Source organism: Microcaecilia unicolor, chromosome 6 (assembly GCF_901765095.1).
Source record: "Microcaecilia unicolor chromosome 6, aMicUni1.1, whole genome shotgun sequence".
NCBI lineage: Eukaryota > Metazoa > Chordata > Amphibia > Gymnophiona > Siphonopidae > Microcaecilia > Microcaecilia unicolor.
Window position 1 is genome coordinate 13,358,646 of NC_044036.1, and position 144,179 is coordinate 13,502,824.

General features: G+C 44.8%; 1 protein-coding gene across 1 annotated transcript; it reads right to left on the reverse strand.

Moving 5' to 3' along the window:
• Positions 1 to 28,842: 28,842 nt before the first annotated feature.
• Positions 28,843 to 115,682, reverse strand: POMGNT1 (protein O-linked mannose N-acetylglucosaminyltransferase 1 (beta 1,2-)). Its single transcript, XM_030206094.1, has 21 exons — positions 115,407 to 115,682; positions 111,074 to 111,176; positions 101,743 to 101,858; positions 99,567 to 99,632; positions 89,115 to 89,228; positions 83,930 to 84,047; positions 79,575 to 79,673; positions 77,172 to 77,299; positions 75,240 to 75,310; positions 71,713 to 71,788; positions 68,627 to 68,710; positions 63,022 to 63,063; positions 55,286 to 55,344; positions 51,975 to 52,047; positions 48,013 to 48,141; positions 44,274 to 44,399; positions 42,161 to 42,225; positions 40,482 to 40,526; positions 40,050 to 40,185; positions 37,983 to 38,092; positions 28,843 to 30,701 (listed from the first exon to the last, which is right to left on the reverse strand). The coding sequence occupies exons 1-21, from the start codon at positions 115,563 to 115,565 to the stop codon at positions 30,617 to 30,619; spliced, it is 2,004 nt and encodes a 667-aa protein (XP_030061954.1). The 5' UTR covers positions 115,566 to 115,682; the 3' UTR covers positions 28,843 to 30,616.
• Between the last annotated feature and the right edge of the window lie 28,497 nt (positions 115,683 to 144,179).

A 144,179-nucleotide genomic window follows, 5' to 3' on the forward strand; every position in this document is an offset into this window, starting at 1 on the left:
AATACTAGGACTAGAGGGCATGAGTTGAAGCTACAGTGTGGTAAATTTAAAACGAATCGGAGAAAATTTTTCTTCACCCAACGTGTAATTAGACTCTGGAATTCGTTGCCGGAGAACGTGGTACGGGCGGTTAGCTTGACGGAGTTTAAAAAGGGGTTAGATAGATTCCTAAAGGACAAGTCCATAGACCGCTATTAAATGGACTTGGAAAAATTCCGCATTTTTAGGTATAACTTGTCTGGAATGTTTTTACGTTTAGGGAGCGTGCCAGGTGCCCTTGACCTGGATTGGCCACTGTCGGTGACAGGATGCTGGGCTAGATGGACCTTTGGTCTTTCCCAGTATGGCACTACTTATGTACTTATGTACTTATGGGATGATGACTGCCGTTGACATTTAAAGGTAATATTTTAAGTCATAAAGAATGATTAATAGTGCAATTATGTTTCTCTTAATCTGTAAAAGAAGATAGGCAGAAAGATACTTCCTATCATGAAATAAAATGAACAATAAGGTCTTTTCTCACTCAGTTTGGTAACAAACACACAGGAAAAATAAAACTTATTCCTACATCACTGTAATGTTAACTCACAACAGGTGGAAGATTAAGCAAGACCCGAGATTCCATAGCGATGAGATACTAGGGGGCCCTTTTACTATGCCCCATAAGCGCCTACCTGCGCCAAACACACGCCAATTTGGAGTTACTGCCTGGCTACTGCGTGGCTCTTGCGGTAATTTCATTTTTGGCACACGTCCGCAAAATTCTTTTTATTTCCTGACACGCGTCAGCTACACGCATCAAGTGGCATTTGACACTACTACTTAGCATTTCTACAGTGCATAGGTCATTGCCACCCAGTTAACGCTTGAGACCGTACCGCTAAGTCAATGACTGGCGGTAAGGTCTCAGACCCAAAATGGATGCGCGCCAATTTTTATTTTGCCGCACATCCATTTTTGGCAGAAATCTAAAAAAGGCCTTTTTTACAGGCACGCTGAAAAATGGATCTGCGCGTGTCCAAAATCCACACCTACACTACCGCGGGCCATTTTTCAGTGCATCTTAATAGAAAGACCCCTAGATCTGGTGATTATTGAAAACATGTAAGATTAATAAGCTAATGTTACAACAATTTCATATCAAACATCATTATGAATATTGAGCAGGCACCAATTTCAGGAGTGGATGTAGGGACCTAGTAGCTGAGATGTTCCAGTCGACATCCAGGATATTGAAATTACCTATGAGCAGTACTTCTATTTTCATAGCAATATTGCGAATGCCTTCAATTACACCTGTCCAGTGGCGTTCCTAGGGGGGGCGGTGGGTGCGGTCTGCCCCGGGTGCATGCCGCTGGGGGGGTGCCGCGCGCGCCTGTCCTTCATTCGTTCCATGCTCCCTCTGCCCCGGAACAGGGAGGGAGGGGGGGGGGCGCGCTGCACCCGGGGGGCAGGGCCCATCAGCGATCTGCCCCGGGTGTCAGCCCCCCTAGGAACGCCACTGCACCTGTTGGCTTCGATATGTGAAAGAGGTCTGTATACCACACCAATATAAATAGATGTTCCATACCCTCTTTCTAAATTAAAACTCAGAGCCGCTTCCTTGGACTCTCTCCCTCAGTCTTACCTGCAAAACTTTTAAACAGCACACAAGTAGCATAAAACAGGGGCGTAGCCAGACACTCAATTTTAGGTGGGCCTGGGCCCAAGATGGGTGGGCAGAAGAACTCCGCCCTGTCCCACAAGTGATTTGGCCTCTCCCTCTCTCACCTGCATGCCATATGGTCTCTCAAAATCCCCCCTCCCCCGCATAGCTTTTAAATAGCAGATTTTCACCGGAGCGAGCAGAAACTAATACACAATGCTCATGTTGGCCCCATAGCCTTCCCTGTGATGCAACTTCCTGTTTCTACATAGGTGGGAATACATCAGGGGGAAGGCTGTGGGGCCAGTGCACAGTATGTATCAGTTGCTGCTCAATGCAGGCAAAAATCTGCTATTTACAAGGTATGCAGGAGGAACAGTTGTTGGGAGTTTTCAGCTGGTGTGGCTTGGGGATCTCTGACTGCCAAATCAGAGGTGTGCTGCTACTGGGTGGGCCTGAGCCCAAAGAGGGTGGGGGCCTGGGCCCACCCGAGCCCACCCTTGGCTACGCCACTGGCATAAAAAATCAGATTTAGATTTGGGGGTTTTTCGGCTCAAATCCAACATCTTTCACTTCCGGCTCACTTCACCGTCACTTTCAAACACTTTTTGTCTCAAAAATGCTATCACACAGTCAGAGCTCTTTCACAAAGGTCTTCTCTCGTCAATGTCTTCAGCCCCTCTCCCCCCCCCCCCCCCAGCAAGCTGTTGCTAAGGGAGACGGTGACTCTGAGTCACCAGCTGACCTCTGCAAGCCAATCAGGTCTCAGAACACAGGATGTTTGCAGCATGGACTTTAAATCTCCATTTTGAAAAAGAATTTCTCCATAGGGAATAATGGAAAACTTACATTTTTAACAAAAATATCACAAAACTTACTATGAAACTTGTTCAAAATGTCCTTTAACCATTAGTGCCGTTGAACTACACATACAGTAAGGATGTTTACACATTTTTGTCAAAAATCACTATCAAAACTCCCATAAAACCAAACATTCTAATAAAATTCTGCATCCCCCTACGCACATGCCAGCGCAACGCCTGCTCAAAAAAAAAACAAATCCAAAATTCAAAACTGGCCCAAGCTAAAACCTTCTCATTTAACCCCAAAAATAATTTTTTTCAAAAAGTTTCAAAGTACTAGGCCACCTAAAGAGGTTCTCAGGACCCCAAACTACCATTAGAATTCCTCAAAAATTAACCCTTTAAATGCCAGCCCAACGGGACCAAAAAAATACATTTTAAAAATAAAACAACATCTTGGGACCCCTTACCTGGTTCCCAGAAGAGTCCTCACTCGACCTCCACCGCTGGTCCATGTCCCGGAGGTACCTCCGCAGCTGCAGTAGACCACCATGATTTACCTCTGATACTGCGGAACTCCTGCTGGGGTCTCTCAAAAATTGAGGCCCTGGTTCCACTTCAGGCCTAGTGCTGGCCTGGGAATTCTACCATGAAAGAAAAGGCACACATGCCCGGTGCCTCCTGCTTCACAGGCCGAATCCGGCCATTTTTCTTAGCGTGCCCAGCCAGGAAACAGCACTCCTCGGCCGGGCAGCGTCAGGGAGGTCGCAAATAGCATGGCTCCTCCATGGAGACTCCTGACTGGGACCAGAGTCCTGGAACTGACCACCAATGGAAGCCCCAGAGGACCCCCAAACATCGTCAGACCCCCAGGTACACATAAAATAAATAAATCCACTGAGTTACATTCATTCACAATGCTGGTCATGATCTCACTAAAGCTCAGACCAATTTCTTTAACAGTGACTACAAAAGTTTAAGTAAAATTCTGGCAACTTGATTAGTCAAACTATTAGATTCTCTAATACGTGAAAGTCAAGTGGGCTTCATGAAAGGTTGCTTTATAGGAGAAAATCTACAATTATTCTACGACCTTAATTATACAGCACATAAACTTCCACAACAGCAAACCAGTTTCTAGACTTACTAACGACAGCATTATTGTTCCAATTAAACTTACAAGAGGAACCAGACAAAGGTTCCCTCTTTCTCTTCTGTTTTTTAATTTGGCACTTGAACCCCTTTTAATCACTATAACATATTCTATTAATATTAAAAGGCATAGGTGCTACTAATTCTGGGGTCCTTTTACTAAGCTGTGGCAAAAAGTGGCCTGCAGTAGCGTGGGCACGTGTTTTTGGTTGCGCTGGGCCAGTTTTTACCACGTCTGGGAAAAAGGGCTTTTTTCAATGGGCCGGGAAAAGGGCCTAAGGTAAAATTGAAAGCTGCATGTGCCTATTTACTGCCTGAGCTCTTAACGCCACCCATTGATCTAGCGGTAAGGTCCTAACTTGCGTCAAATCTGTAGAGAACAACGTCAAATCTATAGAGAACAATGACTTCACAATCATTCCCTTAATGAGGCACAAAAAGGGTACCAGTCAACAGTGGCGTTCCGACCCTAGCTGACACCTGTTCCGGGGCAGACTCAGAGGGAGCAGTGAACACATGCGAATTGCGAAATCGGACTGAAACAGGGCAACAGGCGCGCGCCGCAGCACCCCCCCCCCAGCAGCGTGCACCCGGAGCGGACCGCCCCCACCGCCCCCCTTGGTACACCACTGCCAGTCAACTCAAATCAGGGCCTTTTTTCAATCCTGCAACCTAGTGGATAATCTACGAGACATCTGACCTATGTATAGTTTATTACTACTACTACTACTCAGTGGCGTAGCCAGAAGGCAATTTTTGGGTGGGCCAACAGGTTGGATGGGTGGGCACTAGAGTTGCCAACTTTTTTGAAAAAGAAAAAAACAGCAAACCTGATGCACCCATGCTCTGTCCCTACCCCACTCCCCATAACTTCAATGAGGGTTGCAGTGCAGGCTTCAGTGGCTGCAGACCAATTGAGAGCTAAGGCAAGTACAATAGACTGCACTATTCAGCCCCACTGAGCCATGGTCCTCCAACACATATATGGTATTGAAGCCAAACACATTCTGCATCCAGAGAACCTCCTGGCCCTCCACCAACAATGGATACAGAGCACAGCAAGGACAATTCTCCATAAAACTCATCATATAAAGAAATTTTGTTTTCTAGTGTAATCTCAATTACAGACATATTATAAATTAACAAAAAAAATCTATAAAACAAAAGTCACTCAGAACCTAGAACAAATCTAGCATGCCAACACTAACTTTCAAAAACAAAGATCCTACCTATGAAAAAAAAGTGCCTTAAATATTATAGTAGGGCCCTAAAATAAAAATACATTTATCAGGAAAGCTGAACAAGCCAAATTACTACAGAATGCTACATGGAAACTTCATGCTAACAGAATACCTCAGTCACACACACAAGACACAAATGCCAAATACAGAATAAGTGACCACAAACTCTAGAAATATAAATTAAATGGAAACCCCAAGAAACTAGACCTTGCATGTAGTACAACACCAGAGAAACAAGAAAGAAAGGCATTTGCTCCTGTGCAAAATATAAAGATGGCACATGCCAGGGATGGTGTTAGGGGATGGAACTAGGGCAATTGTGCTTGGTTCCTTGGCCAGGGAAAGCCTGCATGCTGGAAGCTGAAGGCGCAGCCTGGTAATGGACTTTGGGGTCCTTTCCTAGATTTCTGTCCTGGACCCCAGCCATGTTTACCATCAACTTTGGCAAGATGTACATTCCAAATCCAACATATTACTGTATATTCACAACATTGAAAATAAAATATTTTTTAATACCTTTTTGTTGTCTGGTCATTTTTTCTCAAATCATATTGGTCCCAGTCTCTGGTTTCTGCTTCCCTCTGTCTTCTCTTAACTCACTTGCCAGGGTCTCCTATTTGACATTTCTTCTTTCTTCATGTCCATCATCCATCTCCCATCTCTGTTTTCCTATATTTCCTTGTCCAGCATCTCCCCTGTGTTCATATCCCCTCATCCATCATCATTCCTCTGTGCACCTATGCACCCCATGCCCAGCATATCCCTGCTGCGTTCCTATTCTCTCCCTTGTCTGGTATCTCTCCCCCCCCCCCCTCTCCAGTGTCCAGCATTTTATCTCTATTCTATACCCCCCCCTTGGTCAGACATTACCCCTCTGTGCCCATGTGCCATCCCCATACAGCATCTCACATTTTTGTCCCTGTCCCCATGCTCCCACCTAATGCCCATCATCTCCCTTCTGTATCTGTTTACTTCCCTATGTCCCCTTTCTCCCTCCTCCACACCAATGTGTCCCTCTCCTCTCTGATCCCACCCCCCAACCAGCTTCTCTTCCTCTCTTTCCTTCCCCTTATGCATCTGGCTCTTTCTCCCTGCATCTCTCTCCCTTCCCTCTGCATATCCAGCACCTCTCCTTCAGCCCCCCCCCCCCCACATGTCCAGCATCTCTCTCCCTTTCATCCAGCCCCCATACATGTCCAGCACCTCTCCCCTTCACTTCAACCCTCTGCATATCCAGCACTTCTCCCCTTTCCCTCCACCCCCCTATATATCCAAAACCTCTCCCTTCCTTCCAACCTCCCCTCTGCAAATCCCAAAACCTCTTTCCTTCCCTCCAACCTCCCCTCTGCAAATCCCAAAACCTCTTTCCTTCCCTCCAACCTCCCCTCTGCAAATCCCAAAACCTCTCTCCTTCCTTCCTTCCAACCTCCCCTCTGCAAATCCAAAATCTCTCCCCTTTCCTCCAAACTCCCCTCTGCAAATCCCAAAACCTCTCTCCCTTCCCTCCAACCCTCTGCCCCTGGCAAGTCCAGCACTCTTCTGTTCCCTCCCCTCCCTGCCTCCCCTTACTGGGCCAGCACGCAGCACCCCATTGACTTCCTCACCCTCTCCCACCCCTGCCGCAGCGTTTCATTTAATGTTGTTGTTGGCGCTGCTGTTACAGTTTCCCACCCCCGCGGCGGCGCTTTACACTTTACCTGACGGCAACGCTACAGATGCAGCGCTGATGTCCGACGTCCTGCTCCGGGCCTTCCACGCTGATGTAACTTCCTGTTACGGAGGTGGGACGCGGAAGGCCCCGGAGCAGGACGTCGGACGTCAGCGCTGCATCTGCAGCGTTGCCGTCAGGTAAAGTGTAAAGCGCCGCCGCAGGGGTGGGAAACTAACAGCAGCGCCGACAACATTAAATGAAGTGCTGCGGCAGGGGTGGGAGACGGTCACAGCAAGGATCTGCTTCTGGGCGGGCCTGAGGCTAAACTGGGTGGGCCTGAGCCCATCCAGGCCCACCCGTAGCTACGCCCCTGCTACTACTTAGCATTTCTATAGCGCTGCCAGGGTTACGCAGCGCTGTACAAGTTTAAACATGGGGAAGGACAGTCCCTGCTCAAGAGAGCTTACAATCTAAAGGTAACAAGCTATGTAGTCAGTAAAGGTATCATGAATGGGGAAGGTGGTTAGGCGCCAAAAGCAAGGGAGAAGAGATGGGCTTTGAGTAAGGACTTGAAAATGGGCAGGGAGGGCGCATGGCGTATGGGCTCGGGAAGTCTGTTCCAGGCATAAGGTGATGCGAGGCAGAAGGGGCGGAGTCTGGAGTTAGCGGTGGTGGAGAAGGATACAGATAGGAGTGATTTGTTCTGAGATCGGAGGTTACAGGTGGGAACATACGGGGAGAGGAGGGTAGAGAGGTAATGGGGGGCAGCAGAATGAGTGCACTTGAAGGTCAATAGGAGAAGCTTGAACTGTATACGGTAGCGGATCGGGAGCCAGTGAAGCGACTTGAGGAGAGGGGTGATATGAGAGTATCGGTTTACGCGGTAGATAAGACGTGCGGCGGAATTTTGGACAGATTGAAGACAAGAAGTACTTTGTTGTAAAATATACTTTTTCTTCGATTGGGGATCTATGAACTCGTTGATATTCAGCATAATATCACACATACTACATTCTCCACAACTTCTGTGTCCTCTTTCACTCTCCTCCTGTGTACATGGAAATTGTCTTAAAGCTGAAGGAAATTGTCTTAAAGCTGAAGGAGCAAGAATCTCTTTTAAATTCCGACCTCTGCTATATGCCAGCCTCAATTTACTGTGTTCGAAGTCTGGCAATGTCTGAATAACATGCCAATTAGATCTTATCACTTCAGCAACTGTATTCGCCATAGTAGAATGGCGTAAAACACACGTTATAACATCTTGTTCATCTTCTTCAGTTATAACAAGATGTTATAACGTGTGTTTTACGCCATTCTACTATGGCAAAAAAGAGACCTTACCGCCACCCATTGACTTTGCAGTAAGGTCTCACGTGTTAACCGGGCAGTAGTCGTCAGTGCACGTACACTGCCAATTACCGCCCGGTTAGTGCCATGCGGTAGAAAATAAAACATTTTTTCTGCCGCGCGTAAAAATTAGAATTACCACCCAGGGCATGCGGTAGTCAGGCATTAGTTCTAATAATACTTGCATAGGTGCTTTCTTGCCTTAGAAAAAGGGTCCCTTAATGTTGGCCGACAAAGCACTTTATAATGATATTCCTGTACCCTTTGCAACTTGCTCATCTCTTATCACCCTACTCAACCTATGTAAAACTCAATGTATCAACGAACTGGTTGTATCGTCCCCTGCCAGCCTGTACCTAAACACATCCAACGGAACTGCGTTCTCATTTATTGGCCCTATGGAACGGAACTGGCTTCCCATCATCTGAAAGAGACCCAATTTGGAATCACTTTACAAGAGTTTTGAACACATATTTTCTCTTGCCTACAGTGTTGTGTAGGGGTCACTGAGAAACGCTAGCGTTTCTCTTTCTGTTCTTTGATATGGATTAAATTTATGTTCTTTCTTTCTGATGCTATTTCACTGTACATTGCTTTGCTGAGTCCTTGAAATACGGTATGTTAAGAACTCCAAAAAACTAAATTAAATCTCAGCTATTCCCTTCTACAGCTGTTTATGATCGCCTACAAATTACAGCTTGGGGGTGGAGGTAAAGGTTTGGGAACGGAAATTTTTCCTGATTTTGCCCCATTGATTTCTTACTCCCAACACCACCATCCTTTTCTAGGATTAAGCATCTCAAAGTTGGGCTTTTGACCAGTGTGTTTCACCTGTGGCAGCTCAGCTTCCTTGTGCCAAAACAAACACTACACACAGGAGTTCAAGGCAAGAGTCTGATGTCTACTGTTAAACCCCTCCCAAGACACCAAGAGGAAGTGAAAACAAATATACTGGGTGGGGGAAATGCCTCCTCCCTCCCCCCCATGTGCTCCTATCATATTTCACTAACCCAATTTGCTTTCTAACTTTGAACAGTCGTTGTTGTAGTTGGAACAAGCAACCTGTTAAAATTGCTGAAGCCCAACCCATGCTTACGTCTTGGTCACAGCCAGCCGACACTTTGAAGTGAAGGCACCACTATGGAAACCTGGAGGAGCAGGACAGGTTTAGTATTATTACCATACATTACCCTGCAGTATTGTACACACGCCACACCTGTTCCGCACTCGTTCGGCTCCATGCTAAAAGCTTCCTTGAACATTTACCCAGTGATATGAAGAAATTAGCTTTTTGTACGATGAACACACAAATAAAACAGTAACAGAACAAGGCTGACCTTATCAAGCCTACCACATGGATTGATGGGCACATGATCAGAGTCCTGTGCCAGGAGACACTTTGACCTAATGATCTGAAAGTTGCATGGGTGCAACGATTGTGATATTTCATGGCTACCTAATACAGCAAAATCCAAATATGGCTGAGCTTGAATTTACAATCCTCCTCCTTTGGTCTGATTTTGTATGGTATTGCCCCTGACACCTTCACCAGGAGGCCATTCCACGCCTCCACCACCCTTTCTGTGAAATAATACTTCCTTAGGTTACTCCTAAGCCTGTTCCCTCTTAACTTTGTCCTATGCCCCCTCAATCCAGAGCTCTCCTTCATTTGAAAAAGGCTCTCTTCCTGTACATAAATGCCCTTGAGATATTTAAACGTTTCTACCATGTCTCTTCTCTCCCTCCTCTCTTCCAGCGTATACATGTTGAGGTTCATAAGCCTGTCCCTATAATTTTTGCATTCAAGACCGCTTACTAATTTCGTAGCCGCCCTCTGGACCGACTCCATCCTGTTTATATCGTTCCGTAGGTGCAGTCTCCAGACTTAGTGTCATCAGCAAATTTAATTACTTCACTAGTCACTGTTTTGGGAAATATAAATTTTTTTTCTATTTTTGAATTTTGTAGAGTACAGGAGAAAATGTATTTCTGTTTTTCTTTTGCCAATATCACTCTGCTTAGAGAGTCTGGCTTTCATGGGCAGAGAGGAAGAGGGTCTCCATTTCAGGTTTTGTCTGTATGCTTTTTGTGGTTTCCTATTCTGTATTAGATGAGGGTCTGTCCATGTTCCGCACGTGGGACTGAGTGGTGAAGAATTTTGTTACTATGTAGTATCCGTGTAGGAACAGTACAGTTTGTTCTAGTTTCTCAATAGCAGTTATATTGGAGCTCTTGGGTCCAGTGTAATATTGCCTTTTCATAGGTGGGTTAGGGCTGCGATGGTTTGGTCAGTTCGCTATATAGGGTTTGAATGTCTTTTTGTGTTATCTTGTAAAGTATCTGGCTCTGTTTAAAACCTTTGGTAGCCAAAACAAAATTGCTCAAGACTAGTGGTCTCCTCATCCTGTACAGCTGTCACACAGTGGAAGGAGAGTGTACTACTGCTGAAGTAATAACAATTTGAATATTTTTTTTTGTATGATGTGTTGTAGAGGGATAGCTCCGTTGTTGGGGAATATGGAGAGATACGATTGAGGTCTACAAAATCCTGAGTGGGGTAGAACGAGTAGAGGTGAATTGATTTTTTACTCTTCCAAAAAGTACAAAGACTAGAGAACACTCAATGAAGTTACATGGAAATACTTTTAAAACAAATAGGGGGAAATATTTTTTTTTCACTCAGCTAATAGTTAAGCTCTGGAACTCTTTGCCGGAGGATGTAGTAACAACAGTTAGCATATCTGGGTTTAAAAAAGGTTTGGACAAGTTCCTGGAGGAGAAGTCCATAGTCTGCTACTGAGACAGACATTATTTATTGTACTTGTATCCCACATTTTCCCACCTCTTTGCAGGCACAATATGGCTTACAAAACATCATGGATAATGGAAATGAAAAGAGAATAGGCATTTGGTGTTACAGAAGGATGTTGGATTGCATGGTAATGGAATACATGATAGTAATATAATAGAAGGCATTATTAACATTTCTGGAAATATGTAGGAGTTTCACATGATTTGGTCTTAGTTGTATGTCTTGTCGAAGAGATGGGTCTTTAGTAGTTTACGGAAGTTGGTCAGTTCATAGGTCGCTTTTAGGTTGCGTGGCAATGCGTTCCAGAATTGTGTGCTCATACAGGAAGAGGTTGATGCGTGCATTAATTTGTATTTTAGACCTTTACAGTTAGGGAAATGAAGATTAAGGAATGTGCGAGATGATTTTTTAGCATTCCTGGGTGGTAGGTCTATCAAGTCTGACATGTAGGCTGGGGCATCGCCATGGATGATTTTATGTACTAGGGTACATATTTTGAACGTGATACGTTCTTTGAGTGGGAGCCAGTGTAGTTTCTCTCGTAGTGGTTTTGCACTTTCGTATTTTGATTTTCCAAATATGAGACATGAAGAACCCACTGCTTCTCCTGGGATTGGTCGCATGAAACGTTGCTACTATTTAGGTTTCTGGTGGTTTGGCCACTGTTGGAAGCAGGACACTGGGTTAAATAAACAATTGGTCTGAACCAGTATGTCTATTCATAAGTTCATATGGAGTTTGTGATACAGAACTGGATTTTCAGGGTTTATATTGAGCTTCTGTCCAATCCTTTGGAGAATCCAGACTTCACACCACACAGCAGAATTTATTGAATGATACTATCAGTTGTAATGGTGATGTTACCTGGTAGCTGAAACTAGCTGGAGGGGGAGGGTTTCATTATACATAGAAGTTCATGCTGTCTTATATTGCTAATTTACAAAAAAAAAGAGGGATGGGGAAGGGGTGTGTGATGTGGTGGTGGGCATGTGTGGAAATGTCGCTTTGGCTTACCTTCCTCCATGCCTAGCTGACCCCCTCCCCCTGTTGCCACCCTAAATATTTCTGCTTAGAGACGCCACTATTTGAGAGACCATGGAAAATGCTGGATTATCGGAGGTGGGGCGGGAAGGGCAGGAGTAGACAGAAAATTTTACACCAACCCAAAATTGGGCCTCTGGCTACCCCACTGTATTGTATTGTATTCAAAAGCAGAGAATCATGGTGTTGAACTGTCTGAACTGACCAAACTGGGAGGTAAAACTGAATGGTGGTGAATGCATACTGGGCAAAGAGACTTTGGGGAAAACTGCCTGTCCAAACGCATTGCCTCATGAAGAAGGCAAGAGTGCTTAGTGAAGTTGTAAACAAAGGACGAGGTTGCTGCTTTGCTTATGTCTAGTAAGAAGTATGATAACTGGCAATGGAGGCTGCCATCACAGAGACAGCGTGCCAATTCAGCTATGTGGTGGCAGAGGACAATACAATCTAATATCCAATCAACTAGCAGGTGGGCAAAGCAGGATGGTGGACGATACGCTGTAAGAGCTCCCGTTGATTCTTTCTACTCTTTCATATTTATCTTTCTTTGATGGGAAGAAAAAATAAAATAGCAGCCAGGGAAGTGTCTCAGCCCAAACTGCAAATCTAGTTTCTGGACCACTGGACTGGCACATGTAGCACTTTATCGGCTGAGAAGAGACATAATAGAGATATATAAAATAATGAGTGGAGTGGAACAGGTGGATGTGAAGCGTCTGTTCACGCTTTCCAAAAACACTAGGACTAGGGGGGGCCTGTGATGAAACTACAGTGTAGTAAATTTAAAACAAATCGGAGAAAAGTTTTCTTCACCCAACGTATAATTAAACTCTGGAATTCATTGCCGGAGAACGTGGTGAAGGCGGTTAGCTTAGCAGAGTTTAAAAAGGGGTTAGACGGTTTCCTAAAGGACAAGTCCATAAACCGCTACTAAATGGACTTGGGAAAAATCCACAATTCCAGGAATAACATGTATAGAATGTTGGTACGTTTGGGAAGCTTGCCAGGTGCCCTTGGCCTGGATTGGCTGCTGTCGTGGACAGGATGCTGGGCTCGATGGACCCTTGGTCTTTTCCCAGTGTGGTATTACTTATCGTTCCTGAGAAGCTGGTTGTAGAGGTGTCTCTTGGCGCTGGAGGTCACGCAGAGCCTGGTCAAGGAGGCCCTCCCCCCCTCCCCCCCCGAATCCAGCCAAAAGAAGGGCACATTTTGCACTTGGGATATTATCTTTGATAAGGGGGGGGGGGGGGGGGACAAGGTGAAACTGATATGGGACTCAAAACCTTTCCAGATACTTTAGAGTCATGAGCAGTTCTTGCTACTATGATTCTATCTCTTGAATCGGATCATTGAAGATTTTTTTTTCTACACAGCGCATCTCTTTTGTGGGTTAAAGACCTGTGTATTTCCCAACATTGAAAAGGTAACAGTTTTTGCTATTGTGACCAAGGGTATTACAGATAGGGACTACTTATAAAATTTTAAGGATGTAAAATGTGTAATTTTTGAAGCATCACAATTATCTTTGTTCCTTTCGGATAAAGTTCCACTGGGAACCTCTACTCCCCTGTCGCCCTAAGCTCTTAAAATTTCAGCAAATTTAGTTGCTGCTTTACAGGATATTGATTTTCAAAGCACTTAAGACTTACAAAGTTCCATAGGTTATTATGTAAGTCTAAGAGCTTTAAAAATATGCTACATCTCCTATAGTTCTTAATATTACTTTAACGTATAGTTTCCTTATTTTGCTTCTGTTTTCAATGCTTCTCCCTCCCTCTTCTAAGTTGAAGACTTTGCGCTATGAAGTGAAATGTGTCCTTATTTACATAGTAACATGGTAAATGATGGCAGATAAAGACTTGAACGGTCCATCCAGTCTGCCCAACAGTCACACTGATTATTAAGTCATGATTAAAAACCAGCAATGAATGCGATATAAAAAAAAAACTTGATCATTATCTCTTTGGCATTTCTGGGCCATAGATCGTAAAAGTGCACCCGGCCCTGTCCTTAGCTTCCAAGTACTGAAGTTTCTGTTGAAGCACACACAAACCTATCCAAAACACTCTTGTTATTTGCGGGACACAAACATTAAAGTCTGTCCGGCACTGTCCTCACTTTCGAAATTACAGGAGCTTCCATTGAAGCCCTCTCCAGCCCATCCAACACCGGACGGCCATATACAGGACCCAGACTGTACAAGCTTGCCTAGCACTGCTCTTAGTTCTTTACAAGTGGGCCATCTATTCCTGCTGATACCTCGATCTGTTTTCAGTCATGCTTCCTCGTTACGAGGAATTCTTGTTAGGTTTTCTTTATACCCAATTAAATTGTTTGCTTTGAGGGAGGAATGCCTAAATTGTTTGATTAAATGTAACAAATAATTATTTCTTGTTTAGATTGGATGTGGCCTGAAGGTAGTCAAGAGCATGCAGAGCAGCTTCTGCTTGGCTTGAGAAAGAAAATCAAGACTGCCAAGCATTTCAGAAACACCCCGACGGCAGAGAATAGGCCACATGGAAGTACCTGCAACAGGTAGTGGAAACCCTGGAACACGTTGCAGAAACTGCCAACGGTGACGATGGGCAAGAGTAAAGACATACGACAAACCGAAAGAGGCCAGTGAATTACTCTGACCAATGAATGCTAGTCAGGCCACGGCCTTGTAAAGTATCTGAAAATAATGCTGCAAAATTACCTCAGTGTAGAAATCCAGAACAAAAGTATCCAAAAATAAAATATGCTTTCAGACCTTATTCAACAGATCCTCCTGAATGACTCGTGAGAGACACCTGCATTAGTCCCTCAGCCACAAAAGAAAAAGCCATTTTTTCTACCAGATATTAGCATTCACCTTCAAGGAGCTGATCAAGATCACACAATGAACAACAACAAGAGAACAGGAGGTTAACAGGGGTCTCAAGTGTGTGCTGAAACCACAGTGCTATTTCATCATGTTTAGGTCAAAACCCTCCGCAGTAAATGCCTCTCCCCCCAAATCTAACATCAGCCAAGCCTCAAACCTTAAAAGACACACACTCCTAATTTCTGCTGGTTCACTTTACCTCACAGGGGTGATGTTGCATTGGATAAAGGTTGCTTACATGCACATGCTGGCACAGAAAACACTATCAAGCTCATTTTCGAAAGAGGACGACGCCCATCTTTCAACACAAATCGGAAGATGGGCGTCCTTCTCACAGGGTCGTCCAAATCGGTATAATCGAAAGCTGATTTTGGACATCCCCAACTGCTTTCCGTTGCAGGGACGGCCAAAGTTCTTGGGGACGTGTCGGATGCATGGCGAAGATGGGACTTGGGCATGCCTAACAATTGGACGTCCCCAACCCATAATGGAAAAAAAAAAGGGTGTCCCTGACGAGCACTTGGACGACTTTGCCTGATCCTGTTTTTCTTACGACCAAGCCACAAAAAGGTGCCCAAACTGACCAGATGACCACCAGAGGGAATCGGGGATGACCTCCCCTTACTCCCCCAGTGGTCACTAACCCCCTCCCACCCTCAAAAAACAACTTTCAAAATATGTCCTGCCAGCCTCAAATGTCATACTCAGGTCCATCACAGCAGTATGCAGGTCCCTGGAGCAGGTTTAGTGGGTGCAGTGCACTTCAGGAAGGCGGACCCAGGCCCATACCCCCACCTGTTACACTTGTGGTGGTAAATGTGAGCCCTCCAAAACCCACCAGAAACCCACTGTACCCACATCTAGGTGCCCCCCTTCACCCGTAAGGGCTAAGGTAGTGGTGTACAGTTGTGGGTAGTGGGTTTTGGGGAGGCTCAGCACACAAGGTAAGGGAGCTATGTACCTGGGAGCAATTTCTGAAGTCCACTGCAGTGCCCCTTAGGGTGCCCGGTTGATGTCCTGGTATGTCAGGGGGGCCAGTGCACTACGAATGCTGGCTCCTCCCACAACCAAAGGGCTTGCATTTGGTCATTTCTGAGATGGGCGTCCTTGGTTTCCAATATCGCCGAAAATCAGAAACGACCAAGTCTAGGGATGACCATCTCTAAGGATGACCTAAAGACGTCCCCGACCGTATTATCGAAATGAAAGATGGACGTCCATCTTCTTTCGATAATACGGGTTTCCCCGCCCCTCCATCGGGATGTTTTGCGAGGACGTCCTCAACAAAACTTGGGCGTCCCTTTCGATTATGCCCCTCTACATATAAATTAGTATTTATAATCCACTGCAAACTTTCAAGAATTTTTACTGCAAACAGATACAAGAACTGTGGTGTTGAAAATAATAGGGAAGCCATAGAAATGCAACTCAGGGCATGACATGGATACAAAGTGAAGTGAAAGTGCTGAGGACAGTCTAAACTGGGGTTTACAGAACAGTTGACAACAGATGAGCCTGTGCATACAGCAAATACGATAGCAGGTTACCAAAATGTCAAGTTCAAAATGATATAGCTGAGGTAGCTCTAATGTATTTCGTAACAAATGTTACTTCCCTTAGGTGATTCACAGCCTTTTACTTACAGGTCACTAGCTCAACTCCCACTCAGGTCAGTGGTGAGGAAAGGCAGGGAATTCCAAGCAACTGACAAGGAACAGTGGTTAACTGCAGAAGCTTTCCGTCATAGGAATTGCGCAGAGCTCTGAGGACACCTGCTGGACGCTGTTGTGAATTGGACAGCCCTTTATTTTTTGCTAAGTAGAGAGGTGTGGTAGCTGTGTTAGTCCACTCTTAAAAGTTATCAATAGAAATCAAACAAAATAAAACATGGAAAAGAAAATAAGATGATACCTTTTTTATTGGACATAACTTAATACATTTCTTGATTAGCTTTCGAAGGTTGCCCTTCTTCGTCAGATCGGAAATAAGCAAATGAGGTAGCAGATAGTATATATAAGAGAAACATCAAAGCATTACTTTGACTGTCTGACAGAGTGGGAGGGTGGGGGTATGCATGGGGACATCAAAGCATTTCATTGATATTCTAACAGAATGGGTGTTGGTAGGTGAGAGGAGGGTAATAAACAGAGAAATACAGCTTTATGGTTTATAATGGGTTAGAAAACCCAGATCCTTATTAAGTCCTGTTTGTTGTGTGTCAAAATATTCAATCATTCTTATTTCAAAGGTCTTACGTTCCTGTATTGTTTTAAAATTACCTTTCAGTATTCTTGCTGTGAAATCACTGGTGCAGTGATCTGGTCTTGTAAAGTGTTGGCCCACAGGGGTGGGGGCTTGACTGGCACCGGCTATTTTCATGTGATGTCTATGTAAATTAAATCTTGTCTTTAGCATCTGGCCTGTTTCTCCAATATAGCATCCTTCGTAACATTTTTTACACTGAATGATATATACCACATTGGAAGATGAGCATGTAAAATAGTCTTTTATGTTGAATATTTTTCCCTTGTGAATGACTGTGGGGTCTTGTGAAATGTTTTGGCATAGTTTGCAGCTGGCTGTGTTACACGGAAACGTGCCCTTTTCTTTTTCAGTCTGTGTTGGAAGTTTACTTCTGATCAGCTTGTGTTTTAAATTTGGTGGCTGTCGGAAGGCCAGCATTGGTGGGGATGGGAATATCTCTTTCAGTAATTTATCTTCCTGGAGTAGTGGTTGTAGGTCTCTTATGATTTTCCTCAGTTTTTCCAGCTCTGGGTTGTATGTCACTACAAGGGGAATTCTGTCTGTGGCTTTTTATTTCTTTGTACTGTAGCAGATTTTTCCCTCAAAACACCCAGCCTGCAGCAGACCATTCACCCTTTCCCCCATTCCAGTGGCGTAGGAAGGGGGGTGGTGGGGCGGTCCGCCCCGGGTGCACGCCGCTGGGGGGTACATAAGTACATAAGTAATGCCATACTGGGAAAAGACCAAGGGTCCATCGAGCCCAGCATCTTGTCCACGACAGCGGCCAATCCAGGCCAAGGGCACCTGGCAAGCTTCCCAAACGTACAAACATTCTATACATGTTATTCCTGGGATTTTGGATTTTTCCAAGTCCGTTTAGTAGCGGTTTATGGACTTGTCCTTTAGGAAACCGTCCAACCCCTTTTTAAACTCTGCTAAGCTAACCGCCTTCACCATATTTTCCAGCAATGAATTCCAGAGTTTAATTACATGTTGGGTGAAGAAAAAGTTTCTCCAATTTGTTTTAAATTTACTACACTGTAGTTTAATCGCATGCCCCCTAGTCCTTGAAGGCCCGGGCCCTGGGGATTTTGTCCCCCCGCCCGCCCCCCCCCTCGGCAGCCCTGCACAGCAGGGTACCAAAATGCAGCGTTTTCAAGGATTTTTATAAAAAGGGTAGCGTGTCACAAGAAAACTGAGCCCGATAGGCAAAAACTGATTTCATTTTCGAATTCAGCACCCATGTCTTAGCTAAGAACACCATTCACATTCTTTGTAACAAAAATGCCGTTTACCAGTGTTATCAGGCGAACAAATGTATTCTTCCTAAGCATGACAAAGTAAATTAAAGAATTAGTTTCAACTGTTTCATGTATGCCGATGATGTTACAATCTATGTCACTTTTGACAAAGATTTCAAAGAAATCTTAACCAATATAAAATCAGGCCTAGACCTCATGGAATCACGGGCAAACAATTTCAAACTGAAACGTAACAGAGAGAAAACCAAATTCTTAATACTAACAAACCCTCACCAACCAATTACTACTTCTACTTTTACTATTGGTAACAAACCTTATCCACTGGAGCATAATTTGAAAATCCTGGGAATAATAATTAATCAACATTTCTCAATTGAACCACAAGTATCCAAAATTAGTGTGTAATGCATTCGAATCATTATGGAAACTAAAAAGATTAAGATCTTATTTTCAAAACATAATTTTCAGATCATTAACTTAATCCTTGGTACTATCAAAATTTGATTGCTGCCATGTGGGACAATGCAGGACTTAAAGCCCTCACCAATCAGAAAATTACAAACTGCTCAAAACACAGAATCATCTTGTACTTAAAGCTACCCGATACTCCGAAGCAACCCCGCTTCTTCTCAAACTATACTGGCTACCTATAAGTTCATTCATTACTGTCAAATTATGTGCATTCACCTACCAAATAATTTATGGCTCAACCCCCTCTTACATGCAGAATCTTATACAGCTATCAACACGCAATGCTAAAACATCACCCAGAGACTTTGTTGTATTACATCTCCCTCAAAGTAATAAAATCAAATATAAAACTATCCACAATGCCGGATTTTCATGCCAAAGTGCAACCAGATGGAACTTTTTGCTCCAACAACTCCGTCAAACTGAAGACTATCTCATATTTCGTAAACTATTGAAAAATCAGTTCATAAGATTGACCTCTAACAATAGAAATAACTAACCCTCTAACTAAACTTGCAATAACAAAAACTCGATCCATAATTCACATTCTATCCTATGTATTATAAACAAGTTATATGATCAAGATTTCATATTATGCTGTTATTAGTAATTTTGTATGTACACACACACACTTTGTTCTATGTAATCAGAACGCCTTGTCAGTTCTACTTTTGCTATATTGTGAGCCACATTGAACTTCAATCCTATTTGAGATAATGTGGGATATAAATGTCAAATAAATAAATTATTGCCAACACGAAGATGATGCATTGCTGTAGATCCTAGATGGATGAAGTGCAACCGAATCTGAGAAATTGTAGTTGCGAGCACCATAAAGGGATCAACAAAATAGACATTAAGAATGATAGGCTGAAGAATGGGAGAAAGTAGACCTGTAAGACTAAAAGAGAGAGAATCTGAAATAGTCAATAACATAAAAGTAAGGCTGAGAATGCCTGGCTGGGCAGAGTAGAGAAAGTAAAACTGTCAGACAATGAAACAAACTAGGCTGAAGACGTTCAGACACGGGGACTATGAAACTCAGAAGACTCTGCTTATCAGAAAAGGAAGTATAGGTGCATGGAGAAGGATCAGAAAACCCACTGGCCAAGACAGGGTAAGAGACTCCTGGCAATAACAAACTAATGGAAATCTGAGGCACTGCTTGCCCTGAGAAGCCATGTTGCTGCTGAAATTGAAAAAGTGATGTGCAGCTATTCCCATGGGGTCTGAAAGGAAAAGCAGCGCTGATTCTGCACAACAAAGAAAAAGAAACCCCTCTAAGCGAGTCAAAGAAGAATGCAACGAGTGTGGTTAAAGCTCACCTAGATCTGTGAGGCTAAAAAGCTGAGTTCACCAGTTGAGGCCCCACTTATTCTACAAAGCTAGATCTCGGCTAATGTTGCCGATTCAAACCCTGTAATGTGCAGGATTAAACCCAGCTACCTAGTAAAGTCAAATGCAAGCAATCTTATAAAGACCAGCTAACCACAAGCAAAATCCAGTAAAACCTAGGAGGTGAAACCCTGGTTGCTCAGTGGGTACAAGTCAGCAGAAACTATGAGGATAAAGAAGAACTAATTTCACATAAGGAACCACCACTGATTCCCTTAGGATAATCATAACCAAATGCTTGTGCAGAAGTAATGGTTGAAAAGTGCACGGTAAACACAACCGACTCTGAAGGCCACTCGTAGCTGATCTTAGGAGGAAGAGGTCAGCTGATCCCAATAACTTAAGTACAGCCAATTGTGTGTTAAGAGACAACTACTACTACTATTTAGCATTTCTATAGCGCTACAAGGCGTACGCAGCGCTGCACAAACATAGAAGAAAGACAGTCCCTGCTCAAAGAGCTATGTAATAAAAGTAAGCCAAGTATAGGACAATCAAGCCATTGTGACATCACTGATGAGGTTGGCTCTTATTGGTGGCCTGAGGCATTATGACATCACAATATTAGCTCTGGTTACAAGAGACAACTACTACTACTATTTAGCATTTCTATAGCGATACAAGGCGTACGCAGCGCTGCACAAACATAGAAGAAAGACAGTCCCTGCTCAAAGAGCTTACAGTCTAATAGACAAAAAATAAATAAAGTAAGCAAATCAAATCAATTAATGTGAACGGGAAGGAAGAGAGGAGGGTAGGTGGAGGCGAGTGGTTACGAGTCAAAAGCAATGTTAAAGAGGTGGGCTTTCAGTCTAGATTTAAAGGTGGCCAAGGATGGGGCAAGACGTAGGGGCTCAGGAAGTTTATTCCAGGCGTAGGGTGCAGCGAGACAGAAGGCGCGAAGTCTGGAGTTGGCAGTAGTGGAGAAGGGAACAGATAAGAAGGATTTATCCATGGAGCGGAGTGCACAGGAAAGGGTGTAGGGAAGGACGAGTGTGGAGAGATAATGTGGAGCAGCAGAGTGAGTACATTTATAGGTTAGTAGAAGAAGTTTGAACAGGATACGAAAACGAATAGGGAGCCAGTGAAGCGACTTCAGGAGAGGGGTAGTATGAGTAAAGCGACCCTGGCGGAAGACGAGACCACATGGGAGAAAGAATCCTAAGGGAATCTAAGGTTAGACCTAACTGAATCACAAAGGATAAGTAGAAACTGATGTTAAGCATCGTGGATTCAATGCACTGAAGCAAAGATCAGCCAACGCTGCTCATTCCCATTTCCAGATCATTTATAACGTTAAATAGCATTGGTTCCACTACAGATCCCTGAGGCACGGCACTACCACTGACAGAAATGGCCATTTAATCCTACCCTCTGTTCTCTTTTATTTTATTTTTTAATTAGGAATTAATATCAACAACCATTACATTACCTTGTCAGCACTTCTTACAGATATATACACACACATGCATACATAAACACTTTTACAAAGCCGAGGTAGTGATTCACGGCACCGCAAATTCAACGAAGCCCATTCAATTCCTATCTTCGTTGCATTGGCTGAGCGGGAATCACTACTGCGGTTTTGTAAAAGGAGCCCTTAGTTTGCTGATGAGTTAACCAAACATGGTTAGAGCAGCAGGCTGAGAACCGGAGAAGCCGGGGTTCAAATCCTACTGATGTTCCTGGAGATCTTGGTCAAGTCACGTAACCCTCCATTGCCTCAGATACAAAACGTAAATTGTAACCTCTCCAGGGACATGAAAATACCTATTGTACCTAAATGTAACTTGTCGAGCTATTACTGAAAAAGGTGTGGTCTAAATCCAAATCCAAAATCAGGCATAGTGTGAACTAATTCAAAACATTGCCAATGTCACTCAGGACCTACAAAGTAAATCCAGCATACCATAATATAAGTAACTTCCATAAGTCATACAACAAGCACCTACCTAGCAAAAGACAGCATCACACACACTATAGTCAGCACTAGAACATTCATAAATCTTAATAGAAAACTAAACAAACCAGATTAGAACAGATCGGCCATGCAAGCAATGCTAAAAACATCATCACAAAATAAAAATACAAATTAAACTGAACTCCCAAGAAGCCAGACTTCATACAGTGCAACACCAGAGCAAGAGAAAGCAACATATGTCCCCACATACTGTGCAAAATATAAAGATAGCAGCCCTAAATTTCAAAAACTGACATTACAAACCACATTACAAATCAACAAAGGCAAATAAAACAAAAAATGGAAGATATATTTAGTCCAATAAAATGGTATATTTTTCAATTAGCTTACAGAGTGCAAAACCTCCTTACCCTGGTCAGGATAGTATATACTGCTGTTATGATATTTATTTTATTTATTGCATTTGTATCCCACCTATTTGTAGGCTCAAAGTGGCTTACAGAGTGTGGTTATGATATCCTGTACTGATCTGAGGAAGGTGGTTTTGGTCTCTGTAAACAAGTTAAAAATCTATTATAATTAATCCAATAAAAAGATAACACCTTATTTCCACTTTCCATTGTTACGTATTAATACAGCTACTACACTACTTTACCTTAAAATTAAAAATTTCTTCTACCTTTGTTGTCTCACCAATTGTCAATTGTGTTGGACCTAGTCTCTGGTTTCTGCTTTCCTTGTCTTGCCAAGATTTGCTGTCCATTTGTCAATTTTCTATCCTCCTTTTCCTTTCTTCAATTTATTTTCTCCCTCCATCCAGGTTTAATTCTCTCACTATCCAATCCTCAATTTCCCTTTCTTGACTACCCACAGCTTGACACTTCTTACAGTCTGCTTGACTCTCCCATTTCACTTCCTCTTATTCCCCAGTCTCTCCCCAACCCCCATATAGCATCTTCCCTATTTTCCTCTTCCATCCAGTGCCTGCCCCCTCTCCTCCCCACTTCCATCCAGCATGTGCCCCTCTCCTCCCAACTTCCATCCAGCATTTGTCCTCCCTCTCCTCCCACTTCCTTCCAGCATTTGTCCTCCCTCTCCTCCCCACTTCATTCCAGCATTTGTCCTCCCCACTTCCTTCCAGCATTTGTCCTCCCTCTCCTCCCCACTTCCATCCAGCATTTGTCCTCCCTCTCCTCCCCACTTCCATCCAGCATTTGTCCTCCCTCTCCTCCCCACTTCCTTCCAGCATGTCCTCCCTCTCCTCCCCACTTCCTTCCAGCATTTGTCCTCCCTCTCCTCCCCACTTCCATCCAGCATGTCCTCCCTCTCCTCCCCACTTCCTTCCAGCATTTGTCCTCCCTCTCCTCCCCACTTCCTTCCAGCATTTGTCCTCCCTCTCCTCCCCACTTCCTTCCAGCATTTGTCCTCCCCACTTCCTTCCAGCATTTGTCCTCCCCACTTCCTTCCAGCATTTGTCCTCCCTCTCCTCCCCACTTCCATCCAGCATTTGTCCTCCCTCTCCTCCCCACTTCCATCCAGCATTTGTCCTCCCTCTCCTCCCCACTTCCTTCCAGCATGTCCTCCCTCTCCTCCCCACTTCCTTCCAGCATTTGTCCTCCCTCTCCTCCCCACTTCCATCCAGCATGTCCTCCCTCTCCCCACTTCCTTCCAGCATTTGTCCTCCCTCTCCTCCCCACTTCCTTCCAGCATTTGTCCTCCCTCTCCTCCCCACTTCCTTCCAACATTTGTCCTCCTGCTCCTCCCCACTTCCTTCCAACATTTGTCCTCCCTCTCCTCCCCACTTCCTTCCAGCATGTGCCCCTCTCCTCCCCACTTCCTTCCAACATTTGTCCTCCCTCTCCTCCCCACTTCCTTTCAGCATGTGCCCCTCTGCCCTCCACACTTCTTTCCAGGGTCTGCCTCCGTCCCAGACACCCCTGCCACTTCTCCAAACCTGCAGCAGCGGTGGCAGCAAAACAAAAGTAGAAACATTGCAGGACCAAATTCTACTTACCGCGGCTGCCAGCTCTCCCCCAGAAACAGAACTTATGTTGGGGGAGGGCAGGACCGGCAGCCGTAGGTATGTACAGTGTGGCCCCTGCTATGTTTGTACTTTATTTTGCCAGCGGTTTAGGGAGGAAGCAGTGGTGGCAGGGGGTGTCGGGGAAGGATACAATGGATGGAGGTCTCGCTGGCTGTGTGACAGGACGGGTGTAGCCTCTTACCAGAGGATGCGCAACCTAGAGTGAACACTGATTACCAACCAACAAACTGCTTGTACAGAAAACTGTTAAAGATAGGACAACAGAATCATGAAGAGAAAAAATAATATTTAGATGCAGAATCTCTCTTTCTCAATAGATATATATCCAAAATATATGTGAGAAAGTCAAGACAGAATACAAATATAGATAGGAACATATTCATCGCATTCAAGAAGTCAGGCTGAGAACTATCATAGATCAAATTTACTTTATGAACCCCATTTTCCAGTCAAGTAAGCTGAAAGTTGAGAAGGTTGAAAAAAATATATACTTCATAAAACATTTAAAGGGAATTTTAAGATAAAAAAAAAGAGCTCCTAACTGAAAACCCCAGGATGCAGAAGCAAAAATTCCCTACAACGTTTTTGAGGCTCCTGATTTTACAGTTCAAATGAAGATCATCCTTGTGTTTGGTCGAAGTAACCAATCTCTCATCAGATTTCAGAGCTAACATAACCAAAGTAGCTGAGCTTGAAAGGCCCACATTAAACACCACTTATATTTCTTACATATCTGAACTAGAAGGTAAACATGCACAGGCAGATCAGTTGGAGTCTGCTTAGCTTCAGGCAAGTAGAAAATCTTTACAATCAGTGGAAGTGTTTCAAGATTTCAAATGTCTCTTGCTGGTCTTAATGGAATGAGAGGGGGGAAAAAAAAATCAAATCTGAGGTTAACATCTTGCTTCATTCTTTAGAGCTTGTTTTAATTCTTAAAGAATCATTTTTCATCAAAGAAGCTTCACATTCTCAAAATCTCATCCCCTCAACTTCACCAGTTACTTTTCCCAAGCCTTTCAGTTCTTAAGTATACCTTATGCTTTCTTCGTGTTCATGGACTTTGTGTTAACAAATTAAAATTGTGGAACCACAGCTTTACCCAGTTCAAAAATAGTTTGCCAAAGGGTTATTAATGAAAGTGCTCTGGATGTAATAAGGTAAACTGAATCTAGAAGCTGATCGAATTTCAGTTATGGCACCAAAACTAGCCCAAAATCCTTTTTCTGCTCAGTTTCGGTTTCAGCCAAAAGGCTATAGCCATGGTTTTGGTTTCAAGCCAAAAACGGACCATGTGCTTACAGTGGAGGCCAAAATTCTGTGCTTTGTCCTATGTTTCCCTCCTTCCACCTCCCCTCCGAACAGGAACTGCTTTTCTCTCTGCCTGCCTGTATGTGCTCAGCTCGGGCCTACTTTACAATCCCTAGCAGTTTAGGGGTGTATTTAGGGCAGAAGTGACCCCCCCCCCCCCCCGTCATTCCTGCCCATGCCGGCTCTGCTCTCAAATGACTGCTATGACCTCTAGTGGCAATCTCACGAGACTGCCATGATAGGTCATGACAGGTATTTTGAGAGTAGAGTAATAGGGGATCACTTCTGCCTCAACTATACCATTAAGGTAATTAGGGGGGGGGTGGGAGCTACGCTGCATTCTGTGTGTGTAATGTAATTACAAGTAATGCAGTTATGATCTTGCATAGTAGTTTATATAGTACATAAAGTGTTCCAAATAAATACTTTTGATACAAAAATTAGCAGGAATTAAAGTCTGTAAATTTAGGATTATAAGCTCCATAGGAATTAGCCTCTCTGTGGAGATATTACATCAGTTGTCACTCCAAATGTGGTGTAAAGTCAGCCATTGTAAAAGCACTATGGCTTTTAGATTCAGGTTTCATTAACTGACGTCTGTGTGTGTGGAGGTTATTTTTCTTGAAGGTACAATATGGTATTTCATTATTGAAATTATTATGTATTTCTGGTTTGGATACTGTTTGGGTGATTCTAAAGAATTTCCAGGCTCTGTTGTGCATAATGAGGATGCAGCGTTTTAATCAAACTTGTGGTGTGCAGAAGCTAGATCCTATGAGAAAGGAACCTGAAGTGATTATTTTCAAGCACATGTACTGGGCAGCTTCTGGTGTTAGTAGGGAAATGATGTTACAATGGAATGAAGTTTATATATTAGAAAATATTTGAGAAATGTATTGTACTTACATAGTAACATAGTAGATGACGGCAGAAAAAGACCTGCACGGTCCATCCAGTCTGCCCAACAAGACAATTCGTATGTGCTACTTTTTGTGTATACCCTACTTTGATTTGTACCTGTGCTCTTCAGGGCACAGACCATGTAAGTCTGCCCAGCACTATCCCCGCCTCCCAACCACCGGCTCTGGCACAGACCGTATAAGTCTGCCCAGCACTATCCCCGCCTCCCACCACCGGCTCTGGCACAGACCATATGTCTGCCCAGCACTAGCTCAGACCATATAAGTCTGCCCAGCACTATCCCTGCCTCCCACCACCGGCTCTGGCACAGACTGTATAAGTCTGCCCGGCACTATCCCCGCCTCCCAACCACCAGTCCCGCTTCCCACCACCGGCTCTGGCACAGACCGTATAAGTCTGCCCAGCACTATCCCCGCCTCCCAACCACCAGCCCCGCCTCCCGATCTTGACTAAGCTCCTGAGGATCCATTCCTTCTGAACAGGATTCCTTTATGCTTATCCCACGCATGTTTGAATTCCGTTACCGTTTTCATTTCCACCACCTCCCGCGGGAGGGCATTCCAAGCATCCACTACTCTCTCCGTGAAAAAATACTTCACTTTGCATCTTGATTGTAAATTTTTCACAGCGTAGTCCTCGCATTCGGTAACATTAATGTGCTTTTCTATTCATCAGCCTGGTATAATGTCTGCAGTGTAGACCAGTGTCTGGACTCCTTTACCCTATTTAAGTAAGAATCTATATCATAGTGGTCCTTCAACTAAATACAAAACGGGAAACATTTCAATGCTACTTTCGCTTGTTACTTGTACAAAATTTGAAGCAGCATAAAAAGCTGGTAATCACGATTTTTTTAAATTTTATTTTAACATTCTCATGTTCTTTATGCAATACCAATTGTATCTTTTACTCTGGAATGGCGAATGCCATGACGGAACACTGTAAGCCACATTGAGCCTGCAAATGGGTGGGAAAATGTGGGACACAAATGCAACAAATAAATAAATACAGGTCCCGTCTCAGAAGATATTTAACTACATTTGCTTTGACTTGGGAACCTAAAACGTGCCAGACTTGAGAAGACCTTGTTAAAAATCACTCTCCCAGTAGTCAGCCTGTGCTTGCAGTTCCTGGGACTGGAGGGTTCAAGCAAAAGACTGCAAGCTCTGACGATCTCCAGAGGAGCTCATTGGTTCACATTCACAAAACCAAACTTTACTTTTCAGTTTTGGTTGAAAACCAGGTGATAAGTTTCAGCAGAAAGTGGTGACCATTTCGGTAGTGCTTTCGAAGGAAACTAAAACTAAAAAAAAAAAAACCCCAGTTTCGGTCAGCCTCTAACTGAATCATGGTCGGACCTGAAGCAGCAGTTAGTTGCTCTCCTTTCTCGCTTATTGGCCTCATGTCGGGAAATGATAGTTAACAGCTGCTTCTCCGACAGCATCTCGTTCCTGGGCCAAACGCTGAGCTCCACTTCTGGGAGAATCAGCTTGGGTCTCCACACTGAGCATGAAAGGTGTTAAATGGTTAAAGTGCATGTTCAGCCTCCATAGGGGGCATGACGCTCGGGGCTCATTGGGCAGCATTTGCAGCTCAGGACTAAGTGTTACAAAGCCAAAGGAGTTTGCCCGTCCACCCATTCCAGCTCAACTCCCAGCAGCTGTACTCCAGAGCTTCCCAATGTCTTACAAAGGAATCCATTGGATCAAGGGGAGCAGCCCCAGGGGTCTCTGAGGGAAAAACCTGTGATTTCCCTTTCCCCATAAAGTAGTAAGAGAAGAAAACAGTGTGGAGAGCACGTTCAAAAGCCTGGTGCCCGTTCCCAAACCAAAACAGAACACTGCCTTCTATACCATGGCTGTTTAATTTTCTCAGTTGCTCACATTCTGGACTGATCTGTGGAATGCTAAGGAAATACAAATAAAAGTGAGTTTTCCGTTCCATTGAGAAAGACAAGCAACTGAGGGTGTGAAAGTCTAAAAAAATTGCCGGAATATAAATGAATCTGAGTAGCAGATAAAGTTGTTTTTGTTTTTTTGAGGGGGAAGGGTGTATGTTAACTGTTGCTGTCATAAATGATCACTCTAGGAGTAGCCTAGTGGTTAGTGTAGTGGACTTTGATTCTGGGGAACTGGGTTTGATTCCCACTGTAGCTCCTTGTGACTGTGGGCAAGTCACTTAACCCTCCATTGCCCCTGGTACAAAATAAGTACCTGAATATACGTAAACCGCTTTGAATGCAGTTGCAAAAGCTCAGAAAGGCAGTATATAAGTCCCATTTCCCTTTCCCTTATGACATCAGAATATCAGAAGTGAGCCAAGTATCGGGCAATCAAGCCATTGTGACATCACTGATGAGGTTGGCTCTTATTGGTGGAAATCAAATCCCATTTCCCTTTCTTAAAATCATAGGTCTTGGTACAAGTCTCAATACAAGAGAGGGCTGAGTTATCCCAAAACTTGCAAAGGAAAGTGCTACAGCTGAACAGTAACAGAGACCTGAACACAAAACAGAGTTGAATAGCCCTTCTTCTGTGCTTCCAAAAGCATTTGCAACATTCTCATAGCAGCTGATCCTACAAAGAGGTTTACACCCTCCAAGTTTACACAGTTTCAAAACCCAGACGTGCAAACCACCTCTGCGTATTAAGTGCATTAATATCCAATATACGGAGCCTGTAAAACAGAAATGAAAAAAAGCAAAAAAGAAGCAAATCATTTTGATTAGTGTTTTATTCATTGGATTTGGCTAAAATCAGTCAGGACTTAGCTTTGCCATGACTGATTCTAGCTTTAAGGGTATGCTAACCCACAGCTGATACTCGCAAAGAAATAATGCATGGGATTTGTGTTCCCTGAATGAAAAGCTTATCCTGGGAAAGGGCCATTCATTGTCTCCTGCAGCAAAGTTAGTTTCCAAAGTCACCCCCCTCCCCCCCCCCCAAAAAAGAAATCACCATAAATTCAGAAGGGCCACCACACAAGAATGATGAATCTATAGTCTGGAAATCCTACATGTCCTATAGAACGCTAAAGTCCTCTACACGCAAAGCCAGACTCATCTGCCTCTTCCCTCGGCATCTATGATTATTCTTGCCACTTGCATTTGTATACACTATGGTACTTGCCCCTTTTCCCTAACATGAGACTAAGCTTGCCACCTGTCCCTCTGCACCCACTAATCACCACCAAGCTAGCCCCTTGGCTCTTCCCTCCCTTGCATCAAACTAGGCCAAGCATTTGCTCATTCCTGCCCTATAGCACATCACCTGACCCTTTCATCTCATCACAAGACTTGGCTTACCACCTACCCCTTCCTATCTTAAACCTGAAATGCACCACCCTTAATAGTGGATTTGAGTATGTATACTTTTTGTTCTGATTTTAGTACCATTATTGTGGTTTATCCCTGTGCAAAATAAGCTTTCCAGTGTACTTTGACATAAACACTTCGACAGCTGCCAAATGTTAAATGTCAGGCTTCCTTTAAAGTACCTGTAACAGAGCAGCTGACATTATAAATAGAAAATGACCCTTTTTGCAAGGTTAACCAGCAGTACGTACCAGATGCAGCAGCTGAAGATCAGTGTATACGCAGCATAGTACATGCAGTTTCTTACACAACAGTACTCTGCTAACTCCTGAGTCATACTGAGCTGAGCTTTCACCGACTTGCCCACCTCTGCTGTCCGTGTTTCTCCGCTAGGGCTGAATTCTGCAAAACTCTTTAATTTGGTAAACGAGCTTATGGAGTGCTAACTCCCCTCTCTCACCAGGTTCCTTAAGAATCCGAAGTCTGCACATGTTTATCTACTTACCATGGGGGCAAAAGAGACTGAAGTATAAAAGCCAGTATTAAGCACTGTTCTAGAACAAGAAGTGCCTGGCTGTACAAATCTCTTCTACAGTCAGGACTTATTCTGGTCTTCCTCATGACACCTGTGATGCGTACAGTTCGGCTTTGCTCATCCCATCAGTGCTGCTCGGACTTGCACTGCATGGAAGCTTCAGCAGGGCAGGTTTACATGGGAAGCCACTAAAAATAGCATATACACATGCGTACACACTCAAACATGTTTCACCTTAGTCCCTCAGGAGAATCAAAACAGCCCCAATCTCATAGGATGCTTTAAAAAGGGATTGAAAAAGTCCACTATTCAAAGATAGGAAAACAGCCACTGCACACTACCCAACAACAATTACCAGTACCATCTTGTTCAGTCTTTGCTGAGCAGGGCTTGAGAGGATCCCCTGCCGCTACATTTTAAATTAGTAAAAAATCTGTTCAGTGTTACGAAAAGTAAACGTCTGTGTTTACAAAAATATTACAGCAGGCCTAACACTTCCAAAACCGGCTGAGGCTGTTCACTGGGCTCATTCTAGCCCCCAGGCATATGGAGCATGCTCAAACGTAGTACACGGTACTTATAGTGGACACGGTGCTTTTGTGTGTCTGTCTCTTGCCACAGTAACTGAGAAGTGGACTCCTTCATGTCTGCTCTGCACCACCTGCTGCATCCTCCTTTGGAGGGGGTTCCATGTAAATTGGAGTCACTGATGAAGGCTTCTTTGCCCTGGAATGAAAAACAAATTAAAACACGAAGCTTACTCATTGCAGAATCACTTACACAAAGTTTTGTTCTGAGCTATGGCTGTAGCATATGCAAAATGCCCACTTCACAACCACTAATGAGAGGAGATGGTGGGCTGGAAGAAGTTTTTGTGCCCCTCCTTATCTGAGCCTTGTGTGGCCAAGGCTCTTGGTATGGGAGTGCTGCAAAATATTTCAGCTCTTTTGTATGTAACAATGTTACAGCTTGTTCTTTATGGATCTGGATACTCAAGTAAGTGCACCAAACTTAGCAGGGGACACGTTTTCATCCACAAAAAGATCATGGAACTGGTTGTCTACACCATATGTTCTGTTTTCTCTGAGCTACAGGCTTCAGACAGACTCTTTGAAAAAAAAAATTAATTCACTCTTTGGTGAGACCTTTTACTGATGGCGGGTCAATCACTTAAGGTAGCAGGTATTACCCTAGGAATTTTGATTTTCTCATGGCCAGCTTATATGTAGCATGCTGAGAAAATCAGAAAAAATTAGTATACATTCACCACTAACTCTAAACCAACCAAAAGACACTCGACATCCCAGTGCTTTGTTAGAAAAATATGATGTAATATATATTTTACAAAGTTTGACTGACATTGGATTTCCCAACCAATGATGGGTAACTCAGCTATTATTAAGAGGTTTAATCCAGGGGGAATCCTGCACAACTGTGCAATGCAGAATTTGTGCAGCTGTTGGATCAAAGAATAAAAGTAATGGGGCTCCTTACCCGTTTGTTTTTCTATTTTGCCCCATTTCCTCTCTGCAGAAGCATCTTTTTAGTGCAGGGAATAGCTCAGATCCAGGCACAGCACAGCTCTCAGTTTGAGCCTTGCGTTTCTCCTGTTATTCTCATGAGAATGAAAGAGCTCAGCTGGAGAAAACAGGCACCGTATATGGGTTAAGAATACACTTCCATATAAGGGTTAAGCCCTACCCAGTGCATCCCAGGGCCTGCAATTTGGGAAGGCGCCTGAAGAAGAGAGAGGGAGTGCTAGTTCCTCCCTCCTCCAACTACTACCATCACTACGGAGAGGTAGGCCATTGGAGGTGGATGGGGGGCAGATAGATAGCGGTCCCACTAAACTGCCAGGGCGTTTTTGTGCGATGTGGGGGGGGGGGGGGGGGGAAGGGGGAAGCTAGCGGTTCCATTGGACCACCAGGGCATTTTTGTGTGATGTGGGGGCCAGGTCTTGTGTTTTGGAGGGGGGTGGGCTTAGGTTTGACAAGTCTGGGAGAAAATCCCAGACCTGTAAAACCTCTTCAGTGGGTCTCCCTCATTCCTCCCTCGCTAGCAAACCCTAATGCCAGCTCCAAAAACATACCAATTATTACACCAATATAAAAAAAAAAAATATATATATATATATATATATAAGTAATTATACAGCTATAATATCCTGAGAAAAGATTATCAACATCAGCAGTTATTAGGCTATTAACCACAGGTCCTGTTGTAACCAGTTGAAGGCAAAGACAAACGCCAATTAAACCCTGAACCATAAGAAGAAAAGTCCCGAATCTCACCCTTGAGGTCCTGTAGGTTCAAGTGCAAGGGAGTGATGAATCGGCTCCTGTTCAGGCTCCAGATTTACTGCGAGCCCCTGTAGATCAGGTTGTTGTCCAAAGTCTATATTCTGTGCAGCTGGTCACTCAGTCTCTGGGGAAGCCACTGGCCTGCGACTGAACTTGACCTTCTCAGCTTTCAGCACAAGGGATCAAAGGTGTGTAGGAAAAAATAGTCTTAACTCCTCTGAGAAAGAACCATACACCAGAAAATCTTCTTCTCTTCTCCACCCTTTCTTTCTCTCCTGTCCAGCACTGGCATTCCTCTGGGTCAAGTGACACATATGGACCAATCACACCATGCAACTCTGTCCAGCAGAATTCACGGTCATGACAATGAAGCCTTGTGATTCCAGCAAAAATCTCTTATCAGTCACAAGTTTGATGGTAGCAAACTCTCACAGATGTACCGGAGACACTGTTTCTGTAAGGTACTCTCCTACTCACCTTTCCAGGAGATAAGGTGGATGGCTAGTGCACATAAACAAATGTCCTTGGATGGTGATGTCAATAGCATAGCTGTGCCAAGAAGTAGTTCTCCTTGAAGAAAGCTGGTTTCTGATGAATTCAGGCCTGAGGCTGCAGAATCCATATCAGATCAAGAAAGATGGTTTAGGCCTAAACAGCAAAGGTGAGACAGCAGTAAAAGACCCCTACAGGATGCAGTCACCTTCTCTGTGGGGAAAAAAAATATGGGAAGGTTCTCTACAAGGCTTGCAACTCTGAAATCCTGCAGGTCGAAGAAATGGCTACCAAGAAAACATCTATAATGTTAGATCTTTGCAAGTAGTCTTCTGCAATGGCTCAAACGGAGAACCTACCAATGCCTCCAGGACCAAACTGAGATCCCAAGAGGGAACAAACGGGTGCCTAGGCGGTTGAAGAATTTTCACTCCTCGAAGGAACTCTTTGACTGAGTTCACCATCCAGCCCAATGACTCCAAAAAGTGCACCACCCGAACTGTCACCTTTCCACTCTCCTGCAGAGATTTCACCTGAATCAGCCAGTCGTCTAGATAAGGATGGACCAGGATCCCCTCCTAGTGAAGTGCCGCCACCACCACCACCATCACTTTGGAAAAAGTGTGAGGAGCTGTCGCCAGCTCAAATGGAAGAGCGTAAAACTGAAAATGCTCTCCCAAGATGGAAAAACGCTGATAGGACTGCCTTATAGGGATGTGCAGATACGCCTCCGTGAGATCCAAAAAAGTGAGGTACTCGCCCTTTTGAACTGTGGCAACCACCGACCGCAGCATCTCCATGTGGAAAGAAGGAACCTTCAGAAATCCGTTGACCTATTTCAGATCTAGGATTGGTCGAAAGGAGTTGTTCTTGGTAATCTAGACTGCCCCAACTTGACATTTCGTTCTTTAGATTGTAAACTCCTTTTAGCAGGGACCGTCCTTCTTTGTTTATTTTGTACAGCGCTGTGTAACCCTAGTAGCGCTCTAGAAATGTTAAGTAGTAGTAGTAGTAATCACAAAATAGATCGAATAACATCCTAGCTAGGGCTCTGCGCTGGGTACGAGAACCACTGCCTTGAGTCAAATAAGATGGTCCAGAGTTCCCTGAAATCGCTTCCGCCTTCAGACGGGAACGACAGGGTACCACTGAATGCTGGGTACCACTGAACCTTCCCAGGCGATAATGCTTGGCATCTCTAAAACACCCCCTGGACAACATATTATGACCACTGATATTAGACCTATCCTCAGGCAAACGGGGAATCTTGCCATCAAAACTGCAAACCAGCTTGTCCAACTCAGACACTGCATCAGCAACCCATCCTCAAAGCCACAATGTTCTATGGGCCCCAACCACCAGGGACAATCTTCGCTGAGGCCCTCAACAAATCAGAGAACATCCGCCAAAAAAGATGCCCCTATCTCAAGCTTGGCCAACCTCTACAGAGAACCATCCAGTACCTTTTCCACCCACCGGAAGGAGGTTCTGACCACATGACCCCCACATATGCACGACTGAACAGTCAGCGCCTACAGGTCAAAACTACATTCCATCCACCTATCCCTAGGGTCTCTGAGCGCCGCACCACCATCCACCGAAATAGTCTTTTTGGTCACTGCCGTCACCAGAGCATCTACAGTGGGAGGCTTGACAGTCTCCCTATCTGCTGCAGAAACTGTATAAGAACATAAGTATTGCGATACTGGGACAGACCAAAGGTCCATCATGCCCAGAATCCTTTTTCCAATAGTGGCCAATCCAGGTTACAAGTACTTGGCAAGATCCCAAAAGAGTACAATACATTTTATGCTGCTTATCCTAGAAATAAGCAGTGGATTTTCCCCAAGTCCATTTGAATAATGGCATATGGACTTTTCTTTTAGGAAGCTATCCATACCTTTTTTTTAAACCCTGCTAACTGCTTTTACTACATTCTCTCACAACAAATTCCAGCGTTTAATTACACGTTGCGTGATGAAATATTTTCTCCGATTTGTTTTAAATTTACTACTTTGTAGCTTAATTGCATGTCCCCTAGTTGCAGTAATTTTGGAAAGAGTAAACAAGCGATCCAAGTCTACCCATTCCAACTCCACTCATTTATGTTTCAACTGTTTTATTGACACCTCAATATGGTACAGCACAATAGTATAAGCAGTATTACAGAACGTTTCTAATGTACAATGCATAGATCTCCCAAAATTTAACCAGGGTCAAACTTTTTTTTTTTTTATCCCTCCACTCTTCCCCCCTCCCAGTCTCCACCCCATCCCCAGTTGTACTTACTCCACTCATTTTATAAACATCTATTATATCTCCCTTGAGCCGTCTTTTTCCCAAGATGAAGAGCCCTAGCCGCTTTATTTCCTCATAGGGAAGTTGTCCCATCAATTTATCATTTTCAGTTGCCCTTCTCTGTACCTTTCCTTATTCCACTATATATTTTTTTAAGATGCGGTGACCAGAATTGCACACGATTGTGCACCATGGAGCGATACAAAGTCATTTAACACCCGCATTTTTGTTTTCCATTCGTTTCATACCTAACATTCTATTTGCTTTCTTAGCCACAGCAGCACACTGAGCAGAGAATTTCAACGTATCAACAATGACACCCAGATCCCTTTCCTGGTTGGAGACTCCTAACATGGAACCTTGCATCACATAGCTATAAGTTCAGGTTCCTCTTTCCCACATGTATCACTTTGCACTTGCTCACAATAAATGTCATCTGCCATTTGGATGCCAGTATCCCAGTCTCGTAAGGTCCTCTTGTAATTTTTCACAATTCTCATGCGATTTAACAACTTTGAATAACTTTGTGTCATCAGCAAATTAAATTACCTCACTAGTTACTCTCATCTAGGCCATTTATAAATATGTTAAAAAGCAGCGGTCCCAGCACAGACCCCTGGGGAACCCCACTAACTACCCTTCTCCATTGAGAAAACTGACCATTTAACCCTACTCTCTGTTTTCTATCTTTTAACCAGATTTTAATCCACAATAGAACACTACCTCCTATCCCATGACTCTCCAATTTCCTCCTTACAAGGGGCATCTGGAGATGACCATTCGGCCTGGACCACGGCCAGCAGATCCTGATTCATAGGGAAGGACTTAGGACGGCTGACAGATTCTCTTCACCAGCGGATCCACGTGAAAACTCTGTAGGCACATCCTCCTGTTCAAATTTAAAAGTCAAATACATCTGAGCAATCAACTCCGCCAGCTCATTCCTGTGGAAGATCCTAACAACTGAAGGGTACTCCCCAGGAACCAGCACTTTCTCCTCCAGACCCCGTTCCACTTGGTCTTCCCCCTCAAAGTCATTAACCTTCTCCTCTGAGAGGATGACTGGAGGGATTCTCCATCATACCAGCCCAATCCATTCTGGGCCTCTTTGCAGCCTCTGAACCAGGGGCAGCCACCCACTTGAAACGCCTCTCCCACCTTTTAGGCCCGATACAGAGGCCAAACAAATTCTTGAGGAAAGCCAATGGCCCCATCCACCCCCAACCCGGGTGGCCCCGACAATGCAGGGCCCAGGAGAGGCACCGAAGCACGTAACTATACAAGTATTGCCATACTGGGATAGACCTAAGGTCCATCAAGCCCAGCATTCTGTTTCCAACAGTGGCCAATCCAGGTCACAAGGACCTGGCAAGATTCCCAAAAAAGTACATACATTTTATGCTGCTTATCCTAGAATAAGCAACTTCCCCAATACTAATCCCACAGAGCTACAAGAGGCAGAACCCACCTGCCTCGAAGAACCAGCACCAGTAGCGTAGCCCTCTGCCCTCCCAAAGCACTGCACTAATCAGCTCCAGAAAGGAAGTCCTTTTATAATTATTATTTTGTAAATCAAGAGTTGCTGTGAGCTGATCACCAGCCCAGGGGCACTTAAGACTCCCGGATGACCAGCAGCCAAGGCACACAGGAGCCCACTACAGACAGGAGGGCAGAGGAGAGGGACCCGGTCATCCAGGTGTAACACCCAAGTGGTAAACGTGGCTCTCACGAACCAGCATCCCTGAAGCACTTCAATTTTTTTTTCCTTCTAGTACCAGGGTACAGCTGAGAAAAGAAAACACTAAAATATCCCCCCCAGGGCCCACCAGACTGTTCGTCCACCTCTTCTGGGAGATTGAGAAATACTGGCTGGCTAGGGGTCTGCACAGGGGAGACATAGTGTTTTCAAAGTCAGATGTTCTCAGTCTCCCTCTGCTGGTAGGCATACATACCAGTTTGGAGGGTTGCTAAGGAAAGTGGCTTTTCTACAGGCTCCGACAATTCTTATGCTGCTCGGATACAAATTATCTGGAGCTGGCAATGATCTACATAAGCTTTTCAGACCATATAGGTCCCTTCTAGAGATGTGAAATTATAATGTAAACAAAAATACTGTGTTAACCAAAAATAAAATGTGTTAACATCAAAGTAGTCAGATAAGAGACAAAAGTCTAATAAAAGTTTAACAAATATTTAAAGATGGAACACTTTGGAGCCACATGTGCGATCTCGAGCCTACCACACTACACAACAAAGTTGGTGAGGTGGGAAGGTGGAGGAGAGGGAAGGAGGGGGGGAGGAGGAAGGGGGAATGCTACTTCTACTACTACTACTATTTAGCATTTCTATAGCGCTACAAGGCATACGCAGCGCTGCACAAACATAGAAGAAAGACAGTCCCTGCTCAAAGAGCTTACAATCTAATGGACAAAAAATAAATAAAGTAAGCAAATCAAATCAATTAATGTGAACGGGAAGTAAGAGAGGAGGGTAGGTGGAGGCGAGTGGTTACAAGTGGTTACGAGTCAAAAGCAATGTTAAAGAGGTGGGCTTTCAGTCTAGATTTAAAGGTGGCCAAGGATGGGGATGGGGCAAGACGGAGAGCGGTATTACATTAAAAATCACCACAGGGTGTGTATGATCTGTGTAACGTTAATGGTGCCCTATGCTGTTTGTTTCATACCCGTCTGTATTTGTTGACTTGGGGTTTGTAATAAAGAATATTATAAAATGTAAAAAGAAAAAACAGAGCATATGATTAATGTGTTGAATCTGAACACAATCACACTGCTTTCACTTTATGCTGTAATTAAGGTCAAATTTTTGGTCTCTGTATGATTAGCTTTTTCAGAATCAGTGAGGAACATAGTCCCCTCAGTCTGCAGGAAAGATGCTTAAGTCCAGCTACAGTACTCACGAGTAAGGCGAGGCAGGAACTCCAACTACAAGGAGGTGGTTCTTCTTTCGGAAGAGGCGCCATAGTCCTTTGTGGTTTCCGCGGACATCTAGGTCCCAGATATGGAGGCACTAAGGAAGGAGAAGAGCATCCTTGAAGCAAACGAGCGGCCCAGCGGAAGAGCAGGCTCCATGACAGCAGAAACTTACTGGAACAAACACTGAACTGGACAAGTGTTTTCATCAGTAAGTGGCTACCTAGAGTGTGAAGTGGTTTTCTATCACACTGATTTAATGGCCCACTCAGTTTTTCTATTTATACACTTTGCCTGAGTAGCCTTTCACTTTATAAGTGTTAACTCATTCAAGACCTGAGTGAAAGGAGCAGAATATATCTTCCTAACCTCAGACACCAAGGGCCAGATGCACAAATCCTAACAAGCCCACAACTTGCGTTTTAAACTGGTTCCAGCCAGTTTAAAACGCAAGTAGTTTACCCGGGGCAAGCACTAAGGGCATTTTCCCTGCCACGGTAGCAGGCAACGAAAGCGGAATGCAAATGATTCAAAACCTATTATAATGAGCTGCACTACCGTTGCAGCCCATTATAATGAGATGCAGTACCGTTTTTCCGATTCCCTTACCGTAGGAACCCTAACAGGAGGTCTGCGCCTCTCGTTAGGGCTCCTGTAAGGGAATCGGAAAGGAAAAGGGCCCCCCAAAAAAGGTAAAAAAGAAAAAAAAAAAGCAGGGAGCGCATGTGAGGGGTGTCCTTTAAGGACGTACTCTCTCTGCGCTTGTGAGAGACGTCTTTTCTTTTTCGCAGTTTTTTGCTCTGCTGGCGCTCGTGTTTTTTTCCCCCCTTCTATTTTGTCTTCGCCGCGCCACTTACCCCTCCACAGCAAAATTTTTCTATTTTCCTGTTTGCCGGAGAATCGGGACGTCCCTTTAGATTAGGCTCCTCTTCCTGGTCTCCTTCAGCCAATCAGAGCGCGTTTCACTGACAACAGCCAGCTAAGCCCGCTTTGATTGGCTGAAGAGACCAGGAACAGGAGCCTAATCTAAAGGGACGTCCTGATTCTCCAACTCAGGTACCGAAGGAATAGAGAATGCAAGTGAGCTACAACGAGTAGCTCATTTGCATTCCCTATCGTTGATGCATTCCCGTTCCCTACCGATTCGCTATGGAGTCCGTAGGGAACGGGAATTACCGACGTCTTTAGTGCATCTTGCTCCAAGAGCCTTGTTAAATGTTCTAATACTATAAGCAAGTGTTTCACAACATTTGTTTTATACTAAATGATTAGCAATCATGCTGCTTTTCTATACGTGGAATGGTCTGACTGCTGCTCCAGGGAATAGGTTAACATTATGTCTACAGTCAGCCAAACAGTGAATCAGATGCCCAAACGTTCAGAATCTTTGCACGCGAGTTTAGGACCCAAACTTGAACTCACGCTACATTTTCTTAAATCACACTTTCTTTCTAAACCTTCCCCGAACCCCCCCCCCCCCCCCCCCAACCACGGCCTCCCAAAACATACCTGTGCTCCCATGTCACACCTCTCACCCCCCCCCCCCCCTTGATTCTCTAATCGTCCTTTGCTCTTTACCCCCTACAGAACTATGCACTGGAAGAAGGAAGACATCCTGTTGAGCAAGAGGCTCCTCCTACTTCCCCATGGTTGATTGGTTCTTGTGAGGACAATGAGCCAATCAGCCACAGTAGGTGAAACAGCAGGCCTTCCATACCATTCTGTATATCATTGCCTGCCAAGCAGGAAAAGACAAGAACACAGTGTGGGTAGGAGTGTGATCTGATGCCCTTCCTGCCTCTCTCTCCTGTTAGGTACTGTTGTTCATGAGATGGCTCTAATGGTTGCAGCCCCCTTCACTGTTCCCCTTCTCCCAGTTTACCTGACACATTAATGAGGGCTCTTTACAAGAGAAACTGAAGAGAAGTTACGAGGCAAAAACAAAACGCATTATTGGGAAAGAGGCAATAATTGTCCCCTTACTACACAACACTGAGACCAGCCATCAAGAACAGAATGCGAGTAAAGCAGCTTATAGTGACTATAGCAGACACCTTTGCCATCTGAGTCCAAGTGGTAAAATCTGCTTCTTGCTCCATTCGGATGAACATCACGTACGTTTTGCCCTCTGTGTCGGGAATGAAGGAATCCTCACAAGGGTTTTTGCTGTGGTCCAAAACCTTGGCCTCACTGAAACAAAGCACCAGTACTGTGAACAGAAAACATTGTACTGGGAAAGGGAAAAATAGACATCTCCAGCAAATAAGGAGAACATTCATAAGGGAAAGTGACTGAACTGCATAAACTCAGATTAGAGGAAGGGAAACAATGCCTTTTAGTACAAAGTGGGTGTGCCTCAGGTTGTGCCTACGTAAAAGAACCATAGTAAGCCCTTAGGCAGACAAGCTAATTCCTTTACCACGCAAGAAACATTAGGCATCCACATGCTAACAAGGACACTGACTAATATTTTTACACAAGTTTACCTCAGCAGCTGGTGAATTTCAACTTCGTAAGCATCCTTTCTCAAACTTTATGGAGGTTTAAAAAAAAAGAAAAGAAAAAGTAGTGTTACTCAATTCAACCAGCTTTTCCTTTACAGTAAATCTGAGTATTGTCAAAGCATCTATAAATTCCATGGTGCTAATAACATTGATTTTGTATAATTAGAAAGCCATGAAGCAGAATCCCTCACTCTCAGATACACACTAAGAAAAATCTTTCAAAAAGACAACCTTTTCATAGGAAAACACAGTGACTGGGACTAAGCAAGCAGTCAGAAGTTAATCAACTGTCTGCATTCTCATCACCACCTTCTTGCAGTATGAAATGGAAACACCTATGTCTACACAGCTAATAACTTGAAGGACTTGCAAATTTCAGCCATATTCTCTTTCTTTTTGTGGCTCTAAGTTGACTCCTTGTCACTTTCTGTATTTAGGTTAAATTTCATCTCACACCTGCAAGTGCGTGCGCTCTGGCGTACCAATACTATTTCTCCTACGTCCCCTCTTCATGACTTCCACTTGCTGAGCAAACTGTTGTCTGTGTCCTACTTTCTATTTTGCAACACCAATTGCCTGGAAGGGTCTTCACATGTTGGTGCATTGTGATCCCTCTCTAGCCAAATATAGTAACACTAGTAAAAAAAAGCCCCGTTTCTGATGCAAATGAAACGGGGGCTAGCAAGGTTTTCTTCTGTGTGCATGTGGGAGTGTGCTGTCTGTCCCCTCAGCTCTCTGTCCCTTCCCCCCTCGGAGTCCTTCAGTGTTAAGTTTCCTGCTGTGTTTGTGTTACAGAGATAGTGAGGGCTTCTGCCCTCTCTCCCCTCCCCCCTCTGAGTCCTTCACTGTTACAGAGAGAGCGATTTGATTTCGTGCTTTGCTGTGTTTTCCTTCACTGTTTGTGTTACAGAGAGAGCGAGGGCGGGGCAGACACTCATGGGGAAACCGGATATCTCTCCCCCTTCACACTTCCGGCTGGAGGCTTCATTTAGAATGTTGGTGCTGCCTTTTATATATAGAGATAGCAAATGTCGGCAGAGAAAAACCTGCACGGTCCATCCAGTCTGTCCAACAAGATAAACTCATATGTGCTACTTTTTGTATATACTTGACCTTGATTAGTATCTGCCATTTTCACGGCACAGAATGTAGAAGTCTGCCCAGCACTAGCCCCGCCTCCCAACCACCAGCCCTGCCGCCCCCCCCTCCCCCCCCCCACCGGCTCTGCCACCCAATATAAGTCCCATTCACCCACCCACCTCTGAGGTTACTTTTAAATCCAAAAACGCTGACTCCGTGACCTTATCTTGCTCATGTTAGCTTTTATTGCAAGAGCAGGTGACTGCTAGAAAATTCTTTACCTTGTGTGTCTCAACTAGATTGTAAACTGCATAGATCAGGGGCTGCTTTAACGGATCTGCACAGTGCTGCTTAACGTTATAAAAACAAAGTTAAGCAGTAGTGAGTAAACTGCTTGGCAATAAATCCTAAAATGGTAAACAAAAGGCTTAGAATTTCCTGCTTGTAATTCCACACTGGAATTATTTGATTTTCCTCCGAGCTTACGTATAGAAAAAGTTAGACAAGCCACTAGTATCTATTTTTGGCACCAGAATTTGAGTGCACTGTGACTTTACATTATACACACACTGTACACGTACCTTTCAACATTTTTAAGCTGCACACTGGGAACCGTATTGAACTTGTGCTTTTTGAAGTAGGCTTCCTAAAAGGGGGGGAAAGGAGAAGATTGTGTTAAAGCTGTGCATTAATAAAACTCATACAGCAAAGCTAGAGCAGGGCATCTTCCTTGAGGGGCTGGCAGAGAGAACATAATATATTTGCTTTGCACCTGGAGTGATGAACTCAACTACTACTAATTACTTCTAGAGCGCTCCTAGACGTACACAGCGCTGTACACTAAGCCACAAAAACAATGCACAACATAACTAACTTCCGAAAATTACTAAAAAAACAACCTATTCAAAAAGGCTTACCACAATCAACCAAAGCCTACATATTATGAACTCCTGGGCAGACGCATTTAAACTGAAACTCAACGCAGAAAAAACCCAATGCCTAGTACTCACCTCGCAATACAACAAGACTGAATTCACCACCATCAACACACCTAAACTAAGTCTACCAATTTCGGATACCCTAAAAATTCTTGGAGTCACCATCGACCAACACCTAACACTTGAGAATCACGCAAAAAACATAACTAAAAAGATGTTTTATTCAATGTGGAAACTAAAAAGAATCAGACCATTTTTTCCACGGAGTGTCTCCCGCAACCTGGTACAATCATTGGTACTTAGTCATCTGGACTATTGTAACTCACTTTACGCCGGCTGCAAAGAGCAAATACTTAAAAAACTCCAGACAGCCCAGAACACGGCAGCCAGACTAATATTCGGCAAACCAAAATACGAAAGTGCAAAACCCCTACGTGAAAAACTGCACTGGCTCCCACTCAAAGAACGCATCACATTCAAACTTTGTACTCTAGTCCATAAAATCATCCATGGTGACGCCCCAGCATATATGTCAGACCTAATAGAATTACCACCCAGAAACGCAAAAAAATCTTCTCGCACATTCCTTAACCTTCATCCTCCCAAGTGCAAAGGCTTGAAATACAAATCAATGCATGCATCAACCTTTTCGTATACAAGCACACAGCTCTGGAATGCGCTGCCACACAACCTGAAAACGGTCTATGAATTGACCAACTTCCGCAAACTACTGAAAACTTATCTCTTTGACAAAATATATCATAAATATCAACATGTATAACTGCACTCTCTCTAATATATCCAGAAATGTTCTCTAATGTCTTTCTGCTTTAAAACCATCATGTATTTCACCACCATGTAACCCAAAACCCTCTGTAAAACCAATTGTATGTTCTCTTCTTCCTCCATCATCCATGAAGAATTGTAAGCCACATTGAGCCTGCAAAGAGGTGGGATAATGTGGGATACAAATGCAATAAATAAATAAATGATCCATCCTAAATACCAGACAACAAAAATCATAGCAGAACTGGACAAAACCGAACTCTCTATACTTGACTGCCTAATTTACTCTGTCACGAATGTACTTTAACGCAATACCACTTTATTTCTCATTACGACAATGAATTCTCTATACTTGATTGCTTAATCTACTCTATCACTTATGAACTTTAATGCAATACCACTTTGTATTTCTCATTCCGGAAATGGCGACCACCACTACGGAACAATGTAAGCCACATTGAGCCTGCAAATAGGTGGGAAAATGTGGGATACAAATGCAACAAATAAAAAAATAAACATGTAAGAGACGGTCCCTGCTCGACAGAGCTTACAATCTAGTCAAAACAGACAAAAAGGACAAATAAGGGATTAGAGCTCAATACAGTTACCAGACAGGATGAGCCTTCTACATCCAGCAAATGCACAAGATCTCGCATCCTACTCTTGTAAAACTTCTCTAAATCACCTTGTCATGTCTGATCCGTTTCCTTCAGCTCTGCCACTGCTGCCGCTGACGGCCCACACAATTCAATAAGCCAAAGAGAACACCATCATTGGTCGACTCATGCTACCCGTCACCACTACTTTTCCAGAACTCGGACCCTCTGAAAGGTTTATGCAATAATGTGCTGAAGAACTTTGTTTCTGCTGCCATAAAGCAAAGCTCATACCTCACTATCCTAATACAGACCAGTGGTTTTTACATCAATTGCTAAAGTGATCACTAACAAAATTATGAACAGTGACTTACGTGGAAATATCCATTCATGTTGAGTCCAACAATGCCAAAATGGTAGGACCGTGACACATCAGGAATAATACATTCTCGGCCTTTCCGCTGCTCAGGCATCCGCATCCACATGTCCCAGTCCCAGAGCTATATAAAACGAGAAGATTATCAGTCACGTATCTAGGGACGCCAGAAGGATGTCTTTCAAAAAAAAAAAAAAAAACAAGCCAAAAACTTGGTCTGGGGATGTATAAGTAGAACAGTAAATGCTAAGCAGCACTTGAGAAGTACGCTATTAAAGCTTAAATATTACACGAATCTGCTCCTCAAAAGGGTATCTCACTTTCACACTCACCTAAAGGAAACGAGAGGGTCTGCAAAAGTGACTCAAGAGCATGTATAGGTTTGGGGGGTGCTGTTTGGTTGCTGTCATTGATCTGCTTTTGAGATTGTTTATTGAAAAAATAAGCACATAAACTTAAAAAAAAAAAAAAAAAAAAAAAAGAGGAGCACATACAGACTCGTAACAAGTGTAGGATCAAGGGCACAGGTCAGCATCCCAGCACAGGTCAAAAAGGGCAGAGGCTAAGAAGCCGGTGCGACTCTGGAATCAGAGATTGAGAATACTGTAATTTATTAAAGAACATGAGCCTGTTTAAACTCAGGAATTTATGATCTACTAGCCGTTAAGCCCGTTAAAACGGGCAAGTATTGGTATGCTCTATTTTGATGTATAACTCCCTCCCTCCCTCCCCTCGGCTCCCCGCCCTTCCTCCTTCCCTCCCTCCCAGCTCCAAGGCCCGATTCCCTCCCAGCTCCAAGGGCCCCCCCCTCCGTCCCTCCCAGCCAGCTGCAAGGCCCCCCTCTGTACATCCCTCCCAGCTCCAAGGCCCCCCTACTTCTGACCTCCCATGTCCAGCATCCTCCCTCCTTCCCTGCCAGCTTCAAGGCCCCCAGTCTCTCCCTCCCTCCTAGCTCCAAGGCCCCATTCCCTCCCCTCCCAGCTCCAAGGCCCCCCTCCGTCCCTCCCCTCCCTCGCAGCTCCAAGGCCCCCCTCCTCCTTCTGAGCATTTCTCCTGCCTTCCCCTCCCCCCCGAGGTCGCTGCTGTCGCCGCTACCGCTCCCCCCCCCCCCCCCCGAGGTCGCCACCGGCCCCCTCCACCCGGGCCCTCCCTCCCAGCTCCAAGGCCCGATTCCCTCCCAGCTCCAAGGGCCCCCCCTCCGTCCCTCCCAGCCAGCTGCAAGGCCCCCCTCTGTACATCCCTCCCAGCTCCAAGGCCCCCCTACTTCTGACCTCCCATGTCCAGCATCCTCCCTCCTTCCCTGCCAGCTTCAAGGCCCCCGTCTCTCCCTCCTTCCTAGCTCCAAGGCCCCATTCCCTCCCCTCCCAGCTCCATGGCCTCCCCTCCCAGCTCCAAGGCCACCCCCCCCGTCCAAGCCAGCTCCAAGGCCCCCCTCCGTCCCTCCCCTCCCTCTCAGCTCCAAGGCCCACCTCCTCCTTCTGAGCATTTCTCCTGCCTTCCCCTCCCCCCCCCCCCCGAGGTCGCTGCTATCGCCCCTCCCCCCGAGGTCGCCGCTACCGCTCCCCCCCCCCCCCCCCGAGGTAGCCACCGGCCCCCTCCACCCGGGCCCTCTGTTCCACATTTAACTTACAGCACCGAAACCGCAGGCAGATCAGCTCCGTCGGCCTTCCTTCTCTGCCTGTGTCCCGCCCTCGTGTGACGTAACGTCAGAGAGGCCGGGGGACACAGGCTGGGAAGGAAGGCCGACGGGAGCTGATCTGCCTGTGGTTTCGGCGCTGTAAGTTAAATGTAGAAGAGAGGGCCTGGCCTGGTGGAGGGGGTTGGCTGCGACCTTGGGGGGGAGCGGCAGCGGCGACCTCCGGGGGGGGGGGGGGGGGGGGAGCGGTAGCATTAGCGGCAGCGTCGACGTCCGTGTGGCTGGCAGTGACTGCACTCCTCCTCAGCGCAGAGTTTCCCTCTCTGTTCCGTCATCACGTCTTGACGTGGGGGCAGGAAAGAGAGGGAAGTCTCTACTGCGCATTTGCAGGTGAGTCGGTCACTTGCCATTTATATGTTTGATTATCATACCCTTACGGGCAAGGCAGGCCTTGGGAAAGAAACTAGTATAATCAACAAGAGAATGTGATTTAGCAATTTAAGGGAAAATAGATGATGAGAACAGAATGATCTCTGAGGAAGATACCAGAGTAGTAGGTTGGAAGAGACAGTCACAGATTACATTTCTATGTAACAGTGCTGCTTTCCCATATGAGAAAATACTGATTTGTATCTGTATCTTGGTAAGTAATAAAATTGCTTTTCTCATACCCGTGGCCTTCCTAGTCTTTTCTCTCTCTAAATTGCGGGTGGCTGGTGAGTACTAATTTGGGGAGGTGGTAATAAGACTAGTAATTAAAAACACAAGCCAGAGCCCCACAAAGCTCCTTTAGCTCTCGATGAACAAAAGGCACGTTTAACCCTGAAGAAAGCAAGGAATACACTACGGTCGCACTTGACCAAAGAATACCTTAAAATAGCAGCACTCACTAGAACCCACTACAACTGAAAAACCTGTGTCAATTCTAGGTCTCTCTTGCTTCTGTTCCATATAGTGTTCTCATAAAGTTTAAAACTGTGGTACCTCACTTTACTGAAGTGACTAACAAGTTTTCACGTGGAGTTCCTAAAGAATGAAATATAAATCAGAACACCATTGGAAGGTTTGGGGTGGGGGGGGGGGGGGGGGGGGGGGGGAACACACATTAACTCACAATTATTTGAAAGTATGTTTCCAAAAATTGCAGGTTTAAAATTATATTTCTAGGAAACAGATGCCACAAGAGGGCACACAGGACCCGAGTTAAGAAGCCTTCGTTCTCATTCTGTGAATATGTAAAAATCTCTTAGTGAATTAGCTCTTTTAACATAAAAACGTAAGCGTTGCCATATTGGGACAGACCAAAGGTCTGGCCCAGTATGGCTACTCTTATGTTGTTACTATTCTCATGTTGGCAGCTGCTCCCCTCCCTTGAGGGGATGGAGGCATACAAGCCACTGCTAAAGTAGACCATGGCATCTCACTATTGCAAGCCTCCTTGGAGGCCATCCTGCATGCAATTCACAGTGGCTTTTCTGCCCCCTCCACGTTGCTCCTCCAATTTGCTACCAATAAAGCAGGCACCACTTTAAGCATTCACACTCTGAAAACTAGAGCTGTAGCTTCAGATGACATTTTTTTTTTTTAACAAGCTTTATGCTATCATACAAAACAGCTTCTGTAGAAATTAACTTGTCACTTTGTGTCTTTATCTTATTCTCTTTTTTTAAGAGAGGGGTCCCAAAGTGAAGGGGAAGGAAAAGAAGGGACCCAGACCAACCAGAAACTCGGACATCTCTCTGCTCAACAGGAATGAGTGATCTGCCTGATCCAACGCACCAGCAACCTGTCTCCATTTTACAGTTCTGCCTATGGCTATATGGGCTGCAAATCTACCATCTGCTGTAGACAGAGAATACTGGGAAACTGCAGGTTGCACAGCACCCTGTATAGGGTGATCTGTCTCCATCTGCTGGTAGCAGAGCAAAACCCATGTATCTAGACTGGTTTGGGGCCTGATAAAGAAACAGCTATTTTGGAACAGTATAACAATAGATTTATGTATATGTGTATCTATCAATATACATATATATTCGCCAAAGATTAAGAGATCACCACAGATTAAAATGTGATGTAACAAGACCAAAAATACACAAAGTACCTTTTCGGGTGTCGGCCATTTTGGCTCCAGCTCATCCTTGTAAAGACTTTTCCTTAATACCCATCCCAAGCCTGGCATGGTCTCCACTCGGTATAATAGGGACGGGTCTTCTGCTGTGTGCTCATAGCCCTGAACAACAAAGAGAACATTCATTCCCTATGCCTAAAGGATTGAGGTGGTGGTGGAAGGGGCAGGTATCAAGCTTCAGCAACAAACATGCTATAAGCCATCTTTACCATTTCCTTCTTCCCTCTGCAAGCTGCAGTCACTGGACAGGTAAGAACCTCCGGAGCAATTCTCCTTTTTAATTTAACACCCCACCAATTCTATAAACTGACTTTCCGGTGAGGAGTGGAGAAGTAGCCTAATAGCTAGAGCAGCAGGCTGAGAACCAGGGTTCAAATCTCACTGACACACCTTGTGATCGTGGGCAAATCACTTAACTCTACATGGTCTCTCAGGTACAAACACACCCCTCCGCAGACAGGAAAATATCTACAGCACCTGATTGTAACTCACCTTGAGCTACTGAGGAAGGCATGAGCTAAATCCAAATTTATTTATTATTACATTTATATCCCACATTTTCCCACTGATAGCAGGCTCAACGTGGCTTCCATAAATCTGTAGTGAGGCTACAGTGCAAGAAAAACAATTTTACAGATTGAGAATAAGATAGGAAACAACAATTAAACAGCAATAGACACGAGATAATAACTAGTAATTAGTGTCCTTGGGTCTTATATATGGGGTAAGAGTTAATTTAAATTAAGTTGAACCTGGGGAATAAGCCTTCAAACAATTTTGATTTCAATAATTTTCTGAAGTTTAGGTAGTTCTTGGTAGATTTTACTGACTTGGGTAGAGCATTCCACAGTTGAGTGCCTATGTATGTAAAGTTGGAGGCGCAAATTGATTTGTATTTAATGCCATTACAGTCTGGGTAGTGTAGGTTCAGATATGATCGCGAGGTATTGGATCAAATCCCCCTTCAAGTCCCTAACTGTAGCACACTTTCCTCCATCTGAAAGGGGATGGGCCTATTTTGTAGCTTTTTATTTTCCTGCTAAAGCCTTAGAATAGGAAACAGTGGGTTCACTATTAATTTTTGCCTCTCTCTCAACACAGCAACAAGGCTGCTTAGAAATCAACAGAAGCCCACCTGACCTTCTAGGACCTCCCTAAACCCTCATATCTATTAGATGTCTAAGGACTTAAGTTAATAGCAGGAAAACTGAATGAACTCTTTCCTTTGATCTTTACTGAGAAGACACTAGGATCATGCCCACACCAAAAACCTCCTTTGATGGCAATGACTCAGATAAACTAAAGCAAATCATTGTTAACCTAGATAGAAGATGTAATAGATCTAGTTGTCAAACTGAATAACAACCCATGAAGAATGGTATTCACCTCCAGAATTTTGAAAGAATTCAAACATGAAATTGCAAACCTGTTACTAGTAACCTATAAGCTATCATTTTCAATTGCCACAGGTACTGAGGCCGATATAATGCCAATCTTTAAAGGGCTCTAGTCATGGTCTGGGAAATTACAGACCGATCAGTGACATTTGTGCCACATAAAACGGCAAGCTATATTTTAAAAGCAGTGTTTGACCATATAGACACATCTGAACAGAAATAAATCACCATGGATTTTTTTTTGTTTTTTGTTACATTTGTACCCTGCGCTTTCCCACTCATGGCAGGCTCAATGCGGCTTACATGGGGCAATGGAGGGTTAAGTGACTTGCCCAGAGTCACAAGGAGCTGCCTGTGCCTGAAGTGGGAATCGAACTCAGTTCCTCAGTTCCCCAGGACCAAAGTCCACCACCCTAACCACTAGGCCACTCCTCCACTGTTGCTACTATTTGAGATTCTACATGGAATGTTGCTATTCCACTAGCAATGAACAAAATAAACCAGGACCTTAGCCACCCAAATATTAAACTAAAGTCTCAGCTAACGCCAATGCACTGATCCACTTATCCAGTATTTATAATACAATGCACACCAATGAGTAGCAAGGGAACCCTCAGATGATTTTCCCACTCCTCATGCAGTCAAAAATACTGCTATGAAATTGTATAGCGTTTCTTTCATCGGGTATCCCTGCAGTGAGTTCGGAAGACTTTTTTTCTTTTTTTTCTCTTTTTATTGCTTCCCGACACCACTGTGCTACAAACTTTCAGTCTTTTTAAACAAATGTGCAAGGTGAAAAGCTGAGTACTTATCTGGTCTCGTGGGAATTCTTCCACTTAATTAAAAAAAAGAAAAAAAGTCTTCCGAACTCACGATACTTTTGTATTTTTCCGTTGCTATTCCACTAGCAACATTCCATGTAGAAGTCGGCCCTTGCAGATCACCAATGTGGCCGCGCAGGCTTCTGCGAGTCTGACGTCCTGCAGGACGTCAGACTCACAGAAACAGAAGCCTGCGCAGCCTTCTACATGGAATGTTGCTAGTGGAATAGCAACATTCCATGTAGAATCTCCAATAGTAGCAACATTCCATGTAGAATCTCCAATAGCAGCAACATTCCATGTAGAATCTCCAATAGTATCTATTTTATTTTTGTTACATTTGTACCCTGCGCTTTCCCACTCATGGCAGGCTCAATGCGGCTTACATGGGGCAATGGAGGGTTAAGTGACTTGCTCAGAGTCACAAGGAGTTGCCTGTGCCGGGAATCGAACTCAGTTCCTCAGTTCCCCAGGACCAAAGTCCACCACCCTAACCACTAGGCCACTCCTCCACTAGCAAAAGCAAGTCTCTCACCAATTTATTAGAGCTTTTGAAGGTGTCAAGCTACATGTGGATAACGATCTTACATCTGGATTTTTAGAAGGCATTTAACAATTAGAAGACCCCTCAGGAAAGTAGAGTCATGGGATAGAAGACAATGCCTTTCTACGAATAACAAACAACTATAAGGTAGGAAAGAATAGGACTAATCAGTGAGCATTCCACATGGAAAAAGTATCTCAAGAATCTGGACTGGGACTTACATCGCTTAACACACTCATAATGATCTATAGAAAGGAGCAACAAATGAGGTGACCAAAGTTGTTCAAACAGCAGAGGAACGTGAAAATCTGCAGAAGGATCTTGTGAGCTTAGTCAAGATCGGGAGGCGGGGCTGGTGGTTGGGAGGCGGGGATAGTGCTGGGCAGAGTTATACGGTCTGTGCCAGACCCGGTGGTGGGAGGCGGGGCTGGTGGTTGGGAGGCGGGGATAGTGCTAGACAGACTTGTACGGTCTGTGCCAGAGCCGGTGGTTGGGAGGTGAAGATAGTGCTGGGCAGACTTATATGGTCTGTGCCAGAGCCGGTGGTGGGAGGCGGGGCTGGTGGTTGGGAGGCGGGGATAGTGCTGGACAGACTTGTATGGTCTGTGCCAGAGCCGGTGGTTGGGAGGCAGGGCTGGTGGTTGGGAGGTGAAGATAGTGCTGGGCAGACTTATATGGTCAGTGCCAGAGCTTGGGAAGCGGGGCTGGTTGTTGGGAGGCGGGGATAGTGCTGGGCAGACTTATACGGTCTGTGCCCCGAGGAGCACAGGTACAAATCAAAGTACGGTATACACAAAAAGCAGCAAATATGAGTTATCTTGTTGGGCAGACTGGATGGACTGTGCAGGTCTTTTTCTGCCGTCATCTACTATGTTACTATGTGAGACTAGGAGACGGGGTGCCCCAGGCCAAATTTAATACAAACGAGCACCATGATTCATACAGGGAAAAATAACCCAAACCACAGGTACCAACTGATAGGTTCTCAGTTCTTGGCGTGCTCATGAATATGTTGAAATTTTCAGCCTACTGTGTAGAATGTTAGGAATTACACAAAAGAAAGAAAACAGATTATGCCTCTGTGTGCAGTTCTCTAATAGAATTCCTGCATGCTTATGATTAAATTGCACACTACCGTAGAGATCAGAAGCCAGCCCCCTAGGGGTTACCTACCTGATCATTCCAGGCTGAAATGCAGTACAAACTCTCATCCTCTTCCAGTAAATGCAACGTTTGGATCAGGAAACTAAAAAGAGAACCAGAGCACCAAAAACCTCAGATCTGTTTCCCCACCAACACGGTAAGCCAAAAACAAATGTAGTCCCTTCTTTCAGCCACATGCCAAAGATTAAACCAGGCATGCAAAGCATAAGACAAATATCGAAATCTAATTATTAGTACATCATTATTGGACAAAACATGAAATTGCATCATCAATACTTTAAATCTCTTACAATTTGGGTTCAGACCTTTTCATAGCAAAGCTCGGTTATTTGCTTTAGTTTCAGGTGCTAAAATATTTCTGTCAAAGGATAAGGAAGTGATTTTGCTACAATCTGACTTAGCAGCGTTTGCATAACTATACCACTTGCCCTCAACTTCTAATCTTGTTCCCAGTTCTTGGTAGTTGGCTTGTGCCAGCACCTGCCTTACAGGGCCCCAACCCTAGTGCAATGCTTATCAATCTTTTTGTGGCATAAGTAATGCCACACTGGGAAAAGACCAAGGGTCCATCGAGCCCAGTATCCTGTCCACGACAGCGGCCAATCCAGGCAACGACTTCATGATCACAGCCACAGAAAATTGTATGAGCCCCCACCCGAAGCACAGAATAATGATGCACCTATGGAGAGCCAGGCCACGTTATCACCTTATTTGGGCTCCTGACCCACAGTTTGGGAAGCTTTGTCCTAGTGGCTACTCATGCTCTAGTCAGGGGACCTGACATGATCTCATTCTCCATGACATATGCTACCTTAAATAAAATGAAGCCAACTGTATGAGAGATGGATAATTACTATATCTGACACTGATCAGCCACTGAGGCCTTCAGTCCATGCCTATCCAACATCCCTATAAATTGAGAAAAGCAATATCCACTCCTACACCCTAAGACAATATTCAAGCACCTTTCTGACCTCACTTGCAATTTTCTTACTCCTGTAACTCACCTTGAGCTACTACTGAAAAAGGTGTGAGCAAAATCTAAATAAATAAATATCTGGGTTTAAAAAAAGGTTTGGACAAGTTCCTGGAGGTAAAGTCCATAGTCTGCTACTGAGACAGACATGGGGAAGCAACTGCTTGCCATGGGATCTTTAGCACGGAATGTTGACACAGTTGGGTTTCTGCCAGGTACTTTGTGACCTGGCTTGGCCACTGTTGGAAGCAGTATACTGGGCTATATGGACCATTGGTCTGACCCAGTATGGCTACTCATGTTCATGTGCCCATCTTTTTAGTTTGTGCTAAGTTGAATCCTGATGGTCTCCTTTAATATTCCATAAGGTCAGAGCACAAGGCTACAACACCTTCCCTCCATTTCTATCTCTCTGCTTCAATGCAGGTTTTATCCAATTATCTATGATGTATTTGTCATGTAATACCTCAGCGCCACCCCAAGCACCCACCTGGGATTAACCTGGTGGCCACGTGGCGGGTCCTACCAAGCACTGCCCAGGTCCGCCTGCACCTACGTATGTGCGCCTACACTGGAAACACCCTACACCCACCACTAGATCCCGCTTGCCTCTGGGCGAGTCTCCCACATGCAAGTTATTCCCCCAGTGGCTTCTAGGCCACTGGAAGCTGCAATCTTGGGACTCCATAGAAAACACTCACAGAACGAGAACACAAACTGCCAGGATTCTTAGTCAGTCCAGGACAACAGAGCTAACAAACTAATAGGTTTATTATCAAAAAAATAGTACAACAGTGAACAGGAAAAGTTTTAAAACAGCACACAGAAACAGGTAAAATAACAAGGACTCAGTACTAAAGCTAATCAAATACTTGATTGCTATTAAGTAGTACCTAGGGAGATCAGGAAAAGAAATTGCTCACAGAAATTGAACAGGGCCTCCTTGCAGAAGTCTACTCTCTTCACACTCCCAACTCTGAGATGGGGGAGTTCCAGCACATTCTGGGCTAGGTCTTTGGCTTCAGGGCCAATCAGGGCACAGAGCATTAGCACCGAGGGTGTTTGACCAATAACACTGCAGGTTACTTTTCTCCTTTAGAGAAGGTAAGCTAAAAAGAAAACAGACCTCTGCTACAGCTATAGTGCAGAGGTCAGGCACCACCTGCTAGACAATCAAGGGAAATACACTAAAGGGAAGAAAAGTGTCATAGGGCAGCATTATAAATCACAAAGCATGAAGTCCTCAGTTTCACCACAGTAGTTTTCCGCATAACTGAAGGACAGTAAAAATCACCATGTCAGTAAGCAAAAGAAAGATTCTAAAAGATTAAACATACATAACAAAAACTCCTATTTCAGAAAATTCATGAACTGAAAGAATAGGTCAGCAATGGGGCGGGGTCTGAAGTATGGAGTGGCATTTTGGAAAGGACGTCCAAGTCAGAACGTCACAAATCGTTGTCCATCTCACATGTATTTTAGAAGATACAACCTGTTCTAAAATACATGTGAGTTGGACGCCCATATACTTGAAACGAACTGTCCAAAGTATGACTAGAAAACCAAAACATGGACATCTGTATGGCAGCAGAGGAACATCCATATTTAAAATGGTCACAGACACCCATGAGGAGCAGAAGGGTAGCCTAAGAGGGTTGAGAATCAGGGGACCCAGGTTCAAATCCCACTTCAGCTGCTCTGTTAAGAACGTCCATAATACCCAAAGCTATTATAAAACCTGGTATCTCTTGCTGGTTTCAGAGAGAGGAAGGGGGACAATAACCATGGGGGATTAGGGAAGTGTCGTACCTTAATCCCTCCAGTGGGCAGCTATTCAAATCACAGCATCTTTCTGAAACCTGGACATAAGTACCAGGTCTAAATAAAAATTGTCATCTTTTAAGACGTGGATATCGCTTCCCCTTCTGTGATGAGAGTTGGATGTCCATGTTTTGGGCCCACCCTAGTCCCACCCAAAACATGCCCAGACCACACCCCCATGGACGTACTGCAGCGTTAGACGTCCATATTCTGCCTTCATAAAATTGGCATTTGGTTGTCCAGAGAATATGGATTTCTAAATGCCAATTTTACAGACGTCCAAAACAAGAATAGAGCTTCTAAAATAAGCACCATATTCTCCCAACTTCTACTGGAGAAGGATCATGGAGGATTCATTTTCTTTGCAAATACCAGTTCCACAGCAGACTCAACTTGGAAAAAGGAATCCAAGCTCTAGGGCCATAGGAACAAAAGGTTGCAGGTAATGTGCAAGGGTTACAGGACAAATACAGGGTGATCCAGCTTGAGTGTGCAGAACCAGCTATCTACCAACAATCCTCACCTAAAAAAATCTATTGATATATCCAAGTCCTCTTCTAGAACAACAGCAAATCTGGCATCCTGTGGAAAAAGAAATCAGACACTCAGTAACTGAACATTATACTTGGGTGTTCGATAATCTATTGGGACACAACTTATGAGCAAAGATACTTTTGGAAGCCCACCTCTTTAACATTGCTTTTGACTCGTAACCACTTGTAACCACTCGCCTCCACCTACCCTCCTCTCTTCCTTCCCGTTCACATTAATTGATTTGATTTGCTTACTTTATTTTTTGTCTATTACATTGTAAGCTCTTTGAGCAGGGACTGTCTTTTCATGTATGGTGTACAGCGCTGCGTATGCCTTGTAGTGCTATAGAAGTGATAAATAGTAGTAGTAGTAGTCTCTTGTAACCAGAGCTAATATTGTGATGTCATAATGCCTCAGGCCACCAATAAGAGCCAACCTCATCAGTGATGTCACAATGGCTTGATTGTCCTATACTTGGCTTACTTTTATTACATAGCTCTTTGAGCAGGGACTGTCTTTCTTCTATGTTTGTGCAGCGCTGCGTACGCTTTGTAGCGCTATAGAAATGCTAAATAGTAGTAGTAGTAGTAGTATCTCTCCACACTCGTCCTTCCCTACACCCCTTCTCGTGCACTCCGCTCCATGGATAAATCCTTCTTATCTGTTCCCTTCTCCACTACTGCCAACTCCAGACTTCGCGCCTTCTGTCTCGCTGCACCCTACGCCTGGAATAAACTTCCTGAGCCCCTACGTCTTGCCCCATCCTTGGCCACCTTTAAATCTAGACTGAAAGCCCACCTCTTTAACATTGCTTTTGACTCGTAACCACTTGTAACCACTCGCCTCCACCTACCCTCCTCTCTTCCTTCCCGTTCACATTAATTGATTTGATTTGCTTACTTTATTTATTTTTTGTCTATTAGATTGTAAGCTCTTTGAGCAGGGACTGTCTTTCTTCTATGTTTGTGCAGCGCTGCGTACGCCTTGTAGCGCTATAGAAATGCTAAATAGTAGTAGTAGTAGTAAGGCACTTGTGGTGAAATGAAATCTTTACCGTATTAGTTAGAATACCTTCCCCTTTACAAATTCCTGCATTGCTTGGCAAATGTTTGCCTATCTTGTGTAATGGTTCTGTAGCCCCTAGCAGCCTGGAAGCTTATCTTTGTGTGACTGAATGAGTTAAACTTGAGACAAGATGATATATCTTACCTGATAATTTTCTTTCCTTTGGTCCTATCAGACCAGTTCAGAACCTGTGGATTGTGTCTGTGAACCAGCGGATGGAGAGAGAAAAAAAATAGTAGTTTTGTAAGGGTAGCGTGAGTATTTTGAATGACAAAGCCAAGGAGCTCATATACAGAGTTGAGGGCAAGTGGCATAATCATGCGTAATATATGCCAATGAAGATCCACTGATCTTGGCAGATCACAGAACTGCAACGAAAGTTGGAGTAACTGAAATATACTGATAGGATAAGCAACTGAAGCAGAACTATTGTGGCATACTGTCATAAATCTCCGTAACTGAAGCAGGTATGATTGTACTCTAATGAAACACACATAACCAAGTGAAACAGGTGGCACTGAACGCCACTAAAACAGAGATCTGCGATTGAAGCAAGAGGTGATGTAGCACAGCAGCCAAGTTTTCTAAGTGAAGGCAGAATTGCTCAAACAAACAGCAGATAAATCCCTAGTAAAGGCAGAACAGACTATGTAATAGAAAGGGGTAACCATACAAAGGGGGAGCAAGTAATATAAGAATCAACAAGGGTGGGTTTCTAGACTGTCAGGTAGCCCTAAAGGAAAGAAAGTCAGGCAAGACCATTTCTCCTTCCTTAGCATACTACTAGACCAGTCCAGAACTTGTGGGGTGTAGCAAAGCAGTGCACAAAGAAGGTGGGAGTGCAACCCTGTAGCCTAACCAGCTTACCAAAAACCTGGGAAAACTACAGGAATCAGAGGAAGAAAACTGCCAAAAATACTGAGCTTAACATTCACAGTTCTGGGTAAATAGCCCTCCGTGTAAGACATTATACCAACTCAAAGACTGAAGCACAGCTTACTTTATTTTTTGTCTATTAGATTGTAAGCTCTTTGAGCAGGGACTGTCTTTCTTCTATGTTTGTGCAGCGCTGCGTACGCCTTGTAGCGCTATAGAAGTGATAAATAGTAGTAGTAGTAGTCTCTTGTAACCAGAGCTAATATTGTGATGTCATAATGCCTCAGGCCACCAATAAGAGCCAACCTCATCAGTGATGTCACAATGGCTTGATTGTCCTATACTTGGCTCACTTTTATTACATAGCTCTTTGAGCAGGGACTGTCTTTCTTCTATGTTTGTGAAGCTGCGTATGCCTTGTAGTGCTATAGAAATGCTAAATAGTAGTAGTAGTTGCAACATGGAAAAGCCAAAACAGAACCTAGAGAGGAAGCCAACACTTAATAGCCCCCGTAAGGCTAAAACATAAGAGATGAGAGATTTAAATATAGACGAGATAATGCCAAGGTGAACTCTGGTGGAGACTTCAAAACTGAAGCACAGATGAGAATATTAGGCTAAAAGGTAAAAAAAAATGCAAGGCTGAAAATCAGTGATACTGAGATCCTGAAACTGAGGAGACAGTCTGAAAGACACTGCACCTACAATGAAGATAAAATACAGCAGACACTCAAGAGATCGTGAAATATGGAATCACAGGAGACGAGACACTGAGAAAGTGAAGCACCACTAGTACCAACAAGCTGAAGAATTGCCATGTCACAGAGAAGGTGAAATGCACAGTAACTTTGTGAAGCTAGAGAATAAGTTATTCTGTGAGAATAAGACATCTCTGAATAAGTGAGATTAAGCAGAATTTATTCTGTACACATAAGTCTGACTGTCTCCATAAGCGGAGACTCAACTGTTTCCACAATCAGAAAGTCAGCTGACAGAGCAATAATCCACTTGACTCGATGAGGTGAGGCCCCAGCTGAGCCTGAGAATTGTGGCCCAGTTTATTCTGAAAAGTGAGGTCTAACGCATTCTGAAAAGCAAACTCCAGGTCATTTTGTGAAGCGCAGTGCTGCTGATTTAGGGGAGTGAAGGCCAGGTGATTTGGTGAAGCCCCACTCACTTAAGTTCTTGATGTAAGGTCCAGCTAATTTTACGGGGTTAAACCAACCCTGCTGTAATGATTACAACCAGCTGACTTATGAGCTGAAGTCCCAACCAAATCCTCAAGGTTGAATGAAGTTGATTCCGAAAGAAAAGGCGTAACCGGTACCATGAGGTCCAGCCCAGCTGATACAGTGATGCAACAAGGAGCCAGACCTGTTAACCTGAAACTATGGCCTCAGAAGACAAGCTAAAAATAGACAGGAATCTATACTCTTGCACCAGCAAGAACCATTAGCTTCAATTCTGAAGTCGCCCATACTATGTTGCCCATTCCAAGCAGAACTCGGAGCTCCATAGTCAAACTTTTTTTTTTGCTTTCACTCTTCTACACAGACTAAGGTCACAGTTTTCCTCAAGAAGCAAAAGAGAGCATAGGAAGTGAAGGTTTACCAATTTTAGGCAGCAGCAAATAACCAAAAACTAATATTACAAGTATCAACTGCCACTACTGAAACAGAATAGAGAAATGAAAATGAGCACCCAGTACAGAAAAAATGTGAAGATCGTAGAACTGCACTGAAAGCAAGTTGTTGCTCCTATCGAACAAGGGGAGATGCAACCTCCTGATTGCTAAGGTCTGCCATTAGGTCCCTTCTTACATGTGCTACAGTGGCCCTTAGCTAGGCACTAGCAAGGATAATTAGACTCCAAACTGCCCAAAACACTGCAGCCAGACTCATATTTGGAAAAGCGAAATACGAAAGCGCCACACCCCTCAGAGAAAAACTACACTGGCTCCCACTAAAAGAATGAATTATATTCAAAACATGTACCCTGGTTCATAAAATCATTCATGGTGAGGCCCCGATATATATGTTAGACCTCATAGACTTACCAGCTAGGAACACAATAAGATCACGCACATTCCTGAACCTCCATTACCCCAGTTGCAAAGAACCTAAATACAAATCAATATATGCGTCTAGCTTCTCCTACATCAGCACGCAACTATGGAATGCACTACCAAAGGCCATCAAAACAATGCACGACTTGGTAACCTTCCAGAAATTACTAAAGACTAACGTGTTCAAAAAGACATACCATAATGATCCTTCATAAGTGACCTGATATCAAAACTCGAACAGACCAAGTTATCTGAACTCTTTTACCTGTTTACCTAAATCACCTTGTCACCAATGAATGTTATGCATCACCCTTGATCTCTAATGCCTGAAATGAACTGTATATCTACTTACTTATAATTTATTTTTATCATTTTCTGTATTTCAAATATAATAGTACTTTGTATTTCTCATTCCGGAAATGGCAATCGCCATTACGGCATAATGTAAGCCACATTGAGCCTGCAAATAGGTGGGAAAATGTGGGATACAAATGCAACAGATAAATAAAATTAGATAAGCAATTCCAAACTAAGCTAAAAAAAAAAAATGTTAGACTAAAGAGCACAAACCAAGCTAGCTTTGGCAGAAAAGAGACAGAACAGCTTGCTTTAGGGATGGCTGTAGAATTTAATCAGATAAAGGAGGTGAAGAAAGAAACACTCTCCAAAGCAAGATGAGAAGGATTCACGCAGAATACCTGCTGATCCAAGAAAAGGATAAAACAGCCAACACCATTGTACTACAGAGCAAAGAAGTTCCTAAAGACTTAAAGTGTAACTAGATATTGTCTCCATTTGAGTGCTTCACCAAGGAGAATAATTGGGGTGGGGGGAAGGAGGGACAGAATACAGCCAATATTCAGCTGGTGCCAGTCAGCATTTTTTTTTTAAACGCTTACTGTCGATGGCTAGATTAGCCCTCAATACTCAGTGCCGAGTTACATGCAAGCACCAGTACTGAACATCGGGGGCTAAAATTGGTGAGGATGACCGCCAGAGACTATGCAAAACCCACATAACTATAATTTAATTTTAAAGCTGCTCCCCTCCTTCCTAACCTCTCCCACCTGCCCATGAGAATCAAGGCTCCCCCCCTAAATCTACCTGCATCCCTGGTGGTCCTACTGAGCACAAGAGCCAAGCCCCCTCGTTCCTGCCCCTTGCTGCTGGCCTCTGTAGATGGCTGCTGCAACTATTTTTTAAAATTGGTGGACAGAGGCAATGTTCAGCTGCAGTGCCCAGTTTAGTGCCACTGAATACCAAGAAGGCGGCAGCCACAGGCAATTTAAGAGGGCCCGAGCCTCTTCTGCCCACTTTAATCATTTTGAATATCAGCCGGAAATTGTTTAATAAAAGACAAACCAGCAGCAGTTCTGACTGTGAGCAGCGTAAGCTGCTACTCAGTAATCCCGATAAGAAAGAGATAAAGCTGGGGGAGGGGGTGCTCAAGATAAGACTGGTGTACTATGGTACTTAGCCTACCTGAAAAGCCAAGTTGCAGACCTGAGGGTAGTGAAAAACCCTGCCCAATGACACCTGGAGCTGCTGCAGTAAGGAAGATAACTTTTTTTTTTAAACCAGGAGCTGAAATTGAGCTTGTAAAATAAATCCTGTCAGAGTGTAAAAAGGCAAAAAAAAAATCAATAGAGGCATACAGCCATTAGGCACCACTGACTGCGGGCTGGAAATCAGCCACTTCTCCTGGTCTTCCTTCAGGAGAAATGCGAGACAGAGAAGACAATAGGAGAATTGAAAGTTCAATTAAACTTCAGAGAGCTGTGAAGAATAGCTTGAGAATAGCTACAATACAAACCAGATAAGCTTGACTGGGACCAGCAATTGCGCTTCACACCACAGGCACACAGGAATCAAAATTCAAAAAAGTCGCCTGCTTGCAGTCTCTTTAGTTAAGAGACCAAAAACTGCAAAAACTACCACATGCGGTACTCAACCCCCCCCCCCCCCCCCCCGGAAGATTTAGAGTTTTCCCACCAGGATAGTAGTCTCAGTCTTCTTACAGAACAACAGAGCAAGCTTGTGGCGCTTTACTTGTTTTTTTTCATGTCTGGAGGCAAATCTTCAAGTTGCAGAAGACAGACAGGGAAAGGACTAAGAGGCTTCTGAGTACGCCTCTCTGGGCTCATTTGAAAGATAGGACTTTCCGTGCCCAATTAGTATTCAGTACATAAGTTGGTCCAGGAGGCAGTTTCCCTGTTTTGTAGAGGCACTTGAATACCAAGAAATCCCTTGCCAGGGAAAAAAAAAAAGGGGAAGCAAGAGGAAAGGGACTTGGAATCAATATATGCTTCTCCTTCAGGCCTTGCCCTTTACATGCAGAAAAATATATTAGCTCAACCTAACCAGCCACCACTTCTTTAGGAACTTGACTAACTACCCCAGAATCTACAAAGTGAACCATCATCATCCACAAGAGACAGAGAAATACTGAGTGTTCTATGCCTGCATGCTACCGTTATTGGGCGAATCATGAAGAGCTACTTTCTCTGTCTCCATCTGCTGGTCGATGGACACAACACATAAGTTCTGAGCTGGTCTGATAGGACGCTAAGGAAGGAGAAGTTTCTTGCTCTTTCCCCAAAAAGCTGTAATAGTATAGCGTTCTGAATAAGGTTGATTCTACAGACTGCTTGCCTATGTGGTTCTAAGACAGGCCAAATGCATTGGCTGAGACACTGAACTGCAGTCACTTGCAGCACATCACCACCCTTTCTCCCCAGACATACTGGAAAGAAGTGGAAGGAGAGATGGGGTGAGGGTGATCCGTTCCCCTACCTCCCCCCCCCCACCCAATCGAGTCCCATCCAAAATAGCACTGTAGGAGATGAGGAAGAGGCTGCACTGAAGGCTTGTTTTTTTTTTTTTTAACTTCCTCTTCCAAAAACTTTAATGGCCAGCACTCAAGGAACTTACCTCTGGCCCCTCCCATGAGTAGGGCAGGATGACACTAGATACTGCAGCCACAAAATAAAAGTAGAAGTAAAAGTGCAATATACATTGTTGGACCACTGCTTTGAAATAAACTGCCTGGCAATTTATGTGTTTTGTCATCTTTTGATGTATTTAAAAGGAGGTTGAAAATTCATTTGTTTGCACTGGCATATACTTGATGGAAAGGTGATCTGAGGATAGACAATTTGTGCTTTGCTGTCTTGATATTGCGTTTGATATTTGTGTTGTTTTTATGTTGTTTATATTATGTATTTTTTTTGTTACCCACTTAATTATAAGATGAATATAAATACAATAAATAAAATTCTACAAGGATTGGGAAGGGGGGAAGGAAGGAGCAGCACCACCAGATTCAAATACTTGATCTCTGGCCTTCACAAACCCTAGTCCTATAGTCTATACGCAAAGGGCTATTGCCTCAAACTCCGTCTATGCTCCAACAGGAATCTACAGCCTTCCAGGGGAGAGGCCTACTTGTAGTTGCTGCACCAGACCACATATATGCATTATACTGAGCAGCTGAGATCTGGCATGAACGATAAGGAAGTTAAATGACCTTATGCTCACAACACCAGCTTGTCAGGAATCTCCTCACACTGAGCACATGGGGGGGTGGGGGGAGGATGAGGAGGAAGTGGTGAAATGATATCTCTCAACAATGGGAAGGGGGATACCATGCTTACAGCTTGTAAAATACTGCCACTAAAAAAGGGGCGGATAGGAGGAACATTAAGGGAGGACTTACTTACAGGATGTAGATTGAAAGTTGCTGTCAGACTGGCCTTGTAGTGCTGTAGGGGCAAAACAACCGATTAGCAACTTATGTGATTTTCAATTGTTTCATTTTATAAACTGCCCCTCACAGCCACCATAGTGGTTTACATCTTAAAATTTTAAAACAACCAGCTACATAAACCAAAACATATACAATTATAATAAATATCAATTACCCAATTCCCACTGGTGAATTTTTAAAAAATCCATGTTTTCATTGTTTGACAAAAGAAAAAAAAAGATAGCTTATTTTCCATTGACAGCAGGATATATCAGGGACACTGCTTTCTTTCACTCGGGATTCCCAGAGAGTTTCCTATCTAGGCCTAAGACAGCAAAGTACAAGGGGGTTAAAAAAAAAACCTCCACTTCTTTTACTGGTTTGGAAGTTTGGTTCTCCTCTGCTTGATTCTCTTCTCACTTTAATTCCCTCCCACCCTATAACTTGCATTTCCTATACAGCACTCCCAATACACCATTTAACATCTGACCGAAAAAAATCTAATTACATAATCTAGCTGATGTGGTATTCATCATCGTAGTTCAAGTGTGCTACCTCATTCCATCATACCTGTGGTTCCTTCAACCTAAGGCAAACCATTTGGAGACTCAGAACTTGCCCCATCTGTCCACAAATTTGCGCTATACAAGGGAAGCTCACCAAACAAACACTGGCTGCAATTAAAGCAACTTTCAGGACACCTCACCATCTGACCAAGTTACCATACCACCTTTATCACAGAGAATAAAGCAATCCATAAATAAATGGGTGCTGGTAGATTGCGACCTGTCAAATACAGACATCCATCTTACCAAGTGACTCCCCTACAAAATTCATTTAAAGCACTAGAACGTTATGATACTGATGAAACCAGAACTGAAGCCAAGACAGTAATTCAAAAGAAATCACATTCCCAAAATACAGACAAAACATCTCAAAACCAAAAGGTCTTGGAGCTAGGGGACTACGTTACCCGAGGCATTCAACTGGAAACAGACCTCATGGGTCCCAACAAAGTGATATGCCTTCTCGTTTCTGTTACTAACCAAATACTGAATGTCATCAGAGGAGAGAGTAAAGATTCTAGGGTTGATATTGTATAACCCACTTTGGAAAAGAAAGGAGTAGGGTATCTGATGGCACTTCCAAACCACCACCAAGGTAGTTTCTCCCTGTTGACTTCTTCGGGACCTTACACCCTCCTTGGTGTTGTGTTGGAAGTGCCATCAGATACCCCAATTCCTTTGTTTTCCCTGTGACTTTTTTTTTGTAGTTTTGTCTTGGTTCCTCCATCTTTGGTGGGTTCTTCCTGTAACCCACTTGGGAACAAATGACCTGGCCAGGGGATAGCACACCTGTAGTTCAGAGAGCTTTCCAGAAGCAGGGGGAGGGGATGAGGTCCTTGGTAAAGAAAGAAGCTTTTTCTGAAATACTGCCTGCCTACGGAAGGGGTGAGGAAAAGACTACACAATGCAAAGTACTTCAAAATAGGTGGCTCAAAACCTGTTACCAAAAAAGGTGGTTTTAAATACATAGGAAGATGGGGTAACATATGGAAAACAAAAGCTATTTTGTAATGAAGGGCTACATCTTTCTGAGAAAAAGAAAAAAGATCCTTAGGAAGAAATACAGGCAATACATTTCTAGGCTAGAAGGAAGGTGGGGGTGCTAACGGAAGAAGACGAAATCCAGCAGTCACCCCCACCAAAGCCAACAGCAAAGAGTAACAGCAGTGAAGAAAGAATTAAAATAAACCATCTTAGCAACTCACCAATCAGCATGAATGTAGATGGGGAGACTAGGCAGAAAGATAAAGAAGGTGAGAGAGACCATGGTGTTCATTTCCAAAGCACTTAAGACTTACCAAGTTCCATAGGTTACTACGTAACTTTTTGAATCTAAGTGCTTTGAAAATACACCTCAATATGTAACTGGAAAGCTATGAGTTCAAATGCTCGCAGCCTACGCAACAAAATTCATGATCTGCAAGCGCTGATATTGTTTCTATCACACCGAGACATGGTTTAATGACTCCCACAAATTGGATGATAACATTCCAAGCTATATACCTATTTAGGAAAGATAGACATGGCCAGAAAGATGGAGGAGTAGCTTTATATGTGAAAAAGAATATTAAAATGGCTGAAATGCAGGGGGCCTGTGGAGGGGAAGAAGGGAAAGGGAAATGGGACTTGATATACCACCTTTCTGTGGTATTTTGCAACTACATTCAAAGTGGTTTACATAGTATATTCAGGTACTTATTTTGTACCAGGGGCAATGGAGTGTTAAGTGACTTGCCCACAGTCACAAAGAGCTGCAGTGGGAATAGAACCCAGTTCCCCAGGATCAAAGTCCGCTGCACTAACCACTAGGCTACTCTTCCACTCCGGATTGTCTTAGAAATGAAAGACGGAACCTCCATCCACACAAGTGTTGTCTACAGATCGACAAACATAACAGAGAAGGTGAACAAAGATTTGGTGATGAAGTCCAAAAGATGGGAATGAATGGGGAGGTGCTATTGCTGGGAGATTTCAACCTGCTGGATGAGGACTGGAAGGTCCCATCCGCAGAATCATAAAAAAGTAGAGATTATGGATGCTTTTCAAAGTGCACTGCTCACATGATGACAGAACCCACAAGAGGAGGGGTGACACTAGGATCTTGTGCTCACAAATGGAGATAGTGTGTCCAATGTCCAGGTGGGTTTGATGCAAGAGCTAAAGCTGCATGAAGACACACAAAGCTCAAAGTTCCGGAATTTAAAGAATGCTGACTTTGGTAAAATGGAGAGGGAGAACCTGAAGAAAGAGATGATGGGAAGGAAGGACATAAGAGTGGTGGAAAATCTGTGGTTCAAACTCAAAGGAGCTATAAAAAAAATCAGCAACAGATCTTTATGTGAGGAAGGTAAAAAGGTTGCTGACAAAAATAAAGGCAAAACATAATGTAAGCGTCGCCACACTGGGACAGACCGAAGGTCCATCAAACCCAGAATCCTGTTTCCAACAGCGGCCAATCCAGGACACTAGTACCTGGCAAGATCCCAGAACAGTAAAACAAGAGGTGGCATTCATGAAATACAAAACAATGCAAGAGGAGGAACATAGAACACAGAGGTTAGGGCTCTTCAGCTTTTCCATACTACACAGCTCTCAATCAGGATTCTGCCCAAACCACAGCACAGAAGCTGTACTAACATCACTGGTAACAGACCTAAGAAAAGTGATTAGAACAGGTCGCAGGGCCATGATCCTCCAATTCACCATGTCATTGGCTTTCGACCTGGTAGACCATGGGCTGCTACTGAACATGCTAGACAACGTAGGAGTAAGTGACAAGGTTTTTTTCATGGTTTGTAGGATTCCTGAGCAACCTATCCTACAAAGTGAAAATGCCAGGATCCCTATTGGCGGAACAGATCCCAGAATGCAGAGTGCCCCAAGGCTCCCTCATATCGCCTTCACTATTTAGCATTCTGATGGCACCCCTGGGCCGCAAACTTAGAAACGAATGGCTATGAAACATACATCTACACCGATGTAACCATATGCATCCACTTCTCCGACGACACCGTGAATGCAAAAAGAAATCCTACCACACTTGAAGCAGCAAAGTATTTATACAGATTATTTCCTGACCCCAAACCACAGACATCTGCGTTTTAAATCATTCAGATCATTGATGCAGGCACCTAGTGCCAAAACGCAGAACAGTGTGAAGTCTGAGTCTATCCTCTGAATTTCCACCATCTTTTGGGAATTTGTTTTATGCAGACTTTATGGTTTACCAGTTCTTGCTCCAGGGTTCTTGGATTCATTTTTATTGGTCCACAACTATTTTCCTTGTCCTTATGACAAACAGTGGTAGATAAAATGAGGCATGTGATTCGCTGGTCAGGGCCCTTCTGCTGTGTGGACGTCCTGTTAGATTGGAAACTCATGCAGAGTCCATGGGGTCGGTAAGCACACACTGACACAGAGAGCCCTGTGCTAACTGCTGCTACTGTCACCATAGTTTGGTTATGTAAGAAGGCAGGAGGAAGCGGATGAAGAAGGGGAGGGGAAGGGAGTAGAAGCTTGCTATTTTCTTCCCATCATTTGGGGGTCACATGAATTTTAAGTGTTAAAATTGATTCATCCTATAATATAATTCTCACCTCCAACGTTCTGTGCCTGGGACCGTGGATCGGTGGTCTCCGAGGCACCATCAGTGACGTCCCACCTCACGCCCCTCCCACACTCTGTGACGTTACCCCTCACGCCCCTCCGCATAACCTAACCGCCCTCACGCCCCTCCGCATAACCTAACCGCCCTCACGCCCTTCCCACCCAGTTCAACACTTGACTCCGCCCTCAAAAAAACGCTGCCGCCCTCCCTCCCAAAGATTCAGACTGTCGAAGAGGACCAAGAGGGAGGGCGGCGAGACGTCGACCGAATGGATGCGGAGACTGGTGAGGAGGGAAAGAGCAGTGGGTCCGACCGTCAGAGAGGAAGAGGGAGGGCGGCAAGACGGCGAGGTAAGCAAAGAAGCACATTGGTTGATCTCTGTTTCCACTCCCCTACGCAGCCGTCATTCCCTATACACAAAAAAACAACCAAAACTAGAAGCTGCTGCTTCACACTGTCGTTTTTACATTGAGGGAGGGAGGGGGGACGGATGGAGGGAGGGAGGGGGGGACCCTGCAACTGGGAAAAAGCGAGAAAGGGAGGGAGGGGAGGTAAGCAAGGAAGCACATTGGTTAATCTCTGTTTCCACTCCCCTGCGCAGCCGTCATTCGTATACACTAAAAGACAAGCAAAACTAGGGGCTGCTGTTTTACACTGTCGTTTTTAAATTGAGGGGAGGAGGGGGGACCCTGCGACTGGGAAAAAGGGGGGAGGGGGACCCTCCTGCAACTGGGACGGAGGGGGGGGACCCTGCAACTGGGAGACAGACTGGTGGGGGGCGGCCACCCTAGAAGTGGGAGGGAGGGGGGGGCCCTGGCACATACTCTCATTCTCACACACACACTCGCACCCAGTCTCACTCTCTCTCTCTGTCACACACACACACTCACACATTCACTCTCTCTCACACACACTCTCTGAAACATACACACTCCGAGGAAAACCTTGCTAGCGCCCGTTTCCTTTAAAACAGAAACGGGCCTTTTTTACTAGTATTAGATAAAAGTTCGAAAAACACTGTCTTGGTCTATAGGTACCACCAGCTTTTCTGAACTTTTGTTAGTATATATTATCATGGCCATCTCTCAACGTTTAAACATGAGTCATTTTAAATCCAATTTCCTGACTTCAATTATCCTAATCGGTGGCTGCAAGTTGATAAGCAAAAACCCAGATGGACTGAACTGTCACTGCAATTTTTCAGTCCATTTCCAAATGAAGATCTAAGGGGTGACTGAAGAATCAAGAATTCTAACGGGGTAAACTTTCTACTGCCTTATTTTTTCCCCATCTGAGTACCAAAGAGGGAAATGCTCTTAAGCAGGGGTAATTAAGAGTAACATTTAAGTTTTCCTGTTACAATGTTTCTCATTTCTCTAATAAAGGGGAATGAGAGGTTGCCACACCTGGGAAACGCGAGCATTCTTAATGCTGATAGGGGTATGCTGGATCCCTTTCAGACCAAATAATTCCACCACATCCATTGGTTCCTGAAAGGAAAGAAAAAAAAAACATATCTGAAAGGGACACTCATCAGACATCCAAAAACCCAATCAAGTATCTCGAAACCGTCCACTTCTAGCAGGGTAAAGAAGTTCTGCTTATATGCCAAGTCATTTTTTTTTTCCTACACACACACTAGTGTAAATCTGGCTGTTCATAAAAACAAAGTAGGAGCAGAAAACTTGTGACTCTGGGCAGGTCACTTAACCCTCCATTGCCCCATGTAAGCCGAATTGAGCCTGCCATGAGTGGGAAAGCGCAGGGTACAAATGTAACAAAAATAAAATAGATACTATTGGAGATTCTACATGGAATGTTGCTACTATTGGAGATTCTACATGGAATGTTGCTATTCCACTAGCAACATTCCATGTACAAGGCTGCGCAGGCTTCTGTTTCTGTGAGTGTGACGTCCTGCACGTACGTGCAGGACGTCACACTCACAGAAGCAGAAGCCTGTGTGGCCACATTGGTGATCTGCAAGGGCCGACTTCTAGTGGAATAGCAACATTCCATGTAGAATCTCAAATAGTAGCAACAGTGGAGGAGTGGCCTAGTGGTTAGGGTGGGGGTGGTGGACTTTGGTCCTGGGGAACTGAGTTGGATTCCCACTTCAGGCACAGGCAGCTCCTTGTGACTCTGGGCAAGTCACTTAACCCTCCATTGCCCCATGTAAGCCGCATTGAGCCTGCCATGAGTGGTAAAGCGCGGGGTACAAATGTAACAAAAATAAAATAGATACTATTGGAGATTCTACATGGAATGTTGCTATTCCACTAGCAACATTCCATGTAGAAGGCTGCGCAGGCTTCTGTTTCTGTGAGTCTGACGTCCTGCACGTCAGACTCACAGAAGCAGAAGCCTGCGCGGCCACATTGGTGATCTGCAAGGTCCAACTTCTCTAGTGGAATAGCAACATTCCATGTAGAATCTCAAATAGTAGCAACAGTGGAGGAGTGGCCTAGTGGTTAGGGCGGTGGACTTTGGTCCTGAGGAACTGAGTTTGATTCCCACTTCAGGCACAGGCAGCTCCTTGTGACTCTGGGCAAGTCACTTAACCCTCCATTGCCCCATGTAAGCTGCATTGAGCCTGCCATAAGTGGGAAAGCTCAGGGTACAAAATGTAACAAAAAAAAAACAAAAAACTGATTTTAGTCAGATTTAAAATAAACTGCCAGCTGTTTGAGGCTTGGGAGAGCAGTACTGCAACAGGAAGGAGTTTGCATATTATGACCGATGTATACTAGTAAAGATTTAAAAATTCATCTCAATACTGGAAAAGCAGGAGGTTAACGGCAGATCAGGACTAAGGTGCATTACAAGAGCTGTGAGTGAAGTCTCTGGGGGCCTGTAGGTTAGGGCTGAAAACATGAATAAGCTGCTTCATAGAAGTTTACCCAGCTCTGGTCCCAGTTATATTTGGCTCTAGACACTATACTGTTACTCTTTATTCTACACCCTTAGGGTTTGGAACCTACTTTATTTAAAAATGGGGTTTTGTATTTATTTCACAATGCAATGACAAGTATAATTTGAATAGGCAAACCGTGTGCAATATATGTCCTGATTAGACTAGCTCTGTTACTGTAAGCATTGCCTTGGATGACCTGAGAGGAAAAGTCTCCAGGTATAGAACCAGCACAGGAACATACCGAACATTTTATAGATAAGATTACCAATGAGGTTCATTCAGGTTGGAATGTGAATATACCAAATGTGTTCCTAATTACAGTGTTGACTGAACATGTTGGAGAAATCGATCATTCTTGGGATGCTCACTGGCTTAGAGAATTAAACAAGTATGGGAGTACATAATCCCACTGTGAACAACTGAAGGCATTTCGAAATCTCGATTTCAGCTGAGTCAGAAGTGACTTGCTGGCAATTAGTTAAAGGAGGACTTCGTATTAATACCTATGTATATTACGTATATTTTGTTTAAAATTCTTGATTTGCTTTCTCCCCCCCCCCCCCCCCCCCAATATTTGGAGGTCTAAGAAGAAAGAAGAATTGATACTTCCCTAAATTATGTATTTCTTTTCATTTTTCTTTAACAAGTTTATATTTGTGATGTAAGCTACCAAAAGCAAATAAATAAATGTTTGCTGATAGAGTCTAAGAGCAGCAAGTAGGTCTCAACAGAAGCCAGTCCATGGTTTGTTGGCAAGATGTAGGTAGTAGGGATTGAGGGAGGACTTAAATCTAGCTGTCCAGATTCATAGGGAACAAGATAAAAGACAATCCTGCTGGCGACAGCCAGGAATTCTTTTTAAATTTTTTCTAAACGCAGACTAGATTAGCCCCAGATATTCAGTGCCAGGCCATGTCCAGGCACCAGCACTGAATATCAGGGGGATAATTTGGCTGATGCTGGCTGCCAGGGTTTATGCAGGCCCCAGCTGATATTCAACCAGGGCCCACATAAGAGTTATGCAGGTGCCAGCTGAATATTGGCTGGCACCCACAAAACTTTGCCTTTTAAAGCCCCTCGATAACCTTTGTGCCACAACCCGACAAAGCCCCCCCTCCTGCCAAAAGAAATCACCCCTCCGCCCTCGTCTAGGTAGGCACCCCTCATGCCCACCTCATGTCCCCAGTGGTCTGTGGGGTAGGCATGAAGACCCTTCGCTCCTGTCCCTTGTGGCTTCCCTATGAAAATGGCTGCCGTGACCTTTCAAGGCAGCTCGCAGTACTACAAACCATAAATTTGCACACTTAACTATGCGGGAGAAGACACGGAATACTGCTGTCACCTGCACAGCCCTGGGCTCCTCCCTAATGCCATCCTCTGTACCACCCCTGACCTGCCTATTTTTTTTTATGGGTGATCAGAGGCGATGTTTAGTGGCACTGTCCGGTTTACAGCTGCTGAATATCTGCCCGCTTAAACTGCTTTGAATATTGGCTGGCACCCACATAAGTTTGCCTTTGAATATCGGCCAGACTAAAAATAAATAGAAAAATAAGCCAAGAGAAAAAACAGTCTCACCTCATAATAGCCATCTACAAATACAGTGATCATCTGAGGTACAACACCTTGAGCAGATAGCAAGGATCGAAGCATCCTACAAAAAACAGAAATGAGGTGTGAATGGGATGCACAGTTGTCAATCTTGGTACATAAAGAATATGAAGAAAAGCTGCTGACCATAAGGAAAAATTAGTGCTTACCTGATAATTTTCTTTCCATTAGTCCCAGCAGATCAAACAAGAGATGTGTGTGTTATGTTCATCTACCAGCAGGTGGAGATAGAGCTCCCCTGTATAGCAGCGTCACTCATATCTCTCTATATAAAAGGCAACCCCAACGTTCTGAAGCCTCCATGGAAGTTGAGGCGCCCGAGATATCCGGTGTGCCCTGGAGTGTCTGCACCGCCCTCGCGTCAAAACGTCATGACGTCGAGGGCGGAGCTATGACACTCGAGGCCTGAAACCGAAACGCCACAGCGAACTAACAAGGCAAGTAGCTCGGAGGGACGGAGGGAGGGGGCCCCTTGCTAGCACCCGTTTTATTGCCCTCAGAAACGGGCATTTTTTCCTAGTTTTTGATAAAGCAGTATAGACAGAAAAGCAGACAAAAGAACTCTCCTGTCTTGAACAAGAAGCAATCAGCAGAGCAAAAATGCATCCCAAGGAGTTTCATTGATCCTGGAGCAAACTGATGAAACATGTGGGGGAGGGGGGGTGGTTGGCATCTAAAAACAAACTTCCACTGTGAACACACAAGAACCACCAAGCTCTCCTAAACCTGTGGGAACAGATCAGGAGTCAGCACCAGAAAGTTTCACAGGGATGTCCATCCACCTGCTGAGATAGAATACTGAGAGGAGATTATATGGCAGAGCTCTGGTGCTCTCTCTCTCCACCTGCTGGTACATGGACATAACCCACGCATCTCTGGATTGATCTGCGGGATGACGTGGAAAAGTGGTTAGATACTACTCAAAGTGCAACATGGTTTGTCTATAAAATACTATGGGCCTCATTTTTGAAACAGAAAAACGTCTAAAAAAAAACAGAACAAAGCAGATGGACTTTTTCCACAAAACACATCCAAATCACTATTTTCAAAATTCATTTTTGGGATGCTTTTCTATGCAGTTCATCTAAATCTCAAGGGAACGTGTTGCAGGTGTATTTTGGGCAGGAGTATGGTGGGCTTACTGTAAAAAGGTCCAGGGCAAAAACAAAAAAAATAGAACTTTTTGGTTACACCTGTTCCAGTAACGACTAGGTGCCAAAAAGGTACCTAAACTGACCAAATGACCACAATTGTCACTGACCCCCTCCCAGCCCCCGGGTGAAAGTAACAGTGCATACCAGGCTCTACAACAGCTGCAGAAATAATGGCCATTCCTCTTAGAATAGCAAGCAGGTCCCTGGAGTAGCCTAGTGGTCAGTGCAGTGAACTGTAGAGACGAGGACCCAGGCCCATATCTCATTCTAACTAGTACACATCAGGCATAAAGTGTAAATGCCCCAAAAACACAAAAAATACCTATACTGAACCCACATAAAGGCAACACGTGCAGGCATAATGGTGTACATTTTTTTTTTTTACTATTCCTGGAGGGTTCACAATACAATATAAGAGGGTTATGATGTGAGGTGTACCTGGAACCTTTTATGTGACGTTCACTGCAGTGCCCCCTAGGCTGCCCCACTGTTCTGCTGGGACGTCTATGTGGCCACACTAGTAAGACTGCTGGCCCCCAGATATCCCAATGGCTTGTTATTGTGCGTTTCCCTTGGGACGTTTTTTGTTTGAAAGTGGTCCTAAAAGAAAGACGCACTGTGTACAAAAACTCTTAAAATAGGGCAATTTTCAAACCAGAAAGATAGATGATTTTTTTGGTTTGAAAATGACCATGTTCAGCACTGAAGTTTTGGACCTTTTTTTGCAATTGGGGAAACAAAATGGGAGCTGGGCAGACTTCTACGGTCTAAGCCCTGATCGTGACTGAATAGATAGGGATGGGCTGGAGTGTAAATTTTAAGGGGCTTCGACGTTAGCTTCAGAGAATGGCAAGGACAAATCAAACTTGGGTATACATGTAAAATGAGTTTATCTTGTTGGGCAGACTGGATGGACCGTACAGGTCTTCATCTGCCGTCATTTACTATGTTACTCTTTGGGGTTCACATGGAATGTTGCTACTAATTATGATTCCGGAATCTTGTAGCTCTTTAGGATTCCAGAATCTTCAGAACTTAGTACAAGAACAGTTATGGGCAGACTTCTATGGTCTACATCCTGAGAATGGCAAGGACAAATCAAACTCGGGTGTACATATAAAGTATCACATATCATGTACTACTACTACTACTATTTAACATTTCTAGAGCGCTACAAAGTGTACGCAGCGCTGTACAAACACAGAAGAAAGACAGTCCCTGCTCAAAGAGCTTACAATCTAATAGACAAAAAGTAAAGCATTTAAATTTAAAATATTTAAGCAGTCAAGCACAAGAGAACAGTCACAGAAGGACAGAAGATGTTGAAGGGTGGTCAGTGTGATTAGGTGTAACTCTGGTTGGAGTAGTGGGAGAAGGTGATAGGAGATATACTATAGGATGTCATTCTGAGGCCAGGCTAAGTCTAAAGCAGGAGAAGGTATTCTCTGCAGCCTATCTGTGAGATGGAAAATGCTCTCTGAAGCTGCTGCTATAAGTTGTTAGTTTTCTCTCCCTGAAAGAGATCCAAGCCACACGCACGAAGTTCAAACTGTCAGTGGGGAGGGTGAGGGGAGGAAATGGCAGTGCTTGATGAAAAAGAGAGCTCAGTTTGATAGGAGATATACTATAGGATGTCATTCTGAGGCCAGGCTAAGTCTAAAGCAGGAGAAGGTATTCTCTGCAGCCTATCTGTGAGATGGAAAATGCTCTCTGAAGCTGCTGCTATAAGTTGTTAGTTTTCTCTCCCTGAAAGAGATCCAAGCCACACCCACGAAGTTCAAACTGTCAGTGGGGAGGGTGAGGGGAGGAAATGGCAGTGCTTGATGAAAAAGAGAGCTCAGTTTGATAGGAGATATACTATAGGATGTCATTCTGAGGCCAGGCTAAGTCTAAAGCAGGAGATGAGTTTATCTTGTTGGGCAGACTGGATGGACCTTACAGATCTTTATCTGATGTCATGTACTATGCTACTATGTACCATCCAAAATCACATTTGGAGGTCATATAGAAAATGCTCCTCTATGTATACTAATCTGCTTCCAAGGATATGTGGTCTTCTTAAAATGCTCAGCACCAACTAGTACTTGGTACTATATTTTGAATATGTGCTAGATTGTATCAAACAATTAGGAACACAAAGGAAAGATTTGTGTATTATTAACACCTCCCTCCCCCCCCCCCCTGAATTATATCTAGTATTATCTAGGAGATGCATTGTTTTCTCCATTTAAGAAAGCACCTTTTTTATTTAGTTTTTTTAATAGTGTAGCAAACGTGTAACCGGTCTGGCATTACTGCTTAGACACTGAGTGATGCTTTCAGACTCATGCCTTTGCTCACCTGTAAAGGTAGTTGGGTCTGTTTCCAGCAATGACTGCCACTGGCACATTTAAGACCTTGGTACCTTTAAGCTGAAATAGAAAAAGCAGCACTGGTCTGAGAACACACACACAACATACAGTAATAGAAAATGGGGAACTGAGGAACTGAGTTTGATTCCCACTTCAGGCACAGGCAGCTCCTTGTGACTCTGGGCAAGTCACTTAACCCTCCATTGCCCCATGTAAGCCGCATTGAGCCTGCCATGAGTGGGAAAGCGCAGGGTACAAATGTAACAAAAATAAAATAGATACTATTGGAGATTCTACATGGAATGTTACTACTATTGGAGATTCTACATGGAATGTTGCTATTCCACTAGCAACATTCCATGTAGAAGGCTGCGCAGGCTTCTGCTTCTGTGAGTCTGACGTCCTGCACGTACGTGCAGGACGTCAGACTCACAGAAGCAGAAGCCTGCGCGGCCACACTGGTGATCTGCAAGGGCCGACTTCTACATGGAATGTTGCTAGTGCAATAGCAACATTCCATGTAGAATCTCAAATAGTAGCAACAGTGGAGGAGTGGCCTAGTGGTTAGGGTGGTGGACTTTGGTGCTGGGGAACTGAGTTCGATTCCCACTTCAGGCACAGGCAGCTCCTTGTGACTCTGGGCAAGTCACTTAACCCTCCATTGCCCCATGTAAGCCGCATTGAGCCTGCCATGAGTGGGAAAGCGCAGGGTACAAATGTAACAAAAATAAAATAGATACTATTGGAGATTCTACATGGAATGTTACTACTATTGGAGATTCTACATGGAATGTTGCTATTCCACTAGCAACATTCCATGTAGAAGGCTGCGCAGGCTTCTGCTTCTGCGAGTCTGACGTCCTGCACGTACGTGCAGGACGTCAGACTCACAGAAGCAGAAGCCTGCGCGGCCACACTGGTGATCTGCAAGGGCCGACTTCTACATGGAATGTTGCTATTCCACTAGCAACATTCCATGTAGAAGGCTGCGCAGGCTTCTGCTTCTGTGAGTCTGACGTCCTGCACGTACGTGCAGGACGTCAGACTCACAGAAGCAGAAGCCTGCGCGGCCACATTGGTGATCTGCAAGGGCCGACTTCTAGTGGAATAGCAACATTCCATGTAGAATCTCAAATAGTAGCAACAGTGGAGGAGTGGCCTAGTGGTTAGGGTGGTGGACTTTGGTCCTGGGGAACTGAGGAACTGAGTTCAATTCCCACCTCAGGCAGCTCCTTGTGACTCTGGGCAAGTCACTTAACCCTCCATTGCCCCATGTAAGCCGCATTGAGCCTGCCATGAGTGGGAAAGCGCAGGGTACAAATGTAACAAAAAAAAAAACAAAAAACAAACAAACAAAAAAAAAAAATATATATATATATATATATATATATATACACACATGTTATGGACTTTTGCAGCTTGATGTGATCTTCTGTACTAGTGGTGGTATATCAAATTTTTAATAAATGAGCTATTGTAGTTGTAGAAAAAGTACTGGATTACAATGACTTGGTTCAGTTTCCAGCTCTTGTGTAGGTTCTGTACCCCATTCTAAAAATAAAACAAAGCAACAAAATCTAAATGTAAACAAATTTGTTTTGTTTGATTTTGAGGGGGGGGGGGGGGTAAAATAGTTGCTTCCAATGATGGAGAACCTGTGAAACCTGGTCCTACTGCCACTTGATCTCGCTCAAAAGGTCAAGGGGGGGGGGGGGAACCAGCCTCAGCTTAAGACTTGAAACGTTTTGCCACCGAGCCTCTCCCTCCCCCCCGACACAGTGCAGAGTTCTCTTACCACATTGACACTATATACCTCAGCAGTTTCCTTACATTTACAATTCAAACCTGCCCCAGCCTAATCCTTTCCCAGTTCTTTGAAGAGGAACTCCCCAGTCATCAGGGCTTTGCTCACTCCACTTACAGGGTCTGGATTGAATTCGATGGGTGTGGGGTCGTTGCAGCTGCAGACACTGCCGTAACCTTCTACTTTGCTGCAGAATTTCTTCCGCCTTCGGTTCAGCTCTGTGTCAGGCCAGTGGCACTCTGCATCTGGAATCAAAAGCACTTTTTCTCAGGAAAAAAATATACATATATAATACAAACTCTGTAGCTAGTTATATAGTTCAAGAACTTAAAAAAAAAAAAAAAAAATAAAAATATATATATATATATATATATATATATATACACACTTTTTTGGGTATACAGAAGACATGTTCAATTAACATTCAAAATTGCTACAAAATGGATGCTGCACCCTCTAGTGGAGCCTCACAGTACTTCAAGTACCAAACTGGGCTCAGCCTGCCCCTACCTCGCCAGTCAGGGGTAGGCCATTAAGAAACAATATTCAGCAGCACTTTCCAGTTAGGAGACACTGAAAATTGCTGCTTAGACCCGGAGGAGTAATTTAAAAGGCCAGAAGCCTCTCCTAGCTGCTTAAATCCCTTTGAATCGAGGGCCTGGCTTTTAGACCGCCCAAAATACAGCAGCAAGACTCATCTTTGGCAGATCACGTTTTAAGAGTGCAACTCCTCTCCGTGCAAGACTGCACTGGCTCCCAATCAAAGAGCGTATAAATTTCAAAGCCCAGACTTTAATCCACAAGATAATACACGGAGAATCTCCGAACTATATGATAAATCTGATCAACCTTCCAGCAAGAAACATGTCTGTATCCTCACGAAAGTACCTCAACCTGCACTACCCCAGCTGTAAAGGTCTCAAGTACAAAACTTATTATGGATCCAATTTCTCCTTCCTGGGCAGCCGTCTATGGAACGCTCTCCCTAGACATATCCGAGCAATCCATGACCACCTACCATTTAGAAAAGCACTAAAAACCCATCTATTCAAACAAGCCTACCCAAAAGACCCAGATTAATCTCATGAACCCATCTACCTTACATATACTGAAGAGAAAACCACATTGACCCAGAATCTATCTCCCACCTTACCCTCCTCTCTCTATCACCTGTCTCTACCTACCTACCCATCCATTTACTACCCATCCATCCTTCTATTATGTTATACTTAATTTCCTACTTTACATAACATAATACAGACATAGTAACATAGTAAATGACGGCAGAAAAAGACCTGCATGGTCCATCCAGTCTGCCCAACAAGACAAACTCATATGTGCTACTTTTTGTGTATACCTTACCTTGATTTGTACCTGTCCTTTTCAGGGCACAGACCGTGTAAGTCTGCCCAGCACTAGCCCCGCCCCCCACCAGCCCCGCCTCCCACCACCGGCTCTGGCAGAGACCGTATAAGTCTGCCCCGCCTCCCACCACCGGTTCTGGCAGAGACCGTATAAGTCTGCCCAGCACTATCCCCGCCTCCCAACCACCAGCCCCGCCTCCCACCACCGGCTCTGGCACAGACCGTATAAGTCTGCCCAGCACTGTCCCCGCCTCCCGCCACCGGCTCTGCCACCCAATCACGGCTAAGCTCCTTAGGATCCATTCCTTCTGAACAGGATTCCTTTATGTTTATCCCACGTGTGTTTGAATTCTGTTACCGTTTTCATTTCCACCACCTCCCGTGGGAGGGCATTCCAAGCATCCAAGACAGAGAGGATAATACAGTATACAGTCAGAGAAACCAAAAGAAAAAAAGCAACACTGGGCCTTCAAGACTAGGACAACAGGAGTACTTTATTAAAGTACTCCTGTTGTCCTAGTCTTGAAGGCCCAGTGTTGCTTTTTTCTTTTGGCTACTTTACATAACAAAATTCTGTGTTACCTATTACTATGTAAGCCGCATTGAGCTTGCTTTTAGTGGGAAAGTGCGGGATACAAATATAATAAATAAATAATCATTAAGCTCTACTTACAGAAAGCTGATTTATAAGCCTTTCATTGTATATTCTCCCGTGTTTTGGTTTGGTACAAGAATTAATGCTCTACCAGCAACGCTCTCGGCTAGTTTTTCAAATAGGATCCTACCTACACATTCCACCCAAGTCTATGCAATAAATCTATACAACGGCCTATTAGGATCAGAAGATCTTAGATGGGGTAAGCTTACCAAAACCTAGCTTTATTAGCCCTACACTTCAAACAATATTTTTGAGGTCCCACAGTCCATTATCAGCTACTTTTACTTCAGTCATGTCCCCCAGTCAGGGGAGCAGGAGCCCAAGCTCAAGCCATTAACCCATGCCAGGAAATATCTAGTAGCGTTTGCCAGTTCACGCACATTATTTTGGCCACATTCCTCAGCACTCAGTGGAACACAAGACACTGCTCTCTCATCTTTTCATAATCAGCCCCATCATCTCCGCTAAAGGCAGTCATTTCAAAATATATAATCCTACCTTCACGAGATGTTAACTGGACATCAGTCTTCAATAAAACTGGGTCACCCCATGTGGACAGAGCTGGGGATTTAGAGTGTTTCTCACCATAAACCTGACCTAAAAGGGAGGGAAAAAAACAGTCAAAAAGATATAGGTTTAAAAATTACTTGCCTAGCCAAAAAATATTTTAAGTGAGAAACAACCATACATAAGAAAACCATAACATGTTAAAAAAAAATTCTAAGTAATTAAAATGTAAATGGTAAATAACATGCATAAACTGAACAAATCAATAATCCATACATGCTCCACATGGAGTCTGCTTAGGTCAGTTAGTGATAAAGACTGTTTCAGTAGGTCTGTGTTGCTGTCCAGCAATGTAATTTGCCTTCAGCTAGTACCGAAAAGGAGTGAGCTAGGCAGTTAGTGTCAAAATCTCTTAGAGTCCTCCAAGAAAAGACATGCCTCTAGTTCAGTGGTTCGCAACCAGTTTGTCGGGACACACTGGTGTGTCACCCAAAATTTGCATAGTAACATAGCAGATGATGGCAGAGAAAGACCTGTACGGTCCATCCAGTCTGCCCAACAAGATAAACTCATATGTGCTACTTTGTGTGTATACCTGACCTTGATTTGTATCTGCCATTTTCAGGGCACAGACCCAGAAACTCTGCCCAGCACTAGCCCCGCCTCCCAACCACTAGCCCTGCCTCCCAATCTCCGCTAAGCTTCTGAGTATCCATTCCTTCTGAACAGGATTCCTTTATGTTTATCCCATGCATTTTTGAATTCCGTTACCGTTTTCATCTCCACCACCTCTCGCGGGAGGGCATTCCAAGTATCCACCACTCTCTCCGTGTAAAAATACTTCCTGACATTTTACTTGAGTCTGCCCCCCTTCAATCTCATTTCATGTCCTCTAGTTCTACCGCCTTCCCGTCTCCGGAAAAGGTTTGTTTGCAGATTAATACCTTTCAAATATTTGAACGTCTGTATCATAATCACCCGTTTCTCCTTTCCTCCAGGGTATACACGTTCGGGTATACATGTTCAGGTCAGCAAGTCTCTCCTCATACATCTTGTAACGCAATTCCCATACCATTTTTGTAGCTTTTCTTTGCACCGCTTCAATTCTTTTTACATCCTTAGCAAGATACGGCCTCCAAAACTGAACAGAATACTCTAGGTGGGGCCCCACCAACGATTTATAGAGGGGCATCAACGCCCCCTTTCTTCTGCTGGTCACACCTCTCTCTATACAGCCTAGCAACCTTCTGGCTATGGCCACCACCTTGTCACACTGTTTCATCGTCTTCAGATCCTCAGATACTATCACCCCAAGATCCCTCTCCCCGTCTGCACATAATACGTCTCTCGTGGATTTCTACTCCCTAAGTGCATCACTTTGCATTTCTTCGCATTGAATTTTAGTTGCCAAACCTTAGACCATTGTTCTAGCTTCTGCAGATCCTTTTTCATGTTTTCCACTTGCTCCGGGGTGTCCACTCTGTTACAACTCTTGGTATCATCTGCAAAAAGGCAAACTTTACCTTCTAACCCTTCGGCAATGTCACTCACAAATATAATGAACAGAATCGGCCCCAGCACCGATCCCTGAGGCACTCCACTACTCACCTTTCCCTCATCCGAGTGAATTCCATTAACCACCACCTTCTGGCGTCTGTCCGTCAACCAGTTCCTAATCCAGTTCACCATGTCGGGTCCTATCTTCAGCCTGTCAAGTTTATTCAAGAGCCTCCTGTGGGGAACCATGTCAAACGCTTTGCTGAAATCTAAGTAGATTACTTCTATAGAAACATAGAAACATGATGGCAGATAAAAGCCAAATGACCCATCCAGTCTGCCCATCCTCTGTAACCCCTAATTCTACCTGTTCCTAAGCGATCCCACATGCTTATCCCATGGCTTTTTAAACTCTGGAACAGTCCTAGACTCCACCACTTCCACCGGGAGGCCATTCCACGCCTCCACCACCCTTTCTGTGAAATAATACTTCCTTAGGTTACTCATAAGCCTATTCCCTCTTATCTTTGTCATATGCCCCCTCATTCCAGAGCTCTCCTTTATTTGAAAAAGGCTCTGTTCCTGTACATAAATGCCCTTGAGATATTTAAACGTTTCTACCATGTCTCCTCTCTCCCTCCTCTTTTCCAGCGTATACATGTTGAGGTTCATAAGCCTGACCCTATATCTTTCCGTAGGTGCGGTCTCCAGAACTGCACCCAGTACTCCAAATGAGGCCTCACCAGAGACTTATACAATGGCACCATCACCTCCTTTTTCCTGCTGGTCATGCCTCTCTTTATGCGCCCAAGCATCCTTCTGGCTTTGGCCATCGCATTTTCTACCTGTTTGAGTTTTAAGGTCATCAGACACAATCACTCCCAAGTCCCTCTCTTCCTTCGCACACTGAAGCACTACACCCCCTATACTGTACCATTCCCTCGGATTTTTGCGACCCAAGTGCATGATCCTGCATTTTTGGGGATTAAACCTTAGTTGCCAAATATCGGTCCATTCCTCTAGCTTTGCTAGGTCCTTCCTCATGTCATTCACACCCTCCAGGGTGTCCACCCTGTTGCAGAGTTTAGTATCATCCGCAAAGAGACAAACCTTACCAGACAGCCCCTCCGCAATATCACTCACGAAGACGTTAAAAAGAGCCAGCTCTAGGACCGATCCCTGCGGCACTCCACTGACGGCATCCTTTTCTTCAGAGCAAGCTCCATTTACCACTGCCCTCTGTCTAGTACCAGTCAACCAATTTTTAACCCAACCCATTACTCTAGGTCCCATACCGAGGGCACTCAATTTATTTATCAGTCGCCTGTGCGGAACTGTGTCAAAGGCTTTGCTGAAATCCAAGTATACCACATCAAGCGCCCCTCCCACATCCAACTGTTTGGTCACCCAGTCAAAGAAGACAGTCAGATTCGTCTGACATGACCTGCCACTAGTGAAGCCATGCTGCCTCCGGTCCCACATTCCATGTAGTTCAAGAAAGCTCACAATCCTCTTTAGAAGCATTTCCATTAGCTTACTCACCACCGAGGTCAGACTGACATGTCTGTAATTCCCAACCTCCTCCTTACTTCCACTCTTGTGCAAAGGAATCACATTCGCCTTTCTCCAGTCCACTGGGACCACTCCAGTATCTAAGCAAGCATTGAAGAGGTCTGTCAGAGGAGCCGACAGAACTTATCCGAGTTCCTTAAGCACCCTTGGGTGTATCTCATCAGGCCCCATCGCTCTGCCTACTTTTAGTTTGGCGAGCTCCTCACACAGTCCTCCGTAAACGGGTCTTGGTCTACTACACATCCATCCCCTTTAGCCTTTGTTTTCTGCAGCCTTACCCCCAGTCTTTTATTTGTGAACACAGAGCTGAAATAATCGTTAAGCAGTTCAGCTTTATCCTTATCTTCCACATATTTCTCTCCCTCAGCTTTGAGCCTCACAATGCTATTATGGCCCTTCCTCTTGTCACTTACATATCTGAAAAAGGTCTTGTACCCCAATTTTACCGTATTAGCTATTTATTTATTTATTTATTTATTGCATTTGCACCCCACATTTTCCCACCTCTTTGCAGGCTCAATGTGGCTTACAATACATCATGGATAGTGGAAATAAGAAGAGAATAGGCATTTGGTGTTACAAAAGGATTTTGGGTTGCATGGTAATGGAATACATGATAGTAATATAACAGAAGGCATTATTAAACATTTCTGGATATATGTGTGGAGTTTCACATGTGTTGATCTTTGTGGTATATCTTGTCAAAGAGATGGGTCTTCAGTAGTTTGCGGAAGTTGGTCAGTTCACAGATCGCTTTTAGGTTGCGTGGCAACGCATTCCAGAGTTGCGTACTATCTTTTCCTCCATTTGCTGTTTTGTTTTCCTGATAGCTTTTCCAGCTTCTCTTTGCTTATTTAGGTATTCTCTCCTGTCTTCATCTTTCAGAGTCGTCTTATAACATGCAAAGGCTAGCATCCTTACCCTTATCTTTTCAGCTACTACATTCGAGTACCAGAGAGGCCTTTTTTTCCTCTTACTTTTATGTAATTTTCTAACATAAAGGTTAGTTGCCTTTAATATAGCTCCTTTCAGTCTTGTCCATTACTGTTCTACATCCTGCCCCTCCTCCCAAGTTTCCTTAGATGTACCTGGAGTTTTCCAGTCAAGATCTTAACAGCCTATAGGTTAAAATTACTTCTCACACAATTACACAGAGAAAAAGAACAAAGCTTGTGATGCGACACTGGTTAATGAAACAAACAGAAATGGTCACAGCCAACTCCAAGAAACCTAATCACTGCTTCACATACGTTAATTTCCTTAAAACAGAATTTTACCTCCTTTTTTCACCACAAATGTCCACATATCCCTCCAGCTGAGCGACAAGGCAATCTGGCTGCCCATGCTCTTCAGGAGGTTTTTGGCAGTGTCCTTAAGGTGGAAGGAGCCCTCATCCTGGAAAAAAAAATTCATTAGAGTATTTTTTTTTCACTATTTTTCTTACCGTGCTTTGTAAGTCCCAACCCAAAGATAAAATGCCCAAGCTACAACAGATCACTCACTAGCTCAGAGATGGAGGAAATTTTGGTTCCGGAACTAGCAAGGGATGCTTCCATTCAATCACCCATCTACATGATGTACATGAGCCCCACAGACTCCATCAGACATGATACCAAGATTTAAACTCAGGTTCAGCTGAGAAGCCAAAAGCACTCATTTAGTTGAAAGCCTTCCTCAGCATTTTTAGGCTCTGGCTTTTGGCAGCTGAATTCCATTTTTATGAAGGTTTTTAGATGATAAGAATGTAATATGACCCATATTGAGTCAGAGATGCATCAAGATAGAACCCTATCTCTGACAGTAGACAGTTTGGGCCAACAGATCACACAAAGTTAATCTTTTTCTTATAGTTCATTTCCACGGGATAAGTGATGACTTTCCCCAAGTCTATCTAATTATTTTTTATAGCCTCTCTCCTTCAGGAACTTGTTAAACCTCTTTTGAATCCTGCTATGTTAATTACCTTGGCTATGTGCTAATAGTTACCATGAGTTATTAGTGTACTGAGCCCCTTAATGGTGAGCTGTATGAAAAAATATATTTTCTACAATTTGTTTTCAATCTGTTGGTTGTTAGTTTCATGGAATGTCCTCTTACTTTAAGTAACTAGCACCCTATTTAAAATTTCCACCCCATTCATGATTTATAAAAATCTCTCATATTTCCTCATATTCATCTTTTCTGCAAGCTGAAGAGCCGTAACTTGTTTAGCCTGTTATTTTTGTTGCCCTTCTCTGAATCTTTTCTAGTTCCAGAAGAAAGACGCCAAATGGGTTAGTTTTGCACAATGCTTTTTTTGTATAAAAAAAAGGTGCCGGTATTCATTATGGGCGGGGTCACCACATATGGCTCCACCCCTATGGTACCCACACCCACATTAGCCACACACCTTATACCAGCCATGGCGCATATAAACAGACATTGAAAATATACTAGTATAAAAGAACAAAAATAACGTGATTTTTTTCATTATAAATAATTTCTGTAAGCTGTTACAGCTCCAGTATCCACTGCAAAATAAGACACCAGATGTAAATTCTCAAATTGGACATATTCCAAACACTAAAATGAAAATAAAATGATTTTTTCTACCTTTGTTGCCTGGTGACTGTTTTTCTAATCATGTTGGTTCCAGTCTCTGATTCTGCTGCTATCTGTTCTCTTAACTCCGTTTCCAGGGCTTCCTTTCCACTTATTTCTTTACTTTCCTCCTTTCTTGCCCTACATCCCTCGCGGAAAGGAAATTACATCAGAGGAGGGCGGGACGTGCTGAGACTGGAAGGGACGCGACAAGGAGGTGAGCCTGCCTGCCTGCCGCCTTGCCAGTTCGCCGTGACTTCGGGTAAACAAAAGATTTTCAATGCAGGAAGCACAGCCAGGTGCACGAACGGAAGGGAGCGGGCAGGTGAGCCGGACCGCACAAAAGGTGCTGGCACAAAAAAAAAACTGATTTTGCATGTAATTTAAAAAAAATCTATAAACCAACACAAATTGTGTAAAAAAGGAGGAAAACTCCATCTGCTCAGTGTCAATGAAGAAAAGACATCAGTAACAAATACAGAAAAAGAGAGAGGAACTTAGACCCTTAAGATTCGTCAACTGAGACTCTACTGTACTTGTGTGTCGAAGAGAGCTTCCTTCTTGAGTCATAGGATATAAATCAGGTATGTATACGGCATCTGATCAATGTGTGCTTGGAAACTGCTTTTAATCAAGCCCACAGGATCCAGTATAATAGAAACCCCCCAAAAATGACAGATGCAGAAATAATTCACGACTGCACTGCTTGGTACTTGAGGATCTCTTGCCACTCAATGTACAGAACAACAACACTATTATGTGGGCCATTCTCATATCTTTCTCCTTTACAATTACGTATGATTTCCTTGCATCACACTGATTGGATGGAATAGGAACGTCCCAGGTGATCACCACCTTTTGTTTTCCATAATTTTCATAGCATCACGATCCCAATGCTTTTCTGGTACATCCATGTTGCAGTGTTTATACAAAATGTGTAACTGATGAGGCATGCCACCTTACTGTGCCTTTTTGTATATAAATTTTCTCCCGTCGTTTTGCAGATGAGAACCTGCTCTTCTATATATGTTCACTATGACCAGAACTGCAGACAATACTCAAGGTGGGGTTACTCCATGGACCTGTACAGAGGCATAATATTCCTTTTTGGACTTTTGACAGCTGCACTAAGTCAGATTGACATTCTCAACACTGTTATCCAGTGACTCCAAGAGATCTTTTTCTCGAGCAGTGACAACACAAAAATCTACTATTGTAGCCGGTACTATTTTTTCTCATTTTTTCACATTAAATGTCATCTGTCATTCAGCTGCCCAGTCTCCATGCCTCAAAATCCTTCTGCAATTTCTTGCAACCATCTGCAGTTGTAATTTTAAATCAGTGTGTGTCATCTGCAAATTTCAGAGTGGCGAAGACTAATGGTTAGAGCAGCAGGCTCAAAACCAAGGAATCCAAGGTGCAAATCTCATTGACAAGCCTTGTGATCTTGGGCAAATCACAACATTGCACTGCCTCAGGTACAAACTTAGATTGTAAACTGCCTGACAGAGGGACATATATACTGTACCTGAATGTTACTTGCCTTGAGCTACTAAAATCCAAATTCCCAACTCATTCACTGCTTTTTCCAGATCATTTATGGATATGTTAAAACAGTACAGGTCCTAGTACATATTCATATGGCACTCCGCTACTGACTTTTTCCTATTTGGAAAATGGACCATTCAGTACTAATCTGTCTTCTCTCTGTTTGTACGTTTAGGAAGCTCACCAGGTGCCCTTGGCCTGGATTGGCCGCTGTCGTGGACAGGATGCTGGGCTCGATGGACCCTTGGTCTTTTCCCAGTGTGGCATTACTTATGTACTTAGTTACCAGTCAGTGACAGGACACCGCCTCCCATCCCATAATTTGCTTATTGAGGAAATAAGAATGATAACGATGATGTTGAGGAGTATTTCTAATTGCTAAACCTGACTGGCCACAGCCTTAAAGATTTAAAATTCTGTTCATTGTATGTTAGTAGAACTTGATTAGACATTACAGATTGAACAAAGATTTATCCTTGAATGATATATTTATTTTATTACATTTGTACCCCGAGCTTTAGTGTTTGGAAAATAATAAAATGAATTCAGTTGGGAATTAGATTCAAGGACGTCATTTATATGGAAAACAACTCTCTCTCTCTAGGCATATTCTATGGTGTTTGGAAAATAAAATTGTAACATATGTACTTAGCTGGCAGGTTATAAACAATAATAGTGATAGCTAAGACTGGAAATTATTGGTTGGTCCATAAGGATTACATATAAATTTTGAACTATTCAATACTATCTGAAATGAAGACATCATTTTACAATGTATGCAAATCATTTTAAATGAAGAATGCTTAGCTTAATGTACTAAACTATTTCCACTGTAATAGACAGTTTTATTGTCAATAAGATTGATAAGACCTTGAGGAACACATTTTGCTTTTTGTCTCTAAGTACAGCATAAGTGAGTTAGTCATTAATAGAATATCACTTTTTTTTTTATTAAAAAGAAAAGATTGAATACGTGAATGCGTCTTTTGTATTGGAAAGGATTACACTGTCACCATGGCAACTTGTTTGAAGTGCGGGAATGAGAAATTTAAAATGGCAGCTTGGTGGCTGCACAGGCAAAATAAGTATACCGTATTTTTCGGACTATAAGACGCACTTTTTTCCCCCAAAATTTGGGAGGAAAATGGGAGGTGCGTCTTTTAGTCCGAAGGTAGCGAGTTCGGGATCGCCCTCCCCTACTTACGTGACGCGATGTTCCCTGGTGGTCTAGTGACGTCGGGGCAGGAAAGAGCCAGCTCTTTCCTGCCCCGACGTCACTAGACCACCAGGGAACATTGCGTCACGTAAGTAGGGGAGGGCGATCCCGAACTCGGACAAGACGCACCGGAGCACCTAGGTTTTAGAGGAGGGAAAAAGGAAAAAAATTTTTTTCCTTTTTCCCTCCTCTAAAACCTAGGTGCGTCTTATGGTCCGGTGCGTCTTATGGTCCGAAAAATACGGTACTTAAGGTTTTGGAAAGAATTTTGCACAGATGTAAGACAAGTTTGCATTTAAAATACCAATAGAAAATATGTTTTATGTTTATTACTGTAACCCACTTGACTATATCTATATGACATATATATATATATATATATATATATATATATATATATATATATATATATATATATATATATTTTTTAGAGTTAGTAGAATAAAAGTTTTACCAGCAAATACATTATAAATAGTCTCTCTGAGGACTGGAGGGTGAAGGGTTTGTGCAACAGAAAGATTTGGCCATTAGATGTATATAGCTGTTTACAGCACTTTTTGTTTTCCTAATGTACTTGAACCCTGTATACATTGCTCTGTTTTCTGTTTGTTCACCAATAAAAATTGCTTTAAACTAGACAGCCTCTTTTATGTTTCCATTTAACCATGCTTTTCGTGACCTTTTCTAAAGTATAGAATACATTTGGTCTGGGCTTCTAAAAAGGTATTTTTAAAGAGTGTCTATGCCAAATGCAAACGTTTAACCTTTGCAACCACTCCTTTTAGTTTCTGATTTATTCATTATATCATAGGTCCCCTTTTTATCCTTAATGTCCTCCTCTGGTGATTACAGGTCATCATCATCCCTTGCACCAGGTCCTACAATGCAGTAAGAACCAGGTCTAAAGTAGTTCCCCCATACACTGTTTGAGACTAGCTGCTCCATGAAGCAGTCATTCATGAGCTCTACAAATTGTCTCTCTCTAGTGTCTCCAAAGACATTTACCTAATCAAGGCACTTCTTTGCAAATAGGGATTCTATTGTGGCTCATGGTAGCCAAAAGATGTAACAGGTAAAAGTAGCGCGTATAAAAACAAGAATGCCAGACCTCAGCTTACCTTCACAGTAAAAATCAGAACCCGGCCTCGGGCCACCATGTTGAGAAAGAGAACAAGGGCTTCGTCCTCATGAGGAGAGTAAGTATCGAAAACCCTCTTTGCCATCACATGACCCTAAGATTTAAAAAAATAGTGATAAAATGCATATGGTGTATTGTCTTCTATTTTTGCTTTGCATTATAACAAGAAAAAAAAACCCAGCAAATCTTGACTGAGCATTGACAATTACAGGTTTCCTTTCACTGTAGCTTGCACTGCAAAAATCTGAGACAACGGGGAAGTCAGTAGAATGATTCCTACATGGCCTTGCATATTTCCACACTATAGCACGTTTCTTTCAACCACACAGCCCTTGAGAAAGCAGTCAGTGGCGTAGGAAGGGGGGGTGGGGGGGCGGTCCGCCCCGGGTGCACGCCGCTGGGGGGTGTCGGCTCTACGCTGGTGCACTGCCCGCTCTGCCCCGGAACAGGTTACTTCCTGTTCCGGGACAGAGAGAGCAGTGAATCAGCGCGGAGCCGACACACCCCAGCAACGTGCAGTCGGGGCGGATCGGCCCTCCCGCCCGTCCCTTGCCGCAGGTATGCGTTCTGGGGGGGGGGGGGGGGGGTGCACCGTGCTGCACCCGGGGGGGGGGGGGGGGTGCGCAGTGGCGACCCGCCCCGGGTGTCAGCTCCCCTCGTTACGGCTCTGAGCACAGTCATAAGGGAAATAGCAATTAAGACAAATCTCCTATATGTTGGTTGCTGGCTCTGGATGAATTGTGAACACAGAGCTAGAGCAAACAAAGATAGCCCTAAACATAACTAACCACAGACTGCCCCCCATTATGAAGCAGGACTGAGGTCTGAGTATCTATAGGCCCTTATGTCTACTTCTTGCTGAGAGTACTGTAGGAACAAAACCAGAACTATGAAGTACCATATATCTATGTTCCTATATAACCGATATATTTCCTGGCACTATCCAGAATCAATAACCTAACTTTCATATGCAGACCCAGACTTTCCATCTCTAAAGCTTCGACCTTGCATACAAAGACCAATGACAAGATTCTCAGGGTACTAGAATAACAAGGTTGTTACTCTAAATCAAACGTCATGGCTAGAGCAGCCAAGGACTTTTGGAATTACCCTCTCAACTGGAGAGATGCTGTGGCTGGCAAAACCGCACATTGTTTATCCCCCCTCAATGTGGTGCCAGTGAGACAATCATGTGGCCCCTGAAGTCACAACAAGGGGAACAACAACATTATGTGGACATCACCCACAAAGTCAGAACGTGCGTCATCAGTACAGCTGAAGTCCGTGATTTCTCCATACATAGGAGCTCTTATCAGAGATAAAAGGCTGCTGTATCAACATCCCGCCCAAGGAGCAAGCCTGTGTCCTGGACTAGACTGACCATCTGATGAACCCTGCTATCTAGAGGTCTGCATCAGGTTGTATATGTGCCATGCATCTTTCTATTGGTGCTCTGTGGGGGTAGAGTAGCCCGACTGGATTAGAATTCCATCTAGGGATTTGGTTGTGTTTACTCTTACCTATTTCTGTGAAGAGATTGGCTTTGTTTTCATTCCCGCCCTTCTTATATCTGCTGCTATTTTAATTACCCTATTTTTATAATACTTGGGTGTGGAGTTACTTCTTTGTAATATTTTGAGCACAATGAGCTTGGATCTAAGGCTAAGGGGGCACAGATTTGCTTCTGATACTTCACTCACTAATGTTAATCTTGTTTGGGATTCATTTCTTTCAGAATTCATACCAAGTGTCAGGCACCCCAATAACACCCCAAAAGTGGTGTATTGCGTCTACAGTACAGAAATGATATCAGCACAGACCTCTGCTAGTCTAGATGGAAAATTATTGCCAATACCCTGAAACATTATGGGCCAACCTTCTGGACTAGCTAAACAAAGACAGCTATAAAATGTGCAAAGCAAAACAATCCTTATGCATACTAGAATCAACTGTTTTCAAACCTGATATAGTTTTAAGCCAAATTTATAAGAGGATATTTAGACTTAAATAGCATTTATAAGCTGCTATTTTCATCTGAGAGGCTGTTACAGAAAAGCCCATAATAGTTTATAAAAAAGATATTACATGAAATAGTAAACAAAATTAAAATAAAAAACAACTTGAAATTTGTTCTACCTACTGATTTCCTTTCCTCGAGTCCTGTTGGTGTCAGAATATACACCGTCAGAGTGGGGTTAGGGTTTAGAGATGGATTACATTACCCCTTCCCGTGCACTCCGCTCCATGGATAAATCCTTCTTATCTGTTCCCTTCTCCACTACTGCCAACTCCAGACTTCGCGCCTTCTGTCTCGCTGCACCCTACGCCTGGAATAAACTTCCTGAGCCCCTACGTCTTGCCCCATCCTTGGCCACCTTTAAATCTAGACTGAAAGCCCACCTCTTTAACATTGCTTTTGACTCGTAACCACTCGCCTCCACCTACCCTCCTCTCTTCCTTCCCGTTCACATTAATTGATTTGATCTGCTTACTTTATTTATTTTTTGTCTATTAGATTGTAAGCTCTTTGAGCAGGGACTGTCTTTCTTCTATGTTTGTGCAGCGCTGCGTATGCCTTGTAGCGCTATAGAAATGCTAAATAGTAGTAGTAGTAGTATACTTGAGTTTTTCAAATCTGTTTTGGCAATAGTATATTAGTGAGTTCAAGACTACACTGTACTTCAAACTGACTAAGCAGCTGGAGTCGGCAGGTTACCATGGCTGCATATATTGAGAAAGGATGTCAGGTTCCAAAGAAGTTTCAGGTATATTTAACCAGAATGCAAGCAGCTTCCTGGGTGGAAAACCAATTAGTATTACACGAGGCCATATATACGAGGTAGCAGAATGGTCTTCTCTCTACTCCTCTGTCAAAAATTGTACATCTAGCTCATAATCAAGAGACAATGCTGCCTTTGGGATTGCAGTGATCCAGGCTGCTTTGACTTCCTTTCATCCGGGTTGAGAGTACTAGGGTACATCTTGATCGTCTGACTGGTTTGGCAGGAAGGTGAAATTTAGTCTTATCATTAATTCCCTTCCCCTGAATCCCACCAGACTAGTCCAGGACCCATTTGAAAAGTCTAAGGGAAGAATGGAGCATGACAGTTGTGTCGGTTCTAGAGGTCTGACCCAGATGAGAGGGAGAGCTGGTATAGGGGTGGAGGACATCTAAACACTTTTGGTACCTCCTCCCCCCACGCTTGAGAGGCTGATCTTCCAGGGTTGAAGGGGTCTGCAGAGGGGAGACCTAAGATTTAAAAAAAAAATTCTAAGAGATAGGTAGTATTTGTCATCTTGGAGTTTAAGGTTTTAGTTACAAATGTGTTGTATAGTTATGCTTTTGGCAGTTGGTTACTAGGTGGCTGGTACTGCTGCCCCCCTGGATATACTAGAAAACCAGAACCAAAGGGGTGACAAGACTCTCAAGCCGGGAGAATTCAAATATAAATTCTATTAGACACCAAGATGAAGGACCCAATACGGGCCTGTGTTTTGGCGGAAGGTCGCCTGCCTCAGGGGTCACAAGACTTGGAGTGCACTTGTCTGTGTGTGGTATATATTGTGCAACACTGCCAAGAGGCGTAGAATCCCGCCCAAAATAGGCAATGTTCAAAGTGCTGTCGTCACAAGACATGTTTACCTCATTTTCAAATTCCAGAAGTGATTTTAGTAGATTTTTAGCAATTTCAGCCTTGTCAGTCTGCTTTATACAGTGGTGGGGCCGTTTGCAATTTGTTCTATTTTTGGTTTTTAGCCATTTTGGCTATTCTAGCAAGAATGCCACAAGTTATTTTTAGCTCTTATGAGCTTCTAAACAGGTTTTGGCACCTTTTCTAGATGTTTGGCATTATTTTCTACTAGTTTTATGGTTTATTTATAACTTGATATATCGACTTTACATAGAAAAAGCTCAGTTGTTTTTAAGTATATTATCACACTTTGACCTTTATTCTAATGAATGCATTATAAAGCAGGCAGCAGAAGTGAGTATGGTAGAGCTGCACTGCTTTACTTGTTGAGCGGGAGTGCTGTTTTTCGGGCTCTCTGTTTAGAGTAAAGAGTTCAAATGTTCTACATCTCCTTGTTTTTGAAATCTTGTTGTTACGTCCCTCACCTGAATTGCGGTCCGCACGGCCAATTCGCCGCCAAGCCTTACCCCGGCGGCGATAGCCGGCCATACAGGCTGTCGGCGGCAGTCTTGTGGGGTCCGGTTCCGATGGCCGTCTATGTCGCTCTGGCCGTGGGTCCATGGATGGCCATCGTGCGGTGGCCGGCCAAGCCGGCCATGCGGTCTGGCGGCATTCTGGAAGCCACGCCGGTTTCCAGTGCGGGTAACTCGCAGGGCCTGGTTGCACAGGATTGGGCGCCTTTCCCGAGGTTCCACCTTTTCCCTTGTTGGCACCAACCTGGAGCGTTCTCTGCAGCTGCCCATGGTTACTGCTGATGCGGGGACTACTTAAGGCCGGCAGTTCCCTGTACACCTTGCTTCGGCTTCTATGCTTATAAAGGTTTGGTGCTCATCTCGTGCGCTCCATTGCTTTACTTGCCTACCATTACCTGACCCTTGGACTGGACCCGATACTTGTTGCTTTGCTGCCTGCCCTGACCCTTGGACTGAACCTGTTACCTGTTGCTTTGCTGCCTGCCCTGACCCTTGGACTGTACTGGCTCACCCTTTGAGTTTTCACCCGCCTTGCTTCTCGCCTGGTCTGGGCGGCCCAACCCCGTCCGGTTCCTGAAGTCCTGGTGGCCACCTGCACCTGGGGGCTTAACCCCTGGGGAACAGTGGTCGCTTCCCAAGTGAAGCTAGGGGTTGTCCGGCTGCCTGATCGAGCGCGGCGCAACTCTACCCACCGTGCTCAGTCGGGGCAGAAGAGCTCACTGCTCAAGTCACAACAGGACCATAACACTTGTTTTGTATTTATAGGTGGTTGTAATAGATTGACTATTAGGGGTATATTGTTTTTGAACCCCTTTTAAGTAGGTGTCCTCTTAGGATATTAATGCAGTCTATTTCCTCCTGCACTGAGCACGGACATGATTATATGCTCCGTTATGCCACCATACAGCCATGTGTTTTAAATTTGGCTTCAGATCGTCACATAGTACGGAAACATTGCTGCTAGTTCCAACTACATATGTCAAACACCACCTATGTAAAGGCGACCAAGTAATTCTTCTCCAATTTGACATATCGACGACATTCGATGCAGTTGATCACACACTGAAACTCGAATGCCTGGATCAGATAGGAATAACAGGGACTGTGTTCAAATAATTCAGCGAATTCCTTTCAAATCAAAGCTATTCTGCCAAGCAAAACAACCAACTTTCCAACCGCTGGTCTCCTGTGGGGTCCCGCAGGGATCTTCCCTTCTCCTGTTCAATTTCTTTATATCATCCCTTGCCTCAATACACCTGGGACTTAATGAACTACTATTATCCTATGTTTTTTTTTTTTTGTTACATTTGTACCCTGCGCTTTCCCACTCATGGCAGGCTCAATGCGGCTTACATGGGGCAATGGAGGGTTAAGTGACTTGCCCAGAGTCACAAGGAGCTGCCTGTGCCAGGAATCGAACTCAGTTCCTCAGGACCAAAGTCCACCACTAGGCCACTCCTCCACTGTTGCTACTATTTGAGATTCTACATGGAATGTTGCTATTCCACTAGCAACATTCCATGTAGAAGTCGGCCCTTGCAGATCACCAATGTGGCCGCGCAGGCTTCTGCTTCTGTGAGTCTGACGTCCTGCACATACTTGCAGGACGTCAGACTCACAGAAACAGAAGCCTGCGCAGCCTTCTACATGGAATGTTGCTAATGGAATAGCAACATTCCATGTAGAATCTCCAATAGGAGCAACATTCCATGTAGAATCTCCAATAGTATCTCTTTTATTTTTGTTACATTTGTACCCCGCGCTTTCCCACTTATGGCAGGCTCAATGCGGCTTACATGGGGCAATGCAGGGTTAAGTGACTTTGCCCAGAGTCACAAGGAGCTGCCTGTGCCTGAAGTGGGAATCAAACTCAGTTCCTCCGTTCCCCAGGACCAAAGTCCACCACCCTAACCACTAGGCCACTCCTCCACTGTTGCTACTATTTGAGATTCTACATGGAATGTTGCTATTCCACTAGAAGTCGGCCCTTGCAGATCACCTATGTGGCCGCGCAGGCTTCTGCTTCTGTGAGTCTGACGTCCTGCACGTACGTGCAGGACGTCAGACTCACAGAAACAGAAGCCTGCGCAGCCTTCTACATGGAATGTTGCTAGTGGAATAGCAACATTCCATGTAGAATCTCCAATAGTATCTATTTTATTTTTGTTACATTTGTACCCCGCGCTTTCCCACTCATGGCAGGCTCAATGCGGCTTACATGGGGCAATGGAGAGTTAAGTGACTTTGCCCAGAGTCACAAGGAGCTGCCTGTGCCTGAAGTGGGAATTGAACTCAGTTCCCCAGGACCAAAGTCCACCACCCTAACCACTTGGCCACTCCTCCACTGTTGCTACTATTGGAGATTCTACATGGAATGTTGCTAGTGGAATAGCAACATTCCATGTAGAATCTCAAATAGTAGCAACAGAATCTCAGTAGTAGCAACATTCCATGAAGAATCTCCAATAGTAGCAACATTCCATGTAGAATCTCAAATAGTAGCAACAGAATCTCAGTAGTAGCAACATTCCATGAAGAATCTCCAATAGTAGCAACATTCCATGTAGAATCTCAAATAGTAGCAACAGAATCTCAGTAGTAGCAACATTCCATGAAGAATCTCCGATAGTAGCAACATTCCATGTAGAATCTCAAATAGTAGCAACAGAATCTCAGTAGTAGCAACATTCCATGAAGAATCTCCAATAGTAGCAACATTCCATGTAGAATCTCCAATAGTATCTATTTTATTTTTGTTACATTTGTACCCTGCGCTTTCCCACTCATGGCAGGCTCAATGCGGCTTACATGGGGCAATGGAGGGTTAAGTGACTTGCCCAGAGTCACAAGGAGCTGCCTGTGCCTGAAGTGGGAATCAAACTCAGTTCCTCAGGACCAAAGTCCACCACCCTAACCACTTGGCCACTCCTCCTTCTATGCAGATGACGACCTGCTTCTCTTACCAATTATGACCGCATCAAACACAGATCCAACTCAGTCTGTAGCGAATAGTATGACTGGTGTCAGCACCTGGGCCCTGACCAATAAACTGAAATTGAATGCGCAAAAAAACAAGGTCCTGTGGTTCCAAAATCAGGGAGTTGAGGTCCCATCATCAACATCCTTGACCAATGGTCAAATCTTTACAGTCAAATCTGAAACCAGAGTATTAGGGGTCTTGCTTGACTCTTCATTCACTTTCTCTTCCCATATTAAGCAGTTATGGAAGAAAACACTATTCAAAATGAGACAACATCATCTAGTCAGATCATTCTTCAATCAAAAAGCCTTCGCACTACTTGTCCAAATGTTAGTCCTACCTCACTTGGATTACTGTAACGTTCTATTTCTTGGTATTAAGTGTCAGAAAAAAAAACTGCAAATCATACAGAACGTAGCTGCTAGACTAATATACAGACTGAATAGATATACTAGTGTTTCAACTAATCTAAAACAAACTGCACTGGCTTCCCATAGCAGAAAGACTCGGGTTCAAAGCTGCCTGCTTAGTTTTTCAAATCCTACAGGGCTTCACCTCTGAACTGCTAAGACCGCTTCGCCATGTCTGGTCCAGTCTAACAGACAAACAACAAATGATGCTAGGATCACCGTTCCAAAAGACAATTAAAAATCGGAAGATTTTCAGCTCTCTATTCCCCGTTCTTCGAATCAAAATATGGAACTCTCTACATATTCCCATCAGAAAACAGCTAACAACTTCAGAAAGAGGCTAAAAACCATAACAATCCATGACTTCTACCTCCTAGTATAATCCATTATCCTTTCCTTAATGTTTTTAGTCTCTTGCGTTAATGCAATGGTCAGTAATGTTTTTCAAACCTCACACTAACACTATTTGCTTTTGTCTAACCTAGAATGTAAACTGCACTGAACCCCGGAAAGGGGATATTAGTGGTATACAAGAATTGACTTGAATTTGAAGATGTGAAGGAAGGGCAATTCAACAAGAAAATGGACAACAAATATTACAATTTCTGACAAAGCTGTATAGCAAATGAAAGACGAAGAATTGACATTTACAACACTATAAGAATTCTGTAGTTATGGCTCTTCTGGTAGCCACAAAATTGTTAAAGTAGAATGTAGTTTGAGAAAAAGTGATTAGGTAATTTTTTTTCAGGTGCGTAAACGAGACTTGTTATCCGACATCTCTGAATTATTTTGCCACTTTGAACATACATTAGTTAGAACGTAAGAATATAGTCATACTGGGTCAACAATGCTTCATCTAGCCCAGTAACCTGTTTCCAACAGTAGCCAATCCAGGTCACGAGTACCTGGCAGAAACTTAAATAGTAGCAACATTCCACGTAGAACCCCAAAGAGTAGCAACATTCCATTCAGAATCTCAAAGAGTAGCAACATTCCACATAGAACCCCAAAGAGTAGCAAGATTCCATTCATAGTCTCAAATAATAGCAATAGTCCATTCATTATCTCAAAGAGTAGCAACATTCTATGCTACCAATCCCAGGGCAAGCAGTGGCTTCCCCACATCTGTCTCAATAGCAGACTATGGACTCCAGGAAATTGTGCATCCGTAGGCAAAAATGAGTGTGTAAGCTGATATTTATTCTACGGTTAAGATTGGTGTGAAACTACTTGGCGAACTGTCATTCTGTTACTGGACAGAGATAGACAGATATATAATTTAGTTACTGACAAACAGTGGTATAACAAAGTCACTCATGTACAACCACTACTTTTGAAACTTTTGAAATCAAACAATTTCTCTACAAGCATAAGATTCTTTTGAAAACACTGGTAACAGAAAACATTACTCATTACTTGAATGGGAACGTCAATTTGCCGTTTAGAAATGTGATTCTTGAAGAACCTAAATATTTGGTCATGTTTATTTACTGGGAAAAAAAAAAGAAAAACAACTTGTGGCATCCCATTAATGACATTCTGTGACCTCATCATAAGAGATTTACTCTGTTTTATTTTCCTTCACTTTAGTTAATTGTCAGACGTGCAGATAATGCTCACATGTTTATTAAAAGATCTGTGGCACTTAGTGAGTTTTGTAGTAAATTTAAGCAAAGATAAGTTGAGTACCCGGATGGTGTCTCAAAGTGGTTCCATCCTCACCACTTCAAGTTTCTGCAGCTTCTGTACCATAAAAACTGCTGTGCTTCCTTGCTCACCAAGTGCTGCATAAGGTCCCCAAGTTGCACATGCTGCTCCAAGTGCTGGAGAGGAGGCAGTGGAAGACCCCCACCCCCGTGACTCTGAGGGTGGACTAACCATTTCCCCAGCTTGACAATTCTCAACAAGACTGCTATCACATCCAAGTTGTGGCGGGTGAAACCTCTGCTCAGGAGTAAGAGAAACCCCTTCAGCACTGCTGTCAAAAATCTGTTCCGGCAGAGCAGAAAGAAGCACCTGCTGTGGAACCAAGTGTAACCCCAAAATGCTCCAATGTAGTCTGCTCAACTGTCGAGGGAGCCCTAGAAACTGGATGGATTTGACAGGGACCCCCCCCATTTCTCTTCTTCCCCATATTGAAGTAGGGTTCAGGACAGTAGGAGAGGAAAAAAGCGACGCTCAGAGCTCGCTGCCCATCTGCATATCTTCACAGCCTTCTCTGGGGCAACTTCCAGGTCCACTCGGACCCACCCAGGGCCTCTGCTCCAGGTGCCCAGCGCTCCCACCAGCTGCCTTCCAGGTACTGTAGAGGACTTGCAGTCCATCTGTAATTATGCGCTAAAATGTTTTAGCATAATTGTTAGGGGGTGTTCAAAGGGGAGGGGCATGACATGGGCGGGGCCAATATTTACATGGGCTACTTACAGAACACTAAGTTACACAAGTAACTGCTGCACTGACCTGGTGTAAAATGTGTGCACCTGTATTTAGACACAGCAAAGCCTCTTTATGCTAGTATCCTATACAAACACTCACGCACATAAGTGCTCTTAGAATAAGCTCACTAACAGAGCAAACATAGCACCTAAATGTCAGTGCCGTGTTATAGAAGAATCGCCTCCACAGTATAGAAAACAAATTAGAACTCTTTCCTTTCTTTCTGTAATTCACTGTAAATGATAAATCCTTAATAAAGAAAATAATTGCTATAAAGCAGATCATTTCCTCATGATCAGAGAAGCAGCCTTGTAAACAGTCCCAGATTCTGCAATTTACACATATGAATTACTACTAAGAGATAGAACTTCTGTTCACATGGCTTTGGTTTTATATGTCAACGTCGCAGAAAAAACAAAAAGCAGCAAGAAAACATACTGTGGCCTGGTTTAGCACTATGACATGGATTCCTCGCCCCTGTTCCTGAACCTCATCTTCCAGGACCTGAAAAATATGAAAAAAAATCAATTCACACACCAGACAGTTCTGACAATATTATACTGGCTTTAGTTTTAATGTACATTTCTAATTGTTATACAATTTACAACACAACCCAGGTACCCTTACTATGCACAACCCCCCCCCCCCCCCCCACCAAGAAACAAGTTTATGATTTCAGTTTGACTGTGGAGATCACAGCGCAAGCGAGAACTAGGAACAAGAGTAAAAAAACTGAGGCACAAATCCAAGACAGCGGGTTTGTGAATGATCACTTAGGTGTAGACGGTATAAAAATTTTGAAAATAAATGTTGCATAGTCCTGCATTCATAGGATTTTTTTCCCCATCTTTGGAGACCCACAATAGTCACGTGTGGACTTTTCTGCCTTTATCCTGGTTCTAAGGATTGTACAAAAGTTTCTTCCAAGGCAGAGTCTTTGAGTCACGGTGAGAAATGGATGCCTGAGCCATGTGCTACATCTATCAGTAGCCCCACTACCCATCACTTACTGTATGAATGAAAACTTGAGGCAATGACAGAGCAGAATCGCAAGCACCAAGTGGAATGTGCTACAATCCACCTGAGCCATGAGCTATGAGTGGCAATGGGAAAAAAGCCTTACTGGAGGCAGAACACTTGTAGAAGACTGGAAGATTCAGTGCGGCGATGCTGCCCTCAGCAACTATGGCTGCCAAAAATAGTTAATTTATTTATAGGTATTAGTCACATATATATATATATAAATGCCTGAAGTGACTGAAAAGAGAAAATTTGAATGTGTGTATTTTACTGTTATAAACACAGATCCCAGCATATTATATAACAGTCCAATTCCCATTAGCCCTGACTTACTATAGCAAATATACCAACCTCCTCAAAGGGGAGCCCACCTTCCTCAGTGCCCCCTCTGCAAATACTTGCTCCAAAGTCGCATCTTCACTGTTTTAGATAAATCTAAACAGTTCAGCTCTTGTCGAACTCTCTGGCAGCTTAGTTCAGACCTAACACTGAAAAAGCTCTCTCTCAAACTACGGATGCAAAGCCTTAGCAGATGGAAGGAATAATGCATTGCTCCATGCCAACTATAATTTTCCCCAACAGTCTCTATGGCACTAATACATCAACCAATACGTCCCTGTTTACATGCATGTGGCAGAAAACAATGAAAACGCCAAAGGGGTACCCCTGGGATTGGGATTTCACATTGCTACTTGTGGATGGTACCAGTGGAAATGTAGCCCCATGTAAAGATCAGAAAGGTTAGTCTAAGAACATAACAACAACTCTGTTTTCTTCAGGCTTTAAAGGGACATAACTGCTCAAAGCAGGCATACCCCACAGATCTGACATAAATACCGAATAATGTAATATTTATCACATTTGTATCCCACCTTTTCCCACTGACTGCAGGCTCACAGTGGTTTACAATAATACTGTAGTAAGTTACAATGCAAGAAATACAATTTTTTTCAAATTGAGCAGAATAGAAATAACAGTTGAACAGCGATGGGTATTGAAGTAGGATATAATTAACAATTATATGGCAATTTAATCAGGGAATGGACAGTGCTCAACCTCGACACATGATCACTCCCTAGCATTTCGACTGAGATGAACCACCCCAATCTATTTACTGGTATTTCTTCACTGTATTTGTTCACACCGGACTCTGTAACCACCTCTCCGGAACTATGTAAGCCCCTTTGAGCCTACTAATAAGTGGGAAAAGGTGGGATACAAATGTAATAAATAAACCAACAGACAGCTACAAAACAATGAGTTTTTAATTCTTTTTACATCTTATGTGCTTTATTTCCCCATAAAAGCTACCGTTACCTTTTCCTCTTGAAATCTCTCTTCAAAAAAATAACCACAAGAACTATAGATGCCCTCTCCACATTGACAACACTATTGTAACTCCACCAAAATGTAAACTGTAAGACACTTTGAACTGAAATTTGTTTTTGGATAATAATGGGATACAAGAATGTATAAATAAATAACTTATCTTTAAAGCAGATTTTTGATCATTTACTTGTACCCTTAATCAAGCAGGACTGAACAGCGTAAGTTGGCATGGCCTACTGATTTATGACTTAACACCACCACTCACCGTTGTACCATCCACAGCGACGTAGACCTTTGATCGACTTGAATAGACTTCCACATCCAAGACCTTCTTTCCACTGACTGAACGCCGGGGAGGCTCCAAGTTTTGTACCACTTCATCTAAAATTAAAAAAGTGTTATGGCAAGCTAGTAGGTATAGAACGAACTAATCCAGTGTAGAGATAATTCTTGACTATTTATTCACTGTACGCACAACAATATCAAAAATAAGTCAAGCAGGATACTTCACATACAATACAAAACTACTTTAATATCTATCTACTTATCATTTCTATAGCACTACAAGGCATACGCAGCGCTGTACACCATACATGAAAAGACAGTCCCTGCTCAAAGAGCTTACAATCTAGATAAGACAGGTAAACAGACAAAACAATTAAGGGTAAGGGAATACAGACAGAACAATTAAGGGTAAGGGAATAAAGTGGTGAGGACAAAGGACAGGGCAAGTGAGTTAGGAGTCGAAAGCAGTGGTAAAGAGGTGGGTTTTGAGTTTGGACTTGAAAACGGCTAAAGACGGGGCAAGACGTACAGGCTCAGGAAGTCTATTCCAGGCGTGAGGTGCAGCAAACTCTGGAAATATACATGGGCAAAAAGTAACATCTTCAAAAAGGCAACGCTGATGAAAAAGCGCTTATCTGGTGGTAGGTGGGGGTTCTGAGTTGTATTATGTGACTTGTAAGAACATTGGCTCATTTTTGTTGCTGATTTAAGCTAAAGGTGCCATCTTTGAAACCACAGTGCATTAAAAGCTAAAAGTGTGTGGGGAGAAGTAAGAGATTGAGTTGTATAAATTGAATGACACCAGGATTAACTAAGTTCTTCAGCAAGATAACAAATTTTGTGAACCCTTGTTTTGTTGTTTTTTGGATTATGCACATAATTTGAAGAGCAAATGCAAAAAATGGAGTTAAAGTCCTAATGTCATAGCAACTTAATATACTGTATATAAGTTACCCCTGCTGAAGCTACAGAATGAAACAGAGGGCTCAGCCAGTTTCCAAAAAAGGTCTTTTCCATCAGAGTTTCACTACAATGTCATCCAATCAAGCTCTGCATTTAATCCTTGATCAGATGTCATTGTAGTGAAAGTCCCTTGATGACTGGTTATTGAGTCAGATGATCTAAGAAAAATGCTGCAATTATGAAAGAGTGAAGAGAATGTTAAAGTTTTGGTATAGATCTTAACCTCTGGATATGGATATTTCCAGAAGATACACGGGACATAACTAGATTGTTTTATTCTGCAAGAGACCACCTACTCTGATGCAGATATCAAAAAGTGAATTAATGTCCATAGTTGGCCCCCGGGTCATTCTACAGATAGGTTTCCAGTCATTATACATATTTGGAAGTAAAATACTTATTAAATAGCATCTTCAACTTTTCTTAATAAATGATGCTAATGAACACTTGGGTTTTGTCATAAAATATTTTGTAAATATGGACTGAGGAAGCTGAAAATTCTAATCATTTTTGGGAAATCCTCAGGATTCTACATATGGTGACTGAAGTTATGCTTGCACATCAGCATGTACATCCGATTTGTACGTGCAACTTAATAATTGGCTAACCACCAATCATTAGCCTTAATTAGGAGTTATATTCTATAACTATGTGTGTAATTTCAAGGGGGAGAGATTAGGGTCATTTCGGGAGCATTCCTATGAGTTACACACATTTTTATAGAACACGCCTGACCCAAGCCTAATTTAGGTGCCAGAATTTACATCTGGTTTCAGCAGGCGAAAATTCAGGCACCTTAATTCAGGCATGGATTAGGCACTATTTTATGACGTGCAGCTACCCTATATAGAATAGCACTCGCTGCATAATTTTTTCTGTGCTAATTTTTCAGCACAATTTGCTGAATGTAGTCCAATATGTCCTCATGATTTAAACAGTGGCCAATCCAGGTCACAAATACCTGGCAAGATCCCAAAAAAGTACAAAAACTTTTATACTGTTTATCCCAGAAATATTCGATTTTCCCCAAGTCCATTTAATAATGGTCTGTGGACTTTTGCTTTAGGAAGCCGCCCAAACCTTTTTTAAGCTCCGCTAAGCTAACCGCCTTTACCACATTCTCTGGCAACGAATTCCAGAGTTTAATTACACGTTGAGTAAAAAAAAAAAAAAAACTTTTCTCCAATTAGTTTTAAATTTACTACATTGTAGCTTCATCGCATGCCCCCTAGTCCTAGTATTTTTGGAAAGCGTAAACAGACGCTTCACATCTACCCGTTCAACTCCATTCATTATTTTATAGATCTCTATCATATCTCCCCTCAGCCGCCTTTTCTCCAAGCTGAAGAGCCCTAGCCACTTTAGCCTTTCCTCATAGGGAAGCCGTCCCATCCCTTTATCATTTTCGTCGCCCTTCGCTGCACCTTTTCTAATTCCACTATATCTTTTTTGATATGCGGCGACCAGAATTGAACACAACATTTGAGGTGCAGTTGCACCATGGAGCAATACAAAGGCATTATAACACCCTCATTTTTGTTTTCCATTCCTTTCCTAATAATACCTAACATTCTATTTGCTTTCTTAGCCGCAGGAGCACACTGAGCAGAAGGTTTCACCTTATCAGACAATGACGACACCTAGATCCCTTTCTTGGTCTGTGACTCCTAATGTGGAACCTTGCACGACGTAGCTATAATTCGGGTTCTTTTTTCCCACATGCATCACCTTGCACTTGCTCACATTAAACGTCATCAGCCATTTAGACGCCCAGTCTCCCAGTCTCGTAAGGTCCTCTTGTAATTTTTTACAATCCTCCCACGATTTAACGACTTTGAATAACTTTGTGTCATCAGCAAATTTAATTACCTCACTAGTTACTCCCATCTCTAGGTCATTTATAAATACGTTAAAAAGCAGTGGTCCCAGCACAGACCCCTGGGGAACCCCACTAACTACCTTTTTCCATTGAGAATACTGACCATTTAACCATACTCTCTGTTTTCTATCTTTTAACCAGTTTTTAATCCACTACCCCCTATCCCATGACTCTCCAATTTCCTCTGGAGTCTTTCATGATGTACTCTGTCAAACGCCTTCTGAAAATCCAGATACACAATATCAACCGGCTCACCTTTATCCACATGTTTGTTCACCCCTTTAAAGAAATGTAGGAGATTGGTAAGGCAAGATTTCCCTTCACGAAATCCATGTTGACTTTGTCTCATTAACCTGTGCTTTTGAATATTTTTTGCATTGTTATGAAGCTGGTACATATAATGCATCCTTTATCTATTTTGACAGATGTCTTAAAGCCCCCCCCCCCCCCCCAAAAAAAAAAAAAATTTCTTTCCACATCTTTCATAGGAATCTAGTTATGATTGCGCCTTCACAAGAGTTTAACAAACAGGCCAACAAAAACTTTCAGAGAGTAAAAAAAATTGTTCATGCAAGCATCTAGGAGACACAAACTACAGGAGCAGCAAAATACAGTGGGGTATCAAATGCTCTCCTTAAAATATTACAATTTAAGTCCTCTGTTATCCAAGTGTAACTTCAATATTAAACCTTCTAGAGTGCTGACCGTTTTGATTTTTATGCCATAAATTAGACAGGTTGCTTAGCCGTGACTTTTTCCAACAAAATCCTTCAGAAAAGATCTGCCTAAGTACAGGGAAATAGTTGGCCTGGGCGAGGTATTCTGTATCCTTGACCCGAATACGTCAGCTAATAGCCTACTGGAAACAATGCATTTACAGTCGAAATCACAAGGTCCAGTCAATTCTACTGAATCTACAAACTTCACTTCAGAGATCTGAACAGAGAAAAGCAAAGAGTTTTCAACTGCTTATTTTTATTTAAAACTTTAAATATCACATAGACACCATCCTGTTCAATGTTTCTTCCAACATATAACGTACTAAAGAAAATGATTACTGCATAATACAAACTAAAACAAGTCTAAAAATAAGTACAAAACAGAAAAACAGAAGTTGGCCAGTATCCTCTCCTCTTCAGCCAATCCCTCTCTCTCGTCAACCAGAGGTACTTTATCAATACTTCCCCAACTCTAATCTGGTGCACACTGGTCTGACATTTAATTTTAGAGTTAGGACTGACTAAAATTAGCATTGCATTAAACAGTAAGATTCTATTAAGAGATACACAACAGAGTAGTTCACTGCTACCACCATGAAGTACTATACAAAGTGCTAGAGAAGGTACTCACTAAATTAGCCATTACAAAACCACTAATTTACTAGTTTGCCTAAAATGTAACTGAACAAGAACGTTAGAAAAATGTACGATACTCTTCTCTGGTATTTGCTTGTGTAATTCTCCATGCTTGCGGGAATTTTTAGATCTCTCAGAGGACTGTCTTGTATATACCATGACAAATAAAGACCACTCCTAAGCCACAGTATGCTTGATCTAATCTCAGCCTCTCAAGTTTACTGCTAACATTCACCTTACTATTTTCCATTAACAAAATGGTCATGCCACAGACACAATAGGAAAAAGCCTGGTCTATAACGCAGTTAGAAGGGAAGAGAAGCAGACACAAGAGCAGAGGAAATATCCCTCACACACACTTAATGTGTCCTGCAAAAACAAATATGTAACAGTGACCTATATTTCATTATCAGCTTGACCAGTCTGCCTTTGGGAGAAGGCTGACACTTCTGGCTTGGTTCCCATGGGTAATTCATACTTAAATGTCACCTTCTAGCATAGTCAAACAGTAACCACACCATTAACTCTTTAGAAAACATGTGCAGGATACCCAAAGAGATAAAGGAAAAGGAAGGAGATAAAGAAGAGGCCAAGTACAACATGAAAAGGTGTTCATCAAAATAAGTATAGCTAAATCCTATAATTGTCACCTCCAACATTCTATGCATCTGCCTGCCTTTGTCCGTAACTTTATTCACAGATGGGCTCCTAAGCCCGGAGGGTTGGCGGCAGGAAGGCGGGCTCGAGAGGGTCGCAGCAGGGGGGTCCAGGGGTCAGGAACTCCGAGGGGGGGGGGTCGGGAAATCGGAGGAAGAGGGGGTCTGCAAATCGGAGGGAGGGAGGTGGGGTCTGGAATCCGGAGGGAGGTGGGTCTGGAACTTGGAGGAGGGGACGAGAGGGGGGGGGGGGACACGAACTGGGTGGGAGGGAGGGGCCCAAGGCGCACACACTCTCTCTCACAGACACACTCGCACCTAGTGTCACTCTCTCTGTCACACACACACACGCACGTGGATTCACTCTCTCTCTCACACACAGTCACTCTCTCAAACATATATACTCCGAGGAAAACCTTGCTAGCGCCCGTTTCATTTGTGTCAGAAACGGGCCTGTTTTACTAGTATCCTAATAAAAGCAAAGAAGTCCAATATCATACTTGCTCACTAAAGTACTTCATTCAAAACAGGCTGAGTAAACAAAACTAACCTAGCTGTAAGGTCTTCTCTAGTTGATGAAACATAATCCTATGAAGGACAGGCACTGTTTTTTCACTCTTATACTGGACCTCAAGAAGATGAAAATGCTACAGATACTTGAATTTGCTCTCTCAAGTTTTTCATTGTGAAACCTTGCACTGCAGCATTGGTCTTCACTTCCAATCAGAGGACCAGCAACAGAGCAGGTTTTCATGACATCCCTAATGAACATGCCATGACAGATTTACAGGTCCACTACCTCCACAGTACGCAAATCTCTTGCATGCATATTCGTTAGAGATATCCTGAAAACCCGACCTGCTGGCAGCCCTTGAGCACTGGGAGTACAGCAAGACTGTAGTGTTTGATGTGCCTGCATAAAACACTAACACTGGTTCAGTTCAGTCTCTACTGCCATAACAAGATCATTCTTCTGTTGTTTCTTTCCTGAACGTTCCTGGACTTTGCCACATTTAAGTGGAAAATCAAAATAACTCCCTATTCTCTCATCTCTATTTTTGCTGAAACTGCAGGAAAAACTGATTAAGCTCAGTATTTGGATGTATTTCCTATAGATGTCAAAAACTGAGTGAAAGGTCTGGGGGGTCTCACTTTAATAAGGACTACATGAGTCCAGTTGTGATAAAAGCAGATGTTTTCCACTTTCAGTTTATCTGGCAACTCTACTTTTTCCAGTTAAACATCCACTTGGCAACCTGAATCCATGCATTATGTTGAACTATAACAGGTTGCATTTGGGCCATCCATAAAGTCACTGGAAAACTACAGCTTAACCAGAACATAGCAGCCAGGCTATTAGTGGGGGTTGCAGACACCGAGATCACATCCACCCCAGTGCTGCAACAGCTGCACTGACCACCTGCTGCGTTTAGGATTATTTTTAAAGCTGTTTGGATAGCACTTAATGCTCTTGAACATTCAGCACCCAAATTATTTGTGGGAACAGTCTATTTGATACATTCCTGTTCAAAATTAGACCACTCTGGCAGTCCCTATGCCTTTTATTTGGAACTCAATACTGCAAGCACTTCAGCCTTAGGCAAGCTTTGGGTATTTCACAATGATCTAAAAATGTTATTTAGAAAGGCATTCCGAGGATAATAAACTGTACAATGCTGCGTAACCCTAGTAGCGCTATAGAAATGTTAAGTAGTAGTAGTAGTAGTAATAATAGCTGCTGGGACTGAGGAGCTGAATAGCAACATTTACCATCTACTGTTATTGGAATGGGATTTTCAACCTATGGAAAAACAAGGTGGGTTAACCCATTTATAGAAGGGTAGTGATAGAGAGAGTGGGTTGAGTGCCAAATTACTGTTTTTCTGTTGAACACTTTTTGGGAGGGACGAGGGCTGTTACATTGTTTTGTTGGTTTATAATATTGAATGAATTTGTATATGATTTATATGGTAAGTCTGTTTTTGGTATGCTTAATGAACTCAAATTCTATTATTCCCAATGCACACCATTAAATGTCACACAGGTTTCTGTAAAGAGGTAAATGACTTCAGATACTCGGTGCACATTCACTTTATATTGAACGGCACCACTCCGCTTTACCGCCGGGTCTCAACGTTACCAATAGTATATGATTTATATTGCAATACTTCGAGCATCAGTGATAGTGAGGTATGAAATTCTTCTTTTCTGGGGCTTTCAAATATTGGCACGTGTGTGTGTCACTGACAAATGTGTGTGTCTAATGTGGCATGCCCAAACGTTAGGTAGCTTTCCAGCTAACACTCAGTTCCACAACCCTTTCCTCAAAATCTCTTAACAGTAGACAGTAAAAAAGATACAAGAATTAGGGATAGGGAAAATGTGTTTTCTTTAAACCTAGGTCCCACCTCAAATTTCTCCTGGGTCTCAATGCATCACATTAGAGTGCTACAAGGACAGGAATATGAGAAACCATTACTCCTGGGGAGAGTTTTGAACAATACAGAACTTGCATGGAAATTTCAGCAATTCTTGAGCGCAGAATTTACCACTTTCCACATAAATTTTTCAACAGCCGGCTGGCTCACTCAAGTGCAGCAAAAGTACAGAAGGTGGCTCTACCAGGTGACAGGGAGGAGACACGTAGCCTCATCTGCTTGAAGAAAGAGGTTCCACAAGCCCAGAACAAAAAGCCATCGTTCTCATCTTCCTGCACTGTGTGGCTCTCACAGTGTGAGCCTTGCGGTGTCCAAGTCCTGTACCGTTATTACGATGAGACAATTAAAACAGTGCATGATGTAAGGCATAAGAAAATAACAGCTGTTCCAGGGGATGTGCCTACAGCACGTGTCAATGAGCAGGAGAGAACAGCTGAATGGCCGGTGGAGGCTGCCAGCTGAAAGAAGACAGCAACAGTTCAGAAAGAACTGTAGGAGATAGAGTTAGGGTTGGGAGGAATGGGAGAGAGTGCACTGGAAGGGATGAGATGGGCAGCAGAGAGCAGGTGCAGGGGAAGAGCAGCACACTGCCTAAGGCTTCTGGTTTTCAGGGATTTTGATGTGATGATTTCTATAGCCCAAGAGTTTTCAAAGCAACACAATTATTTTTTTTTTTAATCCTGACATTTTTAAAAACAACTATGAACACTACTATTGCTGCAAGTACTGGCAGCTGAAAAGTCAGCACTGCTTACAGCTCAGAGCCTCCCTTGCATGCTGTAGCTTAATTTAGTTTATTAGAGAATTTACTGTTCTGTCATTACGTCCTAAGACAGGATAATACAACAATAGATGGAAGAAATAGTTACAATAATCTCAATAGAAGAAGAAGAAGAAAAAAAATACGAGGGACCAAAGACACATTGCAAAATGCATTTGTAGTTTGTCACCATGTCCTTCTTATAGTCTCCGTGCCTTCATAGGCATTTAAAAATAGGTGAGTTCTTAGTGTGGTCTTAAAACAAACACAATGGGTTTCAGCATGGAGAGGCTGGGGGAAGCGAATTCCATACTGAAGGCCCAAAGCAAGAGACCGCCAATGGTAATGGGACGGTGGGAGAATGGTTACACAACTTGTTTATTGAGAATGAGTAGGAAAGCGGATAGGAACAGGAATATAAAGCAGAAGCCTGCGCGGCCACATTGGTGATCTGCAAGGGCCGACTTCTACATGGAATGTTGCTACTATTGGAGATTCTACATGGAATGTTGCTACTATTGGAGATTCTACATGGAATGTTGCTACTATTGGAGATTCTACATGGAATGTTGCTATTCCACTAGCAACATTCCATGTAGAAGGCTGCGCAGGCTTCTGTTTCTGTGAGTCTGACGTCCTGCAGGACGTCAGACTCACAGAAGCAGAAGCCTGCACGGCCACATTGGTGATCTGCAAGGGCCGAATCTCAAATAGTAGCAACAGTGGAGGAGTGGCCTAGTGGTTAGGGTTGTGGACTTTGGTCCTGGGGACTCAATTGTTCTTTTTACCGTATATCTGTGAACCATGTATACTGATTCATAATGTACTCTTTAGATAATTTATTTTTCTTTTTGTCAATAATATGAGTTGAAAAAAGAGTCAGCCAAATAGGGTGGCACCTGTAAAAGATGAAGTATGCATTAACAATAACTTAAATTGTACCCTTTGGATAATTCTGCAAACAACCCTCCCCCCCCCCTCCCCCCCCCCCCCCCCCCCCACACACACACACACAGTTTTGCATCTGAGAACCCTTTGTTCAATTTTGAAATTTAAATTACTTCTGGAAGACAGTGAGCATATTCTTTTGGTAAAGTATGCAGAATTTTGCATTGCGTGCATTATTCCTCCACGAGTCAAGTCATTTTTGTACTGGAGTTCCAGTACCAATCTACAGCACTGCTTACAACAGACACAAGGAGTACAATCAGAAAGAAGTGAGACGCAGGAGCTCGCGTCTCCTTCTACAGAAATACTCACCGTAGTCTTGTACCGATTCTTCCTCACTTGCAGCTCTCCTCGTATCCAAGATCAACTTGATATTTACAATCACTGTTATGAGCAGAAAGAGGACTGCACCTGTCTAAAAAAAACATTCAAAGAGGATTCAGATCTTCAGGCATATATAGCAACTACCTCTGTGAAATGCCTGAAGCTTCCTCAAAGACAAAAAAAAAATAAACACCTAGCTAACTAAAGGGATGTGTGAGAAGATTATAGAGCCTAGGGTTAACTGCATTGTTAGTAATAAAACTTAACCACACAAGCACCACTTCCAGAGCAGACACGCAAGAAAGGTCTCATCAGCAGTGCGTATTTCCCGGTAAAAAAGGTGCTGGTACTCTATGCTAGGCCACTCTTCAGGGGTGGGATAATCACTGAGGGACCCATCCCACAATAGCCAAGCCCCCTGCAACCGATCACAGAATCTATTAGAACTGGTGTGTAGAGCCTGAGCTCTTTCATTAAAACTTGGGGTCCATGGATCAATTTTAGCAGACAACAGAAAAGGTGCCGGTACTCAGTACCCCCTCAAAAAAAGCCCTGCTCATCAGACACCCTCTCCTCTCCCAAAGGCAGTGGAGGGTCTAACCCTGCATGGCCTCCAAAGGAGAGGCATGTATGGTAGCGATTGAGATGTAGGTTGTGCTAGGTGATGCTCTCCAAGGATGGTGGGAGAAGTTCTCACCCTACACCAGCCCCCAAAGTTCAGATGACCTTATTGGCAGGAGAACAGTTTTACATGTGCTTCCCAGGTAATGCAGTTAAGGTTAAAAAATAAATACTTTGCAAAGTAATGGTAACAGCTAGATAAAAGTTACAATGTACTGAGAGATCATTAACAACAGCCATCCCTGGTACTGGTTGGTATTGTTCTTAAGTTTACATTTCTATCCTGGTGGTAGAATACATTTTTCGCATCCAGAGCAACTGTCTCTCTGCATTTCCTCAGGATTATACAAAACACTTCCTGCTCATTCTTTTCTGGGAAGCCTTTGATTTTCTCTGTTAGTGTAGCGCCCCCTTCAGGGCACTCCTAGATCCAGGGCCTGACTTAGCTGGAGCCTCCCGATAGCAGTCTGTCAGCTCCCTTACTCACTTGGTGCTTTGTGCCTCCACCTGGGGATGAAAAGCATTACCGGGTGGGATTACCCTCTTCACCCCAGGAAAGATCCAAAAAATGACTACCAGGGCTGGCTATGAAAGTACAGGTTTTACTGAACTACAGTGGGGGAAATAAGTATTTGATCCCTTGCTGATTTTGTAAGTTTGCCCACTGACAAAGACATGAGCAGCCCATAATTGAAGGGTAGGTTATTGGTAACAGTGAGAGATAGCACATCACAAATTAAATCCGGAAAATCACATTGTGGAAAGTATATGAATTTATTTGCATTCTGCAGAGGGAAATAAGTATTTGATCCCTCTGGCAAACAAGACCTAATACTTGGTGGCAAAACCCTTGTTGGCAAGCACAGCGGTCAGACGTCTTCTGTAGTTGATGATGAGGTTTGCACACATGTCAGGAGGAATTTTGGTCCACTCCTCTTTGCAGATCATCTCTAAATCATTAAGAGTTCTGGGCTGTCGCTTGGCAACTCGCAGCTTCAGCTCCCTCCATAAGTTTTCAATGGGATTAAGGTCTGGTGACTGGCTAGGCCACTCCATGACCCTAATGTGCTTCTTCCTGAGCCACTCCTTTGTTGCCTTGGCTGTATGTTTTGGGTCATTGTCGTGCTGGAAGACCCAGCCACGACCCATTTTTAAGGCCCTGGCGGAGGGAAGGAGGTTGTCACTCAGAATTGTACGGTACATGGCCCCATCCATTCTCCCATTGATGCGGTGAAGTAGTCCTGTGCCCTTAGCAGAGAAACACCCCCAAAACATAACATTTCCACCTCCATGCTTGACAGTGGGGACGGTGTTCTTTGGGTCATAGGCAGCATTTCTCTTCCTCCAAACACGGCGAGTTGAGTTCATGCCAAAGAGCTCAATTTTTGTCTCATCTGACCACAGCACCTTCTCCCAATCACTCTCGGCATCATCCAGGTGTTCACTGGCAAACTTCAGACGGGCCGTCACATGTGCCTTCCGGAGCAGGGGGACCTTGCGGGCACTGCAGGATTGCAATCCGTTATGTCGTAATGTGTTACCAATGGTTTTCGTGGTGACAGTGGTCCCAGCTGCCTTGAGATCATTGACAAGTTCCCCCCTTGTAGTTGTAGGCTGATTTCTAACCTTCCTCATGATCAAGGATACCCCTCGAGGTGAGATTTTGCGTGGAGCCCCAGATCTTTGTCGATTGACAGTCATTTTGTACTTCTTCCATTTTCTTACTATGGCACCAACAGTTGTCTCCTTCTCGCCCAGCGTCTTACTGATGGTTTTGTAGCCCATTCCAGCCTTGTGCAGGTGTATGATCTTGTCCCTGACATCCTTAGACAGCTCCTTGCTCTTGGCCATTTTGTAGAGGTTAGAGTCTGACTGATTCACTGAGTCTGTGGACAGGTGTCTTTCATACAGGTGACCATTGCCGACAGCTGTCTGTCATGCAGGTAACGAGTTGATTTGGAGCATCTACCTGGTCTGTAGGGGCCAGATCTCTTACTGGTTGGTGGGGGATCAAATACTTATTTCCCTCTGCAGAATGCAAATAAATTCATATACTTTCCACAATGTGATTTTCCGGATTTAATTTGTGATGTGCTATCTCTCACTGTTACCAATAACCTACCCTTCAATTATGGGCTGCTCATGTCTTTGTCAGTGGGCAAACTTACAAAATCAGCAAGGGATCAAATACTTATTTCCCCCACTGTATATACATAGGCCTCTATATACCTTTTGTGATAAGAAAACCTCTTTAAGTGCATATTAATGCAATTACCACAAGCAAAAACCAACAGTCTTGTTATTTAACTTCTAAATAACCTTCTAACTTATGCGCTTGAACCAATAGCATTAGTCTTTAGCTCAGATTTTCAGAACCAGTAACTTGCAGTCTTTTACACCTTTTGAAATCCCTTGATTACCAAGAGAGTAGCTTGTAAGCCCTTCCCAGTTTCTTAGTTAAGTCTGTGTGTGGACATGGCTATATTGTCTAGGTCCGTCCGTCCGTCCCCTCCTCTTCCTTGCAAGTCAACCCTCTCCCAGTCCCCTCAGATCTCGCCCATCCGCTGGAAACTTCATGGGCCAATAGCTGTGGACTTCCAGGCTGGCTAGGTCTGTCCCTGCTGCAGCTTCTTGGAAGCTCTTCCTGGGAGCTAAGAACCCGTTGTCCTCCAAAAAGCTATCCTCCTCCGCTGGACCCCTAGTGCTAGGGTGCACCAGTACTAGGGTTCCCCACTAGAAGGCTACCTCTGCTCTTCTTGGCCATAGGCATCGATAGTGTACCACCAAAGGCCACTTTATTCTGCCCTGAGTTGCTCCCAAAGGCTGGTGTTCCTTCTCCTCTGAACTGCTCCCAAAGTCCTCTGTGCCTTAAGTAACGCATCCAAGGGCTACTGCTCTTCCTCGTCTTCAGGACAGCATGTAAAACTACTTGCCTGCTAGGGTTCTGAATTACCAGCTCTGCAACCACCAATAACAGGATGTCCCCTCTAGAGGCTCTCTCCCATCGAACAACCCCCCCCCCCCCCCCCCAGCTCTCTAGGAAGGCCACCAGTCTCCCTCTCCCCAGAACTCAAGGGAAATAGATTTCTAATTCCCTTATTCTAATCCAGCTCTTTCCACTTAGATCAGTGCATCATTTCTCCAACAAGCTTTATTCCCTTCATTAAATTAATCCCCTCAAAATGGGTGAAAGTACTCCCACTAGCATGTCTCTGTCTGCTACCATTTGCTTGCATGCAAGCAGAGCTGTGGGGCTCACCCCCTCCCCTCCATGCAATGTAACTACTACTACTACTATTTATCACTTCTATAGCGCTAGGCATATGCAGCGCTGTACGCCATACACGAAAAGACAGTCTCTGCTCAAGAGCTCACAATCTAAATAAGACAGGCAAAGAGACAGAACAATTAAGAGGCATGGGAATTAAAGAGGTGGGGTACAGGGCAAGTGAGTAAAGGTTAGGAGTGAAAAACAGCTTAAGTTCATATTAAGACATGCCAAAATTGACAGCTATGAACTCAGGATGTTTCTTTTTTAAAGCCCTGCACCAAGATCCCCCCCTTGAATCTCAATAAACCCACCCCACAGAGGGTGGGAAACATGCACAGTGCAATGAAAGAAAGCATTTGTATTTGTCCAGTCTGGTTTTTCCACTTCGTTTTGGGCAGAACGTTCAGGGGGGGGGGGGGGGGTCCTGACCTGGCACAGTCTCCTGAGCGCCCTCTGGTTGCTGAGTTTGTACTTGCAGGCCAGGTACCAGCTGCGATTCTTGCGGGGCCCGACGGCGTTGTTGTGCTGTGGCCGGAGTTGCCAGTCCTGCATGACACCAAGGCCGGGGGCCTGCGGGGGCGGCTGCATGAGGGGGCCTGCGCGGCATGGACGGGCAGTCGCTGCCCCCTCCCCGCTTCCGCCCCCGGGACACAGAGCCTGCACTTCTAACGGAAAACAAACGCGCGCGCACGGCTACCCTCCTCCCTGCGCGTGCCGGGGATCAGAATAGAATGTGCGCAGGCGCTGCCTGGATGGAAGCCGGAAATTCTGTCCTTGTCTCGCCCAGTGGCGGGCGCCAAGGAGGGCGAAGAAAGCAGGAGCGGGATGACGTCAAAATGTTGAAGCCCATTTGGTTGGTCGCTGTTTCCCTTCCCCTCCCCCCTCGCGCAGCCGTCATCTAGTACACTCAAAACAAAGCAAGCAAAACCTATGAGTTGCCGCATCCTCGTTGTCGTTCTATATTGTGTTTTGATTTCATCATCTCACTTATATTTTTAAACATAGCGACTTGTGCAGCATACGGATGTACACAGAAGAAATATTGGTTTAATCGGTCAGAGTATTATTATCAGTGCAGTTTTTCTAGCGAAAAAGGTGCCGGTACTCAAATGCCAGGCCACTCTCCAGGAGTGAGGTGATCACTGTGGGACCCACCCCACAATAGCCATGTCCCCTGCAACCAGTCACAGAATCTATGACGAGGCAGAATTGGTGTGTAGAGCCTGAGCTCTTTCATTAGAACATAGGGGTCCATGGGTCAATTTTAGCAGACAATGGAAAAGGTGGAGGTACTCAGCACCCCCAAGTACCCCCTCAAAAAAAAGCCCTTCTAAAGAGTAACAAGATTCCACGCAGAATTCCAAAGAGTAGCAACATTCCATATAGAACCCCAAAGAATAGCAAGATTCTGGAATCCTAAAGAACAGTATGTTTTTTTCTAGCAAAAAAGGTGCTGGTACTCAAATGCCAGGCCACCCTTCAGGGGTGGGGTGATCACAGAGGGACCCACCCCACAATAGCCATGTCTCCTGCAACCAGTCACAGAATCTATGACGAGGCAGAATTGGTGTGTAGAGCCTGAGCTCTTTCATTAGAACATAGGGGTCCATGGGTCAATTTTAGCAGACAATGGAAAAGGTGCCTGTACTCAGTACCCCCAAGTACCCCCTCAAAAAAGCCCTGATTATTATTATTTGTTACATTTGTAGATTGTAAGCTCTTTGAGCAGGGACTGGCTTTTTATGTTTGGTGTACAGCGCTGTAGAAGTGATAAGTAGTAGTAGTACCCCACATTTTCCCACGATGGATAACAGATACAGGTTATATTGTGTTCGAAATGAGGTAGGTGTGTATCAGGCACCATGAGGATGGAAGGGATGAAGATTGTATATTGTCCAGTACGATCATTGGTTGTGCTGTGTGGGGATTTACCTTGGATCGGTGGGGTAGGCCTTTTTGAAGAGCTTGGTTTCTAGTGATTTTCTGAAGTTTAGATTGTAAGCTCCTTCAAGCAGGGTCTGTCCTTCTTTGTTAAACTGTACAGCGCTGCGTAACCCTAGTAGCGCTCTAGAAATGTTAAGTAGTAGTAAGTTTAAATGGTCATGGATTATTTTCACAGCTTTTGGGAGTCCATTCCATAGTTGTGCGCTTAGGTAGGAGAAGCTGGATGCATAAGCAACCACATCTTACCCCTATCATTCTACAGCTGTGTTCTTTCTATGATACTTTGTAACCCGTACTATGTAAGCCGCCCGCACTGAACCTGCTATCGAGCGGGAAAGAGCGGGGTATAAATGTAACAAATAAATACGTTGTTTTGTATGTTAGTCGTTTGCAATTTGGGTAGTGGAGGTTTAGGTATGATCGTGATGATCTGATTCTGTTTCTGGTTGGTAGATCATAAGTACATAAGTAATGCTGAAACAGGTGGGAAATCAGGAGACGAAAGGCAAATTTTGGTTCCAAACAAGGCAACTTTATTGCTAGCAAGTGAACAGCACCGAGTAGCCTCGGGACACTGTGTGTCATAAATCATCTGACGCTTACATTTATACTTCCCTACTGGGCCTGCGCATTTGGCCCCTCACACGTCATAACTGTCATGCGCAGTAAACATTTGTAGTTCTTACAGTACAAAATTGTAGTCCCAGTACGTACACACGTCGTAACACTGAAATGATACTGGCAAGAAAAACGAAACTTAGCAGCTTATTCTGTATACACACAATGCTCCTTTCTAGCACAGGAGATAAGGTGCGGCTCAGGAATGCAGGGGGGTGTCAGCACCCTCCAAGGCCGCCTATTCAGATGGCGTTGCTACGTGCAAGCTGGTCTTGTATAGGCCTTGCAAACTACTGTTACAAGCTATATATCTAATAGCCCTGCATTCTGTCTGTACATTAGTAAACAGCAAACTTGTCTTGTTAGTAAACAGTAAAACTGGATAAGGCACAAATGTCCAGTGCAGTAATAAGGTGTGGCCAAACAGCCAAAAGCAGAGGTAGAGTGCATAAGTAAAAGTCCATCAGTAGGCACAAAACATGAGGTTGTCCTGTTGCACAGTAGTATTCAGGTAGTACCGGCGTTCCACTCCTTCATTCCCCCCTTTTGATACTTGAACATCCATTCTGGTGGAGAGTATCACCTCCACGAACCCTGAAACGGAAAGAAAGGACAAGGATAGTTAGCGAGGGAGGCAACAAGCGAGCCCTAAGCCCTTGCGCAGCCGTTGGTTGCTTCGCCGGGGTTGAGACGGAGGGCCCCTAGTGGAATCCCCCCCCCTTTGTAGCCGGTCTTTTGCTGGCACAAGGGTGATGGTCCATTGAGTGACTCAGGGGGTTCAAAGTGCACATCAGCCACAAGGTGCTTCATCGTCAGCTTCATCAGACTGGGGGATGGGGGAGTACATCTGGAGAGCCATAAGTTGGGCAGCAGCACGGCGGTCAGCGATGCTTTCCATGGTGGAGCGGAGACACCTGAAAACTAAGGGGAGAGACAAAGGTATTATTAGGCAAGACAGCAAGAACAGGCCACCCATGACGAGGAGGCCGTGCAGGCTCCCGGAGGTTGGGAGCCAGCTGGTGAGGGAGGAAGTCCAATCCCAGGCACTGTTCCAGGTCTGGACGGGGACGTGGGCTAGCTTGACCATCCGGTCAGTTATCTCCCTGATGACATGGCTCTGGTCATCAATCTGTAAGCAGCAATTACTGAGGTTAAACTTGCCACACACCCCGCCCTCCTGGGCTAAGAGGTAGTCAAGAGCCAAGCGATTTTGATAGACGGCGGTAATGAGCTTAGTGTTCTGTCGAGCTAGGATATTGAGGGCCAGGGCAGAATCGTTAGTGAGGATTTCGAGTACGGCCTGTAGGCGAATAATGCGATTTAGCATGTAGATAGGGGTGCGGTACCCCCATGTACCATCTTCAGCCCACGTGGCCGGTCCATAGTAATGAATGATGCGTTCAGGCGGCCACTCATTGTCTCTCCAGTCTCCAATTTGGACCTTGGGCTTGACGGGTGGGAAAGACCGTCGTCGTCGGGTAGGATTATCAGGCCCCTTTTCCACGTAAAGGGGGATACCCAAAGTTTCGCCAACTTGTATGGGCAGAAGGAAAAAACTAGGTCGGACCGTGCCCAAGAGGCAGGTACCGTACCAGCGGGTCGGGAGCTGTTCATAGGCCCTGCGTCCGCAGATATAGTAGTAGCCCGCCGGGGCTACCCACTTGAGGGAAGCGTTCCCTCCGTGGGTCCATGTCATGTTCAAGGTGGGTTCTGTCCAGATAGGCTCCGGGGCGGGCAGGTTGTCCGTTTGCCACCAGGTCGTCCGGCTGCCATTGTAGTGAAGAACCCCCGTACAAGCAGAGTCTCCCACTGGTACAGAGTAACGCTTCGATGGCGCTCGACTAGCGCAGAGGGTACCTATGATGTTTGTTCTCAGGGCCCATTCGTACGGCTTCGGCCGTTGGGGAAAGGTAATGTTAGTGGTGTTGAGTGCATCCCATGTGTGTTGTCGGATCTCTCTCGCTTCCCAGGGCCATTGTTCACCCATGTCGGTGCCTCCACAGACGAAACAGTTGGCAATTCCGAGGGAGAGGGCGATGTTTTCAGCCAAATTGAGGAACATATTTCGGGCTTCTGGGGAAATGGGGAATTTAGTCTCGGTCTGCTCAGCACGAGCAATTTCATCAAATACGTCTTGGTAGCCGACAACAGTAGTCTGGTAGTGCGTAGGAGGCTTCGTTTCGAGACTCTGATATATGGTAATATATGTCAACGGATCCATTCCTCCGCCGTCAATGCCGAGGCCCCACGTTCCTCTCCAGGGCATGTCGTAACCTCGGATGGGCCAGTCTAGGGACACATAGTTACCAGAACCTCGACGAAATTCGCCCAGGCCGGCGCATCCGGCATATCCTCCTCCCGTATAAGCACATACTCGGTCCCAGCCCGAGGCTCGAGTATCGCCGGCGCATGGGAGCCACACCCACGGGGAGCAGCATCTCATGTCTGGACTGAAGGGGCAGACATACTTGTGGTCCTTAACGTATGCCTCTCGCCAACTCTGGCTACCACACTTGCGAGACCAAGGGTGCTTGTCCATGGCGGCACAGACGTCGAAGGTGAGGGTTGCTACAGTTTGGATGCCACCGACAAGGATACGAGTGGAATTAATGTAATACAGAATGCCATCTCCCTCGACTCCCGGAGGTCCGGCCACATACGCAGGGAGTCCTACGCTGAGGGTGACATTGTAGTATCTTGGTTTGGTGGGGCTGTGACAGATAGTGAGATTTCCTTGGAGGCATCTGTGGAACTGTTGGAGGCCATTCGGAGTGATGAGGGCACAAGTCGGGAGAAACTGGCAACCGCCTTCCGGGGGCTGCGTCTGGTGAATGAGGGTAGTGACTAGGTGATATCCTCCCTCTATACGGTGGCGCACGAGGCGCAAACATTCAGTACAGTTCTGGCTCAAGGGGTAATAGCTCGGGACTGAGCAGAGGAGGAGTAGTAGGCTCAGCATCATATATGCGGTGGGAGGTATCCGAGCCTTTGCAGCAAGAAAATGATAAGGCCCACGATTATGGCTGCGATAAAGAGAGAGCCAAAAACGCAGTGGGTCCAGAAACTGAGTTCCTGTTGCTGGGCAGGCATGGATCTGGTGGTTCACGTCTTTCTTAGAGTCAGCCGTAATGGAGCGTCAGGATGTTGGTGCGCAGTCCAACGCTTCAGGGAGCCGCTAGTGGGAGCAGCAGGCTTCAATCGGGTCCAATGTATCCACACTGGGCTTCCTGCAATTTTAACAGCGGTGGAGGTCGTTAGGAGAACAAGGGAGGGCCCCTTCCATTTTGGCTTTAGGCAGTCAGATTCATCCCACTCTTTTACCCATACCTCGTCTCCCACCCTGAACCTGTGCGTCGGATTGGTGAGGACCAAGGGAGCTACTCTTTCAGTGTACTGCTGGATGTCTTGCACTACCTGGTGTAAGGCTCTCATCTGTTTTACTAAGGAACTCTCACCCTGTATCTGCAAGGAGTCGGGAAAGGAGGGCAGTGGTGGTGGCCTAGCGTACATCATCTCGTAAGGAGTAAGGCCTGTAGCCTTGGGGGTACACCTAAGATGCAGCAAGGCCAGGGGGAGCAGGTCGGGCCACTTGGCTTTTGCTTCTTGGCATAACTTGGCAAGCTGGTTCTTCAGGGATCGGTTAGCCCTCTCTACTACTCCACTGCTTTGGGGTCTCCAGGCACAATGCAACTTCCAATCGAGGCCCAGTCTGGTACTGAGCTGTTGTGTTACTTCACTGGCGAAGGCGGGGCCGTTGTCAGAATTTATTTGCTTGGGGAGGCCGTATCTGGGTAGGATTTGATGAAGCAGTAGGGAGGTAACTTCTTTAGCCATTTCCGTTCTAGTAGGCTGGGCTTCAATCCATCCGGTGTAGGTACACACGGCGACGAGGATAGCTTTGTAGCCGCGCGCCGGGGGCATGTGTGTGAAGTCAATCTGGCACACGTGGAAAGGGCTGGTGCCTCGGAGAACATGTCCTGGCATAGGGCCGGGCCCCGTTCGAGGGTTGTTCCGGGCACAAGTCGCGCATCGGCTGGAAGCGTTTTTGGTCCACAGGGATAGTTTGTTGATGTAGTAGGTCTTCTCAAGTAAGCGCCCCAGGGCGTCCCTTCCCAGGTGGGTGCGGTCGTGAGCCTCCTTGGCCACCGTCCAGGCCAAGGCTTCGGGTATCCATATGCGCCCATCCTGTAGTATCCACCAGCCATTGCGTGACTGTAGACCCTCTTGTTGGGCCCATTCCGTTTCTTGGGGGGTGTAAATAGGGGTCTCCGTAGGGAGCTGGACGACGAGTACGGGGTCAGGAGGGTGAGAGGAGTAGGGGAGCTGACTTGCCCTTTTTGCAGCGTCGTCTGCCCGCTGATTTCCCCGGGCGATAGGGTCCGTTCTTCCCGTGTGGGCCCTGCAATGCATCACAGCCACCTTCTTCGGCTTCCATACCGATTCGAGTAATTGGCAGATCTCAGCGGCATTTGCAAGTCCTTTCCCTTCTGCTGTCAAAAATCCCCTCTCCTTGTACAAGGCTCCGTGCACCTGGAGGGTGAGGAAAGCGTATTTGGAGTCGGTGTAAATGTTAACAACTTTTCCTTCAGCCCACAGGAGGGCTCTGGTGAGGGCGATTAGCTCCGCTTTCTGGGCTGATGTTCCGGGTGTCAGAGCCATAGCCTCGATCACATGGTCCTCAGATACCACCGCATAGCCAGCTCTTCGAATTCCCTCTATCACCTGGCTGCTTCCATCGGTAAAAAGGGTGATACCCCCTTGCCAGGGTTGATCCTTCAGGTCAGGTCTGCTCGAGTGCACAGTGGCCATTACCTCTTCACAGTCGTGGAGTGGTGGTTCAGGGGCCGGAAGGAGGGTGGCAGGATTGAGGTTGGTCGTGTCCAGGATCCGCACCTCCGGATTTTCGCACAGGAGGGCTTGGTATTTGACCAATCGGGAGTTGGTCATCCATCTGGGTCCGTGGCTCTCGAGTAGGCCGCGGATGGTGTGGGGTGTGGTCACAAAAAGTGTTTGGCCGAATGTGAGTTTATTGGCCTCGTGTATCAGGAGACAGGCCGCTGCAATGCTTCGGAGACAGCCCGGCCATCCTCGTGCCACGTTGTCCATGCTCTTGGAGAGGTATGCTACAGGGCGTTGCCAGGTGCCGACCAGTTGGGTGAGGACTCCAAGTGCCAATCCCTTCTTTTCGTCGATGAACAAGTGGAACGGCTTAGTCACATCTGGCAGTCCGAGCGCTGGTGGGGCCGCAAGGGCATCCTTAAGGTCCTGAAGGGCTTTCAGTTCGTGTTTCTCCCACTGGAGATTTTGGCCCTCGAGTTCAGGTCCTTTCAGTTTGGCGTACAAACTGTGGGTCAGGATGGCAAAATTGATAATCCAAATGCGGCAATATCCAGCGGCTCCGAGGAGTGCCCGTAGTTCCTTCTTATTTGCAGGAGTGGGTTGGTTGCGGATGGCTTGGGTTCGGGGGATACCGAGCCTTCGGGTTCCTTCTCGGAGGCGAAACCCCAGATACTCGACTTCGATCTCGCATATCTGCGCCTTCTTGCGACTGGCCCGGTACCCCTGGGCTTCCAGGGTTTTCAAGAGGTAAAGGGTGGCTTCTGCACAGTCCGTGTACGTCTCACGGGCCACCAACAGGTCATCCACGTATTGGACGACCGGCCCGTACTCGTCTTGGTACGTTTTCAGGTCCTGGGCAAGCTGGTCACCAAAGAGGGTGGGGGAGTTCTTGAACCCCTGGGGAAGCCGGGTCCATGTATATTGCTGCTTGGTTCCCGTCTGTAAGTCTTCCCACGTGAAGGCAAACAACTTTTGGCTGTCAACAGCAAGAGGGATGGAGAAGAAGGCGTCCTTCAAATCAATGACACTGTACCACTTGGTCTGAGATGGCACTTGGGCCAGGATGGAGTATGGGTTCGGTACGAGGGCAACGATGTCGGCTACCTGGTTGTTGACTTTCCTCAGGTCCTGGACGGGTCTGTACTCGGATGTTCCTGGCTTCTTAACGGGCAACAATGGGGTGTTCCATGCGGATCTGATTGGCTTAAGGACTCCCTGTTGAAGGAGTTTCTGTAGATGTATGTGCATACTATGCCGGGCTGCATAGGGGATGTGGTATTGTCCTTGGTTAACAACTTGAGCATTCGGTTTGAGCTCAATCCAGATGGGGATAGCGTTTACGGCCAGTCCGCCGGGGTTCAATTCTGCCCATACATCAGGCACTTCATCCATTATGGCCCGCCTCTGCTGGGCGAAAGGGGTGTTCTGGTCGTAACGGCAGTCGCCGGGTCCCGCAGTTGGGGGAACATGTAGTCTCCATTCTTCTCTTACTGGACAGATAAGTGTTACTGGCCGATCTTCAAAGCGAGCTTCCACTTCACCCGTAGTCTTGAACTTCAAGGTGGCCTGGAGCTTACAGAGTAGGTCTCGACCAATCAAGGGGACCGGGCATCCAGGGATGTGTATGAACTGATGGGACACCATCGTCCCTCCGATCTGGACTTGGCGCTCTTTGAGGAGGGGGGCCGCAAGGGATTTCCCGGAGGCTCCCACAATTGGTATAGTTTCTTTCGTGGCTGGGGCTATGGCAGTGGTGATAACAGATCGCTGGGCCCCTGTGTCTAGTAAGGCCTTCATAGATTCTGTCCCCACTCGAATTTCCACCAGAGGGTCAGTGGGGACTCTGCCCTCCCGGTTTCTTCATGCTGAGCCGTCTCGGGTAGCGTCCACAGCCATCTGCCATTCCCTCCGGTCATCCCGTCCTCTCTCTCTTCGGCCCCTTCCACGGCCTCGCCTAGGGGCCCCCGTACGGTCGCCGGTCTCCTCCTCTCTCTGCCGGTCCCATGATTCCTCTTCTCTCGGGTTGTCCCGTATCTCCTCTGGACAATCAGCCCACCAGTGTCCTTCTTGTCGGCAATTTGCACACTGGTTACGCCCTATGGGGGACCGCGTTCCTCTTGTTCTCCTGCCCCTCCCCTTTGGTCTAGACCTCATTCGTTCTTCCAGCACCGTAGCCAACACATCTGCCTTCTCCCGCATCCGTCTGGTCGATTCCTTCCGGGCCTCCACCTTCTCCTCCTGGTCGCGATATCCGAATACGCGATCAGCTATAGCTTTCAGTTGGCTTAGGCTCATCCCTTCGAACCCCTCCGTTCTCTGTAGCTTTCTTCGTATATCCGGTGCTGACTGGCTAACAAAACTCATAACCACGGTTGGGAGGTTCTTAGGGTCTTCGGGATTTATCGGGCTGTGCCTTCTGAATGCTTCCATAAGTCGTTCAAGGAAGTCCCCTGGACTCTCGTCCTTTTGTTGGACTACATTGTGGATTTTCCCCATGTTGGTAACCTTCTGCTTCCCCTTCTTTAAGGCGGCCAGGTACGCCTGTTGGTATCGGCGGATAAAGGTTTGGCCTTCGGCGGTTCGGTAGTCCCACGTGGGGGCAGCGATGGGCGCCTCCGTTTCTAGTAGGTTCTGTAAATTGGCATGGGCCGGATTCGCATCCCGGACGGCTTGCTCCATATTTTGTTGTAAAAGGCGGCGTTCTTCAGAGGTCAGGATGTGGGCGCTCAACTGCCTAAGGTCGGCCCAAGTTGGATTGTAGCTGTATATAATGCCTTCCACCAGCTCTATCAGCTGCTCGGGTTTCTGGTCGTAGGACGGCCCATGGAATTTCCAGTTATACAAATCGGCACTTGAGAAGGGAACGTGACTATAGACTGTTGATTCGATGGGCTGGCCCCCCCCCTCTGCCGGGTTAGGGGTATAGGTGGTGGACTGTCGGACTGGGAATAAGTGAGAGGTTCCCCCTTTCCGGCTGGACGGAAGGGCCTGTTGCGGACTCGATTGGGGGAACCGAGTAATGTTCTTCACAACCCGTGTACTCTTCCGTGTGGTTGCGAGGCCAGGTGACTCAGGTGAGGCTGGGTGGGACGTCTCCCCGGCATCCGACTCTGACCCGGAAGTCTCGGCGTCAGCGGGGCCTTCTGCTAGGCCCGTAAGGTCAGGGTACATAGGAGCATAGGGCGGCGGCGCGATGTCGTCTTCGTATGCTTCCGCCGTAGCAAGTATCGGGGCTTTTGGAGGCTTCTTCTCGGCCAAACCCTGAACTTTCCCTGCGGTCTTCTTTGGGGGTTTTTTTCTAGAAAGTGTGTTGGTAGTACTGGGCGTAGTTCCTGCCTTAACTCTGGTAGCAGGGGGCGTGGTCTCAGTGGCTTCAGTGCTAGGGGCGGTAGGCCGTATGGGGGCGGTCCCTGCGGCCTTCGGGACGGCAGCGGTTGCCGAGCTTTGAAGAGCGAAGGCATGGGTCGGCAGGGTTCTAAGCTTGGTTTTCCGGCCTTTTCTCTGCTTTACCAACATAAGGGCGGCCTTTTCTACCTTCCGTTGGGCCCAAGCTGGCGGATCCCGGACTACATCCAACCACGCTTCTATGTATGGAATGTCCTCAGGACAGCCTGGGTTTCCCTCAATTATAACAATATTCATGACCGCCGCCACTTTTTCATACTCGAATGACCCTTCCGGGGGCCATCCAGCAATTCCTAGCCCTGGCCACATAAATTGACATCTCTGTATCATCCCGGCCCTGCTACATTTATCTAGGTCGAACACTTCGCTAAAGTGTTCCGTCATTAAATCTAACGGTGAAGACCCACCCCCGCCCATCCTAACCTGAGTGCCAAAGGACAGGTGACGGACAAAGGGGGAAAGGGGAGGTGGAGGAGTAAGGGGTCTCGTTCCACCAGACACAGAAGGGTCAACACTCGGCCTGACCAGGACGCGGTCGCCCGGCCTGGAACTGCAAGCCCACTCACACACTTTCATACGCCACAAGAAACCCCCCCGTTCGTTCGCCGCTCGGTTTCGTCGCCGGAGCCTAGTGAGTTTCGGGACCTAGTCGGATACCAATAGTCCGTATTAGTCACTGGCTAAAAGAGGGTGATCACGCCTCTTCTTCGGTCCTTACTGGGCCGGTCACTACGTAGAGTATACTCGCCTGTCCGCCGGGGTCGCAGGCCGCGCCGTCGTGCGCTTCTCCCTGAAATGGAAAAAGGTGCCTTGTCGGAGCCACACAACCCCCTCTACAGTCAGGCGGAGTGGATCGGCCCTCCTCCGGGAGATGGACGCTGAAATCAGCGGTGGCCACTCACCACCTCCTCGGGTGGGAATCGATGACCCGATCCGACTGCAGTGGGGGAGGGGAAGAATATAATCCGATTCCCCTTTCTACTTCTGTCCCATCTGGGTCGCCAATGAAACAGGTGGGAAATCAGGAGACGAAAGGCAAATTTTGGTTCCAAACAAGGCAACTTTATTGCTAGCAAGTGAACAGCACCGAGTAGCCTCGGGACACTGTGTGTCATAAATCATCTGACGCTTACATTTATACTTCCCTACTGGGCCTGCGCATTTGGCCCCTCACACGTCATAACTGTCATGCGCAGTAAACATTTGTAGTTCTTACAGTACAAAATTGTAGTCCCAGTACGTACACACGTCGTAACACTGAAATGATACTGGCAAGAAAAACGAAACTTAGCAGCTTATTCTGTATACACACAATGCTCCTTTCTAGCACAGGAGATAAGGTGCGGCTCAGGAATGCAGGGGGGTGTCAGCACCCTCCAAGGCCGCCTATTCAGATGGCGTTGCTACGTGCAAGCTGGTCTTGTATAGGCCTTGCAAACTACTGTTACAAGCTATATATCTAATAGCCCTGCATTCTGTCTGTACATTAGTAAACAGCAAACTTGTCTTGTTAGTAAACAGTAAAACTGGATAAGGCACAAATGTCCAGTGCAGTAATAAGGTGTGGCCAAACAGCCAAAAGCAGAGGTAGAGTGCATAAGTAAAAGTCCATCAGTAGGCACAAAACATGAGGTTGTCCTGTTGCACAGTAGTATTCAGGTAGTACCGGCGTTCCACTCCTTCAATGCCATACTGGGAAAAGACCAAGGGTCCATCGAGCCCAGCATCTTGTCCACGACAGCGGCCAATCCAGGCCAAGGGCACCTGGCAAGCTTCCCAAACGTACAAACATTCTATACATGTTATTCCTGGAATTGTAGATTTTTCCAAGTCCGTTTAGTAGCGGTTTACATAGTAACATAGTAACATAGTAGATGACGGCAGAAAAAGACCTGCACGGTCCATCCAGTCTGCCCAACAAGGTAACTCATATTTGCTGCTTTTTGTGTATACCCTACTTTGATTTGTACCTATGCTCTTTAGGGCACAGACTGTATAAGTCTGCCCCGCACTATCCCCGCCTCCCAACCACCAGCCCCACCTCCCAACCACCGGCTCTGGCACAGGCACAGACCGTATAAGTCTGCCCAGCACTAACCTCACCTCCCCAGCCCTGCCTCCCAACCCCGGCTCTGGCACAGACCGTACAAGTCTGTCCAGCACTATCCCCGCCTCCCAACCACCAGTCCCGCTTCCCACCACCGGCTCTGGCACAGACCGTTTAAGTCTGCCCAGCCCTATCCCCGCCTCCCAACCTCCAGCCACGCCTCCCGATCTTGACTAAGCTCCTGAGGATCCATTCCTTCGGCACAGGATTCCTTTATGCTTATCCCACGCATGTTTGAATTCCGTTACCGTTTTCATTTCCACCACCTCCTTTAGGAAACCGTCCAACCCCTTTTTAAACTCTGCTAAGCTAACCGCCTTCACCACATTTTCCGGCAATGAATTCCAGAGTTTAATTACACGTTGGGTGAGGTCTATCATGTATCCTGGGACTACGCTGTAGATAATGTTGTGGACCAAGGTGCAGATTTTGAAGATGATTCGTTCTTTGATTGGGAGCCAGTGTAGCTTTTCTCGGAGGGATTTGGTGCTTTCAAGCATGTTTTACCAAATATCAGCCTGGCAGCTGTGTTTTGGGCGGTCTGGAGTTTTTTTGCGAGTTGTTCTTTACATCCTGCATACATTCCATTGCAGTAATCTGCATGGCTTAGGACCATTGATTGTATTAGGTTTCAAAAAATTTTCCTTCGGGAAAAAAGGTTTTATTCTACTACTACTACTACTATTACTACTATAAATCACTTCTATAGCGCTACCAGTCGTACGTAGCGCTTTACAATTGAACATGAAGAAGACAGTCCCTGCTCAAAATGAACATTTTCTTTATTACGGAGTTTACTTGGCTCTCAAGGGTAAGCTTGCGGTCGATTATGACGCCAAGTATTTTTAGGCTGTCTGAGGTAGGGAGGGTGTGTTCTGGGGTGTTTATGGATGTGGGTTTGTACTTGTTATGTTGAGATGAGAGGATGAGGCAGTGTGTTTTTTTCAGTGTTCAGTTTCAATTGGAATGAGTTTGCCAAGGAGTCCATGATGTTCAGGCTGTCATTGATTTCATTGGTTATTTCTGTTAAGTCATGACTGAAGGGGATGTAGATTGTGACGTCATCTGCATAGATAAACAGGTTGAGGCCTCGGTTGGTTAGGGACTTTGCCAGTGGGACCATCATCATGTTGAAGAGTATTGGTGATAATGGTGATCCTTGAGGTACTCCAAAGGTAGCTTTCCACGGTGGTGATATGTTTGAGTTTGATTTTACTTGGTAATTTCTAGTGGTTAGAAAATCCTTTATCCAGTTAAGTACATTTCCATCGATCCTGAAGTGGCCAAGGAGTCTTAGTAGTATATTGTGGTTGACCATGTCGAATGCGCTCGACATGTCGAATTGGAGGAGAAGTATACTTTTGCCTGTGGCTATTTCTTGCTTGAATTTGGCCAGGAGAACGACTAGGACAGTTTCAGTACTATGGTGGGGGCGAAATCCTAACTGTGAGTCGTGTAATATTGAGAACTTGTCCATGTATTCCGTAATCTGTTTGGTCACCAAGCTCTCCATCAGTTTGACTACTAGTGAGATAGACGCAACTGGGCGGTAATTGGTTAGGTCGTTTGTGTTTTTCTTGGCGTCTTTAGGTATTTGGGTGAGTAGGATGCTACCATATTCCTCGGGAAAGAGACCTTGTTGTAGCCTGAAGTTTAGGTGGGATGTGAGGTCTGCCATGAAGCGGTCGGGGGCGGATTTGAATAGATGACTGGGACATATATCCAGTTTGCAGTGGGTGTTGGCAAACCTATGAGTTGCTTTTGTAACTGATTCAGCGGTGAGGAGAGTAAATGTTGACCAGATATGGTCAGCTGGACATCCATCAGAGATTAGGTCCAGGTCGTCAAAGAAGTTTTCAATGTCAGTGTTGTGCTGAGGAAGTGTGCTGCATAGTTTTATTATTTTGTCATTAAGGGGCTCATTTTCAAAAGAGAAAAACGTCCAAAAAGTGTCATAAAGCAGCATTTGGATGCATTTCTTCTTAAAACGTTCAAATTGGTATTTTCAAAACCTGTTTTGCAGATGTCTGTCTATGCGTTTTTTTTTTTTTTTTTGCAACGCATCCAAATCACAAGGGTGCATGTTGGGGGCATTGCGGAGGCAGGAATAGGCTGGGCGTAGGGCGTTCCAAACGGTCATTTTAAAGCCATAATGGAACAAAAGAAAAACGTTCTTTGGGAAAATCTAAACACTTGAGGCTAGACCTGTTTTTAAAACGAATTAGGGGCAAAAAGGTGCCCTAAATGACCAGATGATCACTGGAGGGAATCAGGGATGACACCCTTACTCCCCCAATGATCTCTGACCCCTTCCCACCCCCAAAAAATGTGGATAGAAAAATTACTCACCAGCCTCAGATGTTATAGCCAGGTGAATTAGAACAGCATGCAGATCACTGGAGTAGTGTAGTGGTTGCTGCAGTGTACTGTAGACAGGTGGACCCAGACCCTTACCTGTTACACTTGTGGTGAAAAATGTCAGCCCTCCCCCCCCCCAAAAAAATACCTCACCCAAACCCTCCTGTACCCACATATAGGTGCCCCCTTCACCCATAAGGGCTATTGTAGTGGTATATGATTGGGGGCAGTGGGTTGTGGGTGGGTTTTGGGGGGCTTAGTAGACAATATAAGGGATCAACAGTGGGATGTTTACCTGGGAGCATTTATATGAAGTCCAGAGCATGGCCCCTAGACTGCCCATTGTTCTCTTGGGATCAGGGGCGTATCTGGAGTCTGGCGGTAGGGGGGACCATTTTAGCCCCCCACCACCACCGCTGCCGCCGCCACCGACTCTCTCCACCCCACCGTCAACCCTTCCCCGCTGCTTACCTTTGCTGGCGGGGGGCCCCAACTCCCGCCAGCCGAGGTCTGCTTCCTCCTGCCTTTAAAAATATTTCTTCCACTGGCGGGGGACCCCAACCCCCGCCAGTCGACCCGAAGTCTTCATATTTCTTCTTTGTCTGACTCCTCCGTGGCCATGCTGTAAGTAACGCTGTTGATTGAATCCAGTTCAGAGTCTGACGTCGCAGCACGTTGTATGACGTCAAACTCCGAACTGGATTCAAATCAAATCAACAGCGTTACTTACAGCATGGCCACGGAGGAGTCAGACAAAGAAGAAATATGAAGACTTCGGGTCGACTGGCGGGGGTTGGGGTCCCCCGCCAGCGGAAGAAATATTTTTAAAGGCAGGAGGAAGCGGATCTCGGCTGGCGGGGGTTGGGGCCCCCTGCCAACAAAGGTAAGCAGCGGGGGAGGGTTGACGGCGGGAGGGGGCCAGGGCGAAATCTGCGGGGGCCAGGCCCCTGTGGCCCCAAGCAGATACACCCCTGCTTGGGATGTTTAGGGGACCAGTCTACTAAAAATGCTGGCCCCTCCTATTTATTTATTTATTTATTTTATTGCATTTGTATCCCACATTTTCCCACCTATTTGCGGGTTCAGTGTGGCTTACAATACGTTGTGAATAATAGAAATACAATTGGTCATAATACGATTATGGGTACATTGTGAAGAGTTGTGGGAAGACAAAGTCAAAGTCAAAATATCATCTAGGAATAGAAACAATGGAATGTGACAATAGGGAAATGATCGGGCGATAGGACAATAACGAAAGGATATTAGGGTGTAACAGTTTTATCTGTGAGTGTGGTTTTAAGTGTGGTGAAAATATGGGGAAGAGAATTCAGAAGAGAGTGAATTGGTGCTTTTCTATAGTGTGTGTGAATTCATGTGTTTTGGTCCTTGCAGTAGATGTTCTCGAAGAGATGAGTCTTCAGTAGTTTGCGGAAGTCGGTTAGTTCGTAGATCGTTTTCAGGTTGCGTGGTAGTGTGTTCCAGAATTGCGTGCTCATATGAGAGAAGGTTGATGCATGCAGTGCTTTGTATTTTATGCCTTTGCACTTAGGGAAGTGGAGATTGAGGAAAGTTCGGGATGATCTTTTAGCGTTTCTGGGTGGCAGGTCTATTAAGTCAGACATGTATGTAGGGGCTTCACCATGAATGATTTTGTGAACTAATGTGCATACTTTAAAGGTGATACGTTCCTTGAGTGGGAGCCAGTGTAGCCTACATCCCAATGGCTTGATTTTGTGCATTTTTTTTTCCAAAAATGACTTAAAGAGATAAATGCACAAAGCACAAAATTATTCACCTGCACATTTTCATTTCTGTATCTCAGAAGTCCATGTCATGTAATCATTCCTTAAAATGAGGTGTATTTCTTTTTCACACCAGTATTCATTCTCTCTCTCCTTTTTTTTTTTTTTTAATAAAAATAACCTGTATTCCATTCCCAGGAAAAAAAAGGGGTCTTTTTCTAAAGTTTAGCTCAAGTTATCTATAGCAGAGTCCATAGGAATAAAATGGACCCTGCTGCAGATAATTCAAGCTAAGCTTTAGTAAAAGACTCCCTAAGTAAATAAAAGCTGATCTTAGTTGCTGCTGAGCCCGTGGCGGCTCACCACAAGATGGCAGCAAACTCCTTCCGGCTAGGCAGCACCTGCTTGTTCTGGACACTGTGTCAACAATATTAATATGGCAACAATTTAAAGCTCTCAAGAGGAAGATGTGCAGAGAGGATATGTTAAGCTGATAATGAAACAGAGAGCAAATTCAGCTACAATGCACAGTGAGTGTTTCATAATGAGAAAGTGTTTTTGCAATGTTTATTCTGTGAGTGTATACAAGTAATATGTTTTTACTCTTATTCATTATCCAAGCACCTACTGCTGTTCCCCAGTCAGAGTCCTCCCCCCCCCCAATTAGATGTTGTGCACCCTGCTCAGGGGCTACTGTAAATGGCTGAAATATGTGTGTAGGTGAATATCTGATGCCTAGCATTCTGTTTGCTTTTTTGGCCGCAGCCGCACACCGGGCAGAAGATTTCAGAGTATTGACTACAAGGACACCTAATGGCAGATGAAATTTAATGTGGACAAATGCAAAGTGATACACATTGGGAAGAGTAATCTGAATCTTAGTTATCTGATGCTAGGGAGTCAGCACCCAAGAAAAAGATCTAGGTGTCATTGTAGATAATAGTAACATAGTAATATAGTAGATGTCGGCAGAAAAAAGACCTGCATGGTCCATCCAGTCTGCCCAACAAGATAAACTCATATGTGCTACTTTTTGTGTATACCTTACCTTGATTTGTACCTGTCCTTTTCAGGGCACAGACCGTGTAAGTCTGCTCAGCACTATCCCCGCCTCCCAACCACCAGCCCCGCCTCCCACCACCGGTTCTGGCACAGACCGTATAAGTCTGCCCAGCAATATCCTCGCCTCCCAACCACCAGCCCCGCCTCCCACCACCAGCTCTGCCACCTAATCCAGGGGCGGGGAAACCCGTATTTTCGAAACAAGATGGACATCCATCTTCCAGTTCGATTCCCGGCACAGGCAGCTCCTTGTGACTCTGGGCAAGTCACTTAACCCTCCATTGCCCCATGTAAGCCGCATTGAGCCTGCCATGAGTGGGAAAGTGCGGGGTACAAATGTAACAAAAAAAACAACAACAAAAAAATTTTGAAAATACCGTCAGGGACGTCCAAATCCTTAAATTTGGTCGTCCTTAGACATGGACGTTTCTAACTTTCGGCAATTTTCGAAACCAAAGACGTCAATGTCAAAAACGTCCCAATGCAAGCCATTTGGGCATGGGAGGAGCCAGTATTTCTATTGTGCTGGTCCCCCTGACACACCAGGACACCAACCAGGCACCCTAGGGGGTACTGCAGTGGACTTCATAAAATACTCCCATGAACTTGGCTCCCTTACCTTGTGTGCTGAGCCCCCCAAAACCCACTACCCACAACTGTACACCGGCACCTATATATGTGTACAGTGGGTTTCTGGTGGGTTTTGGAGGGCTCTCTGTTTCCTCCACAAATGTAACAGGTAGGGGGGGTATGGGCCTGGGTCCGCCTGTCTGAAGTGCATTGCAGTACCCACTAAAACTGCTCCAGGGACCTGCATGCGCTGTCATGGACCTGAGTATGACATCAGAGGCTGGCACAACATATTTTTAAAGATGTTTTTTGAAGGTGGGAGGGGGTTAGTAACCACTGGGGGAGTAACGGGAGGTCATCCCCGATTCTCTCCGGTGGTCATCTGGTCATTTCGGGCACCTATTTGTGTCTTACTCGTACTAAAAACAGGTCCAGGTGAAAACGTCCAAGTGTTCATCAGGGACATCCTTGTTTTTTTCGATTATGGGTCAAGGATGGCCAAGTGTTAGGCATGCCCAAGTCTCGCCTTCACTACGCCTCTGACATGCCCGCTTGAACTTTGGCTGTCCTTGCGATGGAGTGCAGTTAGGGACATCCTAAATTGGGTTTTGATTATACCGATTTGGACGTCCATCTTCCAATTTATGTAGAAAGATGGATGTCCTCTTTTGAAAATGAGCCCAATAGCGGAATTAGAAAAGGTTCAAAGAAGAGTGACCAAAATGATAAAGGGGATGGAACTCCTCTCATATGAGGAAAGGCTAAAGAGGTTAGGGGGCCCTTTAACTAAGCTGTGTGAGCACCTACGCGCGTGCCCAATGCACGTCAGTTCGGAGTTACCGCCCAGCTACCACGTGACCTGGGTGGTAATTTCATTTTCTACGCGCGTCCACTACGCTCACCGGCACGTGGCGGAAACCGGGCAGTAATTGTCATTCTATGCGCATAGATCATTACAGACCAGTTAACGCATGAGACCTTACTGCTAAGTCAATGGCCCAATTTTTATTTTGCCGCACATCCATTTTCAGCCAAACAAAAAGGGATGCACTGGGCGGGGCTACAGACCATGTAAGGGAGCGATTCCCTTACATGGTTTGTAGCCCCGCCCAGCGTATCCCAGGATGCAATGGGCGGGGCTGGGCGCCGCCATTTTGCGGTGACATCCACTAGAAGAGGAGGAAGGCAGGCTGCGTCCCTCCTCCAACTAAAGGTAGGGGGGGCCGGGAGGGGGGTTGTCACTACTTCGACTCACGCTGGACCACCAGGGATTCGTATGACAACGCTGGGGAGGGGGGGAGTTGGGGTGGCTTCGCTCGCTGGGTGGGAGGGTGAGAGAGGGTAGGGGAGCCAGGAGGGGGGTTGTCACTACTCCTACTCACGCTGGACCACCAGGGATTGGTACGACAACGTAGGGGGGAGTTGGGGTGGACCTCCAGCCCCCCTCCCGTCACTCGCTGGGTGGGAGAGGGTTTGACCGGTGGCGGCAGCCACTTGACATTTTCTGGGGGTTTGGGGGGGCTGGAGACCCACCGGATCTCCAGCCCTCCCTGAACATGGGGGGGGGGGTGGGATCATCGGGGGGACCGGAGGTCCACCGGACCTCCGGTCCCCTGTTCACGTTTGCTTTGGGGGGGAACGGGGGCCTGCCAGCATGCAACTGCATGCTGGACAGGGCTCACCATTCCTCCCCAGTGATCAGCGCAAACCCTAACGCCAGCTCGGAGCTGGCATAGAGTTTGCCGCGGCCAGCGACCCAATCTTTGGCGCGCTGGATGCTGATCATTGGGGATGAATGCGTTAAGCGCTGATTAGCCTGCATTTGCATGCTACTTGCGCTAAGAGCCCTCGAGAGTGTTGTTTCACGCGCTCGAGGGCTCTGATCATGGGTCGGCAGCAAACACCGGTGCTAGTATGGCGTTAACAGCCTCTAGCGCCGCAGTTTGCTTTTGATCATGAGGGCCAGAAAGGGTGGCCGGTGGAGGTGGTGGCGTCGAGGACTGTTCCAGAATTTAAAAAGGCATGGGATAAGCATGTGGGATCGTTTAGGAACAGGAAGAATTAGGGGTTTCAGAGGATGGGCAGACTGGATGGGTCATATGGCCTTTATCTGCCGTCATGTTTCTATGTTTCTATTCCACCAATGCCTAAGAGCCAACCTCATCAGTGATGTCACAATGGCTCAATTGTCCTATTATTGCCTTACTTTCCCCCCCTTAGTGTGTTTCAGTCTCTGGTAACCAGAGCTGATATTGTGATGTCATAATGCCTCATTCCACCAATGCCTAAGAGCCAACCTCATCAGTGATGTCACAATGGCTCAATTGTCCTATTATTGCCTTACTTTCCCCCCTTAGTGTGTTTCAGTCTCTGGTAACCAGAGCTCATATTGTGATGTCATAATGGGAATAGACTTAGGAGTAACCTAAGGAAGTATTATTTCACAGAAAGGGTGGTGGAGGCGTGGAATGGCCTCCCGGTGGAGGTGGTGGAGTCGAGGACTGTGGGATAAGCATGTGGGATCGCTTAGGAACAGGTAGAATTGGGGGTTACAGAGGATGGGCAGACTGGATGGGTCATATGGCCTTTATCTGCTGTCACGTTTCTATGTTCTCTGTAAGTGCCGATATCAGCACTTCACCAGCCAAGTTAGCTGCGTAAATAGGACCACATAAAGGTTAGTCTTATCTTTATGTGGTAACACATAGCCGGTGAAGTGCTGAATATCGGCACTTAATTAACTATGTGTTATGTCAGCAGGTCTCCCTTCCACTCTTCAGCCCGGGTCAACCCTGCTTAGCGAGAATACTTCAATGCATGCTCCTGTTTCCTCTGGCACCTGCTGTTTCTCAGCTCCTGCCTCACACATCCGGGTCTCCCTCAGTTTGGGCGCTCCGTGAGGTTGCACTTAAGTGGCATTCCAACAAATGACCAGCAACTTCCATCATTTCATAAAAAGGATTTTTCTTTTAATTTTCCACAGCTCAGTTATCACCATTTCCACATCACTTGATACTGCCTCATCTCAAGTCATTGACATTTGTTCACATTCACAATGCCCAATTGAGGTTCATCTCAAACCTTGCTGAATATAGTTCATTACACTTTAATGCCACCTTATCCCTCTTCAGGTAGCTACCAGTTGTCCTGCTGATCAAAAGTTCATTCCAACATACACTTTTACTTTCCTGCTCCCTTAATGCTCTGGGTTACTCGCTGCCACAGATTCTTTCCCAGCTGCCTCAATTCTCTCCTTACAATTTTAATCAGTTGAGGAAATACAGCAGCCAGTAAACCCCTCACCTTAGCACCGGCAGCCTGGGCGAATGCAGACACCTCCATCCTCTCCTCCTTACTCCCTTCTGCCTCCTCCATTTTATCCCATGCCATCTCTTCCTCCTCCACCCAGGGCTCTCTCAGCTGCTCCTCATCCCCCTGATTGGAAACCATCTCCCAATCCTGCCCCTCCCCCTCCACTTCCTGTGAATCCTGTATTGGGTCAGGTGCATTGTGGGGATGGTAGTCCCTAGCCTTACTCCTTATTCTAATCAATCTCTTACCCACCAGGGGGCGAGCTTCCCGCCTATAAGGGATGTGTGCCTGCCTCTTTAGCTCCTTCCTGGGCTGCTCTCGCTTTCCTTGAGGTCGTCCTCTGAGCAACCTCTTACAGTTAGCTGGCTCCAGAAACCCGGAAATTCAGAGGCCCTGTTAAAAAATGCATGTAAGGGCCTAAGTTCGTCCAGCACGAGCTAAATCAGCATCACTGCCTGGTTACCATGTGCCCTGGGCAGTAATTCTGAATTTGGCGCGCGCTGAAAACACGCAGTAGAAAATATTTGCTATTTTCTACCACCGGGCGCCTACCCAGCAGGAAACGGCAGTTGGCGTGCGCTGCACGCTTACTGCCCGGGTAGCACGTGAGACCTTTCTGCTAAGTCAGTGGGTGGCGGTAAGGTCTCAGGCCGAAAATGGACGTGCGTGGCCCATTAAAAAAAGTCCTTTTTTTCCAGATGTGGTACAATAAGGGGTCGAGTGTGCACCAAAGACATGCCCACATTGCTGCAGGCCAGATTTTGGAGCACCTTTGTAAAAGGACCCCTCATGGTTCGGCATTGAATTTCCAGGTTTAATGCCAGCAAAACACTGATTGCCACGGGCTGAATTTTGGGCCTCAAGCCTATATCACTTGACTTCACATGTGCTCCACACAAACTCCAAACTCCTATCCAAACATGGCTGTCCTCCAGTCATGAACGCATATGTGCATTCTTATTACCGTAAGTACTGTACTTTTATACATGGAGTAATCTTAAAAAGAAGCCTTTTACACACAGAAAAGCCTTCATAAAATGACCCCCTTAATGAGGAAAAATGACTCTGTTGAACATCTCTGTGCTCTATGGGGCAACGAGGCCATTTTTTTCTCCATGCACTTGACTTGTTGTGGGGGAAGGGAAGGGAAGGTTGATAGAGTAGATGAACCCCATGGTCCCTCAGGAAATGTGTTTAGGCAAATTCCTTGCTAATAGCATAAGGGATCTTTATGTACCTTATACAAATCTGAATCGAGGGGTGGTGGATATTTGGTGTCTTTTGGAGCAGGAAAGAAAGCATAAGAAAGGTCTTCGGCTCTTCTACTGACATCATAGTAGCATCTGATCGTGCTCCGGTGACCTTGGTGTTAGAATGTGGGCCTCTGGGAGGTGGAAATAATAAATGAATCTTTGCTTGAGAACCTCAATTGTGTTGCCAGGTAACCAAAGTGCGGGAGGAGTATCATAGGTTTAATGATTCTCATGAGGTCGCTATTAAGTTATTGTGGGAGGCAACTTTCATGAAAAGGGAGAGGGAGAACGGCTGAACTGGTTGAAGGAACTGGAGCATAACTCTCTGGACAGGAAGCAGCATTTAAAGACTTATGTAGTTTAAAAAAATCAGGTTCATCGTCTGCTTAATGGCAGTGTGGTGCAATTAAATATTATTATTTATTGCATTTGTATCCCACATTTTCCCACCTATTTGCAGGCTCAATGTGGCTTAGAGAGTCATGTTCCACCCAGGAACACAAAAAAATCTTCTCGCACTTTCCTCAACCGTCATCCGCCACATTGCAAAGGCCTGAAATACAAATTAATGCACGCATCTACCTTCTCCCATACGAGCACGCAGCTCTGGAACGCGCTGCCACGCAACTTGAGAACTGTCTTTGAACTAGACAAACTTCCGCAAACTATTGAAAACCTATCTCTTCGACAAGATATACAACAAAGAGCAACACATGTAACTATACAACCTCTGACTTATCCAGAAATGCTTTATACTATCTTTTGCTTTATTACTATCATTTAATCCCAAACTCTCTGTTAATAATAAATGTATGTTCCCCTCTATTTCCCATATCCACGATGAATTGTAAGCCACATTGAGCCCGCAAAAAAGTTGGGATACAAATGCAATAAATAAATAAAAATAAATGTTATGGGCTTTGTCATTCCAGGATGTCAGATACAATTAGTGATGTAAAAATAAATGAGAGAAATGAAGATTTAGGCGGATAGTTGTAGAAAATAGACTTTCATAACTGGGTGGGTTGGCGAGATGATTTAGTAAGGTTGTGGGTTCTCTTTGTAGGCCTTGTTGAAGAGATTGTGTCTTCAGAGATTTACGAAAGTTGGTTATTTATAACTTATGTTTTGAGAATAGGCTGGAGGGCACCTTGGTACAGCAGCTGAGGGGCAAGAGGATTCACCAAAGGAAATTGCTCAAGTCTTTAAAAACCTTGATAAGGACCTGTGGACATCTTGGGGGAGGGAGGGAGGGAGGGGGGAGACACAATACCACTGCAGAATTTTGTATTAAATGCCAATCTTCCAAGATAGTGATTGGCAAGTCTGGGAACAACTATGTAGCAGAGAGCTGTCAGATTCCTTAAAGGATGGAAGGTGTGCGGGAGTCATTATTATTAATTTGGATTTTGCTCACACCTTTTTCAGTAGTAGCTCAAGGTTAGTCACATTCAGTTACACTAGGTATTTCCTTGTCTCTGAAGGGCTCACAGTCTGATTGTGTACCTGAGGCAATGGAGGGTTAAGTGACTTGCCCAAGATCACAAGGAGCAGCAGTGGGATTTGAACTGGCCACCTCTGGATTTCAAGACTGGTGCTCTAACCACTAGGCCACTCCTCCACTCCTGCATTTGGACATGAATATTGTAAGAAGTTTAGAGGGTCATTTTCAGCGCACATAGACTTATGTAACCCTGGTTTGACCCTCAGTCAGGGTTGCTGGCTAAACTCTCCAGGTCAGGTACCTGGGACTAGGGCTCACAAAAACAGGTACTTCAGAGAAGCCGGGCGCAGGCTGGGGCCAGGCTAGATCCTGGTAGGTCGAAGGGTAGTTTCCTTCTGGGAGGGGTCAAAGTTCACTCTTACACAGATGACCAAGAGTCTTCAAGGTGAATTCAACTCTCATTACTGCACAACTTGAAAAACAGTTCATGAAAAACTACAACTCAATATGTACAATTCAGGGCATTTGATGGTCACAGAACAGCTTCAGACATAATCTCCTATATCTCCAGGCATGCAACAATCATAAATTGATATCAATTTAGCTCTGTCCCATCCCGGATTAGAATCCTTTTGAGGGCCAATGAAGGTACCTCCAGAGGTGAGGCTCCTCCCCTCCTACTTTCCCCACCTGAGGAGTCCTTTTCTCCAGGCAACTCCTTCCCTTAAGATTCTCTGCTTTGGGAAATCAAACTGCGGGCACCCTGGGCCCTGTGGCAGGGGTCTCATTCACTGTGCACTGCAAACTTCTCCTCTGCAGCTCCGAGACTTCCTCCTCAGTACTTGAGTCTTGGCGGGAGTGGGCAACCAAAGACCACGTTTTCACTAGGGCTGGCCCCTCCTATGTCCACCCACCAAGCTGGCAATCCCAGTCCCACTGACCCCCACCCCAGAAAACCCTCCCACCTTCTGCCTGTAGCAGAAGCACTTTTTGGGTGTGTGTGTGTTGGGGGGGGGGGGTCACGCTTACAAAGTTACATAGGTTATTATGGAGCCCATTTACAAAAGAGAAAAACGTCCAAAACCAATTTTTGGATGGTTTTCTATGAAGTCCATCAGAAGTGCATTCAAATCACAAGGGGCATGTTAAGGGCGAGATCTGCTTCCAACAGTGGCCAATCCAGGTCACAAGTACCTGGCAGAAACCTAATTAGTAGCAACATTCCATGTAGAACCCCAGAGAGTACCAAGATTCCATTCAGAATCTCAAAGAGTAACAACATTCCATGCTACCAATCCCAGAACAATCAGTGGCTACCTCCATGTCCATCTGAATAACAGACTATGGACTTTTCCTCCAGGAACTTGTCCAAACCTTTTTTAAAACCCAGATATGCTATCCACCATTACTACATCCTCCGGCAAAGAGTTCCAGAGCTTAACTATTCTTTGAGTGAAAAACTATGTCCGCCTATCTGTTTTAAAACTATTTCCATGCAATTTCATTGAGTGTCCCCTGGTCTTTGTACTTTTTGAAAGAGTTAAAAATCAATTCACTTTTACCTGTTCTATTCCAGTCAGGATTTTGTAGACCTCAATTATATCTCCCCTCAGCCGCCTCTTTTCCAAGCTGAACATCCCTAATCTCTTTAGCTTTTCCTCATATGTTACTTTCTTAAGTACAGTTCAGGCCTTCTCTTTTTCTTCTTTGAACGGCCTGATAGCTAGGGATTCCCATCAGTTAGAATCACTGTATCCTTCTGCTCAGAGAAAGTAATGTTACTCACCTGTAGTAGGTTTTCTCCGAGGACAGCAGGATGCATATTCTGACTGCATCTCAACCACCTCCTCTTGGAGCTGAATTCTGTCAGCTATAGTATTTGTTTGCTCTGGTGCCATGTGACTTTGGTAAATGGGAAGGCGTGTGCATGTACAGTCAGCCACTTTCAAAGTTCCCATCAGTCAGAATATGCATCCTGCTGTCCTCGGAGAACAGCTGCTATAGGTGAGTAACTTCCCTTTCCAAATGGCTTAAGTTCTAAGGGTATATTAAATCATTAGCTTGCGTTAATGCATTAAAGTATGTTTATTTATTTATTTTATTTATTTAGATTTTGCTCACACCTTTTTCAGTAGTAGCTCAAGGTGAGTTACATTCAGGTACACTGGATATTTCTCTGTCCCAGGAGGGCTCACAATCTAAGTTTGTACCTGAGGCAATGGAGGGTTAAGTGACTTGCCCAAGATCACAAGGAGCAGCAGTGGGATTTGAACTGGCCACCTCTGGATTGCAAGACCGGTGCTCTAACCACTCCTCAATTTGCACTTAACCTGTGTTAATGCAGGATATTAGTAAACAGGCCCCACTGACAATAATATGACGTGTGTAGCCTGGGTCTCACCCGGATCTAGCTCTGTTCCCGGGTCCCATAAAACAATCCCTGCTCATTCAGGCCACGCTTACCAGACTCGAGCCTTCAGTCAAACTCCAGGCGAGTTGGGAGTGGATCAATGGTCCGGAATAGCGATCAGAGGGTTTGGGAGATGCTTCACTAGGCAGGATTCTGCCCTGCTCTTCAGTCCAGGAACCACTCTGCACTCAAATGTAACTTTTATTGAACTTGGCTGCAGCAGGCAGTTAACAACTTGAACTTTCCTTCAATACAATCCAAATGTTTCAGTTCCAAGACCATTAATGTCTGCAGGAATCTCTGTGCTTTCCATCTTGGAGTGTATGTACAGGGAATTTTTTATTTATTTATTTATTTCATTTAACTCAGGGGCTATTCACATATAGACAAATACTCATGTCCATTCCTTTCCTGGTAGCCAGGTGTCGGTTTACAAGGGCTATATTTCTCCTGCTCCCATTCTCCCTTTTTCCTTCCTGCACAGACCCCTTTAGGGCTGGCCTCCTTCCACGAGTGCACCTCGCTGGGTCACACCCCGGCCTTTAGCAGCCACTTTTCTGCTCTAAGTTCCGCTCCTGGACTGGACTCCTCAATCCTACCGGAGCTCTTATTCCTTCTCCAGTTATTGTGAAAACGGCAATAACTACTCCTTAATTTCTGCCCAATTGTAAATGGCATTCCAGGATCCCCCTACTCCTTCCTGATCACTTGGCAGGGGCTTGTAGACAATCAGAATTCACTAGGTACCCTTAGTTAGAGGCAAACCCAAGGACCTCTTCCCGGTCAAAATCTCCTCTGTTTTTATCCCTTAACTCCACCCCCCCTTGTCACCTTTCTCTTCAGGGGCACTTTTCCTCTGCATTTTGTTTCATAAACACTTCCATGGGCTGGGCTGGGCTTCCTCCTCCCCCACCCCTTCCCGGGACCTCCCAGTCACTACTCTCAGTGATTCTACATGGGGGGCTTACTCCCTTCAGTGATCCCAATTTAACAGGGGATTACATTCTCCCCTCACTTATTTAAGCCCTTGCCGTCAAAGGATTACCTTGGATTCTGTTCTCCCTTCTCTTGGATCAACAGCAACCCCACACAACATTAGTCAATCTTTATTCAACACAACATGACATTGCACTGCATTTTCCCCTTTCCCCAAGGTTACCTTCCATACAGAACCCTGGTTATGCAAACACATTATTCTCATTACTTTGTCACATGTAACTTCAGTAAATTTACCATTTACTCCACACTCCACTTCCATCAATCATTGGACATGTTATCAATGATTTTCTTCATCAGGATCTCTTCCTACAGAGAGAACCTTTCACTCTCTCTTAAGGGCTTCCATGATTTCAGTGTTTGGCACTCGCCATCTTCATCCCTGACCATGATGACCCCATAGCGAGCAATCCAAAATGGAGTGTAGCCATGGGAGGGGCATGGGCGAGTCATGGTTGCTCCAAACATTTTGGGTGCGGTGATATAGAATACTGGGGATGCGAGCCCAACTTAAGAACATAAAAATAGCCATATTGGGTGAGACTGATGGTCCATCTAGCCCAATATCCTTCTTTTTTTTGTTACATTTTTGTACCCCGCGCTTTCCCACTCATGGCAGGCTCAATGCGGCTTAGGTGGGGCAATGGAGGGTTAAGTGACTTGCCCAGAGTCACAAGGAGCTGCCTGTGCCTGAAGTGGGAATTGAACTCAGTTCCCCAGGACCAAAGTCCACCACCCTAACCACTAGGCCACTCCTCCACTGTTGCTACTATTTGAGATTCTACATGGAATGTTCCAACATTCCATGTAGAAGTTGGCCCTTGCAGATCACCAATGTAGCCGCGCAGGCTTCTGCGAGTCTGACGTCCTGCACGTACGTGCAGGACGTCAGACTCACAGAAACAGAAGCCTGCGCAGCCTTCTACATGGAATGTTGCTAGTGGAATAGCAACATTCCATGTAGAATGTCCAATAGTACCAACATTCCATGTAGAATCTCCAATAGTAGCAACATTCCATGTAGAATCTCCAATAGTATCTATTTTATTTTTGTTACATTTGTACCCTGCGCTTTCCCACTCATGGCAGGCTCAATGCGGCTTACATGGGGCAATGGAGGGTTAAGTGACTTGCCCAGAGTC

Coding starts and splice junctions, on each gene's coding strand:
- POMGNT1 (XM_030206094.1), bottom strand. CDS start 115,565: ATGCAGCCGCCCCCGCAGGCCCCCGGCCTTGGTGTCATGCAGGACTGG. Junction 55,345..63,021: donor CAACTTTCAATCTACATCCT/GTAAGTAAGTCC, acceptor CTTTTTCCACAG/GATGCCAGATTTGCTGTTGT. Junction 48,142..51,974: donor TTTCAGCCTGGAATGATCAG/GTAGGTAACCCC, acceptor TTTGTTGTTCAG/GGCTATGAGCACACAGCAGA.